At 38.6% G+C, this 131,337-nt stretch overlaps 1 protein-coding gene across 1 annotated transcript; it reads right to left on the reverse strand.

Annotated features, from left to right (window-relative positions):
* Nucleotides 1-8,457: 8,457 nt before the first annotated feature.
* On the reverse strand, nucleotides 8,458-113,266 carry HIBADH (3-hydroxyisobutyrate dehydrogenase). The gene is made up of 8 exons (XM_082846552.1): nucleotides 113,098-113,266; nucleotides 103,292-103,452; nucleotides 92,048-92,157; nucleotides 89,464-89,585; nucleotides 22,968-23,101; nucleotides 21,318-21,394; nucleotides 14,058-14,214; nucleotides 8,458-9,412 (listed from the first exon to the last, which is right to left on the reverse strand). Exons 1-8 carry the CDS (start codon nucleotides 113,186-113,188, stop codon nucleotides 9,254-9,256), a joined length of 1,011 nt encoding a protein of 336 aa, XP_082702678.1. The 5' UTR covers nucleotides 113,189-113,266; the 3' UTR covers nucleotides 8,458-9,253.
* Nucleotides 113,267-131,337: the final 18,071 nt, after the last annotated feature.

Here is a 131,337-nt window from a genome sequence, read left to right on the forward strand (position 1 = left end):
AAGCAAGCATAAATTCACAAGGATAAAAATACATTTGTCAGAACCCCATGGTCAGACCCCTACCAACCCAAAATGAGTTGGGCTGAAAGTGGAGAGGCGGACAACAGGGGAACTAAACCTATCGTAAATCTCTTTAAAAGTCTCTTCCTGGGCTTCCCTGGTGGTGCAGTGGTTGAGAGTCTGCCTGCCGATGTAGGGGACGCGGGTTCGTGCCCCGATCCGGGAAGATCCCACGTGCCGCGGAGCAGCTGGGCCCGTGAACCATGGCCGCTGAGCCTCCATGTCTGGACCTCAACAGGAGAGGCCACAACAGTGAGAGGCCCGCGTACCGCAAAAAAAAAAAAAAAAAAAAAAAAAAAAGTCTCTTCCTGCTTATCACTTTCCAAGCGTCCTTGATGGCCCAGGTATGCCGCTGCAAAATTGAAAAAAAAATCAGATAATATGTATTAAAAGCATGTCAAAAAAGCATTCCCGGGCCTCCCTGGTGGCGCAGTGGTTGAGAGTCTGCCTGCCGATGCAGGGGACACGGGTTCGTGCCCCAGTCCGGGAGGATCCCACATGCTGCGCAGCGGCTGGGCCCATGAGCCATGGCTGCTGAGCCTGCACATCCGGAGCCTGTGCTCCACAATGGGAGAGGCCACAACAGTGAGAGGCCCGCGTACCGCAAAAAAAAAAAAAAAATTAAAATTAAAAAAAAAAAGCATTCCTGCACACACAAACAGGATCAGAAATTACGTTACAGAGACTGGAGAAATAAGACATTCAGACCGCAAAGTCGCAAGCACAAAATTATTTAACCTGGAGACATGACTCCTACAACTCAGAAGAGGAAAGTGGTTCTGCGAAACAGCACATGAGGGCGTAACTGCCCAATAAAATATGTTCTTAATGAACGTTTGTACTGTTATCTATAACATGGTACACATATTTGTGTGCAGAGGCACGGAATACAAAGACTCCCTCCTTCTCCAGCAGTTTGCTTTATCTTTCATTCCTGGGTAGTGTCTGTCTCCTGACTGGCTTGTTAATGTTAACTGTTTGCATCTCCTTTGTCTAAAATATGGACTTTTCATCTCTGAGACAAAGGGTCAATTCTAGGCAAAAGTAAAAGCCAAATAAATGAGTTAGGAGTTAACTAGTAGAGCATACTTATGTTAGCACAAATAAGCTATCAGGTCTCCCCTGGTCATCTTGGCTCATTAAAGGGACAAAACTAAATCAAGCAAGGAGAATGAATCATGTTTGGCACTTACAGAGAGCAGGCTTGGGGTCAGGGTTAAGGTCATTAAGAGGAGAGAGGGATTAAAGCTACATTTGCCCTTAGGGTCTCTGAGATTGGAACTCTAATGTGAAATTTCTGGAGAAAGGCTTCAAATTGTCTAAAATTACCATAGACTATTTCAAGTTCTATCCATAAATGGAATGAAAATTAAGTTCAACAGGCATAAAACAAATGCAAAATAGCGAAATTGATATCATCTGAGCTCTGCTCAGAGGAGCTGAGGAGCTCCATCTGGAGGTGAGTTAACCCTTTCAGGGCACAAAGCTATCTCTTCTTAGAGTCAGGAGGAGTAATCCACCTCCAAAAGGGCCAGACCGTACATTTTTATAAGGAGAACTGGTGACAATTATGCCCAATTTCCTATGATTTAAAGGGAAAATTAAGGATTTTTTATTTTCTGATTTGACAATGTCAGTGAGAAGTTTTCTACTGTAGGATAGCGTTTGGTCCTGAAACAATATTTGTTCTAACCTACAATAATCCCAACTCTCAAGCATTTTAGGCATTTATCATTTTTAATGACTATAGCAAATGCCAAATTTTGTCCTTTTGAAGATAAAATGCTACACTCAAAAAGTCACGGGATTTGCATATACAGCCAAGGCTGAGAAACACACCCCAAACCTGCCCTTTGATTTTACGAGTCTGGCTGTGAGGAAGGTTTCCATAGTCTCTCCCTCTGCCAATGTCATTATTTTACAGAGAGGCCTGCCAAAATGCAGCTCGGAGCTAAGCGTGTGTGTCAGGTTTATTCAAGTGGTTCATTCTAGATGAGCTCTCTTGCCATCTCTTTACCAGGCATGACGGACTATCATTAATAAAAATGTATTGATCTCTGAATCTATTCCCAGCTATATATATATATTAAAAAAACCCCTAATACATGAAATGGCTATATGAACAATAAATAATCCCTAACCAGACAGAGTCCAAAAACTGTCAGAAGCACATGCCTCACATTTTCTTAAACCCTTAACTAAGAGGAATAAGAATTTTAAGCTAAAACAAACCTCGGAGATCAGTGCAATGCCCTCATTTTCAACAGAAGGAAACTGGCCCATGATATTGGACAGGTGAGTGGTGACCCAGGGCTAGAACGCAGGTCTCCTGTCTCCCAGCCAGGGGCAGCTCTGGAAACCAGGACACTGGAAGTCACTCCCTACAGGCTGCTTGCAAAGCGCCTTAGCTTTACTGTATTTTCCTATTAACATTCTGAGAGAGTCAAATTCTAGTCTGAATGAAGAAGTCTTCATCCCTTTTAGGTATTCTTGAATTATTAAATGATGAATACAATTAAATAGTGTAAAAGGTCATCTTCAATCTCTCTGCCACCGACGAGAGACGATTCCCCGTGCACATCGGCGCGATGGACGTGCTGGTTTATGGGCCTGACACCTTGCATGGAACGTTACAAATCCCTATGATGTCCTTAAGCTCCCTCTTCAATTGAACTGAAAGATGGCTAAAAACCCTACTCAGGCAGATGACTCCCCATTGGCTGGCCATCTGAGAATGCTCAAGGGGGCAGTTACTGCAGCTGAGGCTGGTGGTAACCTGTGCGCTTTTCCTGAGCAGCAGCAGGCTTCTGACAGTAGCCTGGGTAGGATTTATGCACCTGGATAACACCGCCCCCCATTCTCTGCCCGCGTTTGCCTTTCTCTCTCACCCCACCCCCACCCGCCACAGGAAGCAGACAGACCGCACACATTTCTGAGTGCTTAGAAAACAAGTCAAGATCAAAATCCCTGCAATGAGAAGAATGGCCAAAGAGTAGACCCAAACCATTTGGGGTTCCCTTACATATGGACCCAGCTGTGCCTGAGCATATGCTCCATCAACATGGTGTCAGATCACTAGGATGGCAAAAGAGTCTCTCAAACACCTAAGTATTCACAGAACCCCTTGAATAAATCAAACTTGTGTTATTATGAAATTTACCTTATGCCTCAAGGCCTAGGCAGCACGGTATAAAAGATCCCATTCGGAACTGCTGTGCTCCTTAAAAGGGAATATGTGTGCTTTACCTGCACGCAAGTTGACGTTTAAAGTACATAAAAACATGAGACTAAAGCTTGCTATCAAAAATGCGTATTTTGACCCTGTAAGTTTCTTCAAACAGCATATACTAACCTTTTGACTAAGAAACCTTTGTAAAAGATCCCCACTCTGCAAGACTTCTGTGTCCAGCAAACTGCATCATTTATAACCCAAAGGAAAATAAACTTGATCTGCTAAGGAAGCATCTTTCAGGGAAAAGTTCATGCAGTTTGTAGTTGACCTAACACAAACGCAATGCCGCCGCTTCCACTCACTTGGTCATTTATTGAGCTCTTATTCAATGCCAGGTGCTGTCCTCAACAGGGGGACTCAAAGCTGAATAAGAGGGCACATTCTGTGCCCTCAAAGAGCTCACAGTCTGTTGTAGAAGACAGATGAACATAATGCAAACATAATGTGAGAAGTCCTATGATGCAGGCTGTATCAACAAAGAGCTATGGAAACATAGGGGAAGTGACTCAGCCTGAGGTGGCCGAAGAAGGCCTTTCAGATGATATGGTGCCTGAGCCGGTCGGCCAGGAGTGGAGGAGAAGGGCGTTTCAGGTGACGGAAGCAGCACGTGCAAAGGTCCTGAGGTGTGAGAAGCATGGCATGCTTGGGAAATGGCAAGTGCTGTGATTCACAACCTGTTGCCCACAAGGTACCACAGAGGAAGCAAAGGGCAACAGCATTGGTGAAGTAAAACAGGAGCCAGAGCGTGAAATTGAGGGGTTCACACTGCACCCAAGACTAAAGTTTGATGCAGGTGAATTTCAGCCTTCCACTTCCCTTGCAGCGGGGTGAAAAATGAATTGCGAAAGAACCAGACTGGTGCCCAAGAAGCAGCTGCGAATCTACAGAGGCAGAAAGATCAGTGGTTGCCTGTAGCTTCGGGGTTGGGGGAGGGAGAGAATGCGAGTGACTAAATGAGACTTTTCAGGGAGGGGGTGGCAGTGATGGAAAACTGGATTGTGGTGATGACTGAAAGTCACTAAATCATACATTTAAAAGGAGCAAATTTTACTGTATGTAAAATTATACCTCAGCGAACCTCTTAGGAAAAAAAGAGAAGCAACAACACAGAGACAGAAGTATTCTAGACAGGAATCCATGACGGTGTGAAGTAGGCACCAGAGATTTAGAATTCGCTTTGGAGAGTGGGTGGAGGAGAGAGCGGAGTCAGGGATGGCTCCTGGGAACCTGGATGGGACAGGGACCAGGAGGAAAAGCAGGTCTGCTGGGGAGGATGCAGAGCTTGGGTTCTGACACACTGAGTTTAAGATACTTGTGGAATATACACCTGAGCAAGGTTTCTCAAACTCCGTTATTGACATTATTCTGATTGAGGGGGCCTGCCGTGTGCACTGTAGGATGTTTAGCTGCATCCCTGGCTTCTACCCACTAGATGCCAGTAGAATCCCCTCCCCCAATGTCTCCAGACATTGCTGTATGTCACCCAGGGCAAAACCTGGTTGAGAACCACTTATCAATAGAGAAGGATCTTAACTCATGACTTTTCCTTAGTTTTTCTTTTTCAAAGTTATTTCACACACCATAAAACTCACCATTTAAAGTGTACAATTCCGTGGTTTTCAATGCATTCGCTAAGTTGTGCAACCATCACTACTAATTCCAGAACATTTTCATCACCCCAGAAACCCCATACCTAGTAGCGGTCACTTCCCATAGTCCCTCTCCCCTAGTCCCTGGAAACCACTAATCTACTTTGTCCCTGCAGATTCACCTTTTCCCCGACAGTTCATATAGAATCACAGTATGTGGCCTTTTGTGACTGGCTTCTTTCACTTGGCATCTGTTTTCACAGTTGATCCATGTTGTAGCGTGTATCAGTACTTCAATAAATTTATTTTTTATTTTTGGCTGTGTTGGGCCTTTGTTGCTGCATGCGGGCTTCCTCTAGTTGTGGTGAGCAGGGGCTACTCTTCGTTGCAGTGCACAGGCTTCTCATTGCTGTGGCTTCTATTGTTGAGAAGCATGGGCTCTAGGCGCGGGCTTCAGTAGTTGTGGCACACAGGCTCAGTAGTTGTGGCTCGCAGGCTCTAAAGCGCAGGCTCAGTAGTTGTGGCGCATGGGCTTAGCTGCTCCGCAGCATGTGGGATCTTCCCAGACCAGGGCTCGAACCTGTGTCCCCAGTACTGGCAGGCAGATTCTTAACCACTGCGTCACCAGGGAAGTCCCTTCATTCCTTTTTATGGCCAACCTTCCATTGTATGGATATACCACGGTTTGTTTATGCAATCGTCAGTTGAGGGATGTTTGGATTGGTTTCCACTTTTTGGCTATTTTGAATAATGTTGCTATGAACATTCATGTACAAGTTTTTGTGCAGATGTATATTTTCATTTTTCTTGAGCACTTTCTAGGAGCAGAACTGCTGGATCGTATGGTAACTCCATGTTTAACCTTTCGACGAACTGCCAAACTATTTTCCAAAGTGGATGCACCGTTTTACATTCCTGGCAGCAATGTATGAGGGTTCCACTTTCTCCACATGCTTGCCAACACCTGTGATTGTCTTTGACTCATGTTTTGTTTCAAGTTTCCAAAAGAGCACTTAATATTAGGCTACACTGTTTATGATAACTTTATACATGAGAAAACTAATGGTCAGGAGGGTGACCTACAGGGGTAAGGCTCAGAGGTCAGTCAAGTACTTTCCAGCACTAAGATTTATTATTCTCTGTTGAAAAACTGTATAATTAATTACAATACCACTCTATCATTCATATAAGATGCTGACAGCTTGACACATGATGTCTGTGCCGGGTTTTAGTTTTTACAGCTCCATCCATGCTTCTACCCTTCCTCTCTCTACTCAAAGATCCCACTTAGCAAGTATCCTCCTTTGTGCATCATTGCTTTTTCCCTCTATGTGATCATTCCACCTCCATCAGCATAACCCCATAACATCTCCCATCCTAAAAATATAATTAAACTTCCCTTGACCCCATGTTCCCTACCAGTATCTATCCCATTTATCTGTTTTCTTTTTACAGCAAAACCTGAAATTTGTCTCTATTCACTTCTTCCAGTTTCTCTCCTCCCATTGCCAATCTCGTTTCTAACACTCCACCAAAGCACCTGTCAGAGTCAACGACTTCTATTTCACCAAATCCAAATGACTGATTCTCAGCCCTTATATTACTCAACTTATCAGTAGATTTTGATACACACTTGCATTCCCTCCTTAAAGCCTGTCTTCATTTGGCTTCTAGGACACTGTTCCTAGAACTGTTTTTTACCTACCTTACTGGTCACTGAGTCTCATCTGCTGGTTCTGCCTCATGTTCCCAACCATTAAAAGCTAGAGTAACACAGGGCTTGGTCCTTGGACCTGTTTATTAGGCACCTCTATTAGGTGCCTAATCTATTAGGACGTCTATTAGGCACCTCAAATAAACCCCTGATTTTTTTCTCCTATACCTCCCCCGATCCTCCCTCAATTCTTCTCCTACAATCTTGCTCTCACAGAAGATGGTCTCCTTTCTTCCACCTTCTCTACCAACCTTGGAGTCATCCTTGACTCTTCCTTTTCTCTCTCTCCTCATCCATCAGTTAGTGGCTCTATGTTTTATGTTCAGAATCTGACGACTTCTCGCCTCCCATCTTTATCATTCTGGTCCCAGCCACCATCACGTCTCACCTAGATTATTATAACTGCCTCCTACCTGGCCTCCTGGCTTCCACCCTTGCCCCAGGGTCTATTCTCCACACCACAGCCAGAGTGATCCCTCTAAAAATTAGCTCAGGGCACATCAATCCTCTGAACAAAATCTTCCATGGGCTGGCTATGATATTACGGTGTTTGCAAAATTGCCCCCCTACTGCCCCCTCTGTGTCCACACTCTTACGTAGTCCCTGTCCCATGCTAACTCTGGACTTGGCTAGGTGACTTACTTTGACCAATGGGACAATAGAGCCATAAAGCAAGCAGAGGCTTAAAAAGCGCTTGTTCATTTGGTCTTGTCCTATGTTGCTGCTGGGAACCTTCTGCCACCAGGTCAGCAAACTTGGGTTAGCTTCCTGAAGGATGGGTGACCATGTGGACAGAAGCCCCAAACATTCCAGCTGTCCCTGCTGAGTGAGGCCAAACTAGACCCTTCAGCTCCAAATGAGTTAGCCTAGTCAGATGAATAACACGGCCCGCCTTGAGAATCTTGAAAAATAATAAACGTTTGTTATTTTAAACCACCAAACTTGGGGTGTGGCAGTGTATCAGTTAGCTTTTGCTTTTGGTTACTGACACACTGCCTGTTTCACTCAGAATAAAAGCCAACATCCTAACATGGCCTCCAAGGTCCTACACGATCTGGCCTCCCTCATTTTATGACACTTCACTAACAGCCTCGTTGGTCCTCATATCTGGTGTTATCCTACCTCAGTGCCTTTGTACTTTCTGTTCCCTATGCCTACAGTGTTCTTTCCCCAGATATCTACATGGCTTGTTCCCTCACTTCCTTCCTATCTCTGCTCAAATGCCACCTTACAAAGATAACTTCCCTAACCACCCTAATAAAATACCCCAGGACTCCCCATCCATCCCCCTTACCCTGCTTTATTTCTCCTTTTAGTCCCGATTATTACCTGACATACACATTAAACATTTATTTCTTGTCTGTCACACCTCCTCACACACACACACGCGAGACACCAGAATTTATGGTCTACAAGGGCAGGATTTTATCTGTTTTGCTTATCACTGCAGCCCCAGCACTTATACTAATGCCTGGAATTTTTGATCACCAGGAAAATGACGGACATAGCAGTCCTTCTGCTAAATCTGGTATCTAGGCCTATCGCCTTAAGTATTTCTAGGGGCTGTGGTGGGGAAAGCGGCGACTATGCTCCCTACTGGGACATATTTCATTTATTGCAAATTCCTACAGCACCCACAACCCAGAAAACACTGAAACAAATTCTCGTTAAGGATGCAGGCAGAGCAGTAGGATGAGGGCTGGCCACCGGTCAGTTCACACTCGGTTCCTCTCGACCTCCCCCCTCCCTTCCCTTCCTTCTCATCCTTTCCCCATTAGTCTGCAACACCAGTTTGTCAGATCATTTGACTGTTCACCAAATGGTTAGGAAGACACAAAAACTCCAAGAAAGTATTATCAGCATAGAAATTTATTTGAATTCAAAATAATATGGTTATATTTAGGATAATATAATAATTATCTACAGCACATATCATCGTAGGCTCTGAAACAGTTCTAAAGATGCCATTCTTTTGAAGTCAAAAAATATGTAGTAAGAATGTACAAGGAAGCAAAAATATAAAAAATAAGTTTGCTGAGTATTGGGAGTTGTTACAAGAGCGGCACACCACGGTAATGTAACAGAGTCCAAATGACACAGCATGCGGCAAGGAGTTCTCTTGCTTTATCAAGTCCTGGAAAATAAACCAGTAACCTCAGAATGCAAGAATACCACCACTGGGTTAACAGGGCAAACTTTCTGAGGGACACAGGGAGTAATTCACTATACTTCCCCTTTCTCTAACTCCTTTCCTCACACCCATTTCTTTTCTTTCCTCCAGGAGAGGTTTTATCCTGTGGAAAAAAAAAATTGGTTTTATTTGTAAAGTGGAGTAAACAATATCCTGACTGAAGTAGGCAATGTTTTAGCTAATGATGTTCAGGAATCGAACTTCTGAAAAAGGTCAATCAGCTAGCTAGCAGAGCCCATCAGCGGCTCGCAGAAAAAAACAAAAAAATTCAGATAATATGTGTTTGCTGAATAGGTAAAAAGAATAAGCAGTTAAAAATGGGTGAAAAATCCCAGGGTTTATTGTGAACTAGACAAACAAAAGCAGACAGGTGACCTTTGATTAAGTCCATTTACTTGTGGAGTGAGCTATGAGAGGCTCCAAGATAGAGTTTGGCTCCCAACAGTGTCCACAGCCAAAGGGCAAACTCAGAACGTCTCCTCCTCTCGTAGAAACTGGAACACGGATGAGAAGTCTTTTTTGGAGTAGCCCTTCGCACACATCATCCTGTAGATCTGATGGGCCTGACTGCCCAGAAGGATTGGGCTCTTCGTGCTGGTAGCAGAGTCTTGTGCTAATCCCAGATCCTAAGTCAAACAAGGGCGGAGGGAATACATTGAGGTTGGTAGTTAAGGCTCACTTCAGAACTGTGGCTCCTAATGCTTGGGTTTCAAAGAAGAAAAAATGAAGCCTGAAAAAATAAGATACTTACAAGCATGATGTTAAGTTATATATATATATTTTTATACGCCCTTTCTTATAGCTGCAAAACTGCTCCAGAGAGAAACCTTGATTTCTGAGTGGCCTCTCTACTCCTCCACAAAACCTATCTGTTCTGTTTTGACTTCGGCCAGGTGTTCCTATCCAGGTGAGATCACACAGAGAAATGCTTTTTCAAATCTACAGAAGCCTGTAAGCCTAAGACAAACCCCATTATGAAATTAAGCATGATGAAATTATCAATGATGAAAATATCCATTCAATCTCTTAAGTCAACACATATTTAACAACTGCTGTGTGCTGGGCACTGTTCTAAGTCCTGGTGATATGCAGTCATGATAATAAAACCAAGTCACTGTTCTCAGCAACGTACTATCCAGCGTGGAAGATAGACAGTAAAACAAATACTAAACTTCCAGACAATGACAAGTGCTCTGGAGAGAAATAAAGCAGGGTAAGGGGTCAGAAAGTCATATATAGCAAGGGGTGGGGTGGAAGGAAGAGAGTTCTGATTGATGAGATGTTTAGGGAAGACCTCCCGAGGCAAAGACACTTGACCTAAGATCTGAATGTGAGGGGGCAGTGAGCTCTTTGGAGAGCTGGGGGAAGAGAGTTTCAGGTGGGTGGAAGAGCAAGGGAAAGGCCCCCCTGGGGGGGGCATGGCTTGGATGCTCAAGAAACAGCAAGAAGGCCAATGAGGCTGAACTAGAATAAGCAAGGGGCTGGGGAGGGAATTGAGACTGGGGATGGCAGAGGTGCAACATGGAAGCTTTATGATGTCTGGAGACGAAGCTGGATTTTCTTTCAAGTGCAACAGACAATCAGCTTCACAACAACACTTCAACATCTCTGAGCGCTAATGTTTCATTCAGAGAGTTTTGGAAAACTTATTATTGTCTATTGTTTAAAAACAGACAAAATTTAACATAATGAATCTTTTATAGTTAAACTGTAGTTAATGGTATCCTCTACTATAAGAATGGAATCTTGTCCAACCTTGAAATTTCTGGGGGTAGATGGAAGACAATGGAGGCATGGTTAACTGAAACAATATTCCCCACATTTCATTTGTGATTAAATAAGTGCTGCAAACAAGTGGCAAAACCAAGACTTCCTTCTTACCATCTTCATTTCCTCCGCCAATGGAAAAGCCAACAAGCAATGAAAGAGGAAGACAAGAAGCAAGATGAGGCCTATTTGTATTCTTTGAGGAACACCCTTGATAACGGAGTAGTTACTGATACCATCCACTCAAAGGAGGAAATGATTCAAGGGAAAAATAAGCAAAGTTTAAAGAATGGATTAAATCTCTAGCCTCTTGGATATCTATGATGCTATAGGTGTTAACAGTATTTTGTGCTTACTTGTAGAATTTTCACATGTAAACCCACAGATTTGGAAAATCTACTTAACCTTAAAGTCTTCTACAGCTTCCACTAAAAAGCAAGTTTAATTACTACCCACACACTTCACAAATGTGGACAGCTACATTATTGCTTATACCCAGACAAGCAGATAAGCCTCTTTTGTCAACATCATTTTGCTGCACATCTGCAAGATGCATTTATGTAAAAACGACAGAAAATCTACATAGAAAGACTGCCTATAATTTTTAACCTAGTAGTATAACTAGAACATAAGAACCTAGAGTAAACACAACATATCGAGGAGAAGACAATGCTATTGAGAAGAAAAGGCTATTAGAGGTTTTCAAAGGGGCAAGTAAATATCCCAAATAAGAGCTAATAAAACCAAAAAGGGGAAGCTAAAATAGCTTTGGTGGCTGCTACCTTAAAGGGTGGACATTCTAAAAAGAGAAAGGTGATTTAGTCTCTAAAATCCTAAGTGGCTTGTCAATCCTGAAATGTTAGAAAAGAAGGTATCCTTTGAAGCTTGTAACATATAATTTAAAATAAACAAACACCCCACTTCACTAATCAAATAAAAATATTTATGAATTCTGAGCTCAGTGGGTGGTACAGGAAAAAAATACAAAACAATTGCAAAGGGTTTCAACAAATTAATGGAGGACCAAATCGTTACGTATTACAAGGACACAGGTACACTGGGTGAGTAATAAGAGTGGTCATAATTTTCCATAATTTGTTCCTTAGTGGCCATCAGAAACAGACTTCTAGGTTGCGGGGTTTAGAAGAAAGATCTAGTTTTTGTATTGATTATGTTCTGATTATATACACACTATATATTAGAATTTTATGATGTTAAGACATAGAAATAGGGCTTCCCTGGTGGCGCAGTGGTTGAGAGTCCGCCTGCCGATGCAGGGGACACGGGTTCGTGCCCCGGTCCGGGAGGATCCCACATGCTGCGGAGCGGCTGGGCCCATGAGCCATGGCTGCTGAGCCTGCGCATCCGGAGCCTGTGCTCCGCGATGGGAGAGGCCACAACAGTGAGAGGCCCGCATACCGCAAAAAAAAAAAAAAAAAAAAAAAAAAAAGACCTAGAAATAAATGTACAAGCCTCTACTTCAAGGACACATTAACATTATCTCCCCCAACACAATGAGATCTAATGGTAGTTGAGCAAAATATCTCCTAGTAAGTAAAGGCCTGATCTGCCCAAGCAGGTATGATTGCTTTAATCAATGTAGCACTGATGGGGACTTCTTTAATCTCTATCAATTTCTGTACACAAGTCTAATTAGTTACGGTATGTTTTGCTAACAGCTATCTGAGGTGATGAAAGCATTTTTTAAGTTCCTTTCTAAATGCTTTCATTTTAAGCGAAATTCAGAAATCTTGCTCTTTATAAGCGAAATGACAACTTATAAAGAGAACAGGAATGTCCATATGTTTTACTACTGTACTGTCTTATGCTATCTTTTATTATCAAAAAAATAATTTTAAAGGACCTCAACAGGAGCAGATTCTTCCTGGGCAGGGACACTGGAGAAAATGATGGAAGTAAAGGTGTGACGTAGAGGAGAGTCCCCAAATAAAGCCAGCACTGCTTACAGGTTACTTGTTAGCTGCTTCCTCTGTTGGAGCCATTAGCAGTATTTTAGGAACCAAATAAGCTAACAGGTCACAACCCACTTCATACATGTACATAAAGCAAACTGGGCATAAATGCGATTCTTTCACTCTTCTGTGTGCCCTAATAAACGACCCTGCAGCTTTGTGAAAACAATCCACTTAAGGAGCTACTTTCTGTTTGCAACAAGAGCAACACAGCACAACTTACAAAAGCCTGTGTGGAGGATACGCAAACCTAGATACAAGGTACAGATTGGCATAAAAATAAATATTTTCTTAAATGAAACACGAGGAGAAATAAAACTACAAAATAAGAAACGTAGTTTCAAACATTGCTTCATCCAATAAATATTTAAAGTGAGCCAACAATGCGCCAGGGGTCTGGCTGGAGGGGCAAGGAAGGAAGAGGCAGGCTGAGGGAAGAGCAGGCGTGGAGGGCTGCCAGGGAGAGGGGACAAGAGGCCAAACGAGTTCGGTGTGGCTGAAGCAGAGGAAGCGGGTGGGAAGGCAGAAATGAGCTGGTGGAGAGCAAAGGCCTTTAAGACAACGTGCAGAGATGGACTTTAATCTACAAGTAACTGGAAACCATGAAAGAGACTTAACAGGAGAGATGACATAACCAGGGTTTACATTTTAGGAAGTCCACTCTTTACCATAGAAAATGAACTGGAGAAGAAGATGAGAATGAAAGGCCAGGAGACCAGTTAAGGGCAGATGTTGTAGAATCTAAACAAGGTTCAGCCAGGGTACTGGTAGTGGTAGAGAGGGCAAGTGGGTGAATTCAAGGCACAGCCGAAAGTAGAATGGATGAAACATCCTGGGAAATGAAGGAGAGTAAGCTGAACACGGTATACAACTGTACATATTATTACTTCTGGCAAAAAGTAAATGGCAGGGGTGTGGGGAGTGGGGTAGGGAATAAGCTCTACACAAAATCTGCAAGTCGTTTGTCTAAAAAGTATTTTCTAACATTGAGATCACAAATGAGAGGAGGCCAACAATTTGCTTTTCAAATGACTTTATACATAAATGTATATATTCTTAAAGTAGGAAGATGTGTTTAGATATCTAGCATCATGCGAAAGGTCCTCTCTTCTTTCGTGATATGTATATCCAATGTCATTATATTATTAACCGTCGGAAAATGCTTATTGCTGCTTCCGTTCTAAGGACTTGGTAAATTAATGTAAATTTAGGATGAAGAACAGCATTTTGCCGGCTCACATTACAAACAAACCCAAGCACAAAAGAAAAATCCCAGCCTATTCTTCTCATCCGAAAGGCCAGGATTAAAAATGAACAAGATAAAAGGTTTTTATCCACGCTAAGTTTTAAATAATTTCCAGTGACTGGGTCACTAGTTTAGTAATCTTGCCTTCTAGGACAGACGTATGATTTGTTACGAGAGGGGAGAAGTGGGGGTAGGCTGAGGTGGGGAGAGAGAGAAAGGAGGGAAGGAGAACGAAACCACTAAACATTTCCCAGCTCTCTTGGGTAGTCTCTGCATTTACCATACCTTAGCCATGAGTGTTGTTCCGAATCCACCCTGATAGTTATTAGCCGAGGGAACTCCATCCATCACCCCAGGTACAGGATTATAGGTGTCACTTGACCAACATCGTCCTGAGCTCATATTTAGGATTTTAGCTAAGAGTTTTGGGTCAAGCCCTAACCTGTCAAAGAAAGTCAAAGAAAAGAAGTGTTAAATGTCAAAATATACAAGTCACGTGTGATTATTTATGTGTGAGGATGCTCCATCTTCTCTCTCCATTTATGATATGTCTTCAAATATCTAAGCAGACTGACTAGAATGAAGAATCCAATCTTAAATTATAGGGTATTAAAAGCTAGTGATTAAACATTTCTGAGCCAGGACATTTTCCACTGAGAGAAAACCTTCTGCACTACCCTGCTTTTAAGAAATAACATACGACTGCATAAAAGTATTGTTGGTTTACCACACACATGGGTTTTCTAGTCTTTTGGACATTATTGCATTTATGTGTCACATAAGAACCTTAAGCCAAGATGATCATCTAAATTCTACAGTCTTTACTCACAAGTGATGTATTTCAGAAAGAAATATTGACAGTTAAATTATGTATCACGGGAGTCCATGTGGATGCATTTATATGTATGTTTATTCCTTTAGCTCTTATGAGAGAATAAATGCAAGAGATGAGCCACAAGCAGTAAAATGAGCTTCAGGGAAGTTATTGTTATAAAAGAAGACATTTCTTGCTGGAAACTTTTCCTTATTTATTAAATCTTCATTAGACATTCTTGCTTATGAAGCAAGTCTGCACAGAGTTGTGACATATGCTATCTATTCAGAGACATGCATTATAGTTCTGGGTCAACTGCTGATAAGGTTACTGATCCTGATAAAACAAAGCTTGCCCAAGCGGAAACATCATTTGTTCTATCACTGAGCTGATGGCATAAACGGCTGTTCAATGTGGGCCCAGAAAAAAAGTAGAATTAAAATGCTCTATTACTTTATTCCAAGTATCTTAGTGAAGCCTGGGAAGCATAGTTTTGCTACGTATCTTTGAATCAAGTTTCAAATAAAACTTTCTGCTTTTTCTTAAAACCAATCCCTTCCAGAATTAAAAAAAAAAAAAAAGATTAAACAGAGACACATGTAAATATTAAACGAACTGTGCATTTTGGGGTGCTGCTTAGTACTTGTGTGTTCAAAATTGTCTGTCTATTTCCAGATCAGAATAGAATGACCAGTAAAACCTTTTTCCAATGCTCGAGCAGGGTCTAGGGCTAATAGCCAGGATGTGTACGGACTTACCACATAATACAACTGTTATGTAATCAGGCTTTCAAGGAGCAGCTGTGGTTCAAGGAATACTATATGGCATGCCATGAAGATGAACTCACATGGTAGCCCGTGTTATAATGAGCGGTTTTTACTAAAGATTATAACAGATAAAGATTCCATCTAAATCAGCTGTCATACATTCTGTTCAACTGTACACTGCTGGAAAGAAACCTGATGGTTTCATTCATTCTTTTATAAAGATCCAAGTTTGTTACATGTATAATTTGCTACTGATGCTTCCTTTCCCCTTTCAAATATAATTAGGCTATCAGGATGCTATGGTAACAGATGACTTAGGAAAAGATAAAGCCAATGCACTTAGGCAAAAATTGTGAAAAGTAAAATCACAAATGAACAACTAGTTAATTTGCTATAACTGCAAATATATTGTCTAAGCACAAATATGCAAGAATGTATATGTCTAATGTGCTCTATGAGCAGGGGATATTTTTAAAGACCCCAAAACACTGTCTTTACCTTCCATTTGGAATATAATTCAGGCTTCCTAATTTAGATTTTCTTTAAAAATGGCTCATTACATTCAAAGCAGCAGAGATACTCCCCCTCCTTATAACCTACCAGGTTAGACTCAACAGTGCCTCACAACACTCTTTATTGCTAAAGAAATTCATACTCTGTCTATAATACTCACCAAAATGGGAGCAAAGCTTATTATCCTTTGTAAAACGCTAGATTTCATTTTTCTTGAATGTTCAGGGAAAAATACTGGCGCTGATTTATGGAACCCTTTTTGGTGAACATATTACTATTTAGAAGCATCCTGAGGGGCACACACAAAAATGAGGTGGCAGTTGTTATGTGCTCACTTTTCAAATCTGATGCTTCCCCACCATGCTGATTCTCCTTAGGAGATGGCTACTCCCTCTCCAGTCCTCCCCAACCCCCCAACAGCAAAGTGTATCATTAAAAAGTGCAAGTTAGAAGTGTTTTGCATTTCATCTTTCTGAGGATTCTTTCACTGGCATATATATAACTGACAGTTAAAATTAGACATGATATTAAAATCAGTTACTGAAGTCCTCTGTCTTCCACTGTGCCCAAGGCTTGTAATGGTCTGAAACCAGCTAGAATACACAGTAATTGTCATTCAGGGAGTCTATCCTAGAACGTCATGCTTCACTGGAGAAGACTGAGTTTCATTTGAAATCAACAAATTAATCCAAGACAGGTATCTGAAAGGGCAAGTTTAATAGGAAGCAGCTACTGGGCTCTCAACCATGATAAAATGTTATTGCTGTTTCCCTGTAAATTGGCTGGGAACATATGATACTTTCTGCATAAGAGCCCCATTGCTGTTCAGGAGATATACAGCTCAAGCCATCAAAAGGATGACAGTCTGTCAGTCCCCATAATAACTTGCCACTGGATGTGGTTCGAGAGTGTGCGCATGCATGCATGTGGCTTTACAATTGCTGGAATGTTCTCTGATATAAACAGAATGAATTCATTGCTCTGACCGCATATATAACGCAACTCAAATAAACGTCACTGTGTCAAATCTACTCACCTTTAAAACACAAGAATTTTAAATGAACTTTTGGGAGAAGTAAAAATGATGCATAAACTATAAGAAAAATTAAAGAGAAGCCAAGTGTTTGCCTTCACTGTAACCAAGGCTTTTAAGGGCCAAAAAAGTTCGTTCACCTTATAGTCTCTGTAAGTATCTATACTGTCTGGTTTTATGTAAGAACAAAGCAAACAATGTCCCTAAACCGAGATGTCTGTATCACAGGAACCGATCTGGAAATGAAACATCTAAGACTATGTCAACTTAAATCAATCATTCCGTTATTCACCAATGTTTACGCAGACCTGCCATCTAAGAAGAGGCTGTGCCTGCCCTCCAGGAGTGGGCCAGTTAAGACACCTGCCCAGTAACGTTTACCTGAGGCAGGGGAAGAGCCCCCCGACCCCCACCTCATTCGTCTGACAAATCTTCATTGAGTGCCTATTACATGCCAGGGATGTTCTTAAGTGGTGAGGGACTTCCCTGGTGGCACAGTGGTTAAGAATCCGCCTGCCAATGCAGGAGACATGGGTTCGAGACCTGGTCCGGGAAGATCCCACGTGCCACGGAGCAACTAAGCCCAAGCACCACAACTACTGAGCCTGCGCTCTAGAGCCCACGAGCCACAACTGCTGAGCCCGTGTGCCACAACTACTAAAGCCCGCACACCTAGAGCCTGTGCTCCGCAACATGAGAAGCCACCACAGTGAGAAGCCTGAACACCTCAACGAAGAGTAGCCCCCATTCTCCGCAACTAGAGAAAGCCTGCGTGCAGCAACGAAGACCCAATGCAGCCAAAAATAAATAAATAAATTTATTTAAAAAAAAAAAAAGATACAGTGGTGAGCAGACAAAGCTCATAGAGCCTGCATTCTAGTTGGGAAGACAGACAATAAACAGACAAATAAATATATAATGCTAGCCAGTGAGAAGTGTTATAAAGAAAAAAACATTAACGTACAATTCAATTCAAATACCAACCACCACCACCATCACGTCAATAACTACCATATACTGAGCACCTACTATGTATCGGGCACTGTTTTAAAAGATTTACATGGATGATTTAATTTACTGTTCACAACAGATACTACTGCAACTGTGGATAGATACTATTATTTTTGTCATTTTACAGATGAGAAAAGCTTAAGTCTGTGGCAGAGCTGGGATGTGGTCATCAACAGACACCCACACTCACTGCCCTGAGTCTCACTGGGTCATATGGGCAGTCACTTAATCAGCCAACATGATGGCATCCTATCAGTTTAATAAGAAATCTGGCCAAACCTTTATTATAAACCTTTTGCCATATGTTATATCTATCAGGGTATACAACTAAGAGGTTTCAGTCATCACCTAAATGAAACGGCAACACCTTCCTAGGGAAGTAACCAGGAAGCTAAAATTATGCTTGTGGGAAAGTTCTCATCTTGAACGGCCTTCCAGAAGTTTGACTGTTTTAAGCTTCTTTTGGTGGAAGGAGACAATATGGCTGTTGCTAGAGGGGCCTGGGCCCTGTTGGCAATGCAAACAACTTGTTATACCGCCCATATTGAAAAAAAAGCAAACCAAACAAAAAACATAATTTCTGGCAGAACAAAAATGAAAACAAAAAAACAAAACTCATATTACCAATGTTATTCTTATGTGGTGCACGGGAATAAAACCTCTCTAACGCAAGTAAGGCCCTTTCGGTACCATAAAACTATGTTCTGAGTCCTAAATAGATCCCAATTAGAAGGCAGAAAGTTCTAGTAAAAAAGAATTTCTAAATATGTTGTATACCAATATTTTTTATGCTTTACTTTTTTATAGCATTTAAAAATCTCACTAACATCCATAAACACTCATTGTAAAAGATCATAGCGTCAACAGTTTAAAACTATAAGGTTTTATTCTTCTATTTATAAAAGGGAAACGTCAGTGTTCAAGAAAAGACACTGACTTATGAGAATGAAATTAATCAGAAACGATCACTTCATGGGAATAGGTAACTCAATTTGTAAATGTTCACATTAATTCTCTAAAAAAATTTTTACTTCAGAGTGAACAGAATATAAATGTGGCTGAACCACTTTGATGCTATACTACTCTGTGGGAAGTTACTACTTGGGAATTTATGCTTGCTGATGCCAATTTCCTCTTTCACCTTGCAATGCTCAATAAATCGTGGCCGCTCTCTATACTCTATTAGAGAACATTCCTGTCATTTTAAACCATGTCTGTAAACCATGGAGAAAACACAATAGCAGAAGCAATCATTTTTAGGACTTTCAAACCACTGAGAATCTCTGTAAGATAAACCGATAAAATCCTAATGTCATGAAAATAAGCAATTCATTAGTACAATGTAGAGCACCATAAACTTACAAATTATTGTAACAGTTAAGTAAAAATAATGAGTTCCTGCTTTGTGTTCAGACGTGTGTGTGTGTGTGTGTGTGTAAATATTTCATTTACACACATATACATCAGTAACAGTAATAGACTTTTGGAAAAATTAAACATTGAAAGTTTCATATTTCTAAATATTGTTTTTGTCATAGTGGATCAAGGCCAACAATAAGGGAAAATCTATTTATTGCTTCTGCTCTTAATATTGCTGTTTGGAATTTTACCACTTTCTTTTCTCTTTGATAATAAACTTACTCTAGTAGCCAATATATACATCTCATTGTATACATTTTATTCATTTGATTCAACTGATTTTCATACTACTCTTCATTAGGTGGCTTTTGGAGTTAGACTTCCATAAGCACTTACTGTACAAAAACTTCATTTTAGAATGATCATCTAATAAGACTTTTGCTAGGAAAATTATTTGAGGAATGCTAGAGGATGCCTAAGGAACATTCTGATCCAGTGACGTTTAAAGTAAGCAGCAGAATATAAAATAAACTGGCAAAAAGAGAGGGAAACTTCAGTATAGTATAACCTAGGCTTTTACTTTTTTTATTATATACTAATTTATATCCAGAAATATGAAAAAAAATTCTAAAGATGCAAATGCATACTAATGCTCAAATCCTACTGTCAACACCAATTAATTTTGTATGCAATTTTGGTTCCAGAAATTTACATTTTCCTCCTCCATAAAATTAATCTAGAGGATGAACATAAAAACAAGTTACTAGTAACCGGTTTTTCAATTATGATAAGTGACCCATAGCCTAAACTGGCTACAATACAGATATAACACCCTGAACAGCTTCTTATATACCACCAAGTTTTATTAAGGCTTTGTACAAATATGCCTTACCATCTTACAGACATTCAATTTTAAAATGTAAATGGTACAGGATATTGATAAACCAATTAGCGCTGATGCAAAGCAAATTCCTCTTTTGTCTCAATTACAACATGACAACTTAATAGGTCAAGACAGTTTAACATCTGAGACAAGGGCAATTCAATAAAACAACAGCATCTTGATATGGTAATTAAGAGGAAATGTGAATCCATTACTGTGTTTTAAAAAATACCTCAAGCACTTTGGCTCTTTTTATTGCTTTCATCAAAAGCTATGGTATGAAACACTACTCTGATTTGTGATATATTTGGCAAGCAGTTTGGGGACGTGTGAAGAAAACAGCTCAGTAAAAGCATCTTTCTCATTAAGCATTTTCTAAAGTAAGAAATGTATATTTATTATATTCATGAAATGCAAAACACCCCAAAAATTAATTAGGTGATTAATCATATGTAGCATTCCTAGCCCAAAAGATTAAAGGCTAAAATTAAGACATTAACCTTAAGCATTCTAAAGGATGATCACCATCATAGGAAAAACTGAATTCCTGAATCACTTTCAGCAAAGTATGAATGCCATTTTATTTCAATGAAAAGATATATCCTTAATGTAAGGTAACAGAACCCTAGGGAAGTTAAAATGAAAAGAGTTATGCATACGAGTTTCGGCTTTATGAATGCCATCCAGTTTATCCTGAGAATAAACAACCAAGAACCCTTTTAGTGTAGATTTTGGGGACTATATTTAAAATAGATACATAAAACCAGTCACATGGTAGCATAACACCTGAATTCACTATACATTAAAACTGTATTTTATACAAATGTGTCCTACACTGACAGAGATTGTTTAAATTTTATAGTAAAAGTGTCTCTTGCCTTTCGACATAATAGAAGAAATGGAGCTCCCATATAAAAAGGATAATGTAACTTCAAATATAAAGCACAATACATTTTATGGCTTATGGCAGAGAGCATTCATGCTCTCCAGGGTCCTATTGGTCGTCCAATAAGCAAAGTCTATTAAAGTTCAATAATGAAATACTTTCACAATGTTCCTGGATCAACTGATTTATCTCTCATGAACATTTGTTTTCAACATCAGAAAATCAAAATGGAAAGCTCATAAAAACTGTTAGTATATGAAAATGTACTATTCAACAAACCTGATTCCCAGATTCATAGCTTCAGCGGTTCCAATCATACTAATAGCTAACAGCAAGTTGTTGCAGATCTTCGCAGCCTGAAAATAAATTGAGTACATATTAAATATCTTTATTTTCAAGCTATAACTCACAGGAAGATTTCTTCACCCTATTCCACGTTTCTAAAAGTAAGAACATTCAACTGTTGATTCTTTCAAAGGAGGAAAGGCACTTGGTGCTGCAAGCCTCCCTCTGAGCCTAACACAAGATCCCAGAGCAGACTGGGAGGGGGTCCTCTTCCCCTAGGGAAGAGCTCTGCAGTGTGGCGACTGAGCTACTCCTATGGGCGCAAGCACAACAGGGAATACTGATTGATGTGGCACGACTGCTCCTTCAGGAATGAGGCTGACATTCTAACTGGGGAAACAGGAGTAACACACCAAATGAAAAGGCAATGAACAAGCAAACACAACTAAGTGGTAAACTGTATGGTACAAACTGTAAGACAGAGACAGGAGTTCAGAGAAACCAGATCACTGAGGGCAGGTGCAGAGAGGAAGCAGAACCTGAAACCATCTCTCAGAAGGCCAGGCAGGATTTAAATAGGCAAGAGAGGGAAAGAAGGAGAGCAGGGAAAAAAATAAATACGCAAGGGCATGAGATATTCCTGAGAACAGTAAGAAAATGGACTCATGTGCAGTGGTTTTAAGGAATGAGGAGAAGTTTGATAGTTAAGACTAGGTCAAGAGCTACAGAAGCTAGTGTCCACATGTGACGTGGTACGAAATAGGGATCTGTGCAAAGTGTCAGAATTGGGAAACCTATGATGATACAAGCATCCTGATGGAGTTGGTTTTGGTTACAATGTTGGCAAAGTGGTAAACCTGGTATCCAGAGATCTACTAGGCCCTGTGAACAGTAAACAAGGTGTGAGATAATGAAAGATTGAACCAGGTAATGCGTGGAATGAACAAGATAGCCAACAATGAGAGCCACTGAAGCAAAAATCAATAGAACCTGGAGACTGACTGGACCAGGGAATGGAGACAACAGATATATCTAAGATCATAACAAAGTCCTGAATAAGATAAAGCTGGTACCAGTGACCAGGACAAAGCAGGAAGAGGAGTGAGTGATAGTGTGTGTGTGTGTTGGGTTGGAGGGGGACAACCAGTTTGATTTCAGAGTTCATTGTAGTCATTCACCTCTACCTGATCAGAGAATCGATATAACACATTTCTTAATGAAAATGATCTGGTTTTTTAAGAAAAAGATTAAAGTGCATAGGTTACTTCTACCCGACAGTACTACAAATAGAGCTGTGGCGAGCAGTTACAAAATTAGAGGGAAGATAACAGCAAATCAGATAACACGAGCACTTCATATAGAAGCCGTTTTAAGGATAATTTCTGTGGTCCCTGGGATAAGTATGTCAAAGTTTGAAACGATGGAACTTTTGATGTCTTTTTAAATTACTGGTTTATCTCTGGTTACTTCCAACAGGAATGATGGAAAACTAACTCATTCCAAATTAATTTTAGAAAATCTGAGCAAACAAAGAATCCACAGATTGAACAGAGTAAGGAGGAATCAAGTTGTGGTCAGGAAAGAAAAATGAACATTAGTTGATTCTACATCATCAAGTCAGTGTCACTGCTGTGCAAACGTTACCTGCCCAGTCCCAACGGCTCCACAATGCACCACATTGGAGCCCATGCACCCCAGAAGCTCTTGGGCAGCAGCAAATTCTTCTTCGACTCCTCCCACCATAAACGTGAGGTTCCCAGACCGAGCAGCTCCCACACCTGAATAGTTTGGGGGGTAAAGGGATAGAAGAAGAGGGTTACATTTCTTCAAGTGTTTAAGTATATTATAAAATTAGAGAAAATCCTCAAACCAAATGAAAACACCTTGCCTCCAAGTTATATTTATGTCAGGCATAAGCCTCTCTTGGAATATTTTAATTGTCAAGTATCATGCAGGTTACTTATAAGCCAAAGGGGACATACAGATTCAGTCAAACTCTGCATTCATCTCAAATATTTTGGCACGATCATGGAGTACCATGGGGATTTAAAATGTGAATTTTATTATTTCCATGCATCTCTTATTCTCCTGAGAAACCTATTCAGTAATAGAAAGTATATTAAAAAGATGACCTGTGCCCTGACCAGCACGGGAGCAGCCAGAGGGGTCAGCTGCCCGAGTCTGGATCTGGGGTCTCTGGCTCACTCGCTCGCTCTCTGCACACTATGTACAGATGAGATCTACAAAGAGAGGAACTTTCTCTTTCTCCCATAAACAAGTAGGCATTTCAGATGGAAAGATTCTTTGTAGGTAAAGATTCTTTAAGGTAGGGCTTCCCTGTTGGCGCAGTGGTTGAGAGTCCGCCTGCCGATGCAGGGCACACGGGTTCGTGCCCCGGTCTGGGAGGATCCCACATGCCGCGGAGCGGCTGGGCCCGTGAGCCATGGCCGCTGAGCCTGTGCGTCCGGAGCCTGTGCTCCGCAACGGGAGAGGCCACAGCGGTGAGAGGCCCGCGTACCGCAAAAAAAAAAAAAAAAAAAAGGTGCTTTAAGGTAAAGAAAACAGTTGCTTAGCTAGACTGATTACTCTGATGTGCACTTTCTAATACTATTTGATTTTTCTTTTCCCTCCTGATATACAGGCACACATAGCTTGAAGATTTTGTGGGGTCAGTTCCAGACCACCCCCATAAGGTGAATATTACAATAAGGTGAGAGTCACATGAATACTGTAGTCTATTACATGGGCAATAGCATTATGTCTATAAAAACAATGTACACACCTTAATTTAAAAATTCTTTACTGCTAAAAATGCTAAGCATCATCTGACACCAAGGTTACCACAATATGTCTTTTTAAAATAAATTATTGAAGTATAGTTGATTTACAATGTCATGTTAATTTCCGCTGTATAGCAAAGTGATTGAGTTATACATATATACATTCTTTTTAAAATTATTTTCCATTATGGTTTATCACAGGATATTGAATATAGTTCCCTGTGCTATACAGTAGGACCTTCCTTGTTGTTTATCCATTCTATATACAGTATAATAGAAAAACCCAATATTTGTGAAGAGCAATAAAATGAGGTATGCCTGTACACCTTTTGGGCAATTCATTCTTAGTAATATGTCAGGAAGAAGAAATAAACTTTAACATTGGTTTGGTCACTCCTTAGCAAAGGTTTGATGTATGTTCACTAATGGAAATGATAGGAGAAGCAACTTCTACTTCAGCACTGAAAATATGGCCTAGACTTGTCTTAAAAAGGAAGTGGGGGGGAACTTCACTCATCTAAATTTTTATTAACTATAAAATAAAACCAAGAGCATTATTACTACTTTTAGCATTAGAGAAATCTTCATTTATAATTTTCAAGTTAGGTTTTGTTGTTCACAACCAGGAAAGTGTGTGGAAGAGCTGTATTAGTACAACTTTTGCCTTTACAACTTATTTATAGTACAGCTAGGAATAAAGAAACCATAACTGGGGCTTCCCTGGTGGCGCAGTGGTTGAGAATCTGCCTGCCAATGCAGGGGACACGGGTTCGAGCCCTGGTCTGGGAAGATCCCACATGCCGTGGAGCAACTGGGCCCGTGAGCCACAACTACTGAGCCTGCGCGTCTGGAGCCTGTGCTCCGCAACAACAGAGGCCGCGATAGTGAGAGGCCCGCACACTGCGATGAAGAGTGGCCCCCGCTCGCCGCACCTAGGGAAAGCCCTCATGCAGAAACTAAGACCCAACACAGCCAAAAATAAATAAATAAATTTATTTTAAAAAAAGAAACCATAATTGTACTATGTATCAAACCTGGCCATTCGAATATACGCAGCTGCAAGTAATGGCCTACTTTTGAATTTAATTTATTCAATGAATACACAGTTTTTAATACATAAAAAGCCAAATGAGGAGATCCTTATTTCATTCAAATTGTGAATATTTTGCTACTGCCAAACCAAGTAGCCTTTCTATTTTACAGTTCATGCTATTTTTAACTAATTATTAAAAGCAAAAGAAGTCAGCATTATGTCAGCCAAACAGTGTCGGTAGAGGAAGTGCCCACATGTTTTGAAAGCCTGAGATGCTTATATATGGTTAAATTACATTATTTCACAATATTTTCAGACACTGTGGAACTGGTTATGTACAAAAACCCAATTATAAGAAATGCTTTTAATTAACTCATCTGTGTCATTTGAACATTCTGATAATGTTGAAGTTTAAGTGACTGTCATTTCGTTAGTTTCTAATTTACTTCACCAAGATGGTGGGATCATTAATGTTTTACAATTATTTTTGCTCAATTTCTATGGCCATTTTAATTTGAACCACATAACCAACCTCATTCTAAATCCTGTGGCTCCGACCTGGAGAAATTATGTAGACGATATAAGTCAAAGCTTACAAACAAATCCAGCACCATCCATCATAGGTCAAGAGCTTTGTATCTAGACTACAGGCTGCTAAATAGCTTCAGAGAGTCATTTATTAAAGGAAAATTAATGCCGACAATGGTTCTCAGCTGGTTAATCTTTTGACAGGTGTACTTTCTCACGTGTTCAAACATGCACTTCAAAAAGAAGAAATAAGTTACTTAAGAGTAGACCACAAAAGAATAATTCATCTTTTAATTCAGAAGTCTGTGGTATTTCCACTCCTTCCTCCGCTCATTATGGTGGTGTAATTATTTCCAGCTTTATCATAATCTACATTCAAATGTAAGGGTCTGACTAAACTGGGTAATTCTGAAGTTTTGGCATTCCCTGGGACCAAATTCTAACTTTCCATGCATATTCAACCATATGACACTATCAAGGCTAGTCCCATTGCAAAGGCAAAATTAAGAACTAAGTTATCCCCAAATAAATGCAACCATTTTGAGCTTTGAAATAACATATAGAAAGCCAGAACGCTAACACTGTGTTAAGACATCTCATGGACTTCAGAAGACATTGTATAGAAATATTTTGATGTCTATGAAAAAGAAACCATAAATTACACTGCCATGCCATTTTAATTCAGGTCCACTCCCCAAAATAGGAAAATATAGAATATATAATTAGGCAGCTGAAAGAATATTGGGAGAAGTATTTATTTTACCTTATATTTTAGTAATTGTACATACAAAACCAAAATATGTCCTGTGCTTAATTTTATTACAGCATTTATACACCTTATTAAATTAAAATCTTTGACTTTCTTACCCAATTCCTCCGTGACACCATAAAGCACTCACAAGGTGAGCATTGGGCCATGTTTATTGTCAGCATTCCCTTATCTGTCACAGTGCGTGATACGTTCAATAAATAGTTGTTCAGTAAATTAATTTATGAGCATGGAACAAACAGTAAAGGATCTGGAGATGAAATATCTGGTTTTGGGATGTGCTGGCTATGTTATTTGTTATTATAAACAAATTACAAAACTTCTCTGAGTTTCAGTGTATAAAATAGGAAAAGCATTAATAACTTCTTCATAGAGTGGCTGTGAATATATGATGCTGTAAAATATAAAATGCTATTTAAATGTAAGGCCTTACTACTTTATAACCTGAATCTGCAAAGTGGGAGTTTTATCCTCACCTATATAATGCCTTGAATCCTTTCCTATTTGGTTACCTAAGCCACTGTCTTTTCCAGGATAATTTTAGCCTCTCTGGCTAAACACTGGCTGGCTTGAGCCAATCCTATAAATAATGGAAGCAGGCTGGTCCAGATTAAGAAATACAGGACTTCCCTGGTGGCGCAGTGGTTAAGAATCCGCCTGCCAATGAAGGGGACGTGGGTTCTAGCCCTGGTCCAGGAGGATCCCACATGCCGCGGAGCAACTAAGCCCATGCACCACAACTACTGAGCCTGCGCTCTAGAGCCCGCAAGCCACATCTACTGAGCTTGCATGCCATAACTACTTAAGCTCGCGTGCCTAGAGTCCATGCTCTGAAACAAGAGAAGCCACTGTAATGAGAAGCCCGTGCACCACAACAAAGAGTAGCCCCTGCTCAACACAACTAGAGAAAGCCTGAGCGCAGCAGTGAAGACCCAATGCAGCCAAAAATAAATAAATAAATCTTAAAAAAAGAGAAATACTAAAGTGGTCCATAGCCAGTGATATTAAGATTACAGTGAAGACCTCTTGTAAAACCTTTCAAAAGCATCATAGCATGGGAAAATGACAAGAATGCTGCATTTGTTTGGTTTTATTCATTCAGCAAAGTTAATCTACTAAGAATCAAGCCCATGGTAAGCCCTAGGGTTATAGATGAATAACATATGTCCCTGATCCTTAAGTTACACATCCATGATCCAGTCCCTTCTCTCCTTAGCCATCACTACCACCTGGGCTGAGCCATCACCATCTCTCACCTGAATTACTGCAATAGCCTCCTGATCTCCCTTTAGCTCTTGCCTCCAAAGTCTATTCTCCATACAGCAGCCAGAGGAATCCTTTGAAAACACAGCTGACCCCTGAACAATGCAGGGGTGAGGGGCACTGACCCCCCCGCACAGGTGAAAATCTGAGTCTATTTATGGTCAGCACTCTGCAGCTGCAGATTCAACCAACCATGGATCGTGTAGTACAGTAATATTTACTATTGAAAAAAATCTGCATGTAAGTACATCTCCTGTTGTTCAAGGGTCAACTGTATAAATCTAGTTCATGTTCCTTCCCTACTCTCCAGACTCCAAAGTGTCCCATCACTCTCATATAAAATCCAAAGTCCTACAAAGTGGTACGTGATGTGGCCCTTGGCTACCTCTCCTATCTCATTTCATACCATTCTCTTCATTGCTCTCTGCTTTCCAGCCACCCTGGCCTCCTTGCTGTTCCTGAAACAGGTCAAGTAAGTCCCCATCTCAAAGTCTTGCACTTGCTATTCCTTCTGCCTGGAATGTTCTTTTCCTAGATATTTATGACTTGTTTCCTTTATTTCGTTCAGGTTTCTTCTCAAAATTCACCTCTTTAGAGAGGCCGTCCCTGACCCCTCAACCTAACAATCTAAAATGGCATCCTGCCACTCTCTATCCCTTTTTCCTGATTTAATTTTATTCACAGCATTGATTACCACCTGTTTATATTAACACCTCTATTTGTTTCTGATCTGTATTCCCTACATGAAAATTAGCTCCATGAGAGCAGCGACTCTGGCTTATTCACCCCACATTCCCAGTGTCTGGTACATAGGAGATGCTCAGTAAATACAGTATGTATTCCAAGAGAGAAGAGGAAGCAACGGTGAAGGGAAGAGCAAGGAAATGAGTGACTGCAGTATGTGCGAGAGCTGCTCTCCTAGAGACACAAACAAAGCATTTGTCGTTCTAGCAAGTTTTTTCACCTATAAGGTGAGATGATTAGACAAGATTATCACTGAGTTACTTTTAAGCTTTTGAAATTCTGTAATTTGGGATTCTCAAGTTCACATACATACACTTTCCCACATCATATTAATACACAAAACTGCAGTATGTTTCATTTTATGCAAATAATATATAAAAAGTTCCAGATTAGAGAAAAGAGATAGAAAATGAATTTTCTCATGTAACGACGGTAATTAAATCTGACAAGCCTGAAGACTTGTGGTTGCCTTTAATCCTTTATCTAACGCTTTCCTGTGATGATGCCTCCCGTGTTTCTCTCTCATGACCCTAGAATCAGAAAAACTGAACTCATTTGTACAGACAAATGAAAAGGCAAATGCCCAAACCATTCAAAATGGGTGGCGGACTACCCTGCTTTTAAAGTGATAGACATCTATCACTTCTCTTGGTAGCAGTTTGAATTCAATCAAGCACTTTAAATCTAATCTAAGTCTCTAAGTCTCTCCTCCCCTTTATAGAAAAGGTATCACAGGGAGCCTCCATTATCTAAACTACCTTCCTTCTTTCTTTCCTGCCACTCCTACTAATAGTTTACATAAAAAATGTGACCATTCGAAATCCATTCCTCAGTGGTTCTCAACCCTGAGAATGACAAAGAAACAGTCCTTGCCCTCAAGGAGTCTGACAACTAGTGTTTGTGGTGGTGGCAGTGTGTGGGTGGGTGTGTATGGAGATGGGAAAAGAGATAAGGAAAACACACAAATATGATGAATAATAAAAGACTGTTGGGCTTCCCTGGTGGCGCAGTGGTTGGGAGTCCGCCTGCCGATGCCTGCCGATGCAGGGGATATGGGTTCGTGCCCCGGTCCGGGAAGATCCCACATGCCGCGGAGCGGCTGTGCCCGTGAGCCATGGCCGCCGAGCCTGCGCGTCCGGAGCCTGTGCTCCGCAACGGGAGAGGCCACAACGGTGAGAGGCCGGCGTACCGCAAAAAAATAAATAAATGAAATAAAATAAAAGACTGTTAATGCATGCTACAGGAGAGGTATACACATAGTTGTAAGGAGGTTCAAAGAAGAAAATAGCAGCAAGTATGTCTTCAGTGCCTTTAACAACTTGCTAGATCTCTGTGCTAGGTACAATCATTCAGGGAATAAGCATATTTTCTAAATCAAAAATTAGGACCCATTTCCTGGTATTAGGAGACTATCTATCTGAAACACAACTATTCCAGAAAGTCCAAAATGTAAGGTCATGATAGGTATAAAACACAGTCTTTGCCCTCAAAAAGTCTAACACATAATTAGGAAAAAGAGCCATATACTCAGAAGTAAATGCCAAAAGGTAGCGTCGTATACCAAGTGTCAGGTGGATGAGGACAATCTCCACCATATCCCGATTCCCCCTTTCCTTCTGTTTTTCAACCTCTATCATCAAAAGAATAATCATTCTCAGAAAGAGAAAGGGTGAAGAAGCAAATAAGAAATTGTTCTCGGAGAGTAATGGTCTTACTGTTAACTGTCGGTAGGTTTGTGAAAACTTTGATAAGAATACAGGTATTATGAATCCACTTGTAAATTGTGTTCAGAGCAGTTTCAAATAACATGAAGTGAGCAAATAATTTTGTCTGTTTATACGGACACTGAGTTCTGCCTGTTATCTAAATGTACATAATACCCTACCTCTCTTTACAACAGATTTGAGTTTGCTTACTAGAACAAAACAATCAGAAAACTGAAAATCAGAATTAAGAACAAATACCAAAATGAAACCATAAGATTTCACAATGAATTTCAAATACAGATCTCAGTTTTTTGGCAAACCCTATTTGGGAGAGAAATAAAGCAGTCTCAAGGAAAACATAACTTATCCTTGAACTTTATGCAGGTGACAGTAAATGAAGTAATGGACAATGTTCTTCATATTTTTACTTCGAAAGCAGTGATAATTTTTTCAAGTTAAACTGAGCTAAAACTCAGTTCCCACTTTACATCATTTTCTGGCTAATCTTAGCCTTGTACCTGTAATATAAGTCAATATTAATAACCTCATTCTAATATTTATGTTTATCCTAATCTTTGGCATTTTTATTTGACAGAAGAACCAAAACAGGCTTAAGTCTTAAGTTATGCATTAACATGAACGTGACCAGCAGCTGAAGACATTATTCATTATTCCTCACCATTTCTATATAGTCTCACAGTTTCTATTTTTTTCCATTAAATTATTTTTTCTGAAGTACTTAAATGTTTACGTTTCGGCAAAAAAGAGACCTACATAATTCACTGTATCTTCCCCCCTTTTCTTGAGTTGCAGGAAGCAATAACTTTCTCTTTTTCTCCTTAAATGGTTTCTGATAATTTCATTTTTAATATTCTTCTCAATGAACTCCAACCACTTCTCTGGTTTCCTCATCTACCCCCTGCAACAAAACCCACTATGCAATGCATACTGGAAACCACTTACAGTGGCTGTCATGTGCAATGACTTTTCATGCATCCATGCCTTTCCTGGGCTGTTCCCTCGTAAGAAATTCCCTTCCCTTTCTTCTTTGCCTAACTCCTGCTTATCTTTCAAGACTCAACTCAGGTCAACTCAGCGAAGCAGTGCATGACCATGACCCCCTTCTTCTATTCTTATAACATTCCTAGTGATATCTCTAGTAAAGCACGGATACTAATCAATGATTCTTCTGGTGTCTTGATAAGATCCTTATAGGCATGAGCTGTTTGAATCTTAGCATCCAGCATGTGTCTGATAAACATTCATTGTCTTTTTAGGAGGTAGGCAGAGAAGAAATCAATGATCAATAAAATGACCAAGAATAGTAAGACAATGTTTTCTAGCTTATCAAAAAAGCTCAACTTTGGAGCAACATGATTCTCCACATGTGATAATAGCATTTTCACTTATTGCTGAATAAACATGCGTGAGCGTAAGTGCACACGTATGGAGACATTAGAATGAAGACTTAAAAAATGAACTTGTGATCTGAGTTGTGACCTGGAGTGAAGGTCACACCACCCGGACCAGTTACAACACCTCTCAGTCTTGGTTGCTCCATCTACAAACAGTGATATAAAAACACTTGCTATACTTAATTTGAAGCTGAAATGAAAGAATACATTGGAAAGATATTTTACACAGTTATTACCCTGGTGTTATAAAAAACTTAAATATAACAAAAAGTAGATCTACTCAGCTTGAACACGTCGAAGAACTTAGCCAAGCAGTAGCAAAGAACTGAAATATAGAATTTAGCCTTACTGAGAAGCTGAACCAAGGGATTTGACAGAAAAACTATTATGCAAGTGCAGGTAACTTAGAATAACCATTTATAAGTCACAAATAAGGAGATCATTTTCGATCCTATGACTCTTGAAAGAAGTCTTCAAATCCAGAGAAGGAAGAGATGGAAATCTAAAAAGTACAATCGAGTTAGATTTGTCTTTAGTACTGTAAAAATCCTGCCACCAAAGCACTCTCATTGATATATAGCAAAACGTAGTAAATCACTTAATTTACTCAAAAGAACTTAAATGTTTTAACCAGTCTGCCATCAAAAGAGATCAAGAAGAGGGCCAATGGGACTTGGGCTGCAATGTGAGCCATCTTTAAAATGCAATTGTTCTAATCATTTTCTACAGATGCAGCCTCACAAGGGGCTGCTGTCACAGGGACCATTTACGACTTGTTATGGTGTCTCTATTGTTTACCAGCGACATTCACTGAAAAACGCGACAGCTGGGACAGAAAGCTGCTACTCAATGAACAATATAATCTCGTGAAAGTAATCAACAAATTTAAGGGTGTTAATTAACTTTACACTTTATCATGTTCAATTAATTGTCCTTTCTAGAAAAGATTGCCGTGCACAATCAGTTTAGAGCGTGCCATGTTTGATTTGTAAGTGATCACTGTTTCTGTTTCAGAGTCCATGTCAGATGTTCTCTTGGGTTTTGGTGACACAGATGAATGGCTCTGCACATGTTAGGGGGTGATCTGGTTTAACATAAGCCAGCATAACATAACCCCTTGTTAACACTATTTCTGGCATTACCCAGGCTGGAAACGGAAAAGCAAAAACGTTCACTGCACTAAACAAAGTTTAGTTAGTTTTTTCCTGAAATAAACAGACACAAATACATGGAGAAATAATCAATTTTTCATCATTATTTTTCAAAATAAGACTTTTCTTTTGGGGGCATGTTTGGGATCATTTCCTCCCAGCAAGATCTCGAAGCTCTGCTACATTATGCACAAAGCACCACTGTATCCTCAGCCTTTACAAAGGCAGATAGCCTTTTCCATGGCAGGTGAACAAATGCTAGGGATGTGTTGTTAAGTACTAGCTGGTGTTAAATTCTAGAATGTGACTTTTAAATCCAGACGCTCTATTTTATAAGTGTGGGAAATCTGCAAGGGAGTATATTAATCTATGAATGCAATGTGTTTTTCTCTTACCTTAAATGCACCTGTTCCTACTTGCTAATAGCATAAGGAAAAGTTCATGACGCAGTGACAATATATTCAGTACTGCATTTTAATGAAAGTCACTGCAGTTCCTCTGAACTGATAAATAAAGCTTTGTATCAAAATATTTCATAAGTCATTGATGCAGTGAACAAAACCCAAATCTGAGGTTTGGCAAAAGGTGTCCATCTATAAGAAAACAGAAGCAACGGACATGCATCTATCTCTTTAAAAACAAAACAAAACAAACAAAACACCCATCTACATAGGATTTTGAAACATCTTCATAAAGCTGCACCTTGCTCTTTCAGGCTAGCTGTTTCCCACATAATACAAATTAAATGCATACAAATAAACTACAGCTGGTCAGCTAGTTATAGCACACACAAGGACAAAGCTGAACTTCTTCAAAATAGAAAAGTTGTTAACTCTGAAAGCTAATAATGTCCTAAGTTAAATATTAAAGAAGGAAATTATAGGCTCTATCTGAAACAGCTGAAACCACAATACACAGCAGCAGAAAACATTAGTTTTCTGCAGAAGATCTGCAGGGAGAAGGGAAGTGGTCGATAGATCCTTAAATTGGAAGCAATAGCCATTCTTCTATCCCAAGTTGGCAGCTGCTACATTTGCAGACCTGGTTCATTATTTACCCATAATGACCATCAAGCTGCAGTCAAAGTCAGATCACAACAACTGTCAGCAGCTCTTTTAATTAGCCTTGTTTGAATTCAGATAAATATCACAATAGACCTGCTTATGCTGAAAGAGCAACAGAATGTTCCGCATGGAGCTGGGCTGGTTTGAGAAGGACCAACGCAGAAAAGAAGCCATCAGAGTGGGGTTTTTAAAGGATGGGGTAAATTAGAGAATGAAGTGGTTTGCTTTTATTTTGAAAATCACTTTAAAAACCAATTCTCTGACATCCACCCCAGATCAAGATAGTACATAACATTGGATTTGCTATGAAACTCTAGCCTCCTAAAAGCTACATATCTGGAGCCCAAGGAGAAAGTTAATGATGTCTTGGGAGAATGTAATTTTTAAAACTCCATCTTGCAGATAATGTATCTTTCAGTTTTAAAAAAATCATTTTTAAAAGCCAAATAAGAAATCTGGTATTAAACAGCTTGCAGCCTTTACGTCCTTTTATTTTACTTTCTTTACGAGTTGCATAATTTGCAACATTTTTCTGTGATAGGAGTCAGACACTTCCCTGTACATTTTCTATACATTCCTTGCATTCAGCATTAACAATCACAAAGTATAGCAAAGGCTAATAATCCAAATTGAGTAATCCAATCACTGCCATATTCCACAAACCTCTGGGGCTCCCCTCCATCTCCAGCTTGCTTGAGAAGAAACACAAGCATAATGATCATCCGCCCTCTATTTTTTTTTTTTTTTTTGCGGTACGCGGGCCTCTCACTGCTGTGGCCTCTCCCGTTGCAGAGCACAGGCTCCGGACGCGCAGGCTCAGTGGCCATGGCGCACGGGCCCAGCCGCTCCGCGGCATGTGGGATCCTCCCGGACCGGGGCACGAACCCGCGTCCCCTGCATCGGCAGGCGGACCCTCAACCACTGCGCCACCAGGGAAGCGCCCCCGCCCTCTATTTTATAGAAAACTGATCGTTCACATGAGTTCTGCTATAACTTTGGGGGAAGGTAAAAGAAGTGATGGCTGACAAAGGGAGGGTAGACAATAAGGAGGAATAAGCAAAAGGCCAGGTGATAACACGGCAGCAAATCAGAGTAAACTCAGGATAGCAAGAAACTAAAGATTATGAAGGCTGTGCTAACAAGCTACACTCAGCTAACTGGGAATTAGCGCCTCCAGAACCCACTGGGGAGTCCCTTGAGAACCTGGACTCTGGAATTGTAGGGCAGGCATAGTTGAAGAGGTGGCACTTCCAAATGTAAGCCAGCCGTAGTCCACTCTGCCATTCTTTCCAGCCCCTTAGTTATTCAGTACCCTTTTGCCACCACTTCTATGTTGCATGATATCATATTAAGAAAGGGTAATGATCAGATCTGCATGAGGATCAAGGACACATTACTGTTTATACAGAGTTTAGATCCCACTTACTATTTCCTTATTGAGTAGAGAAACAATCCTATAGGAAGTAATAAAAAATTATTATATTTGTGGTCAACTTCAAGTACTAAAACCTACAGAACAAAACTTTTACTGAATGCTGTGAGACCAAATATGTGGTAAAGGCCACTACTGAATGTTGACGATGTAAGTGGTATGAGAACTCTGCACCTGGTTTCATGAGAATGAATCATGGCAGAAAGGAATGTTTCTTGCCCTACCTTTTTTTTCCCTGAAAGTAAAGAATAAGCCATTATACATCATCCTATCATAGATGACACGACAGCCTTCTCCCTCCTCACCTCTTAATACGAACTACCTCCTGACTACACTCACAGCCAGCAGCTTCATTTCGTTCAGGATGCTGAATACAAAGTCAACTTGTCAGTTCCAAGTCTGGCTCAGTGTACCTGAACCAGGATCTGTTCTGTAAGAATACCAAAGAAAACCTCACGTCCGTTAGGATAGCAACTCTAAAACAAAACAGAAATATAACAAGCAATGGCGAGAATGTGAGAAATTAGAAACCCTATGCGTTGTTGGTGGGAATGTAAAACGGTGCAGAAGTACAATGGAGTATTATTCAGCCTTAAAAAGGAAAGAAAGGGGCTTCCCTGGTGGCGCAGTGGTTGAGTCTGCCTGCTAATGCAGGGGACACGGGTTCGAGCCCTGGTCTGGGAGGATCCCACGTGCTGCGGAGCAACTAGGCCCGTGAGCCACAACTACTGAGCCTGCGCGTCTGGAGCCTGTGCTCCGCTACAAGAGAGGCCGCGATAGTGAGAGGCCTGCACACCGCGATGAAGAGTGGCCCCCACTCGCCGCAACTAGAGAAAGCCCTTGCACAGAAACGGAGACCCAACACAGCAAAAATCAATTAATTAAAAAAAAAAAGGAAAGAAATTCTAACACATCCTACAACATGGATGAAACTTGAGGACATTGTGCTAAGTGAAATAGGCCAGTCCCCAAAAGACAAATGCTGTATGAGGTACCCAGAGTAGTCAAATTCATACAGACAGCAAGTAGATGGGCTTTCCAGGGCAGAGGGGAAGAGGGAAATAGGGAGGTACTGTTTAATGGGTACAGAGTGACAGATTTGCAAGATGAAAAGAGTTCTGGAGATCGATGATGGTTTAGTATTTGCAACCACTGTACGTTTAAATTAAATAAGTAAATTAATTGGAATACCAAAGAAAATTTTTTAATTGGTGGCATTCTGATTCTCACATACTCCAAAAGATCAGAGTATTTCAATGAGATGCTATTAACTTCAATATAATGAATTTTACAAATCATTAATGCAGTTATGTAGAGAAAATTGAAGACTAGAGTCTTATAACCTCCATTTAAAAAATACACAACAGTTAACGGGAAATAAATAAGTGTACACAGTTGAGCCAAATGGCTCAAAACTAGGATCCTCTAATTTTCAATATTACGCTCATTCCACTAGGCCAAGTTGCCCCCCCAAAGAAAAATGCACAAATTCTGATGAGAGGTCAGCTAGGAGTTAAGGTGAAAAAGGACACTGATCAAAACACAAGGTCTAGGATCAAGAACTGGTTAAACTAAAAGCATAGGCTAAAGAAAGAAGCAAATGATTTTAAGTCCATGCAGATTGGTACTTAAATTTAAACCACAAACATGGGAGCAGGGAAAAAAATCCCAGTATGTTATACATGGCATATATACACATGCCATCATACATAAAAATAACACCTAGTGGCCTGACTTAGTTGGGGTGAAGGGCAGGCATGTGGAACATGAGAAAATATAAAACAAAGTGAAATGGCTTCAAGATTCAAGAGGAGGCAATAATCCCAAAGATAATACTACTTGGAAGCAGAGTGACGGTTGTCTGATTTGCCTAATTACGAAGCCAGATTTAGGCCAGTGGGTTAGGGTTATTTAATCTTCTTCTAACCCAAAGGCATGAGACATGATGGTGCCTTTGTGTGAACTGTGAAAAGGTACCCTTCAGGGCAGATGACCCAGAAAAAGGCAGCCCCTTTGGGTGGCCAAATCAGAAAAAGGCTTTACCTTAAACAGACAGAAGGAGGTGAGAACACCAAGTTTGGCACGTGGAGAGTACACTGAATTTCACCCCCAATTCAGGTCTCCTCAGCAGGGCACGACCTTCAGAGCGTAACACCTTGAGAAGGCACGCCAGACCTATGTTCCAGCTCCAGTTCTGACAGGACAGGGTTATTCTGGGTAAATCAATTGCTTTGAGCCTTAGAGCCCTCTCCTATAAAATGAATCTCATCTCCAACTGTACCAATCTGTGAAAATGACAAGTTAATCACAGGTAACCCACATGTCCATTCAGCATTACTGAACTCCTACTACAATCCACAGCACTAGGCTAGGCAACTTCAAGGCAGGGTTATAGTCCCTTGGCCCCAAAAGCTTCCAATCCAAAAAAGTCCAATCTAACGAGCTCAGCATGTTTCGTCCTCCCAGCCCTCCGCTCACACAGACCCCAACCTGGTTCTTCCTTCTGCACGTCCTTTCTCAGTTAAGACATTACTACTATCCGCATACACTAGAAACCCCACGGCAACATTTCTCAAGGCCAGTTCCTCAGAACACTACTTCTACAGGATGTTTTTGGATGTTTACAGTGATGTGGTAGCTATGTTGTTTGTTTCTGGCCAGTAAGGTTTCCCATTCTCCTTCTGTTAACAAATCCTGCCTCTCTGGCCAAAGGGTTGCGCTCATAGACAATAAGGGTGCTCCATCCTCAGGAAAACAGTACCTAGTCCATGGGGCCAAGGAAATACAACAAAACCAAGAGTTCTGTCCTGGGTTGCTAAGCTAAGGTTACTGAAGGCCCAGGTGAACAGTGTCTGCAGTAAAAGATAATGAGGTTGACAAGCAAAAGCACAGCAGAAACTAGCAGATAATAAAGACAAAAAAGAGTATTTTAGCCGCATGAGGTGCTCATTCTAGTCACTAAAACCCTGGCTCTTGAAGCTCTTCTTTCAATTTGAGAGCTACCCCAGTAATTTCCTACCCTCCTGCCCCCAGTCTGTCAAACTGATTAAAGGTTCTGTGGTAAAATACATACTGGGTTAAACAAAGTTAAACAGATACCTAAGAATTTAAGGGCTTACTTTAATATGCAGATACGCACTTTGAATAGTTCCAAAAGGGGGACAAAGAATGCATCATTTCTCAAATTTATTTGAATACAAAAAAAGAGACCTCCTCAGAATTAGTTTTCTCAGGAAATGCTACTTCAGTCATCTGGCTTCTTTTTAACTGTCTATATCCAGCTACTAATTTCCGTCGATTCTGATCTGAAATTTCTATTTTGGTTAATATTTTCTCAGTGTGCTTTCTCTCCCCTTAATGTTTAATCTTTTTGTATAGCTTTTTTTTTTTCTTACTTTCTTTCCTTTTTCTTTTTTTGGCCACGCAGCTCCGCTTACGGGATCTTAGTTCCCAGACCAGGGACTGAACCTGGGCCCTTGGCAGTGAGGGCATGGATTCCTAACCACTAGATGCCAGGGAATTACCTGTTTTCTTTTTTTAAAAGATGTTTGGTACATGACTCTTTTTGAATTATGGTTTTCTCAGGGTATATGCCCAGTAGTGGGACTGCTGGGTCATATGGTAATTCTATTTTTAGTTTTTTAAGGAACCTCCATACTGTTTTCCATAGTGGCTATATCAATTTACATTCCCACCGACAGTGCAAGAGGGTTTCCTTTTCTCCACACCCTCTCCAGCATTTACTGTTTGTAGATTTTTTGATGATGGCCATTCTGACTGGTGTGAGGTGATACGTCATTGTAGTTTTGATTTGCATTTCTCTAATGATTAATGATGTTGAGCATTCTTTCATGTGTTTGTTGGCAATCTGTATATCTTCTTTGGAGAAATGTCTATTATGGTCTTCTGCCCATTTTTGGATTGGGTTGTTTGTTCTTTTGATATTGAGCTGCATGAGCTGCTTGTAAATTTTGGAGATTAAGCCTTTGTCAGTTGTTTCATTTGCAAAATGTTCATTGCAGCTCTATTTACAACAGCCAGGACATGGAAGCAACCTAAGTGTCCATCAACAGATGAATGGATAAAGAAGATGTGGCACGTACATACAATGGAATATTACTCAGCCATAAAAGGAAACAAAGTTGAGTTATTTGTAGTGAGGTGGATGGACCTAGAGTCTGTCATACAGAGTGAAGTAAGTCAGAAAGAGAAAAACAAATACCGTATGCTAACATATATATATGGAATCTAAAAAAAAAAAAACAACTGGTCATGAAGAACCTAGGGGCAAGATGGGAATAAAGACACAGACCTACTAGAGAATGGACTTGAGGAGACAGGGAGGGGGAAGGGTGAGCTGGGACAAAGTGAGAGAGAGGCATGGACATATATACACTACCAAACGTAAAATAGATAGCTAGTGGGAAGCAGCCACATAGCAAAGGGAGATCAGCTCGCTGCTTTGTGACCACCTAGAGGGGTGGGATAGGGAGGGTGGGAGGGAGGGAGACACAAGAGGGAAGAGATATGGGGACATATGTATATGTATAACTGATTCACTTTGTTATAAAGCAGAAACTAACACACCATTGTAAAGCAATTATACTCCAATAAAGATGTTAAAAGAAAAAAAAAAGATGTTTGAGTATGTCTCTTATAGGGGGTAGACAGCTGACTTTTTAAATTACAATCTCATGAGAAATGAATTTAATTTGCTTATATTTATTGTAATTAGATTTATTCCTAACAAATTTTTTGTATTCACTTTCATTTTTCCTTAATTTTTTTTTTCTCTTCTCTCCCCTTCTGCTGGATTGAAAAAAGTTTTCTAAGATCCTTTTCTTCCCCCCCTGTGGGCTCTGGAAGCTATGAATCACTTTTCTATTCTTCTGATGATAGTCCTCAAAAATTTTACAGATACAAAATTAACTATAAAATTTTCTAATAATATCTGAAAGTTTTCAGTGTTTCTATTCTCTTCTCAATTGTGAACCTTAGCATGCTTTAAGCCAGAGGACACCTCTCTACTCCCCCACCACACTCACACCTCAAATCTTAGTGTTGTCCGGTTTTAGTTTTATCTTTTTTTAACACACAAAAACAGGTTTTTTAAAGTCAGTCCTTAAAGTTTGTGATTTGATTTTTAAAATCATTTCGTGTTCATGGTTGTTTCTTTTTTTTAAATTAATTTTTATTGGACTATAGTTGCTTTACAATGTTGTGTTAGTTTCTGCTGCACAGCAAAGTGAATCAGCTATACATATACATAAATCCTTATATGCCCTCTTTTTTGGATTTCCTTCCCATTTAGGTCACCACAGAGCACTGAGTAGGGTTCCCTGTACTATACCATAGGTTCTTGTTAGTTATCTATTTTATAGATAGTGGTGTATACATGTCAATCCCAATCTCCCAATTCATCCCACCCCCGACCCTTCCATCTCTGGTATCCATACGTCCATTCTCTATGTCTGTGTCTCTGTTTCTCCTTTGTAAATAAGTTCATCTGTATCATTTTTCTAGATTCCACATATAAGCGACATTATACGATATTTGTTTTTCTCTTTCTGACGTACTTCATTCTGTATGACAGTCTCTAGGTCCAATACATGTCTCTGAAAATTGCAGTTTCATCCCTTTTTATGGCTGAAGGTTGTTTCTTATATTTTATGCCTTTCTCCTTAGATTCATTTTTAATTCTTACTGAAGAATATTTAAAAATAATTTCTTAGGTAAGGTTATTATTATGATTATTTTCTTTCTTTACATGTGTAGAATTCCAGTTTGCAGGCTCACAAGAATGAGAGCTTTTTGTTTAATCCCTACTCCCCACCCTCCCACCTCTCCCTCTGGCCATCTGTGCTCACTTCTCCCTGTATATTTTATAGTTGACTCTTTTGGCCTCCCAGGCCCCCAGTTTAAGACCAGTTCTTACACCGGTGGGGGTTGGAGCTCCTGCTCTGTGGGATATTAGGGACATTTCAGAACCAGGCATGGAGTCAGCAGGCAGCTTGGTTCAGTGCCTGGTCTTACCATTGTAATTGTGTCTTCCCATGTCCTATGTTCAGAACTTGCTTCTGGACTCAGAGCTTAGCTGGCTGATGGCTGTAGTGCCACTCAATGCACTCTATTTCCACTCTATTTTTGGTCCATGGAGACACGTATCTTATCTTAAAGCACAACTATGTCTTACTGACTTTCTCATATATTTGATTACAATATTCTATTATTTTCATGCACTTGGAACTAGTACATCAAAACATGAAGTTAGGGCTTCCCTGGTGGCGCAGTGGTTGAGAGTCCGCCTGCCGATGCAGGGGACACGGGTTCATGCCCCGGTCCGGGAGGATCCCACATGCCACGGAGTGGCTGGGCCCGTGAGCCACGGCTGCTGAGCCTGCGCGTCCGGAGCCTGTGCTCCGCAATGGGAGAGGCCACAACAGTGAGAGGCCCGTGTACCGCAAAGAAAAAAAAACCCACAAAAAAAAAAACCATGAAGTTATTCTACCATCTTAACAAAATACATTTTATTTTTCTCTAATTGCTCTTTTTTTTCCATTATCATCTACTACGCTATGACTCTGTTCATCTCTCACCTAGAATATCACAAAACTTAGGTGGTCTTCCTCAGTCTGCAAACACTCCCTTGAATCCAATTCTCACCAATTCCATGAGAGCCATTCATCTTATTTGTCTCCTTGAAATCTTTCAATCTCTCTAATTTACCTCAAAATCGGAGTTTTCTTAGCATAGCATGCTAGGTCCTTCAAGGTCTGGTCTCGCTCACCTTTCTAGATTAATTTCTCAGCCTCTGACACCCAACGCCTGGCACTCTAGCCAAACCAGATGACTCTTTCTTTTCCCCACTAGAAAAGATGAACATCTTTCTTGCCTGCCACACTCATGCTGTCTCCTCTTCCTGGTATGTTGTATCCACATGCACTCCCTACTCCAGCACCCATCTCAGGCTCTGCTTAGCCAGCAAAACTCTACTTACTCCTCAAAGTTCAGCTCAAGGGCTATATCCAACCACCATCCCCTAAAGTACTCAGTAAGCCTGTCTATGCATCCTCCTCAAGTGCTTTATTCATCCCTCTGTTCTCAATCACATCACTGTTATACTTGTTTACCTGTTTGCTTGCCCTAGACCATGAGCTCTTTACATAATGGCCGTTTAACAAACTGACAATTTTTCAGCAGAGAGGTAGAAGAGGTCTTATAATGTAGAAATTAATGACTAAGAAATAATGAATAGCATTTTATTAAAAATTTTTTTTCTTGATTTGTCAATGAAAACAGAAGGTGAGGAAAGCCATGGAAATCTGTATGATACAATGTATAAAATACTATTGAGTTCTGGTCACTGTAATATCAGAAAGAAAGTCATTACATTACCTAAAAAGAATAAAAAAAGAGGGTTTGCTCTAGCACTGTTGGTGAGAATGTAAATTGATACAGCCACTATGGAGAACAGTACGGAGGTTCCTTAAAAAACTAAAAATAGAACTACCATATGACCCAGCAATCCCACTACTGGGCATATACCCTGAGAAAACCATAATTCAAAAAAATCATGTACCACAATGTTCACTACGGCTCTATTTACAGTAGCCAGGACATGGAAGCAACCTAAGTGTCCATCGACAGATGAATGGATAAAGAAGATGTGGCACATATATACAATGGAATATTACTCAGCCATAAAAAGAAACAAAACTGAGTTATTTGTAGTGAGGTGGATGGACCTAGAGTCTGTCATACAGAGTGAAGTAAGTCAGAAAGAGAAAAACAAATACCGTATGCTAACACATATATATGGAATCTAAAAAAAAAAAATGTTTATGAAGAACCTAGGGGCAGGACAGGAATAAAGAGAAGATGTAGAGAAGGTACTTGGGGACACAGGGAGGGGGAAGGGTAAACTGGGATAAAGTGAGAGAGTGGCATGGACTTATATATACTACCAAGTGTAAAACAGATAGCTAGTGGGAAGCAGCCACGTAGCACAGGGAGATCAGCTCTGTGCTTTGTGTCCACCTAGAGGGGTGAGATAGGGAGGGTGGGAAGGAGACGCAAAAGGGAGGAAATATGGGGATATATGTATATGCATAGCTGATTCACTTTGTTATAAAGCAGAAACTAACACACCATTGTAAAGCAATTATACTCCAATAAAGATGTTTAAAAAAAAAAGAGGGTTTGGTGTTAAAAAACAAACAAACAAACAGAATCTAACTGAATAAATTTTAAAGAACTTATTGGATTTATCCAATGCTTCATCAATCAGACAGCAACCAATCTAAAAGACAGAAAGGAGTTCTAAGGAGCTATACAAAATGAAAGATTTTACAGGAGGAAGGGAGTGGGAACAAGGAACTTATACTAGACAAAACAGCACACTGGTTTTTGGAAGGTCATTTTCCTTTAGGTGCTATCAGGGGTGTACTGGGCAGATTACCTAACTAGTGCTGATCAGGCAATTCCTGATGGACTGGTTTAAGTTTACATTTCTGGGAGAGCTGAAACTGTAATTAAGGTAAGTCTCAGTTTGGAGATGTGGGGCTTCGCATAAGTGACTCCATTTTGGGCCTGTTGTCTTGTTTTTAACAATTGTTAATTGTAGGATTAAAAAAATAAAGAAAAAAAATTTTACCCACTAAATTTAAAAATACATACACACAAACACACATATATAAATATATACAACAAGAATTAAGTATACTGTTCAGGAAAATATTTTTTACCAAAGAAAAATGATAAAGAAGCCATATGTCATAAAATAATCAATTGCATGGCTCCTCATCAAGCTTCCAAAAGCAAACAAACAAAACACTGGATCATCAACTGAAAGGCAATTCAATAAATATTATATACCAGGAAGTATCCACTATGCCCACATCTAGAGACGAGATTTAAGCAGTATTCACCAAAATATAAATACATCCTTGCAAAGCTCATGTTTATCTTCTCAAGTCAAATACATGTGTGTATGTGTTTGTATGTCTTGAAAGCCTGACTAGAGGGTGAAACCAAGAGTCACATGATCAAAGGTGTAAACTGCATTTCTTTCCTTGCCCTCTTCAGGGACTATACTAAATTAACACCAAAAATGTATTCTGAACATAAAATTTATATTAAAGATAACCATAAATTAGAGAATATATAGTTTCAATTTAATGGAGAAAACAGTCCACTCTCCTTCCATAAGCTGCAGTATTGGAAGAAATGTCCATCAGTAAGTTAGTTCACTAATCCTAAGACTCAGTTTTCTCTTTTGTTTCTTTTTTTTTTTTAATTGGAGTATAGTTGATTTACACTGTTTTTACTTTCTGCTGTACAGCAAAGTGAATCAATTATATATATATATACATATATACACTCTTTTACATTCTTTTCGCATACAGGTTATTACAGAGTATTAAGTAGGGTTCCCTGTGCTATACAGTAGGTTCTTATTAGTTATCTATTTTATATATAGTAGTGTGTATATGTCAATCCCAATCTCCCACTAACACTTGTCATTTTGTTTTGTTTTTTCCATAGTAGCCATTACAAGGTGTGTGAAGTGGTATCTCACTGTGACTTTAATTTGCATTTCCCTAATGATTAGTGATGTTGAGCATCTTTTCATGTGCTTATTGGCCATTTGTATACCTTCTTTGGAGAAGTCCACTCAAGTCCTTTGGCCAATTTTAAATTGGGTTTTCTATTATTGTTGTTGACTTAACTTTATTTTTCAAAATGTGTTTTGAAAATTAAAAAGGAATTTAGGAGCTCTTTCCTATACTCAGCTTGCTTCCTTATAATATACTTCCAAAATCTATTCAAAATTTGCATTTGCATTCTCCCAGAAGTCTTACTTTAGCTGCATCGCAGTTGAATATATATTTTTTCCATTATTGTTGAGTACTATTCTTTTTCTCTCATATGACTTCTTTGAGTAAAGACTATGAACTCTTTAGAAATGTGATTTTAAATTTCAAATGTATAGAAGGTTTTAATTGTAATTAAATTGCATTGTTGTTAGACAATGCAGTCTATAAGATATAGATTCTTTGGAGTTAGAGACTTGCTTTATAGCCAACTTTGTGGTCACTTTTTAGTACTTTTTCCATATGTCTTGAGAAATACATTTCTTCTTCAATTTCTGGGTATGAGGTTCTATACACGTCCTCCAGATCAAGCTTGTTAATTGTGTTACTCAAATCTATTGCATCTTTTTTTTTTTATTGATCAATTGCTTAAGAGAGGTATACTGAAATCCACTATTATGGTGGACCTTTACCAATTTCTCCCCGTGGTTCTATTCTTCTTTGCTTCACAAATTTTGGACGTTACTTTATTACGTGCAGTACATAATGTTTTTAAAGTAGGTCTGCTGGAGATAAATTCTTTTAGTTTTCCTTTAGCTGAGAACGTCTCTATTCCACCTTCATTCATGAAGGATATTTTGCCATACGCAGAATTCTGGTTTCAGCACTCTAAAAATGTTGTTCTACTGCCTTCTGGGCTTCATGGTTTCTCTGACGTCATTCAAATCATTGTTCCTCTGTAATGCATCACTTTTCTCTGGCTGCTTTCAAGATAATTTTCTTTTTCTCTGATTTTCGGCAGTTTGTTTATGATATATCTGGGCATGAATCTCTGAGTTTATTCTGTTTCAGGCTCACTGAGCTTACTGGATTTATAAGTTTGTCTTTTGTCAAACTGGGGGCCCTTTCAGTCATTTTCTCAGTCATTTTCTTCTTCAAATATTTTTTTCTGCACCACACTCTCTCATCTCCTTTGGGAACACCAATGGCACAAGCATTAGACCTTTTGATGTGATTTCACAGGATCCTGAGGCTCTGTTCATTGTTTTAAAGTCTTTTTTCTCTCTGTTGTTCAGAACAAATAATTTGTATTTGTGTCATTTCTATCTTTGAATTCACTGACTCTTACCTTTGTCATATCCACTCTGCTTTTGAACACTTAGTGCTTTTTTTCAAATTTCTAGGTGCTGTTTTTTTCAGTTATAAAATTTCTATTTGGTTCTTTTTTATAGCTTCTATTTCTTTACTTCTTGGAACATGGTTATGATAGCTATTTTAAAGTCACTGCTTGATATGAAACATCTGGGTAATCTGAGTTGGCATCTTGATTGTCTTTTCACTTGAGAATTTATCAGATTTTCCTGGTTCTTTCCATGTCAAGTAATTTTTCATCATATCACAGACATTTGGAATATTATATGCTGTGGGACTTTGGGTCTTGCTCAAATTCTATGGAGAATACTGTGTTTTGGTTTTTGTCTGTCTGTTTGCTTTAACAGACAATTGGCCAGGTTAGGGTCAAGCTGCACACTGCAAACCTTTTGTGGGTTGTGGTTTCAATGTCAGTTCAGCTTTCAAAGTCTCAGTGGTGCTATTTGAATTATACTACATATGCATTAGCAGGGGCCAGTCTGATACTTAGGAGATGGTCTACCCCATAGTTAAGTTCTTAAAGCTTTTGGTATGCTGCTTAGGGTGAGATCCATGCTGTATGGCTCTGGGATGGACCCAACAGAACAGAAAGGTAGAGATTCTTGGCAGAGAAATATAGACTATTAAAAAGGACTAGGGCTTCCCTGGTGGCGCAGTGGTTGAGAGTCCGCCTGCCGATGCAGGGGACACGGGTTCGTGCCCCGGTCCGGGAAGATCCCACATGCCACGGAGAGGCTGGGCCCATGAGCTATGGCCGCTGAGCCTGCGCGTCCGGAGTCTGTGCTCCGCAACGGGAGAGGCCACAACAGTGAGAGGCCTGCGTACCGCAAAAAAAAAAGAAAAAAAAAAATAGAACTCCTGTATGATATACAGGAGTAAATAATTTATGCCTGTTTTTATGCCAATACCATAATGTTTCAATTACTATGGCTTTCTAACAGTTTGAAATCAGGGAGTGTGATGCCTCCAGCTTTGTTCTTCTCAAGATTGCTGTTGCTATTTGGGGTCTTCTGTGGTTCCATACACGTTTTAAGATTATTTGTTCTACTTCTGCGGAAACTGCCGTTGGAATTTTGACTGGAATTGAACTTAATCTATAGATTGCTTTGGGTAATATGGATATTTTAACAATATTAATTCTTGCAATCCATGAACATGGAATATTGTTCCATTTATTTGTATCTTCTTCAATTTCTTTCATTAATGTGTTATAGTTTTCAGTGTACAGGTCTTTCACCTCCTTGATTAAATTTATTCATAGGTATTTTATTCTTTTCAAAACAATTTTAAATGGGATTGTTTTCTTAATGTGCTTTAGGTATAAAATGAACACCAGATTTTAAAGACTTAGTGTGGAAAAAAAGGATGTATAATACTTCCATAATTTTTATATTGATTACATGTTAAAATGATAATATTTTAGGTACACTGGGTTAAATGAAATATTATTAAATTATGTTCCCATGTTTTTAATGTGAGTACTAGAAAAATTTTAATTACCTATATGGCTTGCATTATATTTCTATTGGACAGTGCTGTTCTCAGAGTTTAAACCTAAAAGTTAAAAAATTTGATACTGTAGCACACTATAAATAGAGAATCAAGAGGAAGAACTTGTTTTATAGAAAAGATGAGCCTGACTGAGAAAATGAGTTTAATTTAAGGAGTCCAATAGATTAAAATGCAGGTCTAGAAAGTGAAAAACCTGTGATGGAAATACAGAATTAGGAAAACACTTCAGAGATGAGCTACTTAAATTTTGGAAGAGTAAATAAATGCTCATAGGAAAAGTTAGAGCCCACAGCTTAGAAAGAGGAAGAAGTAGCAGTAGGTAGATTTTCTCAAAGGACAGGAAGGGCTGGCATCCTGGCTGGCATTCCAAGCTGGATCTCTGAAATCACTTCCCACAGAAACATGATACTAATCGTAACTTAGGAATATTGTGTTGACTACATTTGAGGTAGAAAATAGGGACCTAAATATATTAGAAAATGTTTCCAAGGAAAAGTATATTCCAAATTCAAACAGGTAACATTTTACCTTCTTATAAACACTCTGCAAGTTAGTGTCTATCATAATAAAGTACATACTTTATTCCTCTAATAATATGGAATTTACGTATGTATTCAGTCACTGGAAATAATAATTGAAAAGAGCTGGAGAATACAGTTCAAGTTCAAAATGCACATATCCTCCAACTTTTTAAAATTTTGATAAAAACACAAGAAATTTGTAGCTGTTATAAGCAAAAGGTTATTATTATTATTTTTGCATTACGCGGGCCTCTCACTGCTGTGGCCTCTCCCGTTGCGGAGCACAGGCTCCGGACGCGCAGGCTCAGCAGCCATGGTTCACGGGCCCAGCCGCTCCGCGGCATGTGGGATCCTCCCGGACCTGGGCACAAACCCGCGTCCCCTGCACTGGCAGGCGGACTCTCAACCACTGCGCCACCAGGGAAGCCCGCAAAAGGTTATTTTTAACTAAACTCTCAATCTCTGTATAAATAGAGCTACGCAAATATGAGAAACATCATTTCAAAGAATTAAATACATTTTCCTCTCCCCTAGGTGACTTAATAAAGAACTATTTGTACTTAATAAGAACTGTTTGTATTTTAGTACTTTTATTTGCCAATTTACTTGCCAAGAATCCTTGGACTCAATGGATCTGCAATGTAGCTGAGGAGAAAACACAGGTACACAAGCCATTACAATGCAAGGTGGGATAGTAAGTGCCCTGTATGTTACGGTGGTTCACAGGAAGGGTGACCTCTACCTAAGGAGAGTATCACAGGAGGTGGCATCTATGTTGGGCTTAGAATTTGACAGACAGGAAATGAGGAAGAGATTAAAATCCCAGTAAAAGAAAAGTATGAACAAGAACCGGAGACTTGAGTAAATGAAGTATACATTTAAGAAATAGTCAAGGGTCCAGTTTGGCCAGAAGTTAAGGCATGTGAAGAGAAGTAGTAAGAAACAAGAGTAGAAGAGTTAGTTGGCTCCAGACTGTGGAGGACCTTGAATGGCAGGCTGAGAAGACTGGGCTGGCCTGGGTGAACAATGTATCAGGTGCAGACAGAAGCAACCCTGACAACACTGAGTGGATACAGGTGGCACCTCCTACCTGTGAATGCGGAAACTCGGGTACCGAGGACCGACTGTTCTATGCCTTTTATATAAGAGACTTGGGCACAGGTGGATTTTGGTAACCTCAGGGGGTCCTGGGACCAATCCCCTGTGGATACTGAGGGCTGACTCTATAAGCACTCAGCAGTTGCCTAGGAGCAGGGATAGTAAAGGCAACAAGAAACAGAGGAAGTCTGAGCAGCAAAGCGCTGAGGTACCTGCTTTCTAAGCAGAATGCACAGAATTGTTTTCAAGAAAATGAAACACGTGTGCACGTGTTCCCTTTTCTTCCCGGTGATTAGGAGGCCTCCTCTTGGGCAACCAGTCTCGTCTTTAAGGAAGAAAACAAATTTTTATCACATGAGCAGGGAAATCTGCCTTTTCCTTAATGGATTCCGAGCTGGACAGGCTGAGGAGAGACATCTGCTTGGAGCGGCGGCGGCGGCGGCGGTGGCGGCAGCAACACAGCACACTTGCCCACACGCATACAGTCTTCCCTTTGCTGGCTGGCTCAGTCCAAGTCGCCCACCCTGGGATGCCTTTAATATATGCAGTAAGAGTCACATTCTACTACTCACTGAATCAAGGCTGGAAAGCTTGAGGAGAAACAGTCACTGAGTAAATAAACCAGCTGATTCACATTAAAGTAGAAAAGGAGCCCAAAGGAGGGAAGAAAGAAACCAGGTGAGACAAAACAGAGAGCAGAGATGGGATCAAGAGGAACCAAGAATGAAGCATGAAGATTTGAGACAGGGGAAAGAGGGTGGAATGGATCAGAACCATTACATCTATGATCACATAAATGGATCTTTCATTTACAGTGGAACTTTAGTTCAAAAGAACCTTTGGTCCATGAAAGGGGTGAAGGTGATAACAAAGTTAATTACATCTCATAATTAGTAATTAAGACTAGATAACAAAGCCTTTGGCAATACTACTCTAATGATGGAGGACCAGCATCTCAGAAATAGTATATTAGCATAAGCACATATGCAAAATACATAGAATCACTGCCACAGTTAACTTGTCATTGAATGATTAAATATGAATTCATAATTAGAAAAACCCACACTGTAATTTATTGGCTTTCCTGACTGTTCTGGTTCATTAAACGTTGATTACTAAACAGTGACCTCTAGTGGCCTGTAATTTTCTAACGCTATGTTTCTCTTTGAGTCAGCATAGATTCCAAGAACGTGTTTATTCTAAATAAGGCTGTTACTTTAAAGATGTTAATATTCCTTTTCCCTATAAAGGGAAATATTTCTTTTACCGTCCCTCCTTAAAAAACATTCTGTGTGACAAACACAAAGTGCTAAGTAAGTTTTTCTGCTTCTGCCCAAGTGTCACATATTAACAAATCGTTACTGAGCACCCATCTATACATGACCCTGAGCTGGGTGTTTGGGGTATTTTATTACTACTTGGAAACTGACTTCATTCATTCTACACTGTCCAATCAGAAACTAAATTAACATTAATACAATAGTAATGCTACTACTATTCATTGCCTATACACACACGGGACATGCTGAAAACACATTTTAATTTAAAACTCAAAGAGACTAGTAACTTCAGATTCACTGCATACTGAACTACTGAAGTTTATCTTAAAAGGTAGTTGCTTAGCAGCTGTTCTTTAAAAATCTAGCCCATTTCTTAAAATTTTCTTTAAAAATAGGTTTTTCTAACAATGACACTTCTCAAGAAATCTACTTCCATAGTACATAAGTGAACGTTCCAAGTATCATCTCTCCCTTAAAATGAATACATCTTTTAAAAATATCCATATGCCTAAAATTTAAAATTAAACCCAACTTACAAGACTGTAAACATACTTGCTTTTATTAGTTGCTACGCAGGTATACTCATTCTTCAGACAGGTTCACAATATGAAGAGAAGACTTTGGGTATGTTATTAAAAGAATTCTACATGCCTTTGTCCCTTCAGATCAGTCAAAGTATTGATCCCGGTTCTCTAAAGTAGTGGCAATGCTGCAGCTTCTTTAGAGAACATGATTAAGCCTCCAATAAATTTAAGATGTATCAATAAACAAAAGAAAGACATACTTCCTCATCTACTATTTCTACAGAACACACTGGTGTGGGATACCAGTTGTTTTCCATGATGATTTAATACAGTAGCTGGATAATGAGTTGTACCTTCTGCAACAACCGAATCACCATTTAATGCTATTATCAACAGTTCATGACCCACCAGCAAGAAATGTCAACCTGATTAATCTAAACACTGCTAACCTCAATAAAAAAAAAGGAAAAAAACTTACTCCCCACTGTTATTAACATCTACTGTTCCTCAGTAAGAAAATACAGAAAACAAATCTTTAGACGAAAAAAGTATTTTTAGAGAATGTGGTATGCAAATTTTGCTAAGTGAAAGTTAATAAGAGTTCTGAAACGGTAGAGCTGAAGACAATACTTAAATATAAACATTCGTTACAACTAAGGGAACTATTTTTTTGGAGATACCTGTTATTATAAGTTCAATATGTTATTTAAAATATTTGCTTTATTTTCTTAAACAGAGAACATCCTAAACCAGGGTTAGAGTAAGAAGTCATTTTGGTTTTAAAGTTCACTGTTAAACTCTTACTTCTTATACACAAGTTTCAAAATTAACCAGAGACAAGCCCAGAATAATCTAAAAATACAGATTTTGGAATGCCATTTGCTCCCATGAGCATAAGGTATAAGAGTGCTGGTATGAAATACTCATTTTCTTGGTATTATTGTAGTATATCCGCTTGCATTTCAGCCTGTTTCTGTTTTACACAATGGGCATTTTTGATGGGATGTAAACCTGAAAGGGTTGCATTTCAGAAGAATTTATTTAATGCTGCTGTTCTAAGATTTCTATGAGGTAACAGAAAAGCACACACCCTACCATCAGGTTTCAGAAAGGCTCATTAGATCACAAATTGGACAGCTGATTTTTGCTTAATAAAAAAAACTTTCTTCTTCACAATATGCCAGGTTTTCAGTATCTACAAAAAAACAAATTCAACTGTTGCTTCCTTGTACCTGACTGAGACGCTAAGGAAAGCACCTGAGAATAGGCAGAACAAGTCAAGATTCTCTACAATTGAATGTCAACTTTTTTTTTCAAATCAAGCCCTGTATGGTAACTAAAAAGGTTTAACCTGAGACCAATAATAAGGAAATAATCAGACAAATCCAGAATGAGAAAAATTTCCATAAGATGACTTATCTGGACTCCAAAAATGTCATCATGAAAGTTTTTTTTAAAGGAAGAATATGGGAACTGTTCTAGATTAAAGAAGGCTGACGAAACATGACAATCAAATGTAATACATGAATCTTTATTAGAAAGTGGATCACAGAAAAGGAAAAGCCCAGTTATTTGGGGGAGTAATTGAGAAAATCTGAATATGGGCTATATATCAGATGACACTGAATCATTGTTAAATTTCTCAGATGTGATAGCAGTCTTGGATTTATACAGGAGAATGTCCTCGTTCTCAGGAGATTTATGCTAATGGTTTTTAGATGGGAGTGAATGCTTCAGCCAAAAAGAACAAAGTATGGGGGGATTCCCTGGTGGCACAGTGGTTGAGAGTCCGCCTGCTGATGCAGGGGACACGGGTTCATGCCCCGGTCCGGGAAGATCCCACATGCCGCGGAGCGGCTGGGCCCGTGAGCCATGGCCGCTGAGCCTGCGCGTCCGGAGCCTGTGCTCCGCAACGGGAGAGGCCCACGTACCGCAAAAAAAAAAAAAAAAAAGTCAGGAGGTGAAGGAGAAAAAATTCTGATGGAAAGACCAATGGAGGTAAATACTTGCATCTTGATTTACAAAAGATACTTTCCTAAAACATCTGAGTCAAATTTCTATAAATGGAGTAATTCTTCATTAATTTACATTATTATATTGCTGAGTTACTCTGTATCTCCATTTTTACAATCAGGTTTACATATGTGCTTTCTGTCCCTAGTAGCTCTGAGTCTACCCTGGCAATAGCTTCCCAAGTAAATGACTAACCACACTAACGGCATTTGTTCTAGGCTATCTACCATGGCATACATATAGAAATTACCTGAGTGCCATTTTATGTTTGTTTTACAAATAAACATTCAACTGCCAAAAAACAAGCTAGTATCTTTATCCTAATATTATCTGACTGACATCAGTAAGTAAACAGGGCTCAGGGACTATTTCTGTAACAGTGCCATGCTGTTGAGTTACAGGCCATGAAAATCCATAATGCTTGCTTCTGTACTAAACCACACGCATGTATATTGCACATGTACATTTTCAAAATACGCAGAATTCCGAATAGCCACATTTCTATAAATTAGTATTTAGGGAAAAGAGATATAGAACAAATTGAAATATGTGTGGCTGTTTTTCCTATGAGTTTCATGAAACAGAGGTGTCAGGAAAATAAACACTCTTCTTCTGATTTTAATCAAAGAAATTCAATCAATTAGATTACGGCCACAATAGAATCTGCCTCCTCAACAGGAGAGAAAAAGGATGCAGCAGGCATTTGAACCCAGGCCTTCTGAGCAGCAGATTTCTACAGATCCACTCATTTGTGGAACTGCCACCAATGAAATCCATTTGAAAAGGCTTGAGCACTTAGATATCGGAAAAACCTCAGCTCTCAGTAACCGAAAAATATCCAAATAACTAGAATTATCTGCAAAAAAATTCTAGGAAAAAATTTCAGATAAGCATATTCGTAGGATCTCAGTAGAAAACTCTTTAAAACAATTATTTTTTGGTGAACAGATCTGGACTTCTAATTATAAAACATAGGGAAAGATCATTTATTAGGTATGTATGTTTTGTCCTTTTCAGAGCTTATAATTTATATCTTTCTTCTTTCTAGAAAGATTCATTCATTCACTCATTTATCCATTCAACACAAGTCTGGGTGTGTAACTATTATGGGTTATGTATGTACTGTTACAAGCACTGAACAGAACAAATCTCTGCTCTCAAGGAGCTTATATTCTAATAGAGTAGTTCTTAACTGCAACTGCAAAGAACAACTGCTAGAGATTCTGATTTAATTGGGGAGAAAGCAAGAGGGGTAGAAATCACAGCAGAAGTACAGAGGTAAACTTTAGATAGAGCCCTCAAGGTTCATCCACTGCGACAGGAGGGAAGGCAGAATATATGCATAATATGCATGTAGGTTAGTAGATGTGGTGCTGGGATCACGTGGAAGTTCTTTCAGGATTGTCTATTTTCTCAGTGAAAGTTAAGAAGGAAGCTCACTAGCTGACGTTGGGGAAGGGTCCCAGAAGTCTGAAGAGAGATTAGAAGGTATGAAAGAATTGTTTAGGTAATGGAAAGGGTGGATGAACTAAGGAAATGAAGACCTGCCAAGCAGCCTTAAGGGCCCACTTGAGATTAGCGATAATTACTCAATAATTTAAAAGTGAAACCAGGCCAACGTGGGTATCCATTTATTCCAACCATGTTCAGCTCCTCAAGGGCAAGTGAATGGCAGAACAGTTGGATTTGGCCAGGGATGGGGTAAATTCAACGGAGGGAAAGAGGAGCAAGGGCGCTGATCGTGTAAAATCATGTACCATGGCACATAAACTGAGTAGGAAAAGGAGTGAGACTCGAGGAAGACAGGGATGAAGAATAGGCTGTTTGGGGCTTCCCTGGTGGCGCAGTGGTTGAGAGTCTGCCTGCCGATGCAGGGGACACGGGTTCGTGCCCCGGTCAGGGAAGATCCCACATGCCGCGGAGCGGCTGGGCCCGTGAGCCATGGCCGCTGAGCCTGCGCGTCCGGAGCCTGTGCTCCGCAACGGGAGAGGCCACAACAGTGAGAGGCCCGCGTATCACCAAAAAAAAAAAAAAAAAAAAAGAATAGGCTGTTTTACTATTCTGCTTCAGTTCTTGGTTCCACCAGGCACAGCCAGTAACTATATTGCTTGTCTTCTCAACATCTGAAACTCCCTTCTTTTAAAATTACTCAATTCTTTTTCTTTTACAAGAGGTAAATTTCTTGAATACTACTGTTTAGGAATAACCAAACATAGCCTATAATCTTAGTCTTTTTTACAGGTCAGGAGAATTTAGTATTTGCAGGTCTTTCAGTACTTAAAGACCAAGACACAGAATATCATTTTTCCATTCTCACCAAAAAAGAGAGGGAGATATTTTTTTAAGGGAGACTTCCTTTTAATCATCTCAGTGTGGAAAAGGTCTTTCCAACTATGACACAAAACCCAGAAGCCACAAAAATTTATTTTACTACACTAAAAAATCTGCATAGCAAAGTTAAAATGATAAACCAAAGAAAATACTTACAATTTACATATTGAAAGGCTATTTTTCCTTATATGTGAGTCAGGTACCAAAAATGAAATGGGCAAAGACAAGGACAGTTCACAAAAAAGAAGACAAAGAGCCCTTAAACGTATGAAACAATGCTTGAGCTCTTTTGAAAGAAAAAGAAATACAAATTAAGCCTTCACCAAGACACCATTTTCTACTTAGCAGTTTGGCAAACATAAAACAATCCAGTACCTCACTGATTGGTAAGTGTTCTGGAGAACAGCCTTCACATGCCCTGCGGGAGGCTGGGGGGAAGGGCAGTACAGGCATAGCCCCAACAGAGGGACATTTGTCAAAGTTCCTCAAGATGACAATTTTGACTTGACCTTTGGCTGAACAATTCTGCTAGGAATTCACTCTGCAGGTATCTTTTCACATTTGAATAATGCTGTTCTTACAAAGTCTTAGTTACTCTCTGTAGCACTGTTTGGAATAGCAGAAGTGTGGAAACAAATGCCAGTCAATAAGCAAAAAGATATATTATAGTACATCCATACAGAGAAATACTATACTGCTGTCAAAAGGAATGTGCAGACAAGGAACCATGGGGGGGAGAGGGGGAGGGAGAGAGGGGGGAGGGGGAGGGAGAGAGAGAGGGAGGGGTAGAGAAAGAGAGAGAGAGACGGAGGGAGAGAGGGAGAGAGGGGGGGGAGAGAGAGAGAGAGAGCGAGAGAGAGAGAGAGAGAGAGAGAGAGAGAGAGAGAGAGAGCGAGAGCGAGATTCTATTATAAGAAAAATCTGGAAAGAAGAGACCAATCCAAATGGGTTTGGTTTCTTGTGGTTTTTTGATAAAGGCAGATCCTCTAGATGAAATACTGTACTTGAAGCATATTTATATGAGAGAAGATAAAAGAAGTGGTGTTTGTTTTCTTCTCTTTGGATACAACTAGTATCTGAGATTAGGGGCAAAAAAGACTTACTGCTTTTGACTTAAGATGTAGGGTCTCTTTTGAACAGAACAACCACTTGACTGTTCCTCAGTTGGTAAGGAAATCTATGCTTCTTTATTCTCCTTGAAACATTATATTGTATGCTTTGAGTCCACAATCCCATCCCTACAACTCTGTTCTACAAAACCTCTAAAAGCAAAAGGTTTTTTCTTCACTCATTTGACAGCAAAACTTTACCTGAACTGACATGAGGTTATTTATATATTTATAGTCTTTATTTATCTCTCCATATTAATGGCACATATTATGCTTAGTGTGAATATTCATATATTTCACTGCAGAAATAATTAATGTGTTTGATTACAGAGGATGGCCCTGACCTGCTAGGGATGTTACGTAATATATGGTTAAGTATATAGTATTATCTTCCTAAAAATTTTAAAACAAAACTCATGGTTCCAAGAGTTTCAAGTAAGGGATTATGAACTTAAAGTGATATTTTTTTCTTCTCCTATTTTATGACCAGGAACCCAAATTCTGGCTTGGCCATGGAGTTATATCAATAATAATTCACTTCCATTTACTGAATGATTATGATGTACCAGGCACTGTTTTATATATGTTATTTTAATTTAATTGAACACTGGGGATTAAGTCTTTAAGACCCACAGATCTTGAAGTTTATGAACCTTAATCCAGGTTTTCCCCACCTCAGAATCTCCCAGAGTGAGGAGCTAGGCTAGCTGTTGCTGTGTTCATCCGGTGGTTTTCATTTCTCTTTTATCAGAGGCAGCATATTATAGGGTTCAAAGCACAAACCTTATACGTCTGAATTTACTCCACCTCCACAAACGACTGAAGACATGTTCTGTAACTTCTTTGTTCGACCATTTCTACATCAGTAAAATGGGGGTAACAACAGTCCTTACTTCAGAGTTGTCGTGAGGATTAAATGTGATAATGTCTGTAAAGCATCCGGCTATTTTACAAAAAAGTACCTGGCTGAGGACTTACGTAACTGCAGCTCATTAAATACTAGTTTCCCTTACCTATCTTTACCAAAAGGCATGTGTATGATGCTATTTACTTTTTGTATTATAGCTATTGGTCCACAGGTATTTTTTTTCCACAAAAATGACAGTCACCTGATATGATCTTCTTGTTTTCAAAGGACCCTTATTTTGACTTCAAAGGAAGATTTACTAGCCACTGAATGTCACCGATACACCGCTGGCATACAGAATTTTAGAGCTGAGAGAAATGTTAGAGGGAAGTAAATACATAGAACAACTATCATATACCAGGCATTATTACCTCACTTAATTCTTTCAACAAACTTGAGAGGTAGCTATTATTGTCCTGATTTTTAAAATAAAGGGAAAAAAAGATGTGGCACATATATACAATGGAATATTACTCAGCCATAAAAAGAAACGAAATTGAGCTATTTGTAATGAGGTGGATGGACCTGGAGTCTGTCATACAGAGTGAAGTCAGAAAGAGAAAGACAAATACCATGTGCTAACACATATATATGGAATTTAAGAAAAAAAAATGTCATGAAGAACCTAGGGGTAATGCAGGAATAAAGACACAGACCTACTAGAGAATGGACTTGAGTATATGGGGAGGGGGAAGGGTAAGCTGTGACAAGGCGAGAGAGTGGCATGGACATATATACACTACCAAACGTAAAATAGATAGCTAGTGGGAAGCAGCCGCATAGCACAGGGAGATTAGCTCGGTGCTTTGTGTCCATCTAGAGGGGTGGGATAGGGAGGGTGGGAGGGAGGGAGACGCAAGAGGAAAGAGATGTGGGAACATATGTATATGTGTAACTGATTCACTTTGTTATAAAGCAGAAACTAACACACCACTGCAAAGCAATCATACTCCAATAAAGATGTAAAAAACAAATAATAATAAGGGGAAAAAATTTCAGGTTAGGTAACTTGGTCAGTAAAGAACAAGATGTTTTCATCAAAAGCCAGGAGGAAACAGTATCTCATGATGCAGCCTAACATTCTTACAACTTTTTTAGACTTTTTCTACCTCTTTCAACTGCTTAATACATGAGTGTTACAGAATACATTCGAAATAAACATATTATATATTTGTAATAATTTTTAAATGGAATATTGTATACATTGTTTTATAGCCTGCTTTTCTTACCTAACAAAATACTGTAACATTTTTTCATGTCAAACATTTAACATTTTGATTCATATTATGTAATCTCATCAATTCTCCCCTACTGGACATCTGGGTTATTTCCAAGTAATCATTATTTTAAACCAGTGATTCTTAAACTTTCTGGCCTTAAATATTATTGAGGACCCCAAAGCTTTTGCTTACATAGATTATATCTATCAGTATTTACTACATTAGAAATTAAAATTGAGAAAATTTTAAAATATTTATTCCTTAATTCACTTAAAAACAACAATAAAGCCATTACATGTTAACTATTTTTATGAAAAATAACAAGACTTTCTAAAGCAAACGGTGAGAAGAGTAGCACCGTTTTACAATTTTGCAAATTTCTTTAAATCTGCCTTATTAGAAAGCAGCTGGATTTTCATACCAGACTGAATGCAGAAGCAGATATATGTTGTTTTGGTTGATTAATATAAAGAAAAGTGGGCTTCATATGGGTATGAAGTTAAAAAAGGGAGGAGTATTTTAAGAACCTTTTCAGATAACTGTGGACATTTTTCTTTGATAGTAAACCAAAACTTTGAAAAATCATTGGCAACAAATACTTGAAGTAACAGGCTCACTTTGTTCTTTTTCTGTAAAATGTCTTATCAGTCATTCTTTTAAGTAAAAATGATATTCCACAGAAAAACAGAGTTTTTCTGTTTTCTGTTTTCATAGTTCAGCTGGCAACTCAATCACAAAAGTACTTTTCCTTAAGGCAATCACAGTACCTGTTATAGCAGAAGTGTTTTATGTATGCTTTCCATTTTATCACATGGAATATTAAAAAAACACATGTATTCAAAGATCAAGATTTAACAAAATTAATAATTTGTATTGCTTCATCAAGGCCATTCTTATGTGAAATTGCATGCAGGTGGCAGTGAAGAACATGATGCCAGTGTCTCGATTCATGCTGAGGGCCAGTACTTCTACACACCATTCCTTTTGCACTGTAATATTAGTGTTACTACGAAAATAATTTTGACCTCATGGTCCCACTTGGGGTCCACGGATGGCACAATGGGAACCAGTGTTCTGAACAATACTAAACGTGCATTCTCACAGCTAAATCTTTACATACATTCTGAATTCAGGGGGATACATTCTTAAAAGCAGAATAACTAGATAAATTACTTTACATACTTTTATTAAGCTTTTGATACATCCAGCCAAATTGTTCTCCGAATTGGTTGAAATAATTTACATCCCCAATAGCAGTCAGTGAGGCTACATATTTCCCGTCTTAGCTAAGAACAGACCTTTCTATCTTTGCTAATTTGAAGGTTAAAATGGTAACCTTCTGGACTGTTTTTACTGCCATAAAGTCCAAGTTGCTCCAGTATGAACTGTGTTGTTTCACTAGAATTCGGTTGTACTGAAAGTAAATGAACTTGGGGCTAGTAACAGCAAATTTCTCATTTTACTGGAAAATGCTTCTAAGTAGAGTTTTCCTGCCCTTAAAAAAAAGTTGTATTGTCTAGTTACATGATTTTTTAGAGCAGAAGTGTTATAAGACAGCAAAATTCTCAAGAACACAGATGTAAACTTCATTAATAGCAAGCACAGAGCTGGCCTTCCTCCATGTTTGGTCTAATCTGAGAAGATGGGTGGTTATATAATTCTTCCACATAAATGCAGTCCACCTGGACATAGGACCGGGGGCAGGGGGTGGGGGGGGGCGGGAGGTGGCCTAAACAAACTAACTTCATACCAGTTCACTCACTTTCTCTGCAGCTTATTCTTGAAACATATGGTTTTTTCCTATGAGCAATAAATCCAAGATAAATCATTAAAGTATCACCAATTTCCCCCCAAACAAATATGCCCTTGTTGCAAGTATGGAAAGACAGAGGGAAAACATAAAAAATAATATTCTCTTCCATCTCGACTGACAGTCAACACGTGCTCCCAGGAAGGTGGCCACCTTGGTTTCAAGGTCTTAAGAATACAACATAATCCAGAATGACTGCAGTCTAGAGCAAATGTGTTTAAAAAAAAAGCCTGTCCTCTTTGAAAAGGAGGGGAATTGCCCTGGGAGGCGTTAGCTTTGCGGCTGCGACGGTGACCACCTCTACTTCCCTGGGACAGATTTCTTCAGCTTAACAACCCTCACTGGTGACTTGTGACATTCTCCTGCCAGTCCCTGCAGGTCCCGTACCCTGACAGGCCATTATGAAAAGGCTCTCTAACAGGGCCACTGGCTGTCAGAAGCCACCAGCTGGCCTGCCACAGCCCTGCAGTCGCCAGGGTCCAGCTGCCAGTCTGGGCGGTGCTGTCCATGCTGAGCAACGTGCCGCCCAGCTGCTGCGTGGTCACGTCCATCTGGAGCTCGCTAGCTAGACAAATCTCTATGCCTGTCAGATCTCCTCAGCAAGCCTTATTATGCAAATTCAATTACTCAAGTGTGCCCTATTACTGCTGGCTAACTGCTCATAGAACCAAGCTCACACTGACAGTCAGTTCACATTTTTTGCTCACCAGAAAGTACCTCATTTATTCTTGCTTTGCTATTCCCTTGTATCATTAAAGCTGAACAGCCAAAGTCCACGGTATTCTAACCTCTCTGCAGTGGGCTACGGTTCTCCACAAAAAGCTCAGAGGAAAATTAATTACAAAAGGAAACCTTCTAATCAGACATGAAGTGGTGTTAAAGCTATAGCCTCCTTACACTTGACAAGGATGATTTTACTACTAGAAATGTGAAATTTAAATCTTAATGACCGAAAGAAAAATCTAGTTTAACAAGTTATACTGGGCCAAAAAAAGAAAAGAATTATTAGGAGAAAAATGGTGTAGTAGTACTTTTACTAATATCCACTTTCAAATAAAAAGGAAAGAAGTGACAAGAAATTTCATCAGGTACAGTTCATGTTGATGGCTCACTGCCTTGTCTACATTCCTCCCTCCCCAGCCAGGCACCCCGGAGACATGCACACCCTCCCTCCTTTGCCGGCACCCTCTTCACCTCCCCTCTCAATTGGGTTTCTTTCTCTTTTAACACCTCTTTTTAACCAAGCAATAATTTGAAGATTATTTGGGATGTGAGTATTCAAGGGCATTTAACTATCTCTAACCCTTTCAAAAAGCACCTGAGAAAATATTCCACCAGGCTAAAGCTATAGTTCAGAGAGTCTCACCCAAGTAATGTCACTATAAAATTAGACATTTTAAACAAGTGAGAAGGTAAGAGAGAAAGATGAGTTTATCAAGTAGTTGTACTTCCAAACTAGTGGTTTCTATGCTCTGAGTACAGCAGTTTGGGAGGCAGAGGGTCTAAGTAAATGTTTGTTTATGAATCATTCAATGGTACAAATACCAACAGAAACTTAGCTAAAACAGATATTGCAGAGTGACAGAATGATATTTGGACCTCAGTCCCCAAGGAATGTTTCTGGTACAAGAAAGTTTAGGGTCTTTACTCTGAAAATAACAATTTACTGTTGACTGCAAAACTGAAAGAATGAAGACACAGCTGGCCAGGCACAAGCCACATTTAAAACGTATTTCAGGTTTAAAGCCTAAAGACAAGGGAGGGAGGGTTACTACTGGGTTTTTTTTTTTTGATTTTGGGTGGGGTTTTTGCTTCATTTTCTAGCTAAGTAAGGAAAGACAGTCCAAGATAAATGCAAGGCAATATTTTGGTAACTATTGATACAGATATAGTATTTTTAATATCAGTTATACAGTATTTTTACATCGGTATATACACTATTTTCAATACATATAATAAAATATATAGTACTTTAAAATATATCTCAAAACTATCTTGTTATCTGATAAGATGATTTAATTCATAATTCTCTAGTTTTGCTTCTAGGAATTACTAACATTTCCTTAATTATAGCTGAAGAATAAACACTCTAAAAGCATATAATAGGGAATTCCCTGGTGGTCCGCTGGTTAGGACTCCTCGTTTTCACTGCCAAGGGCCTGGGTTCAATCCCTGCTCGGGAAACTAATTCCGCAAGCCATGTGGCGTGGCCAAAAAATTTTTAAAAAATTTAAATTAAAAAATAAAAGCATATTATATTCTCTAATTATTTTTACTGCTTTACCTGTTCTTGATCAAATGGGGAAAGCACAGTGCCTATATGCTTGGCCTTAAACCCCTAAAAATGTATTGCTTAAAAATCGCTTCTCAAATGCTTCATTTGTCATGATTTTAAAAATCAAGTATCTTTTAACTTCTGAGAGACAAATTTCAAAAGAAATTTACAAAAGTTAAAATTGAAATGGGAAACAAATGATTTCACTGAAGTATATAAAAGTATAAATATATTATGTATGCAGATTAGAAACCATTTGTATTCGTAAGAACAAATAGCTATCCTATAGTCATGACGTTAAAAATAAACACTGTAATGGCAATATTAGGAAATAAAGGTAATACTGAAAATGTGTATTTTTATCTAATGAAACGTTTTTATCAACATGCTATATTTCTACTTATAAATTCAGATGAATAAAAAAGGGTAAGTGTATTTCTGTTACATTTAGAAATCATTAAAATGTATATACTTTGATTAGGAGAAACCTAAGATTTATTTTAGTTGTTTTCATTTTTATGGTGGTGATGGGATTCAGAACACACTATCCCAAAATATGGCACCCTGATACACTGAATATTTTAAACTGGAGGAATATGAGAACAGCAGGTATAGGAAGGACTCTCTGACCTTCCCTTTTCCCTAAAACAGACTGTAAGACCCTCACGTGAGAGGTGCCCTCCCTACATCCAGAAGAAAGGAGCATCTTTATCTCCAAAGACAAAGAGACACAGAGGAAACGGAATGAACAGGCTTTGCTACATTTACCCCAGTTTACTATCCTTAACTCACACCCTTTTGTCCTATCATGTTTCTCTACGATTTTCCACTCTTCATCAAACTTAGTATAAAAACAATCAGGTTTAAACACTTCTTCAGGTCTTCATTTCCTCATGAAGGTTCTCTATTTCACAAAACTGATATTAAAGAAATGTTTGGGACTTCCCTGGTGGTCCTGTGGTTAAGAATCCGTCTTCCAATGCAGGGGACATGGGTTCGATCCCTGGCTGGGGAACCAAGATCCCACATGCCACGGGGCAACTAAGCCCGTGTGCCACAACTAGAGAGAAGCCCGCGCACTGCAACGAAGAGCCCACGCACCTCAACGACAGATCCCATGTGCCACACCTAAGACCCGACACAGCCAAAATAAATAAATAAATATTTTTTTAAACAAATAAAGAAATGCTTATGTTTTTCTCTTGTTAATCTGTCTTCTGTCAGTCTCATTTACAGGGCCCCAGCCAGAAAACCTAGGAGGGTAAAAGGAGAAAAAAAGACATTTTTTTCCTCCTCTATAAAACCATTTCCCCCAAATCTTTGTATACAAAGTAGAAAATCAGTAACTTGGATTCACCCTTAAACTACTCTGCTCAAATTCTTATTAACTAAATGAGAACTTCACCTTTTTCTCCTTAATACAGAAAGTTCCCAGCTTAGTATGGTTCGACTTAATATTTTTCAACTTTACGATGGTGTGAAAGCAATATGTAATCAGTAGAAACCGTACTTCAAATTTTGAATTTCTATCTTCTCCCTGGCTAGCGATATGCAGTATAACACTCTCTTGTGGTGCTGGGCAGGGCAGCAAGCCACAGCTCCCAGTGAGCCACTTGATCACGAAGGTACACTAACAACCCTTCTGTACCCAAACCACAACTGTTTTTCACTTTCGGTATAGTATTCAATAAATCACATGAGATATCCAACACCTTATTATAAAATAGATGATTTTGCCAACTGTAGGCTAATGTAAGTGTTCTGGAGACATTTAAGGTAGGCAAGGCTAAGTCATGATGTTGGGTAGGTTAGTTGTATTAAATGCATTTCAAATTATACTTTCAACTTACAATGGTTTAACGGGATGTAACTCCATGTAAGAAACATCTGTGAAAGATCTATAATTCCAATGTGATTTTAATGATAACAGGAGTAACTAACACTATTGAGCGCAACTATGGACCAGGCACCTTTCTCTAGAAGCCACCCTATGTGGTAGGTATTATTTATAACATCCATTTTATACACGAAGAAACCGAGGCACAGAGATATTAAATAACTTGCTCAAGGTCATATGGCTAGTACGCAGCAGAGAAACTGACCCTAAACTTCACTACCTCCAATTTATTGTAGAAACTAAGAGAAAAATGGAAATCAACCACCTGGTGTAAGACAATCCTAAAAACATGATCTGGGGAAATACCCCTCAGCACATAAATTAAATTGAAAACAGTTATGTTCTCTGAGCAGTTTTCTCTATGGCAGAGATTTTATGGTTCACTTCTGGAAATGTGTGAACTTGAAGTCCAGACATCTAGTAAGCAACCTGAACTTGAATCCTGAATCCAAATCCCGTGAAATTTCCATCGCACCATGCTCCCTCTTCTCAAATCTCTAGAAGTCCTGTTTTGGGAATCGGAGTCAGATATCTGATTTGGGATACAACATACCCAAATAAATAGTAACGTGTATCCTTCCTTCCACTCTGATTACATTAGAACATTCTGGTAAACGTGACCCTGAAGTTGGAGTTTCGGTGAGGAAAAAAAAAGGGAAAGACAAAAATCTCATTATTTTATTTTCACAAGAACCACAGACCTTAAAAATGGCATTACAGAAAGGAATGTGCTCACTCTGGAAATTCATTGGTTTTATTTTTATGGACCAATAAGAGTTTTCATCTCATACAATATTTCACTTAAGCCTCAAAATAAATAACATATATAGACTCAGTATTAATACTCTCACCACTTTTATATATACCCAGAAAAGCCGAGGCTCAGAGAAGTCAAGTTATTTTCCCAAAGCTACACTACAGGTGGTGGAAACAATGGAACTTAAACCTGTCTTCAGATTCCTCCTAATATAAGTGTTCTTTCCACTATACCCAACTCGCTTTCATACTGTTATTAAATACTCTGCTGCTCCACTATAGTAAATCAGAATTTCCTTTCTATGCAAATCTGTCTACTTTACAAAGCAAAAATACTGGTCTGCAATCATCTGAATAGTTTCTTCTTGATTCTTTCATAAGCATAAAGGTTTCCCACAGAATCAAGTCAGCAAAAAACAAGCACCATTCTTAAAAGACCTCTGGTTTGAAGATTTTAAAAGAAACATCTGCTATTACTTAACTACCACCCATCTGATCCCTTTAGAGCTTTACCTCTATCTATACCTCAGTTGTAGAGCATTCTGAAAGTATCTGTTAATTCCTTCAGAGTCCTAGATAAGGATCTCACTTAATTCTGTAAACTAGCAATATCACTTTCTTCAAAGTCTGGGCATAATACTAGCACCTGGAATTCGAAAAGTATTTTCTTATCACATTTAGAAGATACTACGAGAAACAGTTAAGTGAAATTATATTTCCAGCCTTTCAGTGAAGCACTCTGCTAGTATCAGTGCTTGAAGAGCTCTTTCAAGGAATAGAGAAATGGTTAACAGGAGAAAACAGCTCAGGAAAAGTGCTAATACTGCAAGAGAACTGCCTTAGTTTTCCTTTTCATAAGTGACTTAAATGATAACACCATCATATTTTGGTATCAAATGGTCTCATCTAAGGTTAAATTTTTTTTATAAGCTTAGCTTTCATTTTTTCTGAATAGAGGCATTATCCAATTCGATTAACTGAGTAGAGTCAAAATTATCATTTAAAAGACTCTCCACAAACCTCAAGTCTCTCCAGGCCCTGAGCCCTCTCAGCTCACTCAGATATCCCTGAGCCCACTGCAAGTTCTAACTGCGTCCAGTCAACGACACAGGCATTCTCATTATTTAGTTTTATTACCTGCAAGCATTTATAGTTAACACAGCATAACGCATTTACAAAGATGATATTTTCTACAAAATACAACGAAATGTGCCTTCTTGAAACTCAGTTTAACAACTTACTTGTTAACTAGGTAAAAAGACATTTTTAAAAATGAAATCATGGGGCTTCCCTGGTGGCGCAGTGGTTGAGAGTCCGCCTGCCGATGCAGGGGACACGGGTTCGTGCCCCGGTCGGGGAAGATCCCACATGCCGCGGAGTGGCTAGGCCCGTGAGCCATGGCCGCTGAGCCTGCGCGTCCGGAGCCTGTGCTCCGAAACGGGAGAGGCCACAGCAGTGAGAGGACCGCGTACCGCAAAAAAAAAAAAAAAAAAGAAAGAAAGAAAGAAATCATGAGCTTCTAAAAACAAAATATTTTGTTATGTTAATTTCTCAGCTAGCCTCTTCTACTCCCCAGTCAACACAAATGCTTTTCTGAATGCAGTGATTCTGGAAGAACCTTCGCGGTGAATGTCTTGCCAATCTGGCCCATTTCATCCCTTGCCAATTCCCCCTCCATTTACAACCAGAAACACCCAAATCCAGAAATATCAAACTGCCCTATTTCAGTAAAAACACTGTGCTATTGCAAGTTTCTGTATCCTTGCACATGCTATATATTCCCTTTGCCTGTTCTCCCCTGGCAAATTTCTATTTATCTTTTAAAATGTAATTTAGACCTCACCTATTCCAAAAAGCCAACCATGAGCTCCTCCCCGCCAAAAAGGATCAATAACTTCATTTTGCATGTTTTATGTTACATTTAGTACAATGTGTTGTTTTATGAATATGCGTCTGCCTCATCTAATACATTATGATGACTTTGAGGGCCCACTCATCTCTTCTCCCAGCACCCAGCAGAGAACACAGCACATGAGGTGCTCAATAAATGTTTGCCAGATGAAGAATGCTGAAGAATAAAGGAGAGAAATCTGATGAAAAGAGACTGGATTTTCAAGTCAGGAAACAAAAGAGTAAAGATGAGAAGCAATAGAAGACAAGGATAGAAACAAAACAAACCACTGGGATGAACATGGATATTTTTTATTCAAAAGCTGCACCTCCGCCTCGCTTCCCCCATCCTGAGTTATTCTTGGTGAATTTTATACACTGACTTCTTGTAATGCCTAAATCTAAGATACTTTTAGGAACACAACCAAATGAACAATCAATTAGGTTACCATTTTCTCTAACCCCACAACCACAACTCTAGCTCAAACTGCAATCCCCCTGTGCCTGGCCTATTGCAATAGCCTCCCAATTAGTCTCCCAGCTTTTACCCTCACCCTGCCTCTAAAATATTTTCCACACTGTAGCTATTGTGATCCTTTAGAAATCCAAATCCGATCGTGCTGCCTCCCTGCTTAAAACTTTCAATGGCTTCCCATTCTCCTGAGCATAGAGAACAAAATGAGTAGCATGACTGAAAAGGTCTTGATAAGTCCAACCTAACTCCTCTCTCTTCAGCAATGTCCAACACCATGCTTCCCTGCAAATGTGCCACCCTCTGCTTGGAATGTTCTTCCCCTGCGCCTACTTAACTCATTCCCTTATCAAAGATCACAAATCAGTGACTACTTTCTCCAACAAGAAAATCTCCCTATTTATATACTCCTATAGCCCAATGTATCCCCACTGCACCACAGGAGTAAAAATACTGTACAGCTTTTCGTGATCATATGACTAACATCTGACTCCCCTCAACTAGATTATAAATTTCGTGAGGGCAGGGACTGTGCCTATTCTGACTGCTTACTTTCCAGTACCAACGTAGTGTCTGACCCACACTAGAAACATAATAAATATCTGTTGAGGAAATGAATAACGAAAGCACACATTAAAATAAGAATGATGGAATACTTCCCTAACATAAGTTTTTCAATCTCCCTCAAACCAAAAGCTACCACTGTATTTACGATCAAATCCATAAAAGCATTCTCATTAACGTCAGAAACATGACAAGGGCACCTGTTACCACTACTGTTATTCAAAACTGTTCTGGAAGTATTAACCACCGTAATTAGTTAAGAAAGAAATAAGAGATCTGAAATTTGGAAAAGAAGCAAAATTATTATTTTAGAATTGGAAAACCCAAAAGAACCAACTGAAAAACCACTAGAAACAGTAAAAGAATTCAAAAGGGAAGTGAAATTCAAATTAATATATAGAAATCAATACTTCTCATATTTATGAACAAGTTAGAATTATACAAAAAGAAAGGGCTCCATGTTTGCCAACAACAATAACAAAGATAAAAAGACTTTGGAGGGACTTCCCTGGTGGTGCAGTGGTTAAGAATCCACCTGCCGATGCAGGGGACACAGGTTTGATCCCCCGTCCGGGAAGATCCCACATGCCGTGGAGCAATTAAGCCCGTGCGCCACAACTACTGAGCCTGCTCTCTAGAGCCCGTGCTCCGCAACAAGAGAAGCCACCACAATGAGAAGCACACGCACTGCAATGAAGAGTAGCCCCCACTCACCACAACTAGAGAAAGCCCGTGCACAGCAACGAAGACACCACACAGGGAGAAAAGTAAAAAACGACTTTGGAATAAACTGCATGAGAAACATTTGGTGCACAAATAGAAAACTTTAAAATCCTAATAAGAGACATAAAAGAAGAAATCAATAATGTGTAAATCTTACTCTTCAATAGTTTTGTAACTATATTAATTTTTCATAAACTCAGCACAATCCCAATCAAAATATTAACAGAATGTTTTGGGAGGAACATGATAAAATGCCTCTCATGTCTGTTTGGAACCATAAACAGGCAAAAGTAGTCTGGAAAATTCTGAGAGGGGAAAAAAAAGACTAACGAAAGAAGACTAACCTCCTAGACAGGAAAATAAAGCAAAAGAAAGTTAAAATGTCCTACCTAGGAAAGAATCAACAATAACGTATCAACAGAAGAGTATAGAGAGCTCAGAAAAGACTCAAATACATATGGGAATTTAGTGCATGAAATTAAGAGTATTTGAAATTAATAGGGAAAGATGGATTTTTCATTAAGTGAATTAAAAAAAGTAATTTGGATCTCTACCCTCATTCCCTCCACCATAATAAATTCTAAATGAATCAAAGATTTAAATTTTTTAAAAATGAAATCATAAAATAACTAAAAGAAAAACGTGAAATTAAAAAAAATTTTTTTATAATCTTGGAGAGGGTAAGTCTTTTTTAAATAGGACATAGGGAATTCCCTGGCGGTCAAGTGGTTAGGACTCCACGCTTTCACTGCCAAGGGCCTGGGTTGAATCCCTGGTCGGGGAACTAAGATTCCACAAGCCGTGCAGTGCAGCCAAGAGAAAAGACAAAAGAAAAAGAAAAAGAACTAGGACATAAAACTCAGAAGGCATAAAAGGTAAGACCGACAAATTCAACTACATGTAAATTCAAAACTTCCATATTTCAGAAAGTACTATAAACAAAATGAATAAAGAAAGGACAAACTAGCAGAAGATTTTGCAGAATATGTATCTCCCTACACATATTCACACTCATTAAAAATATAGCCTAAGAGCATGTGTGTGTCTACACACATGTGTGTGTTTTCTCATTTATGTATTCCCAGGCCTGGACTAGTACTTAATATATGGTAGATGGTCAATAAATATTTGCTGAATAAATGAACAAGCATCTGACATTCATACATATCAATTAGAAAAGATCAATGCCTAGCACAGTGCCCCACACCCTCTAAGTACTCAACAAATAGCTGCTGAAGGAATGAATCCAATAAAAACATGCCTAAAGGACAGGAAGAAGCAATTACTGGAAAAAAGAAAAACAAATAAATGGTCAATAAACATTCTTAAAATGCTCAAACGAACTCATAATTTAAAAAAAAGAAGAAAGTAAGAAAATCAAGGCCACACTATGACATTTTTAAACAGATTAAAAAAGAAATGTAAAGATAGTGTTGACAAGAGTGTGAATAAATACTTTCCTACATTGTTGGTGGAAGTACAAACTTTGGTGGAAAAACTGGCAATGTCTAGCAAAACTGAAAAGACACATACTCTTTGACCTAGCTATTCCATTTCTTAGAATTTCTCTGATAAATGTGCATATACTGGAAAAGACCTATGTTCAAGAATATTCAGAGTAGCTTTTTTGTAATAGCAGAAGTCTGTCTACGTAATAGAATACTTTGTAGTAATTAAAGTGTAAAATAAATCTATTACATATTAAAAGATACTAAATTACATTAAATTAAAAATAAGTTGCAAAAAAAGAATCCCATTTTTGTTTTTTTAACAAGTGTGCATATGCATATACATGCACTAAAATATTTTTAAAATATTAAGATGCAGTCTTCAATTACAATATACAGAAGCTTTGAGAAGAAACGGGAGAGAGCCTTCACTTTGTTTTAAAAAACTGAGGGGTAGGGGATTAGGAGGTACAAACTATTATGTATAAAATAAACTATAAGGATAAATTGTACAACACAGGAAATACAGCCAATATTTCATAGTAACTGTAAATGGAGTATAACCTTCAAAAATTGTGAGTCACTGCACTGTATACCTGTAACCTATATAATACTGTACATCAACTATATAACTCAGTAAAAAAAAAGAATAAGAAAAATAAACATTTTTATTTTACCTTTAAAAAAATAAATAAATAACTTAAGAACAAAATAAGCAAAAACTAGAAAAGGCAGGAATGAAAGTACACAGAGGAAGATTTTAAAAAGAGAGTGAGAGAAGTGATAAGAAAACCTTATGGCCCTGAGTCCATATTTATGACTCATATCCTTACTTCCAAAAAAGATTTTGAGATAGTTAATAAAATGACACAAACACATAGATCATAAGCACTAAGAGTAGGGAAAGCAGGTCTCTCATGCTCACCATTGTATTCCCAGTGTCTAGCAGCAGACAGTACGGACCAAATAAATATGTGTTAAGCTAAAGCTACAAGTGAGAATGGAAACCATATGGAAGAAGGGAACATTGGGGAAAATAATGATTACTACTGGGTACCTTAGCTCTGAGTCTCCTAGCAACCTCAGTAAAAGGAAAAATATGATGCTGCGAGTCAATAATCTTCCAACAGGTACATCACGGTGGGAAGTACTGCCAGGATCCCCCAAACCAGACTCTTTTGCATCCTATACCTCAGATGCAGTAACCATAGTCAGAGACCTGTGTGCACTCCAGACACCACTGAGACCACCTAGTATTCTTATTCTTTCCCCCAATACCAGCAAAAAGAGGGGCTTAAGACTGTGGACACCCTTACTATTATGCTTTGATATGTTGCTCCGAACTATTGAAGCTATGAATACGTTAAGAGGTAGAACATAAAAGATAAAGGAGCTGGAAGAGGGAGTTTCAGATCAAAAACTACAATCTATTTTTAACTTCCTATATTAATGTAAGGAAGGAAGTATTAATGCAAATAACTGAAATGTGAAGATAATAAAAATTGGCAAATTGCCCCCACAGACTCAGTTCAAGCTCCAACTTTACTCCCAGATGTGTCACAGCCAATCTAGAGTACGAATCACCCAAGAAAGAAATAAACTGTCTTCATTTTTTTTTGGCCGGGCCACACAGCTTGCGGGATCTTAGTTCCTGACCAGGGATCTAACTCGTGCCCTTGGCAGTGAAACTGTCTTCAAATGCCAGGTAATTTGGTTAGAACCTCCTATGTGTTTTTAGCTACAAGTTTATTTGTAAGGAGGATTCAATCTATCAAAATTTACTTCAATACGGTAGCCAGGTGGTGGACAATATCTTTCAACTCCACTGTAGATAAACCACAGATTTGCATAAAAGCTAGAACTACACAATTATCTAAAAATACTACTAGTCTAATTAATCACAATTAAACTAAAAAAGCTGTGGCCAAAGAGGGAAATAAATGCCTCTTACAATATTAGAAACAAGCACCAGGAAGTCTTTTTAGCCATAAAACTAAGGATAGCTATGCTATAAAGACTTCAACACTGTGTCCCATGAATAATCTTTCTATGAACACAAGAGAACTGTGTAACTGCTTTGCATTCATCCTTCTTTTATAAAACAGGAACAATCCTTCATTATAGCCATCTCTCCCTGTAGGCTCTGAGAAAAAAAGGTTTGACTATTTTTACCACTTATTTTACTTCAGACAAAACTGATCATCATGTCTAGCTTTTATTCCTAAACCTTCTTTTTTAAAGGAGGGGGAAAAGCCACAAGCATCCATGAGAAGTACACATTATTACTGTTGATCTGCTGATGGGCTTGTTTGCTCAAGGGTTTGAATACTCTTGATTCCATTTTCTTCAGGAAACTGAAAGAAATAGTAATCTTTCCAGATCAAACTTCCACCAAGCAGTTTTAGTACAACATTTATCATACCTAGCAAAACCACCAGAGGACAACTCCATCTGCTACAACAAAACAGAGAAAGATAAAGGTCTCCCAACACTTAATAGCACTTTCCAAAAAAAGGGCCATAAACCTAACACCACTGAAAGAGAAATGCAATCTGCACTTTGCAGACCTAGACAGGAATTGCTTCAATACTATCTTTTTCCCTCTTCCTCGCCATAAAAACTACCCACCCCTAGTTGTGATGTACAAATCTACATCCCAAGGCTCTTAGGAGATTAGGAACCCGCAAGCACCAACAAAGACAGGAAACAAGGACTTCTTTCCCACACAAGCTTTATCACCATTTCATTTCAATAATTACGTAGAGTGAACATTGAAAAGAAAAGCAAAAACTATGCCCGCTTAGAAGCATAGCCAAGACAAAGTGGGTACAACTCAAACTGGACATACAACATAATCACCCCTGTCAAACAAAGGTTAGATGCAGAACACCTTAAGAGAATCTGAGATTGATCCCATCCATTTTAGATCATTACTGAGAAGGAATCATTAAGGAGCCCTTCAGAATCCAAACACTGTATCAAAGATGTGTGTTCAGATATGAGTATATATACACCAATAAGTCAACGTTTGGGGTCCAGAGGAAAAAAGTTAATGAAATGCCTTCCTTGGGTTTAATTTAAAGCACGGTTAAAAGGAAGGAAGTTTAAGAAATTTCAGTAGAAAAAAACAGATGCAATTAGATAAATTTTTCATCCTAAACTTTATTTTGAATCCTTTACATTTACGTTTTTAATTAGTTTTTTTAATTATGATTAAAATTAAGCAGGAGAAAGGATAATGATGCAAATAAAATTAAATAGCAATGACTCAAAAGATCAGGGGTTTTTTTTGTTTTTGGGAAGGTTTTTGAAAAGTTTTTCCTCAAAAAAGGTTTGCATGAAAAAATCATACATAAAAAAAATCATACATAGATGCTTGTTCCTTTCTTTGTAATTGTGTACATTGTGGTATCATCATAGAAAAAAATTCAAGTACATTTAAAATTCAGACATAAGTAAAAGGAAGGTATATCACCTTCATTTTTGTTGCCAAGGGAAAAAAATTCAGAGTTTAAGTTACTAAAAGATGTGGAGGACATAACAGAGAAAAATAACCTCTTATTTCTTGGACATTCGGAAATAATATCTTACTTGTCTTTATTTGGCCAGATAGGGGAGAAGAACCAGATGAAGATGCACATCCACACAGATGCACATCTATCATTCTCAACGGAAAGTAAGTGGGAAACAGTAAATGGTTAGGGCATGAAACCACAAACAGCTCATTTTCACAGTACCCTTTCCCAAAACTCATTCCCCAGTTGTGACTCTCATATCCACATGACACATACTACAAATTAAAATAAAAGTCAACAACTCCTTATTTTGGAATTTATTTGAAGTTTATTCTGGTGTTCAACTGTACTGCAAATATACTTAATAAGGGGTAGACATCAAAGTTACCATTACAATGTTGTTTTTCTCCTATTGTTAACTTTACATCTACATATAATTGATAATATATACAAATTCCCTAGTTCTCTCCCTTCAACAACAAAACAGAATAGGTATTGTTCCTTTAGGTTCCATATTATTCTTTACCTCATTACTACAGTTTTTCCGTATCACCTCCCCTTCATGAAAACACTGTCATATGTTCACATTAGCATACTTCCTGAAATATCACAGTCCACTCTTTTAAAGTCACAACCTCTACCTTCAAAAAAACACATCACCACTTAAAACTGATGCACAGATAAAAAACAAGAATTCTTCATTTTTTTTGCATGAAGAATCTCATTATCACAGGCTGCTTTGGTTAGAAAAGATAACATCACTGAAGTCAGGCAAAGCTAATCTTGACCTTACCATAATCAGATGATCCACTAAAGGTCCCTCCCAGTACAACCAACAACAGGAAAAGAGAGAAAAACCACACAAAAGTTACATTTGACTAACTTCCAGTTTTCAACACTATCCAGTTGGACAATTTTCTGACCAGCAATAATCATTATTCCCTTGGAATTTCAGCCCAGTAAAGAGCAGAGTCAAAATATCCTTAAGAAAAAATTTTTTCCAGAAATTTCTTGCCAGTATTCTCTACTCTGCCTTTTCTATCCTTGCTTTTCACAGCAATCCATCTAGTATGCATTTCTGGAGACAACTGGGTAATCCTTAGAATAAGAACAATCTGAAAAGGAAGAAGCTTCACATATGGCTTCCAAAATAACCTGGGAACTGGTACAAGGCTCTTCTTTAGTGTTCTGAGCTATAGTAACAAGAATGGTCGTTTGTTTTTTCCCTGTTTAACACACCAATATAAGGGGAAGAAGGGCCTACCTATCACTCTTCTTTCCAAACTACTGCCAATCATGCTTGAAGCTAGAAATCTATGAGGATGAAACCAGACATATCACACTTGAAATTCTCACTCTTAGCATATGCAAAGTAAGAGGTTAGGCGAGGTTCAGTTTGTTTTCCACATACATACTAGCATTTTGCACTTCAGCACACTTGATCTTTACAAAATTCAGAGAGAAACTGGCAAAGCAAAATGTCATAAACATCGTATTTTCTTATGGCTTTCAATGAAACCTATGCTTTATACTTAAGCTATGAGGAGTACGGGTTTGTTCATTTTTTTTTTTAAACTAATCTGAATTAGGTATAGAGTTAACTTTAGAATAAAACTATCAAAAGACACAGACAAACACACACCCAACACTACTCCTAAAGGCCTTCTATAAAAGCTGTTGGGACAGATTTCTTTTAATAATATGACTGAAGAATTGTGCATATTGAGAGGGGTTAAAAATATGACAAGATAAAAACCATTAACTCCCGATACATTATAATTCTTTCAGTAAAACACATAATGATAGTCATAATGTCAAATCAGACTAAATACTGTACTTTATTATTATCGAGCAATAAACTTTGATACACTGTTAGTCGTTAAGTCTTAATGTTGAATAACATAAACATACTAAAAAAAGTATACATGAACACTGAAACCCATTATTTTTGTAAAGGCCAATTTTGGGTATTTAAAAAGTTGTAAAAGTGCATTTAAATAATTTATTTTTGAAAATAAAAATTTTAAAACACAAGTTAAAAGAGTAAACACATGTGACACTGTCCTGTGTACGCAATATTTCAACTCCATAGCTAAAAAGATACCCTCTGGCTCCTTTTAATATTCCAAGGAGGTTATTTTAGAGGGTTTAAAACTTCTGGTTTTCACTTCTGGTTTTGCATTTTCTTGTCCCTTTTATTCTTGTAGTTGACTAGATTCAAGCATACAAGACCAAAATCAAAATTGGTTTAAATTACCTAAGTTGACTTTCAGTTGGTTAATGATTCCTCCTATATCTGGGGAGGTGAGGGGGGGCGGGGTTGTCACTGAATGGTGATAGCAATGGAGCATGAAGAAGTATTTCTGTTGATTTTGTTTTTAAATTACAAAAAAAAAAAAAATCAAAGACTTCTTCGTTATTCTAGCAACCAAAGAAATTCCAAACTTGAAGGTACTGCTCCTTTCATAATATCTTAAAATCCTCTACCTAAAATGTTTTCTTTTTTGCTATGTATCAGGCTAATTCTTATAATAATTCCATGTTGTCATATCGTCCCTTCCTAAATGAGCCTCAACTTGCACACTAAAAAAATGAGGACAATCTGCATTTCATGAAGTTGCTATAAGGATTAAATGGTTTAAAATACACAAATCACCTAGCATGACAGCCTGACACACCAAAGGTACTTAATAAATATTAGTTGCCTTCTTCTAAAAATTTCTGTATTATGAATTTTAAGGTGATTAAAGATATTCTGAATCTACTTATCGATAAGGCTATGTGCACTTTTATGCTTTCCACTCCATTAAGATTGTCAGTTTTTTCCTAAGGAAGGGGGGGAGGGGAAGCAGCAGACAAAAACTGAAACAGAAAAACAACACAGATGCTGTTGCCCTTACTTTCATTCTGATTTTTTTTTATAAACTTGACTTTTTATCCCTCTCGTCTATTTTTTCAAGAAATAAAATTTTTCTTTGTCTTTTTGTTAAGAAATCAAGTCTACAACTAGGCTGACATTCTATGTCAAAAGTACACCTAAAAGTGAGCATGGTATATCTTGGTTGCTGAATATTTTATACTGTAAGGGCCTCATGCAGTCTCTTAAAAAAAAAATCACACTGAAGATTACTAACGACTAAGCATTCTCTCTCAGTTATGAATTATTTCACACCACTTGAAGGTTTCACTTGATTAATTTTATATGAAACATACTTTCTCCTTCTTTACTCTCATTCCCGTTGTTTTTTAAGCCACAGAATCCACTGATGACTAAACTCTTTGCATTCCAGTTCATTTCTCAACACCCCAACACCCACCCACCCCAGGAGATGCCAGCATTGTTTGTGAGGAGTTGGAAACAATACACTTCCACTGCTGGTTAATTTACATCAGATTCAGCCAGGCCTGGGGAGCAGTGTGCGGTCTTTTCCCCCTCTTCCTCCTCCCGTTCCCCCCTCCCTTTTTTTAAATTTAAATTACTCTTTTTAATTTAAAAACTTCCGGATGTTTTATTACCTTGGCAGCTTTACTTTTTCTCTGGATAGACGAAAAAGGTAAAGCTTAAACAGTTTTTGTCAGGTTAATGTCTTTTCTTTTTTTTACACATGTATCTGACATCCAGAATCCATAGTGTATAAAACTGCGATAATGATGTTGCATTTTCCACACTAACTCATGTTTGGCACAATTTCATTGGTTTTTATAACATAAATATCAGCAGCCTCTTTTTCAGCAGCTACACATGTGCTCCTAAACGATATAAAAGGATTTGATGCTTGCTTTTTGCGACTTTCATTCTTTATTTTAGAAAACCATACAATATTATACATGCAAATACAGTAAGTCATTGTTTCCTTGACCAATATTTATAGAAAAGTACAAACTTCTTTAATTAAAAAAATCTAATATTAAAAATACTATGAAGTCTAAAAGCCAGCTTTTCTTTGAAAGCCACATTAACTGTCTCCTTGTCAGCAAAGTTATGGTTTAAAAAAAATTTTTTTCAGATATCTGGAAAAAAATTATGTTAAACTCCTTAATAAAATTTATAATTAAAGCCATCTCAGAGACTGAAATCCTAACTTTCCAACCAAAAAATTTCACTGAATTAAATATTTTATCTAAAAATCAAGTAAGTTAAACATGTTCCATCAACACAGTTTACAAATAAGGTAGGCAAAGACTCCCCAACATATGCAAGTGATACAAATAATTAAGAATCACATTTCATCCATTTAAATTTTAAAATACTTCCACCTATGAGACTCCAAAAGTATGAGTACATGATTTTAACTTTTAATATTTACTTTCTGCACTACTTTCTCTTCCCTTCTTATCCTAGCTCCCCCTAAACCCCCAGCACATACAGAAAATAGATCATTTAGGCCAGTGGTATCTGAGTACATTGCCCCTCCTCCTCTACTTAGACAGTCTTGCCTTTTATATCTATGTGGAGGTTCCCATGGCAACACTCACTTACACCAACAGTATTTCCAACTGAAATGAGAGAAGCCAAAATCTTAATGCTTCACTAGTAAATTACACACACCCTAACTAGCAAGGATTTTTTTCCATTATTTTTAATAAAAAAGTAGATTTCTAGAATTTTAGCCAAAAAAAGTCATTTAATATTTTAGAAATAAGTAGAAAAAGTCACTGTAGGCAATTATAAATATATATGCATATTATTACATGAGATTTGCACGTGCTTATTCTTATTACATAAAAGCTGACTCAATTATAATTATAAATGGTAAGTATAATTTTTACTAATCCAGCCTACTGTATCAAATTCTTTTTTTTCCCCCTTAATGTTGGCTACATAGCTCACATAAACCCTGGTGAGAAATTCTAACAAAAAAAACCAAGAAGCAATTCATGGACAGCAGGAGGCAATTCCAGAACACAGGCACAATCTTTAAAGAAAAACCACTACAGCTTTTTGATGTTAAATAAGTAGAAATATCAGCATACAACAAAGCTAAGAAGCAGACTGTTGTATCAAGTTTAAAAGTAAAATATTCAGTGTCAAATGTCACGAGCACCTTTGTCTAGACTACTTTCAAATGTGAAATTTTCCTGATTTTTAAAACAAAGTTTTCTTTGTAACACCAAAGGTTCGAATGTATTTAGTTTTAGTACAACACACGTTACAATCGAGTTATTCAAAATATAGGGAAGGGGAGGGTTGTGTGTGTACAAAAAGCGGGAACAACAAGGTGGGAGGTCAAACATTTACTTTGAAAACATATACATTTCTTAATCAGGTTGTACACACTAAGAAGCCTCAGAGGAAGAGGTGAGAGTATAAAATGAGCAACATTTCATAAAGCTTTTTGATAAATAATCAAAGCTAATCAAAGCTAAGCATTAAACATCTCTCTGTACAGTGAACACATTTTTTAAAAGGATAAAAATCAATAGAATGTACACTGAACCTTATTTATTCTGACAAATACTGTAGCACCTGAATACTTGTATTAAACAATGTTTTCTGTACAGAGTTTATTAACTTATATATGAGTTCATAAAACAGAACATTAATATGTATTTTAATGAAAAAATCTTTTTTATTAAAATTTATAATGAGACTTTTTTTCCTGCTTTTACATTATCACTTTCTTAAAATGAGCTGATTCAAAAGACTTCCTCAAAACCAGTACAGGAAACTGCAAGAATTTACTTTCCCAAAAACAGCTTTTAAGACATGAACATGAACTGCCTAATGAATCTCATAGTTAGGCTTGTGAAAAGGACCAACTTGTACCTTTCAGAGCTCTTTCCCTCTTTTTAAAAATTCCCATACAGTGAAACCTGCTGACACTTTTTTTTTATAAGGGCTGGGGCGGGTGTCGAGGGGAGTAGGGCAGTGATTTGCTGCACTAGGGTGGTTTCTGCAACATTTGTGAGGGTTTTATAGGCAGGATCCTCTCTCGAGTGTTTAGACAAGTAAAACAAAACCAAAAAAATAACCAACTGTTAAATGTTCATTTTATTTTTTAAAAAAAAAAAAAGGCAATCCTCTGCAAATGTTTCAACATTTTAATTTACTTTCATTTCAGTATTAACCACCTAAAAGCAAACACTTGCAGAGTTCAGAAATCTTTTTCAGTTCTTTGGAGAGAGACATTTAATCAACCTTGATATTAGATGTATTTTTAAGCTAACTTAAAAGCAAAATCTAGAAAAAGTATTATGACCTCTCCTGAACAAAAAAGAATGTATTTTAAAATCCTCCCTTTATCACAAGCAGGTTTGGATGCAATGCCACCTGGTGGCACAGAAAAAAAATTTTTTTAACAAGGCTTAGGTTTTTAGAAACTGAGCTGTTCTATGAAACACCAACCATCCCTTTTGACTACTCTGCCTTCCTCCTAAACAAGCTATTCATCCCATAGTTTAACAATAACAGCTAATTTTTATTTTCAAACTTTAAAAATTTTAAGCAATTAACTGCATGCGACAATTTCCTTAGTGTTTAAATATCATAAAGGAAGCAAAACATTTTTTTTCAAAAACCTAAATTGTACGAAAGCTTTAATTTTTAAAAGGTGAAATTCTTAAGAATCGGGGGTATAGGGACAGAGTAACCAAACTGCTTTGTAAAATTACACTGTATAATTAATTCCATGGTAAGAACGTTTTTATGGTGTGTTTTGGTGACCTTTTATTACCATCAAGTTCACAATGCTGGTGGGCTGCCTTTTAATCCCTCCGCAGACAAAGGCCCTAAATAAACACAGATCCCTTCCTGGGAAAAAGTCCACTCTGGTTAAATGGTAAGGAAATGAGTAAATCATTAGTAATCTTTAAAGCCAAAGCTATAAACTCAAGTTACCTTAACTTGAAATGAAAGTGTCCTGCAAGAGTTTCAAAGTTCTGTCACAGATAGAAATCTCCAGCTCTTGACTCCAGACTAGGCGCCAGCTGATAAACAAACAATTTAAGTCAAGAGCTGGAGAATTCCCAGCTTTTTCATTTAATGGCTTTGGCCCAGAGTATTTACTGCCTCCAGTTTTATTCTCACTTAGCTCTAAGAGGAAATTTAAACTCATCATTATCTTAAAGCCCCATATGGGTAGCAGTCAGCTCACCTGATAGAGCTCCGCTTACTCAGTAGAAGTTTGAGTCTCAACTAGAAGTGATGTCATAATGTAAACTAATTAACTAGAGTTTTAGGTTGACTTTTTAACAGGCTAAATAAATTTTGTTCAATATAGTTTATATTCCCACTTGGGGTAGTAACAATTCCAAAAAATTTAATTCTGCAGTTTTAATCCAAACTACCAGCTAAAATGGAGGACAGTGTAATGGCTTTCTCACTCCCAGACAGGCGCCCACCCTGCCTCCCTCTACCGCCACTCTCACCCTTGTCCACTAGCCCTTGAATATTATATAAAGCAACTTTTCTGCATAAAATATAGACTATTCCTATTAACTTCAAAATACCCAGTGTTGCTGGGTGTGTTTCCTAACAGAGCAGTGTGTAAGATTTAAGATGTAAATGCTCAATCATGAAAAGCTGTTGATTTTATACGAGTACTAATAAGAATATAAAAGTACAGCCCAATTAAAGCCCATGAGATACCATCAAATATTTCTAAATGCTGTTTTTAAAAGTTTGCTACTAAAGATTATAGACCTCAAAGTCAGAACTATACTGTTGCTCCTATTCCTTTCTCAAAATTATCATTTACTTTTAGAGAAAAAATCTCATCTCTACTCAGGATTTTATGTCAAAATAATTCTTTCAGCTATCTGAGTGTTTGCAGATATTTGACAATTACAATAAATCAACTATCCTTCCACCAGCTGCTTATCTAATGAAAAAATGCTGCAAGAAAATTTTTATAGCCTAAGGTAAAGGGTTAATGTGGCATTAATGCAAAGAAAAATTCTTTCCCACTTCTTAATTTTCAGAAAGTTTTATAAACCTACCTTGGCTGGAAAAGCAAATTAACTATTTCAGTGTCTGCCAAGACTATTTTTCTACTCTTTAATATATGTACATAGTACATTAACAATGTTGGCTACTTGAGACCAAGTATTACCCTCACACGTAAGACTTAGTGGAAATGAAATATAATTAATGATAAAATCACTTGTATGCCTGGCCTCATATTATATTTCACTTTAAAAAAACTCCTTACGAACAATGTTACCTGAGAGACTGCAGTGGATAAACATTCTGATGACCACAACTAATAGTCAATAACTCAATAAAAAAAGATGTCAGATACAAATCTTAAAATTCTTAATACTCTTCTAAAAGAGTCCACATTTCTCCATCGCTGGAGATAATCTCAGCTAAATACAAAACAATAACAAAAACCCTCTACCTTCAGGTCAAGTTAAATTACTTAAGGCAGAAGGGAGATGGCGAGTCGGCTATCATACCTTCATTGGCCACGTGGGGAGGATGGCTACTATGAAGTGTGCACGTATACTTAAATTTTTCACAATTAAAACACCCCAAGTAAAACAGAATTGTATGGCAAATATATACAGAGAAGGACCTAACCTCAACTTAACATACTTTTCAACTGCTAACATTATCAAACTTTCTTTAAGAAAATCAGACATCTAAAACACTGCAAGTAAGTCTGATAATGGTTTGATTGTGATGACAAGGCCCTTGTCAAGTTCTTAATTCCACTGCATCCTCCCACTTCACCCCCAATAGCTATCCAGGGATCACAAACAAAACACAATAAAGACATAAGGGATACTGGAACTAATTTCACACTGCTTAGGCATCAATAGATGTTAATGAAAAATAAATTATATACAATTAATAGCTTTAGAAGGTTTATTTACTAAATCTGCTTCACCTTTATATAAATACTGCTAGGCAGTCCTGAACTATGTGACCAGACCCAGTTGTGTCTGGTCTGACTTACATCCTGAATGGCAATTAAAGGACATTAAAAATACCCTGGGATTACTTGAGGCAGGACCCCTGCCTTAGCCACGCTCTTTCCAACAGACCCATGTGAGGAGAACCCTCCACCACAGGACAGAGCCTGGCAAGAGCAACTCTGGTAACGGTTACTTGACTGGAAATTGCAATGCAGTTAAAATCTGGCCTGCAGATTTGGAGATGAGGGAATCGCAAACTGCAAGAGAGTAAATTCTTCGAAATAAACTAGGTTCTTGTTAGCAATAATAATTATTACTAACAATAACTGATAGCAATAATACAAACACTGAGTGAAGTGATCACTTTGCCTTCTCTAGCCCACTCTTCTACTATTTTCTGAGGAGACAAATTATTAAAGCTGCCTCAACCACGTTATCTTGGGCAGTGAGTCAGCAGTCTTCTCTAAACATGCTAAGAACTCATTAACACCTTATACAGGGACTCTTGTCCCTGACAACTGTTGTAAGGGAGTCTCAGGCACGCCAAAGAATGTAAAAAGAGGTTTTTATGGGCACCTCTTCTTTGGGACTAATTTCAAAGAAATCCTTGGAATTTATTTACCAAACATTTCTGAACCACTTTGTGCAAACTGGAGAAAATCCCAGGCAAAATGTATTCTCCAGAGACAGAAAGGATACTTAATGGATCAGGGTGATAAGTAAAATTATGGTTAAATGTAAGTGGATATCATAATTAACCCATTTCTGGGTGTACTGGTACTGATGAATCTTATGTCATTTCTGAGGAAATGGATTTGTCCATTAAATCAAGTTAAAGAAAATTTTAATTACTTGAGCTACTAACGCTTTAAATACCACAAATCAGACCAAGCAGAAGCTCACTTTAATATTTTTCAAGACAGAATAATCCAAGTCTCTGAGACAGAAGTCAATGCCACAAAGTACTTTTAAATTTTATAATAAATAATAGAATCGATCATTTTAAAAGCATCATAGTAGTACAATTCTTTAAAGGGAAGAACCCATGAAAATGAATTATCTTAATCATGTTAAATCAACTTATTTCAAATCATTTAAAAAAATAAAATGTTACTGATGTAAGACTAAAATCTAAGAATAAATACTGCACACAATACTACTGTGTAATCAAACAGCTTGTGAGGGCATCAAAGACCTATTGTGATAGCCCGTTCCCCTCCATACATTCTAAACTATGGCAAATTCAGTTATATGAAATTTGATAAAAGAATCTGCTTTTGGACAGAAATAGCAATGTTTCAGCCCAAAGCCAAAAATTGCCAAGTTATAAACCTCTCTAAGAAAATGTTTTAATGGAAATGCCAATAGACCTTTAACCATAATGGTGTTAGGTGCCAAAATATAAATAATTTTTGTTTTCGTGCTCCCTTTACCATAAATTAGGTACAGGTCAAGTGGAGAAACAGTAGGTATCCAGCTCAGTGAGCAGTTCCAGTTCAAGGCCAAGACTTGCACACTTGATTTTAAAAACAATAATGGCGTCTATATGAGACTTTCATTGAAGAATTTAGCAAGCAAGTCTATCTCTCTAAGAGAAAGTCCTTAATAGGTTTTGTGCTTACTATTCCATATTCTAAGAATATCTCAAACAAATTACTAAAACTTAACCCAGCCAAGTAAGTAGAGTATTAAATCTGGTTTCCTGGTAGGGAACTGTTATACAAACACATACACACAAGTTCAATTATTTAATTTTGATATTAATCCCTAACCGGAGCAATATTTTAGCAAATCTATGAGGCTTGCCAGCACAGAAAGCCTTGGGCTAACTACAAGGGCCACTTCAGAGTCTCTTCAACTCAAGGTTTCTATGCAAACCTACAGACATACTAGGCAATCAGTGAGCTTGTTCTTCAATTATTCAAGCACAGTTAAGTGCTGTAGTTATGCCCTTGGAGCAGACTGAACAGTAGTCATTAGTCTCAAACAATAGTTTTTAATTTGCTTTATGTCTAGCATTCATTATACAAGAGAGCTAATCAAATTGGAACTAACATTGTGATAGCAGACCCATTCCATACTAAAAAAAAATGCATGTGTCCAAATTGGTGTGACTAAACAACATTTCACATTAAAGGATTACAACTTTCATAAAGATGTGATTTACACAAGACAGATAAACAGATTAGGGCATCATACTTATGAGGCCAGTGTCATGGGCTACTAGAGAGCCTGGTTAGCTTTAGTTTAAGAACCACAAACGGTTAAACAAAGGCACGGTATTAGACATATGGGGAGTCAGTGTAAAGATCATTCAGTTTAACTAACTGAGTGAAACTATCTGCTAAATCCTAGGGATACAAAGATAAATGTTCCACAAACATACCAAGCTTGTCCATGCCTCAGAGCCCTCACAGAGCACCTCCATCTACTGAGAACACTCTTTCCCTTGACTGCACATTCAGATCTCTGCTTAAATGTCACTTCCCCAGAGAAGGCATCCTGTCCACTCTATGTAAAAGAGCCCTCCCCATAGTCTCTGTCTCCTTAACTGTTTACTCTGTTTTTTTCCTTCACAGTACTTATCATTGAAATTATTCTTGTTTACTTGTTTATTCTCTCGATTCCTACCAAATCATAAGCTCCATGAGGCAAAAGATGTTCACTATCTTTAAAGCTCTAACTCTAGTACTTAGAACATACCTAGTATATAAGTACTCAATAAATGTTTATTATATGAAATCAGCAATCAAGGTGCTCTCAGCCTAATAGGATTAGAAGGTATAATCAGAAAACAGTATATAATCTTGTAAGAATTATACAAATACAATAATTTAAGTATAAGACATTTCATTAAAGAAAAAATGAAGACCTTCATTTTTAGAGTTACTTTTAAAGTTCCAGGCTCTCCCTAATATCCAAGTAAACTTCTTTTAACTTATTAACAGAAGTACAGCAGAAAATGAAACTAAAGGTGGTAGGAGAATTATAGGAACGAACCAATTTCCTTTCTTCCTTGCTTAAAGAATATTTACTAAAGAACCATCAAATCTAATTCCAAATTCCACTGGTTCCCCCTCGGATATAATCAGGAATCATCTATAAGATTTCTAGTTGATCTTCAACATAAATTTTCCATTTCTAGAACTAAAAATCCTTCTCTAGCCCTAGAATCAGCTGTATAAATCAGATCTGGTGTTACTCTCTCTCTTTAAATATCCATAGAGGTGAATATAAGATAAAAGTCAAATTAAGTATTAATAGAGTAGAAGAAACAAACAAGGTAACAGTAAGGCTCTATTTCTTAAACTGGGAGGAGAGTACACATGGGCCTGATGTATACTTATACTTGGTACCTTTATTATAATTTTATAAATATTTTGTATATAAATTCAATATTTAACAAAAATTGAAAAAAAAAAGTGTTACTCCCTGCACTCAAAAAGCTTAAATTCTACAGGAGGAAGTGAATCAATGCCTATAAATATAATGTAATGTGGGCTTTGATAAAAGCATGTACAGTTTGACAGCTTCAAAAGGAAGCACCAAATCGGCTGAGGCATGATCTGTGCTACAAAGTGTTAACTGTACAAGTAGAAAAGTTACTCACATTGGTTTCAGGATGATAATGATAGCAGTTTAAGCATCACTTGCTTTTGATTTTTTTAAAAAGTCACATGGAATTTAAATAAAATTATATTATTTGTAATAAGGATGATGTATAAAAAGCTGCAATAATGAAACCTGAGGAAAACCTTCAATGTATTACTCCATGGGCTAGTAAAATGATACAGTAAAGATTCTTTTCATTGCATTCCCCAGAATAAAAGTTAGTAGAAAGCAGAAGGGGCTGGACTAAAGAAATGAATCACTATTTCAAAAATCTATACAACTTCAAATTCATCTAGGTTAAAAAAAAGCTTCTCCTTAAAATGCTAACCACAGAATAAGGAGTATAATATGTTCCTATTTTAATTTTTAGAATACTACTGTATTTGTAGGTAATAGCTCTATATAAATACACAAAAATGCATTTTTTTAAAGTCTAAGATAAGGAACAAATGAGGGGTGAGGGAAAATGGACAAACATGGGGGAAATTTTTTAAGGTTTTATTCAAATTACCTCAAATAATCCATGTTTAAGACTGACAAATATAGAACCTCTATAAAATTGTGGTCCCATCTTGGGTATCTAACTTGGGTATCTATGCTTTTTCCAGGTCCCTTTTCCTTAATTTTATTTAGTTAAAATATAATGATTTTTAAACCAGTCAACTCTAACTTACAGAAAGTTTCCTCTATTTTATTTTAACTGAAAAAGTAGAGACATTTTTAATCCATCATATTAAAAATATAAAGATAATAACTCTGAGAAGACAAACATAAGCTTCTATTATATACTGGCTAATCTCATAATGATCGTGTCAACCGATAAATTATCACAAACCACCTCTACACAAAGCATCCAGTCTATAATATAGCACAGATTCAAGTATTCACTATTACAAATTAACATTTTTGCATTCTTAAACTACAAAAGTGGGTTTAAAAACAGCTTGATAAGAACAAGGAGTAATTTCAAAGTTTTATCCCAAGGAAGACTATATTATTTTTAAAACTTAAAATTACACTTAAAAAATCAAGTTGGTATTCTTCATTATCAAATGATAATTTCAGGCTATACTCTTGAAGCAAAAGATCAACCAACAGCAAGATCATATGTACCATGTATCAATTTTTTAATTAAATCACAGAACCACTCAAAGAAGAATTGTTCACTTTATTAAATCCATTCTACAAAAAAAACACCAACACCAAGCTTAAAACTGCTTATTAGTATTTTATGATCAAAGATCCATACCACATTATAAACCTTTACACCCCAAATCCTACTTAACCAAGTCAATATAACAATTATAGGGGCTAAAAATTATTTATACCTCCACCTATACTCAAATGTGGTTTGGGATATAAGATACCTTTACAAGACCATTAGGTTCTTTATGAAAAAAATAAACTGATTTAAATCATTATATATATATATTTTTTTTTTTTTTTTTCTTGCGGTTACACTGGACTCTCACTGCTGTGGCCTCTTCCATTGTGGAGCACAGGCTCCGGACGCACAGGCTCAGCGGTCATGGCTCATGGGCCCAGCCGCTCCACGGCATGTGGGATCCTCCCGGACCAGGGCACGAACCCATGTCCCCTGCACCGGCAGGCAGACTCTCAACCACTGAGCCACCAGGGAAGCCCTATTTTATTATTTTTTAATCCCAAAGCCAACAATCGAGTTTAATATAATAGGAGTAAAATTGCTACTCCATTGTATACTGCTATATTGCTATAATTACATATGTATGTATGTGTATATGTATACAAATACATCTGTGTGTATGTGCATATATATTATATTCGATCCTGCTATTAGTATTTTATATACTATTAAGCTTTTAGAATTTTATTAGTGGGTCTCCTTGTCCTCTGATTGAGATGATGATGATTTCTAGGTATGTCAATGTTGTGAAATTTATTTATTTATAGACCTTCTAATATTAAGCCATCTGTACATACATGAGATAAACCAAACTAGGTGGTAGTGTTTGATCTCTTTCATATGCGGTTGGATTTAGTTTGCTAATATACTTTATAAAGTTTTTACTTCTATATTCATGACTGATGTAGACCTACAGTTTTTCTCTTTCATAACGTTTCTGTCTGGTTTAATTATCAGAGTTCTACACATCTTACAGAGTGAGTTGGGGAAGCATTTCCTCTTTTTGTATTGTCTGGAAAAGTTTGTATAAAATTGAGATGGGGTTCGAGCCCTGGTCCGGGGAGATCCCACATGCCACGGAGCAACTAAGTCCATGCGCCACATCTACTGAGCCTGTGCTCTAGAGCCCGTGAGCTACAACTACTGACCCTGCATGCTACAACTACTGAAGCCCGCGTGCCTAGAGCCAGTGCTCCACAACAAGAAAAGCCACTGCAATGAGAAGCCCACACACTGCAACAAAGAGTAGCCCCCGCTTGCCACAACTAGAGAAAGCCCACACGCAGCAACGAAGACCCCACGCAGCCAAAAATAAATAAATTAAATAATTTAAAAAAAAATTGAGACGATCTGCTCCTTGAAAGTCTGGTAACACTCACCTGTAAAATCACCTGGGCCTAATGTTTCCCTTATGAAACTATTTTTTCTTTTTTGCCACTTCTTCAGTTTCTTTAATAGTTACAATATTATTCAGGCTAATTATTTCTTGAATCTGTTCTGAAAAGTTAAAATTTTCTAGGAATCGATCTATCCCTACCCACAGTAATTTGGACCAAAAATTCATAGCTCTTCAAAGCTGTAATATCCTATTATCCGAATTTAGAAAAAGCATTGTATTTTAAGAGTATTAAATAACATAAGTCAGTTTTGCTTTGTTTTTATTTTTAATGAGGAAATTGAGAATCTGCAATAGCTCTAAAAATAACTGGATATATCTTGGGTAGCACAAAATCATAACTGTTACTTATGACAAACAGAATAGATGTGCATATATTTTAGCTACCACTTACCACCAGAAACAGGGGCATCCATGAAAACTGCTCCCATTTTCTCAACTTCTTTGGCCAATTCTTTTGAAACCATAGGATCAATAGTACTGGAATCTATTAATAGTGAGCCTTTCTTCACTTTTCTAAGTAAATGAACAGAAATATAGTTTTTAAAAACTATAGTTTTATAATTTAAAAAATATAGTTTACAACTCTGAATAAGCATTTCATGCAACTACCTATATCAGAATCTGCTAAAATTCACCAGATATCAAGGAGGTCTTTGGTTTAATATTAAAAACATTATTAGAACTGGTTCAAAATCTCAAATTCATTTTCGGATCAATTATAGTTCCAAGTAAACTCGAACTATTTCAAAGAAACCAAAATAATCTAATAATCTATATGGTATAAATTCTGGTTTCAGGTGAAATACTAACCATAATAATATAGGTAAGCTAAGATGTAAGCAATTTAAAACACTTATTAACTTTAAAAGGGCTATTTAGTAGGATTTAAATTTTTGTTTGTAAAGTAGCTGGGTCTCTTTAAAAAGCAATTTATTTGTCTTTAACAAGCCACATTGCAAATTTCACAAATCCATTTTCATTTCCACTAGGTAGAATAAACATAAGCAGTTAAAATTTAGCCATTTGCTTTAGGATGGCATATTCTTTAATAACTGCAACTTTGGAAAGACAAAATAAGACATCAAACAGGCAGAAAGGAAAACACAGGAATGGACCTATAAATCTCACAGAGACTTTTTGTTCTTTACAGTAAATTTATATACAAACATTGGTAAAAGGGGGAAGCAGTCTTTTCATAGATCATATTTCACATCAATAGTTAAATGGCATTCTTAAAGTAAAACAGTTCTGTTTGCACTATAAGTGCAGACTATATACCTTACAGTCTATAATCTATGCCTATCTTCACTGGCTTGGAAACCGACCTAAATTACAATTTATTTAAAGGGCTATGGCTAACCTTGGATTCAAACGTCCCAAAATTCTTACTACAGATAAACTAACCCAGAGGACATTTAATCATAACCATGATTGGAAAGTTAGAACTGAATAAATAAAAATATTGAAGGGGAAATAGAAAATCATTGCTAAAAACTATAGAAAAGAAATTTTTTTCTACAGAAAAAAATAGCACGCAAAATGCTTTAAACAACAATTTTAGACATATGAATTGATCTGGTCCAAATGCAACGGCTGGGTATGTTCCATAGAAAAGAAATAGCACACTCTGTTATATAGATCACCTCAGTATGTGGAATTCCACTTCACATACCCTAAAATATAAGAATTAGTTTACCAGTCTTCTGTGATATTAATATTTTTAAGATCTTAAAGCTTTAAGCAAACGGGAAATGGTCTCAAAAATTATACACGCACAGGGTGTGGGGAAATGATCCTGACCCAAAAGAAAATAAAGAACTACCCATGAGAAGCAAATTACACTTCAATGTAAAGCCAAAATCTTTCAAAGCACTCCCTAGACAAAATTGCCCTGGTTGTTGGCCACCATATCCCGAGTAAAGGATATTAATAAACGTAGGATTTTGTCTCCACAAAGTTTTTAGTAACTTTTTCTTCAGAGGTAAAACAGGGCCATAATTGGAACAGACTAGGTAATGAGACAGCTAGGTCACCTCAGGACCACATACACACTGTGGGCCTGAGGGCTCCATCCAAAATGAGAATCTTTCAACTTTCCCTGAAATCTAAACATTTATCTTATCAGTTTTCTGCCTAATATTCAAGTGTCTGTTGCTTCTAAATTTGCTAGTTTTCCAAAGCAATTCAATTTCCCAAAACCTCAAATTTCATGTATTACAGCTTCAAGAAATTAAACCCTTTCTTTTAGCCCTTCATGTGTCTACAAAGCCTACCAGTTTGCTCTAGCTCTCTGCTGAACTTCAACAACAAAACAAGTTAGGAACAGGAATCAGTAAGACCAGAAAACTAAATTCAACCGCTGTCATCGTAACATAACCACAAGGGTTTGGCAATAGGTAGCAAGTAACCAAAAGGTTCTCAAAGCCAGGGAAGCTAGTTACTGGGTAGGAAACTCTGACCTAAATTATATATTATTTAAAGAGCTACTGCTAATCTTTAATTCCACCCTCTCAAAGTTCTTACTACAGATGTACTAACCCAAAGGACATACAATAACTTTTTATTTTATAATAAATTTTAAATAATGGTGTTCTTTCCAATGCTTCGTTTCATTTTTCATAGAAATCTCTTCCTGAATTTCTGTAAACCGTAAGAAAATTATGCTTGTAACATTTGTACAGTTTAAAATGCAAGCTTTAAAAATCTCTTAAACAGGTTCCCAATGTAAGTTTAACGCAAGATTAAAGGGAAGAAACAGAAAGCAAAAAAAATGTATTCCCAAAAGTCACATACTTGACTTCAGTGAAAAAATAAACCCTTTACAATGAGAGAAACCACACCATTCACTTTTAAGACATAAAAATACAGTACAAGAAGGTTTAACAAACATAATTGTAATTTCACAATAGTTCTAACAGATGTGAAATTCATAAACTATCATAACAAGAACATATCTACAGTTGAGAAATACATACTTTAGAATTCCATTTGCTCCAGAATAAGCTTCTATTGCATTGATGCTGGTGGGCAACATTGTAATAATTCTGTCAGCTTTTTCAGCTACATCTGCTGGGGAAGACACTACCTTTAAAAAAAAAAATTGCAACGGCACATTATTTAAATTAAATGCAAGCAGCTCCTACAGTACAAGTAGGATCCACTTTTTATGCATGCCCATAATAGTGACAGTGAATAAAAACTAATCCTTGTTTTCAAATGACAAAAACAAAAACCGAGCAAAAAAACCCGTTACTGCCTAAAATAGAGTCCATTCCTTCACACATACAGATGCAATTTCTATGGAATCACATCCACTGTTTACTTTAAAAAGTGTGAAGTGAGTTGAGGGGGAAAAGGGCAAAACCCAACAGGCCTGGGAACGGACACACTTCTCATGGATTCCTCTAAGTTGGATTCTTAAACAGCATACTTTTTGGTAGATGCTCTAAGAAAAACATTCTCGTATATCAGACTTGATAGCTGAACTACAGGATACACCAATTAATTCATGGGCAGCAAAATCCACAAGTAAATTCTCAGGCCCCCATTACCACTATCTTCCAGCCTCTATTTTCAAGAAAAAAAAAAAAAATTAAGCCTGTTTTATAAAAAGTCAAGACAAGGACATAAGCATGCACTGCACTGAATGTGAGTACCACCATGAAGTCTGAGAGCATGAGCTGTCAGGTCTCCTGTGGAAACCATATATACAACAACATACGAACAGGCATCAAGGTACGCTCTCTCTCTCAGAAGTCAGAACCCTGACTTCTGCTTTAATGATGACCATGAACATACTGTACAAGAAAGCTGCTCTGCCCATCCTCTGTACATATGTTTACAAGTATGGGTGTACATACCCTCACTCACATTTCCCCCACCCCCTGCTCTCTCGAATATATACACCATGATACACCTGGCCAGCTGGTCAGCAACCAAAGAGGCCAGAAGAGACCAGGAGATCACTTCTTGACTGAAACTCTCCTTTAACAGAAAGAATCTATCACCCCAATTATCACGAAAGCTCCTTTCCAAAGCCTTTTCTCTCTTTAAAGAAAAGACAAGGAACTATCAGGAGGATAATCAAAACTTTCTCCATAGGAGAACTGGCACATAAGCATCTTAGGAATGGGAACGCCTCTGCTTTTCATGTGGTGGAAGTAAACGAAACACTTTCTTTCTGTCTTTGATGTACAGCTGATGAAAGAATGAGAAACCAAACACAGTGTGCAATCTAAATATTATGAGCTAGAAGCAATTACATTTCATTCTTCCGTAAGAGACTATCAGCTTCTAAATCAAATTCTACATAAAGGCAGTTTTAACATCATTTCATAAGTTGTATTCTAAAATTTCGGATAATCAAGTATCCTGGCACTTTGTGTACTAAGTGATAATATTAAACACCTCAGACTCTAAAGCCAAAAACAACAAAAAAAAGACAGTCTCTCTCATCTAAAGGCAATACAGCATTTTAGAGTCTACAAAGTGGCACATTCAACAATATGTATATTTTGATATATAGTGGGGATCGGCCACAAATAATTCTGGAAAAAATTTTTTTCCATCAAATTACAAAGTAATACTTAAGTTAGGTGAAAACCTTTCTTACACTCAAACAAATACTGAGATTTGAAAAGAGGCAACTATTTCCTGGCAAACAATTCAAGTTTCCTTAAGAAAAAAACAGCTCAGTAAGATGAGAAGAAAAGGAAAAGCTATAGGAGTCATAATTCTCTACTCTTGGACTGTGTCAAGAATATGGGTTACATAGAGAGCCCCATCTGTTCATCCTATTTAAATGAAGTAATAAAGGCATGCAAAATGGTGGCATACCTTTCAGTTGCCTTTCCTTCTATCTCAGCTCCATCTCTCTTGATCTTTCAGGGACTGTAGTAAGCCAGCCCTGAGGTCTAAGAGTCAACTTCAGACTTTCTCTTAGGAATTCAGAGTCTCTTCCACTGAAGGAAATTCAATTCCATCTAGATAACTCCTTGAGACATGCCCTCAGGGGTACCAACAATTAGCTCACAGATCTAGGAATACTTCACACCTCCAAGCTTCTTGTGCCAATTCATGCAACTGCCAAGTGCATGGGGTGGCCAATCAGCCCCCTGCATCCCTAGCATCTGCTTCTTGGGATGCCTGGGTTGCCAGAGTACTGCTAACCCCTCAAATATACAGGAAAGTAGTGTCAAAGCTCACAGGTCTGGAAAAAAACACACAATGATAGTGATAGCTGGAATGTCACCACTGTACTGGCCACAACTGCTCCATATGTAACAAGTATATAAATTTGGTACATTATAATAACAGTCTCTAATTTGCACTACAGAAGGCATGTTTATTAGACAGACAAGTGTGTCCAGTTATTCAAATCATCTTGCCTTCCATGTGATGACTTCAAGACTCTGAAATAACTGACTAACAAAATTTGGCCATGACTCAAAAGCTGGCAGGAAAAAAACAAACCTTATTGCCAGTCTGACACTCACCACAAAAGCCTTTAGGAGCCAACCTAATTAGAGTCCCTTCAGTTACATTTGCTAATTGAATGGATAAGCAAAGACAGCATGGATCAGGGAAAGGAACACTAATTTGGGAAGCCAGAGACTGGGTTTAGTTATAGCTCAGCCACTATATCATCTGTGCTTTTGTGCAAATCACTTAACCTCTCTGGCTTCAGTTTACAAATCTACAAAATAAGAATAGTGACTTGGATTATCTTCAAGCGTTTCTATCTCCAAAGTAGAAAGGAAACTTAGCCAAGGGAATTTTTCACATTTAGTAACCTTAAATTCTAGGAAGGCACAGACTCTGTGAAAAAGGGCTGATGGTACAGGGAAGCATCTGCAATGACTCAGTACAAATGTAAAGCATTAGCAGGACTCTTCTACACCTCCACATGTGTGGACGGTCACTAACCTGGCTGACCCTGGAACATGGCTCTGCTCTGATTGTCATGGCCATCCCAGAAAAATCTCTTGACAATTCCAACTGCCTCATTCTTACACCATTGTGAACTAAGGTGACCCTACTTTTCCATTATTTTAATTTTGATTACAGGAGATTGGTTCCCTTCACAGTATCTACAGTCATTAAGAATTTCTGCAACTAGATTCATCTGTATCCTAGTAAGCACCAATGGCAGGTGTACAATATAAAGATTAGACAACTGGACAGATTAAAGACAAAATCTGCTTTGCTGGGTGGGTGGCGGAAGGAATGATGGGGGCATCAGGGCCCAGAGCAATCTGAAGTAACTGCACCTCCTTTTTACATATCCAGTGGAAGGAGACAACAGTTAACCTAGTTGTTTTACATAAAGAGAAAAATCTCGCTGTCTCTGCTAGACCAAACAGTCACATAAGTGAAGCTCAGCATTGCTTCCACATAAAGCAAATGGGTAAGAGAAACTTGCAAAGAAACAAGATGAACATGACCTTGGTTAAACCTGCCACTCAGTGTATTTTAATCTTTCCAAGTAGAAATGCATACTGTTGCTTCAAAATTGCACTACCCTTGGGCTTCCCTGGTGGCGCAGTGGATGAGAGTCCGCCTGCCGATGCAGGGGACACGGGTTCATGCCCCGGTCCGGGAAGATCCCACATGCCGCGAAGCGGCTGGGCCCGTGAGCCATAGCCGCTGAGCCTGCGCGTCCGGAGCCTGTGCTCCGCAACGGGAGAGGCCACAACAGTGAGAGGCCCGCGTACTGCAAAAAAATAAAATAAAAAAATTGCACTACCCTTAAAAAACTGACCAAAACGGTTTTTGCCTACATCTTGAAACATGTGGTCAACAATGATGAAGCCCACTCAGCAAGAGACTTTTAAAATTCTCATCTAACAAAACCTGAGTGGATGCCAGATTAGATCTCAATAGAATTACTTAACCAAACATGTTCAGCCTTATAACCCAGGAACAAGATGGTTCCCAAGTTTTTAGAGAGAAAACAAGAGAATCCAATTAAGCCTAGTTCAACCAGAAAACTCACACAGAAATGCTGCATAAGTCCCAAGACTTTTGGCACCACTCAGAGGCATCTCCAAGGAAATTCCCACACAATGAAAATGAAAACGAAGCACTAGTCACATGCCCTGGATGCTACCGCTTAAAAAGAGAAATTGGTATCTTCTGTAAAATAAGAGGAGGACACAAGGGACTCTGCAGAATATGTTCTTAAACGGGGATGCAGTCAAATCACTTTATCTCCTAATTTGGTTTTAATTTCTATCATCATTCTTTCATTTAAAAATATGTCTAGGGCTTCCCTGGTGGCGCAGTGGTTGAGAGTCCGCCTGCCGATGCAGGGGACATGGGTTCGTGCCCCGGTCCGGGAGGATCCCACATGCCGCGGAGCGGCTGGGCCCGTGAGCTTATGGCCGCTGAGCCTGCGCGTCCAGAGCCTGTGCTCCGCAACGGGAGAGGCCACAGCAGTGAGAGGGCCGCGTACCGCAAAAAAATAAATAAATAAATAAAAATATGTCTACAATTCTATTCCAAACAACTCTGGACTCAGTGACTCAGCCAACACAGTGGTGCATTTATATGTGTGGTGTTGGGGAATGAAGATTTGGGAGAAATATGGTATAGATACTAAAGCAACAACCATAACAGTAGTAACAGTGGTGGTAGTAGTAACAGCACTTTCTACGTGCCAGGTTCTCTAGGGCTAAGAGGAAGGTACTATTACTACTGCCATTTTATAAGATGAGAAAATTTAAGTAGAAAGAAGTTAGATAATCTGTCTAAAAGTCACACGGCCAGCACATGACGGAGCTGATATCTGAGCTCAGGCAGCCAGGTTCCTCCTGGGTTTATGCTTTTAAACCACTACATTCACAATTTATTGATTCATGATTTCTAATACCCAAAGGCCTGATAATTATCATGGGTTACATTCTTAGAATAGATGCTAGAAGTTGAAATGATGCATTGTATGTTAAACCCGAGTTTCCAACAGAAATAAAGATATAATAAAGGGATACGGAGAGAGGAAACCGTAAATTTTTTATGGGAATGACCACAGGTAACATATTAAACCAATTATAAATGCCCTAATAGAATTGGTTAACATGTAAAGGTATAAATAAGTTCATTAAATACAGTCAGGCACGTGAAGCATTTTAACATGTCCAAGTTTTTATTTCCTTCATAACCCACGTAGTATTTTTTACTACTAGGTACAGCTGGAAGGAAAACCTCCAGGGTGGTAACACCCTAAAGCACTTCACCTGGAGCTGCAGGTGGACCTTGCACCTTGAGGGGAGGGAGAAGCCAGCCCGTGGAAAGCAGAGCCAAGAAGCAGACAGAAACGGATCTAATTACATCTGTGCCCAAAATTCGGCTGTGCCTGGGTTCAGGCCACTCCCCAACTCTTCAGTTACATGAAACAATAAATGCCCAGTTTTTGCTTTTAAAAAAACAAAAAAACACTTCTTCAAGGAGATGTCCAAAGATCTTTAGAACTAGCTGATTGCTTTTTGATCCAGATATGTCTAGTTTCGTACTTTCTCTCCCTGCAAATTTCCCACCGAAAGCACAGTTGACATTTGAAATCAACTAGCCATGTTTTCTGCAGACTTTGAGGGAAAAAAATTCTGTTTTCTTCGGCTGCCATTTCATCGACTTCACTTGAGATAGTAACATCAGGGAAAGGAAGGGACACCTGTCCTTAAAATGTAAGAGTCAACTCAAAGATACTCTGAATTTTTGAACTCTTAATCCATTCACTGCACTCTTGTGCACAATGGCAAGAAGTTTCAAAGTTTTCACCTATATTTTTCCATTTCATCCCAAGTCTTCTCTTTGTCTTTTAGTAGTAAAATGAAACTCATTTTTTCCTTTATCAAACATTTTAAAACTAAATATAGCTATGAATTAGTACTACTGACATTTTAACACATCAGAAGTCACACATCCAAATTAACATTACCTTTTAAAGTAGGGGTCTTAGGAAATTACACTTGCTCAAATGACCAAAACGGTTTTTAAGCTGCTGGCATAAAAATCATTTAGCATCAAATGTTTTCATTTTATTATGACAGAATATTTCCCCTCAGGCCCAAAGCTTTTTTATACCCTTTACCCTTCTCCTGTCATTTATCTCAATTTCACGTTCTCCTGCCCTCCACTGCTGTTGTAATCAATACTCAGAGGACCTCTTAGAGTAAAGACTCTGAGAGGAAGCAGAGCGGTGAGGGAGATGGGACGTGGGAAAAGAGGGTTCTGCCTTCCAGGCTCTGCCGCCCCAGTGTGAACCGCCCACGCAACTTTCCCACCGTGTGCTGGGAGCGGGGCAGGGCTGGGAGCTGTGGGCAGAAGCTAAGAGAGTCTCACGCTTCACTAATCTGGGACAGGCAGCCACCCAGAACCCATCCTCCTTCCTTCCCCACACCCACTTATGTATCTCAAGGAAGAAGAAAAGAAGGAAAATCTAATAACTGAGGCTGTCTCCTAGAACCCTCTGATTTCTATCCAGGAATCCAAGAGATCTCGTCTCCATGACTTTCATTTCAGGCTACAGCATTTCTGCTTGTAGGTGAGCGAAGATTAAGCACAATATTTATGTAGCTCTCTATCAGAAATGAAACAACTCTTAAGAGTTACTTATTATTTTTCCCCTCAAAACCTGCTTCAGCACTTTATTACTGTCAAAATACAATTTTAATAAAAACTCCCTTCTATTATTTGGTCTTGCCACCTGAGACACATCTAATACATTGCCACATCCAACTCAACCTGTTTTATTCTCCACAGCACTAGGTGGACTGCTAGACACATGCAAGGTACTCAACCTGTATCGGTCGACCTAAAGTAGAAATCTCTAGAAACCTGGAGAGGCTTCCACTTTTAAAGAAAATTGCTCCTTTGTCCCCATTCTTCACCTGGATAAATCCTTATTCTTGTGCTATCTACCTAAATGTCTAGTCTTCAGAGAACGTCCCTGACTGCCCTCTCAGCCAACGTAATGCAGATTTTACCGAAAACTGAAGAGACTCTTCTTCTTTCCACATCACAATTTGGAATCACATATTTGTGTGCTGTGATAATCTAACACCTCCTGTTGGTCCCCAAAGGCAAAGACTGTAACTGTTTTGTTCTGGGCTATATTCCCAGTACCTAGCACATAGAAAGTACTCAAGAAACATCAGTCAAATTAGTAAATTAATGAACGTCCTATCCCTTTTGCTAAGAGATTCTAAGGTAGCCTTAACCCATAGTGATCAAAGCAATAAAAAGTAACTTTTCTTCACAAAGAAGTGAGAGACTCTGACATTGTCATGTGAATAGAAAGCATTAGAAAAGGAAATAACAGCTCTGTAGAGAAGAGGTGAAACCAAGACTTATGGGAACTTACTTAGAGCTAACACACACACTCCTTACTGTGCCAAACACCATTTTAAGCTCTTTACATATATGAATTCATTTAATCCTCGTAACAACTCCCTGAGAAAGGTTATTATTATTATCCTTATTATTTTACACATGAGGAAACAGATATAGAGACACTAAATAACTTGCCTGAGATTGCAGATACTAAGTGGAAAGGGCAGGTTGTAAACCCATTTTGTAGATTCTAGCTGTACTGGTTTCCAGTGGCTGCCGCAATGTTACCCCAAGCATGGTGGCTTAAAACACAGAAATGTATTCTCACAGCTCTGGAGGCCACAAGTATGAAAGCAAGGTGTAGGCAGCACCATGCTGCCTCCAAAGGAAGATCCTCCTTTGCCTCTACTAGCTTCTGGCTGACCCTGGTGTTCCTTGGCTTGCCACAGTATAACTCTGAAGACTGCCTACGACTTCCCACGGCCTTCCCCTTGTGGCTCTCTGTAAGGACACTCATCATTGCCTTTAGGGCCCACCCGAAATCCAGGATGACCTCATCTCAAGATCTTAAACCTAACTACATCTGCCAAGACCCTGATTCCAAATAAGGTCACTTTCACAAGTACTGGGGGTTAGAACTTGGACATTTATCTTTTTTTAAAATCACTTTATTGAGATATAATTCACATAACATATAATTTGCCCACCTAAAGTATATAATTTGATGGGTTTTAGTGTATTCACAGATATGCGCAACCAACACAATTTTAGAACTTTTCATCAGTTCAAGAAAAAAAAACCCATATCCATTAGCTATCTCTCCCCTATGCCTGACTCCCTCTTTACCCTCTTCTCCCAGCCAGCACTAAACAGCCACTGATTTACTTTCTGTCTCTACAGATTTCTCTGTTCTGGACTTTCATGTGTCAGTGCTTCATCCCTTTTTATGGCTGAGTAATATATCATTGTATAGATATACCACATTTTGCTTACCACTGATGGGACATTTAGGTTGTTTCTATCTTTTGGCTGTAATGAATAATGCTGCCATTTATATACAAGTTTCTGTGTGGGTATGTGTTTTCATTTCTCTTTCATATATACCTAGGAGTAGAATTACAATCTCATCAGCAGTGTGTGATAGTTCAATTTCTCCATACTTCTTGTTATCTGCCTTTGTAATTCTAGCCAACCCAGTGGGTGTGGAAATCTCATTGTGGTTTTGATTGCATTTATCTGATGACTAATGATACTGGCATCTTTTCATGTGTTTATTGGTCATTTGTACCTTCTTTGGAGAAATGTCTATTCAGATCCTTTGTCCATTTAATTGAGTCACTTGTCTTTCTGTTTGAATTGTATGACTTCTTTATACATGCTAGATACAAGTCCTTATCAGATATATGATTTGCAAATATTTTATCCCATTCTATGGGTTACCTTTTCACTTTCTTGCTCTTCTTCTTTGGAGCACAAAAGTTTTCAATTTTGATGAAGTTTTATTTTTAATTTTGTTGCTCATGATCTTGGGTGTCATATTTAAGAATCCTTTGCCAAATTCAAGGTCATGAAGATTTCTTCATGTTTTCTTCTAAGATTTTTGTAGGACATCTTTTGGGGGGGCCACTATTCAACCCACTGTATACCCACTCACTATACAATCCATCATAATAGATAACTAGTATTTAATTCCAACAAATTTCATTGGTGCAAAACAACATATTAAACAAGGGTGTGGTATATAATCATTACTGGCCTGACATTAACTGATCCAAAAGAAATCTAGGCACTTTATTTTCTAGTAGACTAGTTTATAAATAGGTAACAGGTAGCTACATTTCAGAATCATCAAGGAAGATGCCACACATACACTTAAAAATGTCTCATACATAAATTTCATTAATTAGTGACTACACATCATGTAATTAAAAGAGCTAAAGCTCCAAAGTCAAAGACAGACCTTTGTTCAGATCTTGGCTCTTGCCATTCACTCACTGTGCAACCTTGGGGATGTTATTTAACTTCTCCAAGCATCAGTTTCCTGAAAATACTTCTGTTACAAAGATAAAATTAGATAATATGTACAAAATATTTAGTAAAAGACCTGACACGTAGGAGGTACTCATTAAATATTAGTTTCTTTTCTCTCTCTTTTAAAATGTAAATGTCTCCTTCACTCAAGTGTAAGTCTTATTCTTAAGGTGGTCTTCCTTCACACCTACCTAAAATTAGCAACACTAAAAAGATAAGAATTTTGTTAGGAAATGGAGGTAAAAGGATAACTTCAGAATATGAGGCAATTCAGGCAGAGCATCAGAAAGCTCCGGAAATCTGGCAAGCAGCAGAAAAGAGATTCACAAAGGGATGATGACCATTTCAGTTCTCCATAGGCAAGTTGTTAAGTGCTACAGGAATAGAGGGAAGAGTAATGGCATTGGTCACAATTTGAAAGGCCCTAAGCTTCTGCTTTGCCAGTCCAAGGTAAATCAGTTTCCATTCAATTTCCACCTCTGTATTACTAGAAGGGGTAGAAAGAGGAAGAGAAATTCATGTGATCTTTCATAAACACACACACACACATGAAAACTTCGGGAACATTATTCTCCAAAATGCCAGAAGAATATGCTGTTATTACTTTGATTAAATTCTGTATTTAATTGAAGATATTTCCTCTGTTTAGAGACCAAGTACCGTTGTTACTCTTACAAATAAATATATAAACCACTGTAAAATGCCAACATCAAATAGATGTGTTAACCCAAAAAGTAATATCCATCTCCTCAGAAAAACAATCCATCCCAGACTGAATATCAGCTTGGAACTCCTTACCATCCTTGAAGATGGTAAAGCCACCTTTCCTAGAACAAAGAATTGATCAAACCTCTCCAACAAGTCTAAGTCCCTAAGCTACTTAAGGTCATCAGTAAACCTACTGCACTGGTGGTACAGTGTCAATATTCAGAGACTATATGGGCATAAGCAGCCACAACCCTACCCTGAAAAGTTCCAAGATGATACTCACACATCCTCAAACAACACTGCTGCCACCCCCAGATGGCATACAAACCATGATGGAGAAGGAGATGGAGGATATCCAGATCTGCAAGTAGCCTCTAAGTTGCTTAAACCTGTTCTTTATGTATGCATTGCATTTTCTCAGTATTTATTTCAAGCCTATTACCTAGAAGTTGACTATTTATTTGTTCTCTAACCTTTTTCTATACTTCTCAGGAATTTTTTAGTATTCACCCAGTTCTGGGATTACATTCAGCCCTCAATTACCACTCTACAACTTGTACAAGAAGAATTTCCTTCATACCTTGAAAAAAAACTCTAAATTCAGTTACTAGTAAACGGTCTCGTGTGTGTGTGTGTGTTTGTGTGTGTGTTTGTACACATATTTTACATATCATATAATATACACATATATAATATTACATATAGAGAAATAAAACTAACAAGTTAACTTTACAAATCCATTGTGTATACTTCTAAGAAGATGTCACTTATTTGAATGTGGAACATCAAAATCTAGAAAACATTTTTAAACATCAAAATCTAAAAGAATCGGGGGCTTCCCTGGTGGCGCAGTGGTTGAGAGTCTGTCTGCCAATGCAGGGGACACAAGTTCAAGCCCTGGTCTGGGAAGATCCCACATGCCGCGGAGCAACCAGGCCCGTGAACCACAACTACTGAGCCTGCGCGTCTGGAGCCTGTGCTCCGCAACAAGAGAGGCCGCGATAGTGAGAGGCCCGCGCACCGCGATGAAGGGTGGCCCCCGCTCGCCTCAACTAGAGAAAGCCCTCGCACAGAAACAAAGACCCAACACAGCCAAAATAATAATAATAAATAAATAAAAATTTTTTAAAAATCTTAAGAAAAGGTCTTACCTGTTCACCTGCATCTAGAAACTCTTTGCATGCATCAGGGAACACATCATAAATAATGAGTGGATAGCCATGTTTCATGAGATTTTTTGCCATTGGATTCCCCATGTTGCCTACTCCAATGAATCCAACTGGAGTCTTAGAAGCCATTGACCTAGAACACACTGATTTCAATACATTAGTTTTAACAGGAGCAGATAACATGCTTTATTGTAAATATTCACTCAATATTAAGAAGTCATTGTGATTTTGATATTTTCTATTAAAAAAACTTTTTAAAGATTAGTTTTAAACTAATGATCATTTAAAGATATCAACAATGTATAGGCAGACTAACTTCTGAGTATATAGTTCTCCAGGAAGCAATCATAAAATTTTAAGCATTCTCTCTTCTGCTTTCTATCTCTATAACATCCCCTTACTATTTTTAACAATAAACTTAATGTCATCATTTATTAAATACCTATTATATACTTTACCTGTTAAGTGAAGTATCCTAGATTCTCTTATCTATATTACCTTCTCTAATAATGTGTATTAAAAACTGGAAGTATTCAATAAAACCTGTATCTTGGACAAGGTCCAAGAATGGGAAAATGTTTTACCTTCCCACTTCCATATTTATAGAAACCATCCCCTCCAATGGTATAAAAAACAATCTTAATAAAAATGTTAAACCCAGAAGAATGTATTTCAACCAGAAGTCACCAGTTTATAAATGGGGTCCTAGGAGAGAGCAGGGGGACACTTCCATGAGCTTTCCATGGCCAGGGTAACAGTCTCGGGACCCTGAGATAACAACTCCGTGCACTTTCAGAGAAGAGGCATCTCCATTTACAGAAAAAGAAAATTGTTCTTAAAATGCTATATGCAGGGCTTCCCTGGTGGCACAGTGGTTAAGAATCCGCCTGCCAATGCAGGGGACATGGGTTCAAGCCCCGGTCCGGGAAGATCCCACATGCCTGCCGCAGAGCAACTAAGCCCATGAGCCACAACTACTGAGCCTGTGATCTAGAGCCCGCAAGCCACAACTACTGAAGCCCACATGCCTAGAGCCCGTGCTCCACAATAAGAGAAGCTACCGCAATGAGAAGCCTGCGCACCGCAACGAAGAGTAGCCCCTGCTTGCCGCAACTAGAGAAAGCCGGCACACAGCAACAAAGACCCAACACAGCCAAAAATAAATTCACACACGCAAAAAAAAAAAGTTGTATGCAGATTTTGTTTGATTTGATTTTCTTCCTTTTTACAAAAGGCTTTTTGAAATCACACTGGGGCATACAATTCAAGATAATGCTTTTTGCAAGAGAGCAGACAGGCTTCGTTCGCATCACCATGAAAATAATATTAGACACGATTTCTCTATTTCTAGATTTAGAACTCCTCTCAAGTATTTACTGCATGAAGTACTATGACACAAGCAAGATGTGGTCCTTGCCCTCCAAAAGTTCACAGTCTAGTGAGAGAACAAAGAGAAATAACTCCACTTGCCCATTTCCGTATCATTTCCCGGCTTTATTTTTCCTTTTTCTTTCAAGGACTCCAGTTTTAAAATTGTGTAGTGCACCAACTAATCACAGTCACCCTTTTTCATTTTTTCAGATCCTCCCAACTAATGGATCCCTGCTCCTCCTTCAACTTAATCTCAATGTAATGAGATTTCCTAAAAGCAAATGATTTGAAGCCCTAATGCTTAAGAAATAGAGGCCTTCTTGGGTCAGAAGCACATTTCATTCCTATGAACTCCATGACTGTCTCTAACATTTCTGTTAAAGAGGGTGTCATTCCTGTGCATCATCACCTTACCAGTGCTGAGTTTCACATGCTGGGTATGATAGGAGTCCTGTGCCTAACTTTCTGGTTCACAAGGGGTTTAATGACAGCGAAATGACACCTCACTGAATTTTTATTTTGATATTAAGCAGAATGAGAAGTATACTTTGTAAGAGAACTCTAATACTAACAACTAGCATGCCTGACTACTGTGTTAAGCTTGAAAAGGTATAATTTAAGAACATTAGAAACTAGGTATATTATTATTTAAATGCAGTTAATTTTAATAGGCAACTCACTCTAAGTCAAACACTTAACTATGGCAAGGTAGAACCATAATTCATTCACACATTCAACAAATATGAAGCAACTATCATATGTACCATGGCAGATGCCATCAAAGACACAAATGACATACAGTCCTTGCTTTCAACCAGCTTAAAACACAAGAGAACGACTATGTACACAGACACTAAAACATGAAAGTGAAGGATAAAGTATGAAAAATAATGCTGATACTAAAGAACTCATCTGGTTTGGGAACTTGAAAAAGCTAGCATTTGACCTGAGTATTCTAGGATGGGTAGGCTTTCAAATGGAATCAGAGTAGGAACAAAGGGAGCTCCATATAGTAAAGGAATGAGTATGCACATGAGTATATGCAAGGAAATAGGAAAGCCAAGAAAAAAATGAATAACAGTAAAAGTTAATATTTGTGGCAATTTTACTACATGCCAGACACTATACTCAGTACTTTATAAATAGCACTGTCATCCCATCCCATCATTAAGCCTATCTTCCAGCTCAGGTCCCTGACACTTTGTTAGTTTAAATAAAATGCCCAAGACTTTATAAGGTTGTAATGCCAAGATTCATATTCAGCCAATCTGACTCTAGGTTCTTCATTTTTAAGTGCCCTCCACTCTTCCTACAGGACGCACAAAGAAACAAAACAGCAAGATTAAGATTGAAAGAAAAAATGCAACCATAATGTGGAAGGCTGGGAAGTATGCTGTAAACAATTTGAGTGTATTTTGTAAGCAAGCGGTGGTATCCCAGACTGAATGTTTGTTTGGTCCTCCCAAAATTTCTATGTTGAAAAAATAATTCCCAGTGTGAGAGTATTTGGAGGTGGGGCCTTTGGGCAGTGATTAGATCATGAGGGGAGAACCCTCACGAACGGGACTAACGCCTTTACAAAAGAGGCCGCAGAGAGCTCCCTCATCCCCTTACACCATGTGAGGACACAGTGAAAAGATGGCTGTCTTTGAACCAAGAAGTGGGCCCTCACCTGACACTAAATATGCCAGCACCTTTATTTTGGAATTGCCAGCCTCCAGAACTGTGAGAAATAGTTCTCTGCTGTTTATAAGCCACCCAGTCTATGGTATTTTGTTACAGCAGCCCAAACAGACTAAGACAGGTAGTTACTGAAAGGTTTGGGCAAGAGAAATGACCTGACCAAACCCATGCTTTAGGACAGAAATGAGGCAGCAGTGTACAATGGATGAACTAAAGGAAGAGCCTGGAGGCAAAAAGACCAACATAAAAGTGACTGTCTAGGTCTGTCTTAGTCCATTCCAGCTGCTGTAACAAATATACCATAGTATAGTTGTTATGATGACTTAAACAACAAGCATTTATTTCTTACAGTTCCGGAGGCTGGGAAGACCAAGATCAAGTAGGCAACAGATCCAGTATCTGGTGAGTGCTCACTTCCTGGCTTGCAGATGACCATTTTCTTGTATCTCTGGAGAGCAGAGAGAGAAGACAAGCTCTCCTTCCTGTTTTTAGGACACTAATCCCATTCATGAGGGCTCCACCCTCATAACCCAATTACTTCCCAAAGGCCCCACCTGCTAATACTACCACAGTGGGGATTAGGATTTCAACACATGAATTTTGGAGGGCTACAAACATTCAGTCCACAGTAAGGGCAGAGTTAATAAAGACTGGTGGCTATAGAAAAGACAGATATGAAAAATATTTCAAATACAGTAGTAAAAGGACAGAGCAATAGGTTGGATTATAATATAATTACAGAAGAAAAGGACAGTGACCTTAAAAACAAAGCAACAGAAACTATCCAAAACAAAACACAGAAAAAAGAATTTAAAAAATAAAAAGAACATTAGTGAGCAGTGAGACAGCTTCAACCAGCCAAACACACAGCGAAATTGGAGTCCTCAAATGAGAGGAGAGCAAAGTGGGGACAAGAAAAATATGTGAAGAACTAATGGGAAAAATTTCCAAATTTGATGAAAACCATAAACCCCATGCATCCAAGCTCAGTGAACCCCAACACAAGAAACATGAAGAAAACTATACCAAGACACATCATAATCAAAATGCTCAAAAGCAACTGGCAGAAAAAAGACATTATGTACAAAGGAACAAAGATAAGAATGAAGGCAGATTTCCTGTCAGAAACAAAGCCAGTGAGAAAACAGGAGAGCATCATCTTTAAAGAACTGAAACAAAAAACAACTGTCAAGATAGGAATCTATCTAGCCAGTGAAACTGTACAATTATAGATGTTTGAGTATGTAGAGAGGCATGAGGAAACTGATGGGGGAGGGGTGAATGCATACATTCACTGTCTTGATTGTGATGATGGTTTGATGGTTTCACAGGTATATACACGTCAAAACTCATCAAACTGTAAATGTTAAACAGGTGCAAACTGTAAATGTTAAACAGGTGCAGTTTATTGTAAGTCAACTATATTACAATAAAGCTGTTTTTAAAGAGTCAACATGTTTACAGAAAAAACAAACAAGAGAAAACATTTCTCAATCTAAAGATACTAAAGTGATATATCAACCGAATGCAACGCGTGAAGTTTGAATGGATCTGGATTTGGGTGTTGGGGGTGAAAGTCTTATGACATTCTAAGGAAAATTATGAAATTTTAAATATGAGCTGTATATTAGGATGATACCAGGGAAGTGCTAATTGTCTTAGGTAATGGTAATATGGTTATGTAGGAGACAGTCCTTCTTAGGAGATTCACACTGAATCATTTAGGGTTTAAAGTGTCATAGTGTCTGCATTTTAATTTCAAATGATACAGGTGGGATATGAATATACTTGGAAAGAAATAAAGCAAATATGGCAAAAGGCTGGTTACCAACCGTTGACACTGAGCAAAGAGTACACAGATGTTCATGGCATTATTCTTTCAATACTTTGAAATTGTTCATAATAAAACAAGGGGGAAAAACTTAGCACATCTCAAAAAAAAATCACAAACATGACAAAACACAAATAACTAGGAAGAACACTTGCAACACACGATAGAAATAGGGATACTTTACTATATATGCAAATAACTTTAAAATCTGGAAGAAAAATGTAAATAATCCATTGTTTTAAAGTATGCCAAAATCACAAAATGACAGTTAACATAAAATATTAAAAAAAACTTTGAAAAAATGCTCAACTTCTGTCATAACTAGAGTAATGCAAAACAAAGCAATGTAATACCATTTTCACCTATCAGCTGGACAAATGTGTTTCTTTGATAAACTCACACCTGGTTAGAAAGGACTGATAAAACATATACTCTCATACACTGTAGAATTGTATTTTATGTCATCCTTTTAGAGAGCAATTTGAAAAAAGGATCTACATTTGAATTTTATTATAAAATTTAAATTTAAAATGTACATACTCTTTGACCCAGTAATTCCATTTGCAGGAATTTATACTATACGTAAGGGGTCAGCACACTTTTTCTTAAAGGGTGAGGGGGTAAACAATTTCAGTTTGGGGCCACAAGGCCTCTGTCACAACTATTCAACTCATCCACTATAGTTTTAAAACAGCCATACACAATATAAAAACAAGTGGCTGTGCTTGTTTTCCAATATAATTTTATTTACAAAAACAGGGACCCAGCTATTGGGCCACAGTTTGCTGACCTCTACTACATATAAACTCTGAACAACACAAAAATATAGTTTACTATAGGAATGTTTGTAACAACAGAAACATTATAAATAACTAAATACACATTATTAACAGGGTACTTAATTTATAATAACTAAATATACATTAACAAGGTACTTGATATTTCATAGAAAATCAATACAATGAAATAGTATGTAATGTTCAAAAGAATGTGATATATCTATCTAAAAGTATAAGGAAAAAAATCTCCAGGACATGTTATTAAGTGAAAAAAAGCAAGACGCAGAGCATTATATATAATAACATACAGTATATGAGAAAAAAGAATACATATGCATTAAACGTTTTTAAGTTTCTGTAAGATGCTTAAGAAACAGCAGTTCCAGCTAGAAAGTTGGACTGATGGGTCAGAGTTAGAGAAAAGACTCTTACTTTTCATTTTATAATCTTTTGAGTTTTTACCATGTGCATATAACTTTTATGACTACTTTTATAATAAATGAAATAAATAAATTGGCACACAGTGAGTGTTTAATAGTGTTATATGAATGAATTACTAACTAGAGAGAGCTTTCATCAAATGAGGATAAAAGTCAGTGCTGAAGCAAGAGTAAAGATAGTGATAAAGTGGATCCATCAAAGGTAATTTGTATTGCAGCAACCATTAAGCAAACGCTGCAGGTTGACTCTCCAATAACCTTTCCTCCCAGACCTATGGTGAAGTTCCAAATTACCTAAACCAATTATGGTACCTGCATCTCTCTGCAAATGACTGTTCACAGATTGGCAGCCCTAAGTAAAAGATTTAGAAAAATCTTTTTAGAAAAATCTGTGAAAAATCAGAGTATGTAATAGGAAATGAACTAGAGATAAAAGAAAAGATTGTATCTAATCAGCAAACTCTTGTGACTCTCCGTAACACTACTTAAGCGGCAGCCAGGAGGAAGAAGAAACTAGCCAGAAAATTTGGCAAAGTTAATTTCTAAATATACAGATGTAAATTTACAGATTATGACCTTTTCTCCAATGGGACATGGACAAAGTTATCCATATCTTGGTAACATGAAGTGCCACCAAAAACCAGGCGACTCTAGGTTTCAAAATGCAAAAATTGGTAATAGGTTAATTATTTTACACTTCTAAAAGTTTTTTTTCTCTCATCAAAGTAATTCATTGTAGAAAACTGAAAAATACGAAAAAGTATAAAGTCATAAGGGAAAAAGTTAATCTCACTACACAAAAATAATCAGTTAGCATTTTGTATAGCCCTTCCAGTCTTCTGAATGCATTTTTTCATTATGAGACTCTATACTGCATACACAACTTTGTGTCCTACTTTATCACATATTACATCATAAGCATTCTTTTTGCTTTAATGCTAAGAGTTACTAAACTAAGGGTAATGACTTACTCTATAAAGGCCTTTATTAGTTGGGTCAAGTTATTTTAGAAATACAGTTGACCCTTGAACCATGAGTGGGGTTGGGGCACTGACGCTCCTCACAAAATCCAAGTATAATTTACAGTTGGCCCTGCACAACCTGCTCCAATCTGCAGGTTAAACCAACTGTAGTACAAATTTATTGAAAAAAATCCATGCATAAGCTGACCCATGCAGTTCAAACCCATTTTGTTCAAAGGTCAACTGTATTCTCCTTATGCAATTTCACAAGTTTGAGGTCAACTTTTGGTCCCCAGAACCATGTGCAGCTTTTCAGAGTTTCATGTGCAACCCTAGAAGCTAATGTAAAGAGGGAAAAAATGGCATATATTTGATTTATACAACGAGTTATGCTGTTTTGAAGGCAGAGTTCGTACACACACAAAGAGGCAATAATGAAAAAGAACTGTACTCCCATTTCTGTCTATAATGCTGGCTAATTTTCCCACTCCACTTTTGGTCAGGTGGTCGCTTTAAGATGATCTGTTACAAATTATTTTTCCTTGTACTTGTTAGTGAACCAAATGACTGTAGAGGGTCAACATCTGTCATTTTTTTGTCTGTACAAAGAAGTCTGAAACTAAATTTAATTACCTTTTAAGATAAAACATAAAACTTACTTTTATTAAATGGTGATGAAATAGTAATGTATGAAAAAAATAGTAATGTATGTTTAGTTTAATAGTTCTCAATTTTCTATTTCCTTTTCAATGCTTTAAATATTTTAAAAGTAAGACATGCTATTACCAGCAACTTTTAGATGTCATTTTTTTCAAGCTGTAAATAACTGTATAGATCTTTATAATATTACCCTCCATATGATATAAACATCTTAAACATACCATGGAGACAAACATCCCACAGAATTCAGATCACTAAATGTTACTATTTGAACACAGTTCTTTTTCTTAATGTCCCTAGACTCCAAACTGGCACATAATTTTTCTTTTAAGACTCCAACATCAAAAAAGTTAACACTTTTGTAGTAAATTAAAATTAACAAAAATGTTTAAAACAATTCCACAGAGTAAAAACAATTACTGAAGCATTTTAAACAATCATCACACACAAAAAATAATTTTTTTAATTTGTCATAAATCTATATTCTTACAATGTATTTGGGTCAAAGAACAAGATTATATGCCAAAGTAGTCTACCAGCATTTCAAGGTAGGCCTTTCCAGTCTACAGAAGCATTTATTATAGTCACAGGCCTCAGACTCTTCTTCCATAAATTTTAAGAACTTTCCTGTAACTCTAAAAGGTACTTCAAGGGTTCATTAAAATACCGTTAGAACACCTTGTAAAACCACTAAACAGCACGTATGTCTTCCTTGACTAATCAAAACTGAAAGAATTGTGCATTCATGTGAAAACTGGTGCTACGTTTACTACTGCAGAAGAGTGATTTTTTTTAAGTATCTCCAATGTAGGAGGCATTTTTTGTAGTTCAATACATGTAGCTCAAACAGTGGTTACACTCAAGTTTGGCAATTTCTGTGAGTTTGTATCTCATTACTGTGATTCTGTATCAGACATCTGTTCTCTCCCATCATATGGAGCTTTCCCTTTTAAAGCCAGAGAGGAAATTCACTCTTCTGCTTAGATTTTTACTGACGGGGAGGAAGGGAAGCTGTTAAGAACTCAATTCCCAGCCTTTTTTTTTAAAGTAAAGATCAGAAAAAATTAATACCAAGGCTTTTTCAATCTCCCAAGTATGAGAGTGCTAAATAGTGCATTTTCAAAACTAAAAATTTTACAGGAAGACAATGGCAGTTTCCCCACAAATCAACCTATTTTCCAATTAAAGAGGAATCCTGCTGTAGAAGAAAAGTGCAGGAATCATAAAGAATCAAGGACTACTTTCTAGATCCTGCTGTAATATCCTAATTCACTTATCCAAGGGGCTTTAGGTTCTTCCATCTGAAAAATGAAAGATTAGTTCTCTGTGGGTCTAAAAACTGCCTCTTCCTAAATCGATGGTTAGCTTCCATAACTTATAATGATATGAGGGGTGGGAGGGGACGGAAGCAGGATAGGTTCAGGCCACAATTTTGAGAACGTTGAAAGTATTCTGGTTAATAATTTGACAGAAGTGTCATCTTCAGGTAGCCCAGTTACAGAGAAGCGGTGGAAGCCCGCCTGGCTGGTCAAGGGTGACTTAAAACTTTGCTGGAAAGACTGATCACCTGATTCGTAAGACTTCACTTGTGTAAAAACATCAGAAACAATTAAGGTGATTACAACAAAAATCAGGGCTGCGGCCGGAGAGCGCGCCCACCCGGGGCGCTGCAAGGCCAGCCAGCGCTGCAAGGCCAGGGGTCGCTGGGGTGGGTAAGGGGTAGCCCCTGGGGCTGGGCCCTCCAATTGTCCTCAAAGCCCTAACTCCAAAGAAGCAGGACTCGGACCCAAATACTCCTCTCTCTACCCCAAGCTCTTCCCATTCCTTCCTAAGTCCCAAAAGGACGCCGAACCCCATTCATCTAGATCTGGGTGGGGAGAATGGGGGGAAGCACTAGTGGCGCGGGCCGCAGAAGAGGCCAGGCCTTGGAACCAGTCAAAATGTTGGGTTTTAAGCCCCGATCCAACCGCAGCGCCTCCGGTGAAAAGACCTCTTCAGCCATCAGGGAGCGCGAAGCGGGCGGCCGGAGGAGGGACTGGGGAAGAAGGCGCGAGGTCCTTACCCGCTGCAAGGCTGGCCACTGCCGGTTGCTGCCGGCGGCTCCAGTACCGGAGGCCGGAGGCGGCTCCACGGAGCCGTAAGGAGGCTGCCATGCTGCCCCCGCCCCGCCTCCCCACGGTGACCTCCGCGGCTCCCAGCTCACCCACTGACTGCTAGGGTGCGTGGTGCGGCGGGCGGGATCGGCTGCGGCGTGGGGCCGCATGCGCACGCGCTCTGCCGCTCGGGGCGGGCACCTACCCGCGAGGGGAGGAGCGCGGCCCCGAGAGGCGCGGCCCGGCGGGACATAGGACGTCAATCCCCTTACGGACAGGGAATCAGACCAATCAGAATTCCCACATCCTCCGCCCTTTGCGAACCACGAATAGGAGGCCTTCTCGGAGTAGCACATCCGGCGCCCTGACCCCGCCCCCAAGTTCCTCCCTCATTTACAGACTGAGGGCTGGAGTCTCCTTGTTTACCAAAACGCAAAGGGTTTGTGGGAGGCGGCGGCTGTCACTCACGAACGCCTCCTTGGAGCATCTGACCCTCAGAACCGCCCCCTTGGAGTGTTGTAACTGCATGTGTTGCTTCCTTGCAGTCAAGGGCATAACTTTGACTCGCGGCAGCTGCTGCAATAGTTAAGCAAGGGCAGAAATTCCCAGTCTTTACAAGTACAGGGATCTACTTTTAACCTCAGTAAAACGTGGGTCTCTTGATGTTAGCATTTGTATTTTTAGTGTCTGTTCGTTGAGAAACATTCACAAAAATCTACCATGAATGCAATAAGTGTTTAAAATTATTTGATTTTATTTTACCCAAAAGTTTCTCCATGAACTTGAAAAATTGTAGGAAAACATCTTAATATTGTTTTCTTTGAAGGATAGAATTGCTAGAAACTTGCACTCTCTATTCCAGTATATATTCCTCTAATGTTTGAAAATCCTGCATCCATTTCATAAGTAAAAACTAAAGGTAAATGAAAATGCAGAAGGTAATGTATATGTATGTGTGTCAGAGAGAAGGAGACATTTCATTCATTTCTTGTATCTGTGCTTGGTGTACATATTTGAATCTTTGAACCCTTGGGCGATAGTTAGCCGGGTTCTCATCCTCTCTGAGCCCATGAAAGGGTTGGGAGCCATGGGCACACCAAAGAAAGACTTGCAGTTTTTACGGAAAGGTAGTACAGGAGGAAAGAGTGAGGAGTGGCTAGGGCAATAGGAACCACTCCCCTGAATTCATTTTATTTATTCACGTGCCTAGGTTGTTCTTAACCTTTTAATCTGAGTAGCAGAATCAACAGAGTTGACTTTAACCTTTTTTAACCTCTGCCCAGTCACTCACAGGTGTTGAAAGTACCTTAAGGAATTGGATAATTTCCAAGGAGCCTCTCTCAGTGTTCTTGACATGCTAGCAATGTTTCCAAAAACTGGTTCAGAGTGCAAGATCCGCATTTGTAACTGATAGAGAAACAATTTCCTTCTTCTTCTTTCTCTCCACCCTAACCCTCTACTCCACACAAACCAAAACCAGAGGAAAGGAGGAAGACAAGGAAGAAAAAATTATTTCAGGTATTGGGGACAGTCTCCTAGATTTGGGTCCCTGCCCAAATCTATTTATTGCTTTCTGGAGCATTTCCTACCTGATCCTCTCTTCCTGGTTTATTGAGTTTTAGCTGGAATAGACCTCCTGCAACCAATAAATATAGCCCTACAGGTTTCTATAATTAACTGCTGAAATGCTGTCTGCCTTTCAACTATGTGAACCTACATAGCAGAGCTATTTACAACACAGGCCGACATACCAATTGATCTCCCAGCTCCTAAGGTTTATATCCCTATCCTCTTGAGATTTTATATCCGATCAGGTGATTTTTGTCATTTTTATTGTGAGCTACTGTTTTTGTTTCTCTAGGTTGTTTACAGGGCTCTCCTCTCGAACATGAATATTTCTTTACAAAAGTCTGCCTCTTATGAACAGCATTCTCCTAGGACTGGAAGGGGAGAGAAGAAGGAACTCAGAAAGTAGAGGAAGCAGAGATAAAGCTGCACATGAGGCCTTTTCAATTTGCTTTTCTTAAAAAACAAAACAAAACAAAACAGATGTGCTGGCTTTGAAAAGGGAGTGAGCAGCATTGAAAGTTTGATGATGTTGGCTCAACTAGGACCAGGGGATAAGTTACAATTTCTCCATATTCCTACATCATGTGTTTTAAATGTCTCCTCATGGTAGCCCTATATTGATTCATAAATTAAGGCTCTAAGATTTTCATAAAAGTTTTCTCATAAGTATTATGATTTTTTTAAGTAACTGTTACTATTTGAAGATGCTTACAGATCTTATTGGATCTGAAAAGGCAGTTACTCCTTACGGCTGGCTTTAGTTGATTGCCTTCCTGATGTCTTTGTTGGAAAGGCCCTGTAACTTCTCCCTAAGTCACTGCCAAGTAGTTTTGCTTGAAATTGTGTTTCAACGCATTATAGGCTCTTTACTTCTGCTTCTGGGAAGAAGTAGTGGATATATATTTCTCTGTTCCTCCCACTAAGTACAACAAAACTCTGGACATTATATCTAAAATAAACATAATGAAACTGAGTCCCTCTAAAACCAAATTCCCTTAGTAAGTCTATGATTAATCTCTCTACGCAAACCTTTATTCCCTTTCTTGTCCCACCCCTGTACCCCTCAAGATTGAGGAGTATCAAAGAAAAAGGAGGGGGACTTCCCTGGTGGCACAGTGGTTAGGAATCCGCCTGCCAATGCAGGGGACAGGGGTTTGATCCCTGGTGTGGGAGGATCCCACATGCCGTGGAGCCACTAAGCCCGTGCCCACAACTACTGAGCCCGCGAGCCACAACTACTGAAGCCCACGCACCTAGAGCCCGAGCTCGGCAACAAGAGAAGCCACCGCAATGAGAAGCCCATGCACCACGTCGAAGCGTAGCCCCTGCTTGCCACAACTAGAGAAAGCCCGTGTGCTGCAGCAAAGATGCAAAGCAGCCAGAAATAAATAAATATAAATAAATTTATAAGATAAAGATACAAATAAATAAATAAAAAAGAAAAAGGGGGGTTTGAAACTGATCAGGACCCTGAGGGGCCTTCCCAGGTACAAAAGCCCCTCTATGTCTTCCATTTCTTGTTTGTAGGAAAAAAGGCTTTAGTCTCCTAGGTCTTTCCTGTGTTCCAAAGACCAGGCTCAAGCAGTTAATGATTAGGACTGTAGAATCACAGGACTCCCTCCTAAAGGGATATAGATAACAATCTGATGCATACCTTTAAGTTGCTCTACAGACGCTGAGACCTTCACCCAGGTGGAGGATGGTGACTACACCCTGACGGCAAGCAGGTAGACCCCAGACTGGTTGGGATCAGAAAGCTGAGATTCCCAAAACGTCATCTTGTTATTTCACCATCAACTGATCAGAAGAAGCTGGTCATGCGTTCCACAGCCCTCTACTCTAACTGTCTTTAAAAACCCTTGCCTGAAAGCCATTGAGAAGCTCAAGTCTTTCTGAGCATGAGCTGCCCATTCTACTTGCTTGGCACCCTGCAGATAAACCCTCACTTTTGCTGCAAACACCCACCCAAGTCAGAGTTTGGCTTTCCGCACTGTGGGCACACAAGCCCTTGCTCTGTAACAATAAGAAGATTCTGAAAGGTGGAGAAAAGAAGGCATACCAGCTAGAGACCACAGGGTCCAAAGAGGAACACAGGTAAGTTCTTGGGTTTTCATTTAGCCTTTTATATCACATACTAGGTACTGGAGAACCCAAAAACCGTAAACCCAAAATTGCTAAGAGGCACAAACCAAAATGCCCCAGGAAAAGGCTACTCTCTTTAGCCAACGGACCAAAAAGGGGCAGCCTAGCAAGACAGATAACCTTCAGAAAATAATCACACTACTGTAGACAAACACTGCATCATAAAAACCTATGGTCCCACTCCCACCCATGCCGGCAAAGGCCAGGTGAGGAGCCCGCTTCCACACGCTAAAGGCCATAATGAGACACCTCAACATCCTAATGCCTCCGTCCCCCTACACCTCAGTCCCACTGGTGTGGTATCAGAGAAGGCCACGTAAAGAGCCAGGACTTTTCCCATTTCTGGATGGTAACAAGTACCTATCCACACATACTCCCCACACCCCTGTCCCCAAGGTGTCACTGGAGACCACATGGGGAGCCTGGACTTCCACCCCCAACTGACAGCAATGAGGTACCCCTCCCTCTCCTGGCTAGGGTGGAGTCAGAGTGGCCTAGCGGAGAGGCTGGACTTCCTCCACTACCCTCCCCACCATGGTGTCAGTGGAGGTCACATGGGGAATGCTCCTACCCCTCTTAGCTAGGGATGCGTCAGTGGAAGCCCAGTGAGGAGTTGCAACTGCCACTCCCACCTGCCAGTAATGAGGAGGCCCACCCCCACCCCATAGGTGTCAACAGAGGCAAAATAGGGAGCCTAGACTTCTATCCCCACCTGGCATTAACAAAGACAATGCCGTGGGACTTCCCTGGTGGTCTGGTAGGTAAGACTCCACTCTGCCAATGCAGGGGGCCCAGGTTTGATCCCTGGTTGGGGAACTAGATGCCTCATGCATGCCTCAACTAAGAGTCCGCAGGCTGCAACTAAGAAGTCTGCAGGCAGCAACTAAGAAGCCCGCATGCCGCAGCTAAAGATCCCACATGCCGCAACTAAGACCCAGTGCAGCCTAAATAAATAAATAAAGACAATGCCCTCCTCCATGCCCTTGCCAGAGCAGTGTCAGAAAAAGCCAGCTGAAAGAGGGGATTAAAATAAGATCCAGAGTGCCATAATATCTAAAACATCCAAGTTTCAATCAAAATCATTCATCACGGGCTTCCCTGGTGGCGCAGTGGTTGAGAGTCCGCCTGCCGATGCAGGGGACATGGGTTCGTGCCCTGGTCCGGGAAGATCCCACGTGCCGCAGAGCGGCTGGGCCCATGAGCCATGGCTGCTGAGCCTGCGCGTCCGGAGCCTGTGCTCCGCAACGGGAGAGGTCACAACGGTGAGAGGCCCACGTACCGCCAAAAAAATAAAAATAAAAAAATCATTCATCATACCAAGAACCAGGAGTTGTGTAAACTGATGAAAAGGAAAATGTCAATACAAAGGTGACACAAAAGTTAAAATTATCTGACAAATGTTTTAAAGCAGCCATCAGAAAAATACTGTGATGAGCGGTTAGAACACACTTGAAACAAATGGAAAAAAAAATAGTCTCAGCAAAGAAATAGAGGATGTAACAAAGAAATAAATGGAAATTTTAGAATTGAAGACTGTAATAACTGAAAAAAAAAATAAAACAGTGAACAGGAAGCTAGAACAATAGAAATTACCCAATCTCAACAACAGAGAGAAAATAGACGGAAAAAAAACCAAAACAACAAAACAAACAAAAAAACATGGTCTCGGGTGAACGTGACAACAAAAGATTTAACATTCATATCCTCAGAATCTGGGAAAGAGAGGAAAAAAGACTTTCCCAACAAGACCCATGCTATCTAATCATTTTTACATCTGTCCCCAAGCTATTATTCTTTTTCACTCACCTCCACGATAAAATGATATTATCTCCCTTGCCAGATCGCTCTGAACTCCCGGGTTCTCTCTCTCTCTCTCTTTCTCTCCCTTTCTTTTCCACCACAAGTTCTGGTATCCATTCTCTACCCCTTACTCTTTAGGACTCAGTTCTAAGTGACCTTCCTCGTACAAACTCCCAGTTATAAAATATTTCACAGGTATGAAATGTGCAGTGTGGGGAATATAGTCAATAACAGACCTTATGGTGACAGATGGTAACTAGATTTATCATGGTGATCATTTTGAAATGTATAGAAATATAGGATCACTATACTGTGCACTAGAAACTAGCATAGTGCTGTAGGTCAATTATGCTTCTAAAACAAAGTCATAGAAAAAGAGATCAGATTCGGGGTTACCAGAGGCAGGGGGTGGGGGGTCAGGGGAATTGGATGAAGGTAGTCAAAGGCATAAACTTCCAGTTATAAGATAAATAAGTACTAGGGATGTAATGCACATCTTGATAAATATAATTAACCCTACTGTATGATATATATGAAAGTTATTGAGAGTTAATCCTGAGTTCTCCTCACAAGGAAAAAAAATTTTTTTCTTTTTCTTCTATTTTGTATCTATATTAGATGACGGATGTTCACTAAACTTACTGTGGTCATCATTTCATGATGTATATAAGTCAAATCATTATGCTGTACACCTTAACCTTATACAGTGCTGTACGTCAATTATATCTCAATAAAACTGGAAGGAAAAAAATAAATTAATGACCTTCCTCAAGAAATTTTTTTTGGGGGGTGGGGGAACGGACAATAAGCAAGCAGTCAAGAAAATGATCGAGGGACTTCCCTGGTGGTCCAGTGGTTAAGAATCCACCTTGCAATGCAGGGAACTACGATCCCACATGCCGCGGGGCAACTAAGCCCTCGGGACACAACTACTGAGCTCCTGCGCCACAACTAGAGAGAAGCCCACGCACCACAAGGAAGAGCCCACATGCCGCAACAAAAAGATCCCGTGTGCTGCAACGAAGACCCGATGCAGCCAAAAAATAAAATAAACATTTAAAAAAAAGAAGAAAATGACAAAGTTTGGTTAAGAAACTATATCTAAAGGTACTTTCAAAAATTGTACCAGTTAGCATCAGGTTTAGCTAAATGAAACAGAAAGGCAAATGATAGCAGTCTGGTTTATCGTCACATAAAAGAAGTCTACATGTAGACAAACCAGGGTCATTATGGCAGCTCTGAGTTATCAAAAACCCAGGCTCCTCTTTTTGTTTTACTATCTAGCACTGGTTTCTAGCGTCATGATTACTTCACCATCCATGGTAGCTGCTGGTGATCACAGATAACAGGAAAGGAGGAGAAAAGGTAAAGGAAAGGGACATGCAGTGGACTGTCCTCATTTTCAGAATTCTTCCTTGTAAGTCCCACCCAACAATTTCCCTTCCCCACTGGCCAGAACTTATCACTTAGCCATTCTTAGCTGCAAAGAAAATTAGAAATGTAGTCTTTTAGCTGAATGGGGCAGGGCAGGGGTTCCGGGGTGGAGGGAGGTGGAAGGAGAATGGATTTGGAAAGACAATGACCAATCTTTGCCACAGGCAGTTTCAAAAATATTTTGGAATATAAAACATTGATAAAATAATCGAATTGTGTCCCAAATTGAGAGCATATCTAAATACATACTGTTACATTTGTTTAAATGGATTAGAGGGGCTTCCCTGGTGGCGCAATGGTTAAGAATCCTCCTGCCAATGCAGGGGACATGGGTTCCATCCCTGGTCTGGGAAGATCCCACATGCCACGGAGCAACTAAGCACATGCACCACGACTACTGAGCCTGCACTCTAGAGCCTGGGAGCCACAACTACTGAAGCCGGCGTGCCTAGAGCCCGTGCTCCGCAACAAGAGAAGCCACCACAATGGGGGGCCCGTGCACTGCAACAAAGAGTAACCCCCACTTACCACAACTAGAGAAAGCCTGTGTGCAGCAGTAAAGACCCAACACAGCCAAAAATAAATAAATTTATAAAAAATAAATAAGTAAATAAATGGATTAGAGTTTGTTACATATATACATATTTATCAATATGTATATGTATACACAGGTTAGTATATACATATACAACTCCTTGTTCTGGCATCTGAGAGGGCCTAGAAGCAATGATGTTCCAGTAGCAAAGAGCATACCTAGTACTTTGTGTTTTCCAGCTACATGTCTACCTTTGACTGTGGTGGTCAATAACTATCAAACCTTATAAATATGGACTACACAAGGTTATTGAATAAATTTAATTACAAAGGTAGGTACTATTTTTTTTTTTTAACTCAAAGAAGGATGAAAAGCTACAGAGTAACAACAATGGCTGTCAACCTCAGACAGTGATGGAGCAAATTAATACATGAACACGACTCTAGACAGGTTACTAAACTGGAGCTCCAAGCAAAATATGGTCCCTAAAATGTACTACAGTGCTTTTTTTTAAATTTAGTTTTTAAATGAAGTATAGTTGATTTACAATGTTGTGTTAATTTCTGCTGTACAGCATAGTGACTCAGTTATACACATACGTACATCCTTTTTTATATTCTTTTCCATTATGGTTTACCCCAAGATATTGAATATAGTTCCCTGTGCTATCAGTAGGACCTTGTTGTTTATCTATTCTATGTGTAATAGTTTTTTTTTGTTTTTGTTTTTGTTTTTTTGCGGTACGCAGGCCTCTCAATGTTGTGGCTTCTACCGTTGTGGAGCACAGGCTCCGGACGCGCAGGCTCAGCGGCCATGGCTCACGGGCCCAGCCGCTCTGCGGCATGTGGGATCTTCCCAGACTGGGGCACGAACCCGTGTCCCCTGCATCGGCAGGCGGACCCTCAACCACTGCGCCACCAGGGAAGCCCTATGTGTAATAGTTTGCATCTACTAACCCCAAACTCCCAGTCCATCCCTCCCCCACACCCCTCCCCTTTGGCAACCACAAGTCTGTTCTCTATGTCTGTGAGTCTGATTCTGTACAGTGCTTTTAAAAACTGGCATCAGAATGCCTTTGAACAAGTCATGCATTCACCAATATTCACGTCATATGCTTATATAACCCACTGGCCCTTTTGTGATTGAGGATGCAGCACATCACCTTTGTTCTATATCCAATATATCAATTATAACAAAAATAACAGCGGTTTTCGGTTTTACTTTTGTTTATTTAGTTTTGCTTAAGGCTATAATTACCAGAGACCCATGACATAATTTTGGTAGCCTTTAGTCACTCTGTTTCCTAGTCAGATTATTTCTGTATGCTCCAGTTCATCTACGAAGATCATAAAGCCATGGTTTGGAGTCCCAAATGCATGTTAGAACTTTTCCAAAATACCAAAGCCCAGGCCTCATCCAAAAGCAATTTCTGGGGTGAGTCATTGGGCAATCGGATTTAGTTTTTTAATTTTCTCAAATAATTCTACTGCAGAATGAGTAGTGAGAGTGGCTGCCATATAAGGTAAAACTATCTTAAAACATGAGAGATGCTCAGGAACTAGGCATGCTGGCAATGACAGTGGGCATACGGAGAAAGAGACAGGTAGGAGAGATATCTGGGAGGCAAAATTGATAGTACCAGTTACTTCCAGAAGTTGAAGGAGACTTGAAAGAGAAGAAATAATCGATGTAGACTCCTAGGTTTTTGGCTTGGGTGACTGGGTAGATGAAAGTGCAATTTCCCAAAACAGAGAACTGGGTTATGTTGCGTTTGAACTGGACGTGTCCGGGGCAGTTGGCCAGATGGAGAGTTGAAGTTAGGCGTATATATTTGGAAGTCATGGGCTAATAGATGATAATGAAAGTTATGGGTGTAGATGGGGTCCCTCCAAACATTTCTACAGTGGATAAAACTCCAGAGAACACTCTAGAGTATGGGTGGAAGAATTAGAGCATATAAAGACCAAGAGGGAGAGTCCAGAGAGGGAGGGAAATGAGGACAGAATGATGTCAGAGAAGTCAAAGTAGGAGAACAGTTCAAAGAAGGAATATTTCCAGTGCCAGTTCTTATCAAGTGAGGGGTAAGATAAGCACAGAAAAGTCTTTGAAGGCTTTTGCAACTAAGAATTACTGTTGCCTTTAGTAAAGGAGAGCAGGTTCAGTGAAATGGTGGGACCAGATCACAATAGATCGAGGAGAGAATGACAAATGGCAAATGGACAAACAGAGACAATAAATATTGTCTTTCCCCCCCCCCCCCCCCAGGAAACTTGGCCTGTGAAGGAAAGGAGAAATTAGCAGGAAGTAAATTCAAGGGAGTTTTTAATTTGTTTTCATTTTTTTTCTTTTATTGAAGTATAGTTGCTCTACAATATTATATAAGTTTCAGGTATACAACATAGTGATTTACAATTTTTCCAGGTTATACTCCATTTATAGTTATTATAAAATATTGGCTATATTCCCTGTGTTATATGATATATCCTTAGCTTATTTTAGATCTAGTAGTTTGTATTTCGTGATTCCTTGACCTCTAAAGTGGCCCTCCCCACTTCCCTCACCCCACTGGTAACCACTAGTTTGTTCTCTATATCTATGAGTCACTAGTGTGTTGCATTTTTTAGATTCCACATATAAGTGATATCATAACGTTTTGTCTTTCTCCGTCTGACCTATTTCACTTAGCATAATGCCCTCCAAAGCCATCCATGTTGCTGCAAGTGGCAAACTTTCGTTCTTTTATATGGCTGTGTTTCCTTTCATTTTAAAGAGAAAAGAGATTTGAGTATATTTAAATGCTTAGGGGGAAGTCAATAGTGAGGCTGAGTTGAAGGAGGGGAGCTGATGCAAGACAGCTTTGGAGGTTATTACTGAACAATCCCCAGGATTCTTCCTCCTTAATTCATTTAACTTAAAGAAAACTACTTCCCCATTTAGTTTGTACATGTAAGACCTATAGTCAGAGAGAAAGCACATAGAGAGCCTCAGTTAATAAAGCTGTGGGTTTTCTTTCCAGCAACCCCACAAATTTGGAATGATACCAAAATATAAGCATAGTTATATATAATAATTTTTTAAGTACAGGTCAAGGCAGGAACACACAAACATCCGAGATGACTATTTGGCAGCAAGAATTTTAGAGAAAGAAAGTTGCTGTAACCTTTTCTCCTATTACTGAGTCAGACTTCCTCTGTATATGGGTAACAGTTCACTTAGAGTTCGAATCGGGGAGAAACTAGTTAATACGTCTTGTTATCTCACGGTTCCCCTTTTCTAGTACCAGATGATATGGAAATAACCAGTAAGTTCAACTGAAGCCCTGGATTAATTAATGACCTTCTGCTCCAAGTACTCATCCCTTAATGAATCTTGACATGCAGTAGCATTCTGTGTGCTCTTAAGCATGTTTCTTCTTCAGATCTCTGTATAACTTTGATCAAAGCACATATTGAGAATATGTTTATCCATTGCTCCAATTTTTTTGAAAAGCACTTTGAAAAACTTTTTAAAAAACCACACCCTTTGACCCAAAGGATACAACCCTAAAAATCGATCAAAAAGAAATAATGGTAGATATAGAGAGAGGTGTTCACACAAGTGCTATGCATAAAAGAGGAAAACAATTCCAATGTACAAAAGGAAGGAATAGATTAATGCATTCTGTTACATGTACACTGCAGAACACTAGCCCCCAATGTCTGTTCTTCCCTTCTTCCAGAATAATAGAATTTCTAGCTAAAAATATGGTTAGTCAGCATAAAAACTAAATTGCCCAGCTTCTTTTGCAGTTAAGTGTGGCAATACAACTAAGTTCTGGGCATTGGGACATAAGCAGAATAGAAGCCACCTTTAGTAGGCACTTGGTATACACTTTGTCCCTTCTTCCTTCATCCCGCTAATTGAATCTTTGATGTGACAGCTGGCATGCTATCCTAGACTATGCGCACAGGCCTATAACAAGGAGTGGCAGAGCAAAGAGATAAAAGGAGTGCCCAAGTATACCCAAGTACTGCATGGAGAAGAGCTGTCATACCAGCCTGAGCTGCCGACATCCAGATTTATACAGGAGAGAGAAATGAACTACTATCTTTTTTTAAATAGAACTATAGTTGATTTATAATATTCTGTTAGTTTCAGGTGTACAGCATAGTGATTCAATTTTTTTTCAGATTATATTCCATTATAGGTTATTACAAGATATTGAAAATAATTCCCTGTGCTATACAGTATATCCTTGTTGCTTACCTATTTTATCTATCGTAGTTTGTATCTGTTAATCCCACACTCCTAATTTGTCCCTCTTCCCCTCCCTCTCCCCTTCGGTAACCATAAGTTTGTTTTCTACATCTGTGAGAATGTTTCTATTTTGTATATAGAATCATTTGTATTATTTTTTAGTTTCCACATATAAGTGATACTACAAAGCGTTTGTCTTTGACTAGTTTCACTAAGCATAATATTCTCTAGGTCCATCCATGTTGCTGCAACTTCTGTCTTTTTCAAAGTCACTGTTGTTTTGAGATTTGTGTCACTTGCAGATAAACCTAATTCTAACTAGAATAACATCTAGTGATAACTAGAATACATCTATGAATGTTTATGAAAACATTTAAAATATTGTTTCCTAAGAATTTTTAGTAGTATAGTTTAAGAAAAGTCTCATAATATAATGTTAAGTGAAAAAAATCAGGACACAAAACTGTTATTGCAATATTTTATAATTTTGTATTTTATTAAATGTATACATACATGCATAGGGGAAAAAAGTAGGATTATAGATATTTTTTCTTCTCTCTGCTTTTCTTCACCTTCTCTACCTCATGGTACACAAAACTCAATTCCAGACAAACCAAAGGCTTATATATGGAAGGCAAAACTTTAAAGTTATTAGAAGAAAATATGAGGGAGTTCCCTGACTGTCTAGTGGTTAGGACTCTGTGCTTTCAACACGGCCATAAAGAAAATATAGAAGGATATCTTTATGACTTTGGGATAAGGAAGAATTTTTAAACAAGTTACAAAAGCACAAACAATAAAGAAAAGTATTAATATACTCAACAGCATTATAATTAAGAACATCTGTTCATCAAAAGATACCAAAAAGAAAATGAAAAAACAAGCCACTGGGAAAAGATATTTGCAACATATAAAACCACCAAAGTACATTTTTAGAAATTCCACAAGGCAACGTGAAACATAAGCAGCTAATAGAACAGAAAAAGGTGAAAATTATAAACAGGCATTTTATTAATAATCGTGGAATGCGTATTAAATCATAATTAAGAGAGGAACAACAGGAACTTTCTTACACAGCTAGAAGGAGTGTAAATTAGTCAATGACATTGGAAAATTATTTGATATCACTTAGTAAAGTTGCACAAACTTGGTACTTCCACTCTTAAATATTTAGTTTAGAGAAAAGCATTTATATGTTCATTAGGAGCCCTCCTAAGACCACAGCACAGCACCAGGCAAAAAACTGGAAACAACCCAACAGAACAGGTAAATATGCTGTGGTCTGGGCATAAAATGGAAAGTCATTACAGCGGTGAGAATGAATGGAAGATAGCTGTTCTTGTCAACATGCATGACCCTCAAAAGCAATGTAGAGAGAGACACAAAAGAATAGATAACTTTATAGAGAGCTCAAAACAGGCAGAACAGAAAGTGTTTCTTTTTATGAATATATACACAGGTAGTAAAACTATATGAAAGCAAAAGAATGATTAACACAGATTTCAGGGTAGAGGTTACCTCTGATTGGGAGGAAGGGGAGGCAGAGGTGACTGGGAGGTACACAGGGACTGGCCAAACTATTAGCAAAGTGCTATTTATTAAGATTCATGATAGATACCAGTATTCATTTTATTATTATTCTTTAAACAATAATAAGGTTATTGTTATGTTGTTATATATATATATCGTACACTCTTTTGTAGGTATATTTTGTAATTTAAAAGAGTTTTAAAAAGGAACAACTTGGGGCTTCTCTGGTGGCGCAGTGGTTGAAAGTCCGCCTGCCGATGCAGGGGACACGGGTTCATGCCCCGGTCTGGGAAGATACCACATGCCGCGGACTGGCTGGGCCCATGAGCCATGGCCGCTGAGCCTGCACGTCCGGAGCCTGTGCTCCGCAATGGGAGAGGCCACAACAGTGAGAGGCCCGCGTACCACAAAAAAAAAAAAGGAACAACTTGAGCTAATTTTTAAAAACTAAGCCACAAGACCATAGTGTGTCCCAGCAATGTAAATTTTTAACAAATTAACAGGTAGGACACATTTCACAGGGATCATTTACAGATTCTGACAAATTATTCAAAGAAATCAGTGTTTTGTATGTTTTTGGTCACAGGGCATAAAACTGAGCAGAACATTCTCAGTCCCTTTTGCAGCCAGTTATGGCTGTGTAACTAAATTGGGGCCAACAGGATAAGAGTGGAAGTGACATACGCATTTCTAGGGGTTTTCCTTAAAGTTGCAGTCCCTTGCCCTGGATGTTTTCTTTCTCATTTCCCCAGACATGGAGGGGGCTGGTTTCCACCGTGCAGATAAAGACAAACTGCCAAGGGGATGGTGAAACAAGACGGAATGAACCTGGGTCTCTACATGAAACCTGGGCCTCTGCTCTTGTGGAGCAGGACCACGAGGCCGGCCCTGGGCTTCTTACCCTAGACTCTTGAAGTGACTATATTCTGGAATGTCTTTATTGCAGCAGCTTAGTTTGTACCTTGACTCATAAATCCACTGTCATACTTTACGTGTTCCTTGTAAACATCAGTAGAGAGACATGACTCTGAAAATGGAATAGTAATATATGGTATTATCTACAAGAAAACCAGATGCCTCCACAGTCTAGAAATTTCCTTTTCTTCCACAGCCTAGAAATTTCCTTTTCTCAGTGTCTAGCAGTGATCAGGCCCCGAGACACTGGGACAAGTCTAAAATGCACAAGAGACCAAAGTAGACACCTGAATGCAAATTTATTAATTTACTGGGAGAAATAAAACAGCAACAGTCCTGTAAGCATAATTAACACATTCTCTCCCCTGTGATGAAACTACATAGAAATCCAAGTTATCAAAAGCCCTTTCAGAAATGTTTAAAGTTCATGGAATCAACTCATTCTCTCTCTGTAGGCAGACCTATATGGAACTTAGAAGGTTGCTTCCTGAGCATGAAATCAAAACAAGGAGGAACCAACGAATCAAATATCTAGTGAATGTCCTTTCAACCTTGTGACCATAGTGACAGGAAGTACTCAAAATCAGATGCCTAAGTCTCCTATATTTACCTTCGCATTAGAAAAGGTGTTGCGGACTTCCCTGGTGGCGCCGTGGTTAAGAATCCGCCTGCCAGTGCAGGGGACACGGGTTCAAGCCCTGGTCTGGGAAGATCCCACATGCCGCGGAGCAACTAAGCCCGTGCGCCACAACTACTGAGCCTGTGCTCTAGAGCCCGTGTGCCGCAACTACCGAACCCCGTGCGCCTGGAGCCCATGCTCCGCAACAAGAGAAGCCACCACAATGAGAAGCCCACCCACCACAGCGAAGAGTAGCCCCCGCTCGCCACAACTAGAGAAAGCCCACACGCAGCAACAAAGACCCAACGCAGCCATAAATAAATAAATAAATTTATTAAAAAAAAAAAAAGAAATGTTGTTGCAACTGGGACAAGGAAAAGGTCAGAGACCGACGGTAAGGCTTCCTTTTCCCTGGAGAACAGGCACTACCAATGTTTCCCTCTGTGATCCTTCTTTTCTTATCCCAAGGGCTGGTCCAAGAGAGTGTTGCTTGTCTTTAATGAGATTTTCACCTGTTTTGGAAGAAAAGAAAAAAATATCTCCCTGGGCTTCCCTGGTGGCACAGTGGTTGGGAGTCCGCCTGCCGGTGCAGGGGACGCAGGTTTGTGCCCCGGTCCGGGAGGATCCCACATGCCGCGGAGCGGCTGGGCCCGTGAGCCATGGCCGCTGGGCCTAGGTGTCCGGAGCCTGTGCTCCGCAACGGGAGAGGCCACAACAGTGAGAGGCCCGCGTACTGCAAAAAAAAAAAAAAAAAACTCCCTGGATTGGTGGACTTTCTGGAAACAATTGTGTTAATTCTGAGAATATGGTATTTATTAATTTTCGGTGGTAAACTTCTTTTCTTTTTTGCCATGATGGTGGCAGCAGACTGGTGGATCTTTTTCATGCTGGTCTTTGGTAAATTGAAAAGTTGGCAGCACTTCATCAGATCCTCCTTTTTTTTTAAAAACTGAGTCATAAAGCCTAAAGGCCTGGAACTACTGTTCTATCCTCCCGCAGATGAACAAACACTGTTTTTGACTGACACATTCTTAAGATATGGTAATGACTTCAAACTGGTTATACTGAAATTTTCTGAGCCTTCAAGCTATCCTTTGGGTGATTCATTTTTTATTCATTTTATGGCTCTAAATTCTTAGAGGTTTTATTTTATCTCATTTACAAGTTAGCAGGGCATATCTTTATAGCCCTCAAGTATTTAGAACATCCTATAAACTCACTTTCTAAGAGCACAAGAAGTATGTCGTATTACAATAATAACATCTACCATTTCTTGAGCATATACTATATACCAGGCCCTGTGAATTCTTTTCTTTACATGGATTAATTTAAGTAGCCCTTTCACAACACTATGAAGTAATTATAATTATATTTGCATTTTAAGATGAGATGATTAGGGTGTAAAGAGTTTATTAATCTGCCCAAGATCACATAGGTAGCAGCAAGACCTAGAACTAAAAACAGGCTTCTGATTCCAAAGTCCATTTTCATATTATGTCTCTCAAAAAATCAGGGTCTGCCTTCTCATTAGGAAATTAAACCTTGGTTTCCTGTGAGATAGTAAAACTAATGAGGCCTAGTGTATTTTTGAATGTTTGATAATTTAAAAATATTTGGTGCTAAACCTAATTCACCCTATCCATAGAAATACATAAACGACTTGCATTTTCTAGGGAAAAAAATGAAAATACTTCTTAATAACTCCCTCTATCCTTTTTTAATCTTCTATTTGTGAACATTTTGTCCCTAAGATAACTTCTGACTGCAGCTTTATCAAGAACAGTATTTCTTTTTTCTTTTTTATACATTTATTTGTTTATTTATTTTTGGCTGCATTTGGGTCTTTGTTGCTGCGCATGGGCTACTCTTCGTCACGGTGTGCAGGCTTCTTATTGCAATGGCTTATCTTGTTGTGGAGCATGGGCTCTAGGCACGTGGACTTCAGTAGTTGTGGCACACTGGCTCAGTAGCTGTGGCTTGCAGGCTCTAGAGCGCAGGCTCAGTAGTTGTGGCGCACAGACTGGTCATTGAGATGTGTGCTTGCCTTGGAAAGCCAGTGCCATGACAATTTTCTGGGCCTCACTTTATCCATTACCACAGCTTCTTTGGTGCCTGCCAATGTCTAATGTCTCCTAAGTGACTGACACAGACCCAAGCAAGCTTTCAGAAGTGCATCTGTGGCTGAGGCTGGCTTCTGTGGATATTGTCCCCATGACACACAGCCAGCTGTTCTTGAAGAAGGGCCCCCTCCTCAATTCAAATCAGACTGCCGGTGTCCCATGCTCCTTGTGAAGAATGAGACCGTATTTCAGGAATTCTGTGACTGCACACGGTGACCATAGGGCCCCTTTATCCACTAACCTCCTTCTCAGCCAGTATTAATGGGTCCGGAAAGGTTCATCAGAGAGTTGGGTCTCCAAGGAGGATAGAGCCTTGGGCATGTCTCTCATGCCCAAATAAAAACATTTTTCCAAACCCAATTCAAGCTGTTTGAGTACTGGTTACAAATATTACTACTGTTTTCTTGCATTAATTAAGAATATGTTTATGACTCTCTGGATTAATAAACTTCTTTGCTCCCTGGATCTTGCCTCGCATGAGCTGAGGTGCTGAAAGTCCTGGAATGAAATGGAGGCAGAATATTCATCTCTGGGCCAGTCCTGAGAAATTCACCTGTAGATGCCTTGAATGCCGAGGGAACCTCCTCAGACATGAGAAAGAGTCATAGATTTCGGATTTTCTAGGCTCTGGACACACTTTCAATAGTCTAACCATCTCCCTGACTTTCCTCAAGAGCAGTACCGTGCAAAAAGAAATATGATGTGAGCCACACGTCATTGTAAATTTTCTAGTAGCCACATTTTAAAAGAGTAAAAGAAACAAGTGAAATTAATTTTAATAATAAACGTTATATAACCGATATTAAAAAATCATTTCCTCATAGAATCAATATTAAAAATTATTAATGAGATATTTCCATTCTTTTATCATGCAAAATCTTTGAAATTTGGGGTCTATTTTATACTTCCAGCACATCTCAATTTGGATCAATCTCATTTCAAGTGCTCAATAACCACACGTGACAAGGACCTACTGGATAGCACAGGGATCTATAGTCAATATCTTGTAATAACCTATAATGGCAAAGAATCTGAAAAAAAAAAAAGAATCACTTTACTGCACAGCTGAAACTAACACAACATTGTAAATCAATGATATTTCAATAAAAACTTTTTTAAAAACAGCCACGTGTGGCCAGTGGCTACCGTATTGGACAGTGCAACTCAAGAGAAAGACCAAGAGGTCACTCAGAATCTAGCTACTGCCAGAACAGTCAGGAGGCTGGAGATGCTGTAATGTACTCTACCCCTTGGTAGGGGTAATAGAGACTGATGCTTCCAATGCCTCTGTCCCAGGAAAATGCCTGGG

This window comes from Leucopleurus acutus (genome assembly GCF_964270905.1).
Source record: "Leucopleurus acutus genome assembly, chromosome: 9".
Classification (NCBI taxonomy): Eukaryota; Metazoa; Chordata; class Mammalia; order Artiodactyla; family Delphinidae; genus Leucopleurus; species Leucopleurus acutus.

Excerpts from the sequence above, each read along its gene's own strand:
- HIBADH (XM_082846552.1), bottom strand. The coding sequence starts at position 113,188 with ATGGCAGCCTCCTTACGGCTCCGTGGAGCCGCCTCCGGCCTCCGGTAC. Across the intron at positions 14,215-21,317 it reads GCTATGAATCTGGGAATCAG|GTTAGGGCTTGACCCAAAAC; the intron begins GTTTGTTGAATA and ends TTTCTTTGACAG. Across the intron at positions 9,413-14,057 it reads GAACAACACTCATGGCTAAG|GATCTGGGATTAGCACAAGA; the intron begins GTATGGTAAATG and ends TGTTTGACTTAG.